The sequence below is a fragment of the Helianthus annuus genome, chromosome 12 (genome assembly GCF_002127325.2).
Source record: "Helianthus annuus cultivar XRQ/B chromosome 12, HanXRQr2.0-SUNRISE, whole genome shotgun sequence".
NCBI lineage: Eukaryota > Viridiplantae > Streptophyta > Magnoliopsida > Asterales > Asteraceae > Helianthus > Helianthus annuus.
The window spans coordinates 24324143-24457845 of record NC_035444.2 but is presented as its reverse complement, the minus strand read 5'-3'; the positions used below and the strand labels follow the sequence as shown (position 1 = coordinate 24457845).

The following is a 133703-nucleotide window of genomic DNA, read 5'->3' as shown; positions in this document are numbered from 1 at the left end:
GATTCTTCATAAAACCTTGCTTCTTCATGACTTCATCAAACTTGAGGTACCACTGACGTGATGCTTGTTTTAACCCGTAAATGGATTTCTTCAGCTTACAGACTAGATGCTCCTGACCTTCAGGCTCAAAGCCTTCAGGTTGCTTCATGTAAACATCTTCGTCCAAATCTCCGTTAAGGAAAGCAGTTTTAACGTCCATCTGATGCAGCTCTAAATCAAAATGAGCTACTAGGGCCATGACGATCCTTAATGAATCTTTACGAGAGACAGGTGAAAACGTCTCTTGATAATCAATTCCCTCTTTCTGAGTGTAGCCCTTTGCAACCAATCTCGCTTTGTAGCGTTCAACGTTCCCATTCGGATCCAGTTTTGTTTTGAACACCCATTTGCATCCTACGGGTTTGACTCCGTTGGGTAATTCTACCAAATCCCAAACGTCATTTTTCTTCATGGAATCAAGCTCATCAATCATTGCTTTATTCCATTCAGAAGACTGATCACTGCTAATGGCTTCATTGTAAGAGATAGGATCATTGAGCTTTCCGGGATCCATTTCAGTCAGGTAGGTAACATAATCATCCCAATTAGGAGGCCTTCTTTGCCTGGATGACCTCCTGAGTGGATTATCGGGTTCAGCGTTGTCTTGGTTTTGAGCGTTTGATGTGCCTTCGTCATGAGGTATAATGGGTTCTGATTGTAGAGGTGAATTTGGAGTTGGTGCAGTAGCTTCAGGAACAATAGTTGCATTGGGTACAAGAGGAGTAATCGGAGTAATGGTAAGCGACGAGTCTCTCCCCCCCGCGTCTTGTACTTCTTGCAATTCTTCGTAAGGGTTGGTACTGCTCCCACTGACCTTGAAATTCTCCAGGAACGCGGCACGCTTGGTTTCAACAATACGGGTGACATGGGAAGGACAATAGAAACGATAACCCTTAGAGTTCTCAGGATACCCGATAAAGAAACAGGTAACTGTCTTAGGGTCAAGTTTCCTTAGGAAAGGATTGTAAAGTTTTGCTTCAGCAATGCAGCCCCATACTTTCATATATTTAAGACTCGGTTTCCTTCCTGTCCAAAGTTCATAAGGAGTTTTAGGGACAGACTTAGAAGGAACTCTATTGAGTATATGAACAGCTGCTTTTAACGCTTCAGTCCAGAGGAATAATGGTAAGTTAGTGTTGGCTAACATACTACGCACCATGTTCATAAGGGTACGGTTTCTTCTTTCAGCGACACCGTTCTGCTGAGGTGTACCAGGCATGGTGTATTGGTTTACAATCCCCTGGCCCTTACAAAACTCATAAAATGGACCAGGAGCTTGACCCACATCAGTATGTCTTCCATAATACTCACCGCCTCTATCTGATCTCACAACTTTAATCTGACGATCTAATTGCTTTTCAACTTCAGCCTTATAATCTTTAAAAGTTGTTAGAGATTCAGATTTCTCCTTAATAAGATACAAGTACATGTAACGAGAATAATCATCAATAAAAGTGATAAATGAAGTATGTCCTGTTATGCCAGCGATTTGGTAGGGACCACTAATGTCAGTGTGAATGAGTTCTAATAAATTAGAACTCCTAGTGGCACCTTTCTTATTCGCTAATGTCATTTTACCTTTAAGACATTTGACACATGTTCCAAAGTCAGAGAAATCGAGAGGAGGTAAGACTTCATCCTTTACGAGACGATTTAATCGCTCTTTTGAAATGTGGCCTAAACGCTGATGCCACAACATGGATGAAGTCTCTAAGTCTCGTTTCTCTTCCATCTTTGTGAGTGATTCATTAATGTTATATGACAACAAAGATTTGGAAAAGCCATCATCTAGTTCTAATCTATAGAGACCTCCATCCAGAACACCAGTACCATAAAGAACAGAATCATAATGGATAGAGAGTTGGCGATGACCATGGGAAACAATAAAACCGTCCATGTCTAACTTTGGTCCTGATACAAGGTTCCGAGTTACCTCAGGAACATATAAGGTATCATAAAGTTTAATACATAAACCAGTTTTCATAACTAATTGTAATGTTCCAATGGCCTTCACTTCTAATTCTCGATCATCCCCAACCTTAAGCGTTCTTTGGTTTCTTTCCAGCTTCCGGATTGAAAGGAATCCCTGAGTAGAATTGGTAACATGAACCATAGAACCAGAATCAAACCACCAAGAATTAGCAGGAACACTTAAATTATAGGACTCAAGTATCATAAAATAATCGTTACCTTTCTTAGCCAGCCACTCCTTAAAGTCAGGGCATTCCTTCTGCATGTGTCCTGTCTTTTTACAGAACTTGCAGCGGATACTGCCTAAGGAGTTCTTAGAGCTGGAAGGTGCACTTGCATTAGTGTTAGGATTAGACTTATGGACTTTAGAAGCATCCTTCCTCTGATAATTGTGCTTCCTTTTCTTAGGATTGGAGGTAGTGAAATTGGCAACATCAGTATGGCGATCCATCCTCATACGCTCCTCCTCCTGTACGCACATGGCGACCAGCTCACTCATCGTCCATTTTTCCTTCTGAGTGTTGTAGTTGATCTTGAATGCTTCAAAAGAAGAAGGAAGCGAAGTAATGATGAAATGAACAAGGAAACCATCACTGATTTCCATTTCCAGCCCCTTCAGCTTATTGGCCATGTCGTTCATCATCATGATGTGCTCGCGAATGCCGCTCCTCCCATCATACTTAGTTGTCACAAGCTTGAGAATAAGAGTACTAGCGTGCGCCTTAGACGTCCCTTTGAACTGAGCCTCCACATGTTCCAAGTAGGTTTTAGCATCTTCAGAATCAGGAATAGCTCCCCTGATTGCATTGCTTATGGATTGCTTCATAAACATGAGAGACATGCGGTTACACCTAGTCCACTTTTCATGAGTTAACTGCTCAGCAGCAGTGCTTTGAGTGGTAAGGTCCGCTGGCTTTTTCTCTCTTAGAGCATAATCGAAATCAAGCAATCCGAGAGTAAGCATGAGAGCATCCTTCCATGCAGCAAAGTTATCACCAGTTAAAGGTGGAATCCCGCAGTTGGGTGCTGATAGTGGAAATAAGATGAGCAAGTTATGATACTAAGGAAGAAAACTAATGTGATCTATGGGCACGTTAAACTAAGGCAGGCAAAATAATGACCATTTTACATAATGAAGCTGTGATAATGTCTATTACTAACATCAAAATAATAGACTTAACTAAAAATTCTACTTAAACGAAAACAAAACAGCTTTGGCCAGAAGTGTAATCATTTAAGCATATGTGCAAAGTGGTTGTAACAAATCAGCTTTGGCCAGAAATTGAAACAATCACTTTAGTTATGCACTTGCTAAGTATGCCATCTATGAAAGAATTAAATCAGCTTTGGCCAGATATTAAAACATTCATGCTTATGATGCACACTTAGCATAGCTTTCGTAATACTTGAATGATAAGTAGATGTATCAAGTCAGCTTTGGCCAGAAATGATATATCAAAAGCTCATTCAAGTTAAGCTATTTCTGGTTTTGTAAAACATTATCTGATTCTGATTAATTAACTAAGTAAATTACAAAACCATTCATTTAATAGCAAACCACCCGTTTGGCCAAAAATTTTTCTTTAGTTCACATTCAAACAGCTTAAAATGATGAGATTGCGAGTCGCAACCACGGTTTCGACTAATGACGTTATGGTTGCGAGTCGCAACTACGGTTTCGACTAGTCACGTTATGGTTGCGAGTCGCAACTACGGTTTCGACTAATCACGTTATGGTTGCGAGTCGTAACCTCATGGTTGCGAGTGATGACATTCTGGTTGCGAGTAGCAACCTCATGATTGCGACTAATGACGTTATGGTTGCGAGTAGCAACCTCATGGTTGCGAGTCATGACGTTATGGTTGCGAGTAGCAACCTCATGGTCTCGACTAATGACGTTATGGTTGCGAGTAGCAACCTCGTGGTCTCGAGTAGCAACCTCGTGGTTGCGAGTAGCAACCTCATGGTTGCGAGTAGCAACCTCGTTAACAGCTGTAATTGTGATATCATAACCGAAAATTCGAAATCTAGGGGATTAAAAGATATCCTTTCCTGTTTAAGCTGATCTAATTCTGTTAACTGATTTCGAAATTTCAATCTCTTTATCTTTTAACAGTTTTCTAAAAAATTTAGAGGATAAAATTAGATCAAAATCAGGAAAAACACTTAATAATCCAAATCATATTCCAAAACATAACAGAATATTCGAATTTTCACATAAACATGATGAACCCTAATCATAAAAAATAAAATTCTGGAACCCGAAACCTGAATTTTTAATAATTTTACTAAACAGATTTCGGTTAAAACATGATCCAGTTAATTCGGTGAACAAACAATTAATCCTTTCATCGAAAATCATGATTTCGAGTCGATTCTTATGACTCGAAACCGGCTGTCAAGTTCATACGGTTTCAAAAAATTCCGTTTTCCAAGTTTCAATCCCAGAATTATGGATACGAAAACAGAACTGACTAATCAACATATGCTCTGATACCACATGTTGGTTCAGTTCTGTTTATGCATAAAGGAAAACAATATAATCATACCTGTCACAGCAGATAGTGCAGAGGAGAATCCTGTGAGAGAGTTCGACATGCCTGTCATCTTGATTTGGTTCCTCCTTAGGGTGCTAACTGATGATGGTGCTAAGAAAACCGAAAAGGGATATCGGCTTTGGAGAGGAGGCCGAAACTAATGATGTTATGATCTAATGGGGTGTGAATTGTGAAAACTGAGTAACCCTTAAACCTCCACATAACTCTCCTTATATAAGCACCCAGGAGGAAACCTAATTAGTTACTAAGGGTAATATGGTCCATCAACAATTACCAACTAATTAATAATAGGTTCTAATATATTTTGATCTCTATAATGTAAATGATTAAGATGGCTATAGATTAAATATTAAACATAATATATTTAATCTTACATTTCAAAGAATCTCACATGCTAAGAATTGGAGACTTTGATCGAAAGTTTGGCAAAATTAGAAGGGATATTGGATTTTAATAATCCTAAGTTTAACCTGTTGGCCGATAATAATCCAAACTTTAAAAATCCCCTCCATTAATCTCAACTAGTAAAAGTTTGGCCACCATTGATCCTTTTCTAACATAGGTGCACTTAAATCAATTAAGGAGTCTCTCGGTGTAATTGAATCTATTGAGGAGACCAAATTCTTATATGTTTGAAAATGATCAATGGCGGCCAAACTTTTACAGCTTGAGATTATTGGAGGGAATTTTTAAAGTTGGGATTATTATCTGCCAACAGGTGAACCTTAGAATTATTAAAATCCAATAACCCAAATTAGAAATTGGTAAAAATGTTTCTTTTTTTTATCTAAAAAAATTTACTTAAATATTTACACCACTAGATGTGTATTTTTGTAAATGCTATACCCGGAAACAGAACACCCAAAGAATTTACCATTGAAGATTAAGAAGATTGGGACTATAACTTTTTTTGTGTTTATGATGAAGAACTTTGTTGAGTTATAACTATAGCCACTTTTTGCATTTAAAACTCTTGCAACTTTGTATTTGTATGTATGCTTCCACTAGAGACTGTGTACTTTTGATATTTATGAATTCAATATTCATGTAGTAGCTATATAATTTTGCAAACTTTATATTTATGAATTTGCATTTTACAAGCTTTATACACATTGGATAATTAACCAATATTAATCGAAACGGATCCATAACCGAAAATTAAACAAACAGCGGTTAATTGACTATCGATTATGATTATGATTAACTCTTTTCAATTAATCGAACCCTCGATTAACCGACTTTGCACACCCCTAACGAATATCCACGTTGTTAAACAGATTCGCTATATTAAGGTTTTTATATATTTTAGTTTTTTATATATTTCAGGTTTTTATATAGTCCGCCAACAACCGCCCCGATTGCGGTATGCACATATAGTGTATATATGTGTGGCGCTCAGGGAGCAAAAGTGAAAGTGCACTAATTTTAACGTTATTTTACTAATTTCGTTAAAATAACGTTAAAACTACTATCGAGTCGTGGTCTCACTAGAAGCAACCTCTTTATTCCTACGGGGTAGAGGTAAAGATTGTCTACATCTTACCCTTCTCATACCCTACCTTAGTTTTACTATTAATGAGATTTACTGAGCATGATGATGATTATATATTTCACCAACAAAATGCTATTATTATTTATAATGAATACTTAAAAATGGGGAAAAAATATTTATCTAGGGTTAGGATATAACAGGAAGTATTTTTGGCTAAAAAGGCTAGAAAGTAATCTTAATCATCAGTTTGATTAATCAATGGCTTGGATTAAATGGGTATAAATGATAAAAAAGCTGCGCTTGAGCCTTGAGTTTGTGTAGTGGTATTCTAGTCAATTCAAAGCAATAGTTTCTCTCTCCTTCAATTCCCCGCGTTTTTTAAATGTTAACAATTCTTTTATACGATATCATTTTTTTATAAAAATTGCACCAAAAAACGAGCGTTTTTTATCTTTAAAACGTGTATACTATTGCTATATTTTTGAAAAAAAAATTCGGAAACTCAGGTGCGTAAAACGCAATGGACAAAAAGCATAAAAAATATTTTTTTCTAAAACGCAGTTGACAAAAAATACAAAGAAATGCCTTGTTTCTAAAACACAATACACAAAAAACACAAAAAAATGTGTTATTTCTAAAACGCAATAGCTGAAAAACACTAACAAATGTCTTTTTTTGTAAAACGCAATGGTTTAAAAACACAAAGAAAAGTCTTTTTACTAAAACGCAATGGCCAGAAAACACACAAAAAAATGTCTTTTACCTAAAACGCAATGGTCAGAAAACACAAAATTTCTTTTACCTAAAACACAATTGACTAAAAACACATGAAATGTGTTTTACCTAAAACGCAATGGACTAAAAACACAATAAAATGTGTTGTTTCTAAAACGCAATGGCTGAAAAACACAAAAAAATGTCTTTTACCTAAAACGCAATGGACTAAAAACACATAAAATATGTTTTACCTAAAACGCAATGGACTAAAAACACAATAAATGTGTTGTTTCTAAAACGCAATGGCTGAAAACACAAAGGAATGCCTTTTTTTTGTAAAACGCAATGGCTTAAAAACATAAAGAAATGTCTTATTTATAAAACGCAATGGCCAGAAAACACAAAGAAATGTCTTTTTCTAAAACACAATGGCCAGAAAACAGAAAAAAAATTGTTTTACCTAAAACGCAATGGACTAAAAACATATAAAATGTGTTTTTACCTAAAACGCAATGGAAAAAAAAAACACAATAAAATGTGTTGTTTCTAAAACCCAATTGACTGAAAATACAAAAAAAGTGTTTTTTCATTATTTTGTAAAACGCAATGACTCAATTCAAAAACCTAGATCGTAAAATGCAATTCAAAATTTTATTACGTACATCGAAGCTAATTTCTTCAGATTTCTTCAACGAGTCACGAAATTTAAACGCTAGAAACACTTATAAGCGATCGAATCGAACGGATCGAGTGATTCGCTTCAAAATCACGGGAAAATGAGATAATCTTTGAAATTAAACTGGGTTTCTTCAAAAAAGTTGAAGAACACGTTGATTGGATGTTTGAATAATTGATTGGTGACTAAAATCGCACTATAATATAGTAATTATTGAGATAGAAAGTGAAGAAAAGGTTGAGGATTGTGGGTATTGAAAATGATGGGTTTTGAAGCTACTGAGAGAGAAGAAGGAACAAGATTGGGTAAAATTAACTAAAATACCATTCCCTTTATTTTTAAATTTTACCACATTTGATAATCCTATTCCGTCCTATCCTTTCTAGTCAAATTAACGTTCCTATTTGATCCTCTCCCTATTTATCTAATCTTCCTGTGATTTAGTCGTTTTAATGGTTTTGCCCTAATCCTTTAAAAATAGTCATTTTACTCCCTGATGTTTCTGTTTTGTCACCAGTTTGCTCTCCGGCTTTTAACTTAGTTAAATCATTCAATAAAGAGAAAGTTGTGCGGTGGGGAGCAAACTGGGGACAAAACCGTAACATTAGAAAGTAAAATGGCTATTTTTAAAGGCTTGAAGCAAAACCATTAAAACGACCAAATCACAGGAGCAAAACGAAACTTTACTCTTAGTGTTAAATAAAAAATACTTAACATTTTAAACCTATGATGTATTATGTAATCACTATCATCAAAATTACAACGGACACCCAATACATAAGTTTTACTCTTCACATAACTCATCATTTCAAAACCTAACGTTCCGTTTATCAACAAACGTTCACAAGTGTTACTGGCCGTACTAAACCGGTATCGTATCCGCATAACTGTTAACTAACGCCAAAGCATTACTCGTAACTTCCTTAACCGCCACCACCCGATCCAAAACCTTGGTCTTCACACTGCTATCCGCCACATCCTCAAACCCGTCTGTACACGTGTCCTCGTTGGTCAACGCCGCACTCATCCACGTCTGCACGTTGCTGAGCTGGAACCTAACCGATTCACCGGTCCAACCCAACCGTTTCATTTCTTTGTGCGACTTGCTAATTTCATCCACAGCGTCTCCAAACACAGATGAGCAGTCGTGGATTGCGGCAGATTCCGTTGTGTTGTCGGAATCCTTGTGGTGGGATACCTTAGAGACGTAGAACGCCATGCGAGTGGCGTTTGTTAACGCAACGTGGATCGCTGCCATAGCGAGGCGGCTGGGGTCGTGTTGGACGGGTCCAGAGTATTTGGACAGGGTGGAGAAGCAAGTTTCGGGGTAACGAGTCGTCGAGCAGCTCGTGCGGATGTAATCAGGCTCGTCGGATGGTGGTGGGAATGGGTGGCCGGTGGTGGTTGATGATAGTAATGCGGTTGTAGAGATGATCAAGAAGAAAACTATGGTGGACTTGAGTTGGACTTCCATGTTTTGTTTTGGTTGTTTTAAAGAATGTTGTTTCATACTAGAGGGTTTATTGTTTTGGTTGTTTTAAAGAAGGTTGTTTCATACTAGAGGGTTTATATAGGGTTTAAGGAGAACCTTTTTTGTTTGTATCAAATTACCATTTTGCCCTTTCATAGCTATTGTATTGTAACTTAAAAAAAAATATATTCACACTTTTTTTTTTTCTGAACATGCTAACATTTTTTTTTGTTCAAAACGATGTTAATTTTCTGAATTTTTTTTTGTCTCATAAGCGGTTTTGGCACTTGCCATTTCGGATGATAATTAATATAATAACTAGAATTAAGCACCCCCGCGTTGCGGCGGGGGCCTAAAACTATGCCAAATAACATCAATGTCACATCGCCGGTAGCGACCATCAACACTCAAGTTGCAGCATGTTAATGCGAAGAAATAAGAGCAAAACATATAACATGAAAAAAATAACTATGTCGATTTAGGACACACGCGTTGCGACGAACTTGTTAAATGGAAAAAATAGACGTAAAAACGTTGAACCACAGACGCACGTTGCGCTGTGTTAACTCTCAAAATAACGTAGAAAAGAATAACGAAGTCAATGTAGGATCCGCCCGTTGCGGCGAACTTGCCAAAGAGGAAAAATAGACACGTTGCGACATACCTATCAAATGTAAAAAAACAGACGAAAAACGTTGAACCACACACGCACGTTGCGGCGTATTAACTCACAAAATTTAGAACAAAACGTAAAACAAAAAAATTGCAAAAGATAAAAAGTATGGGGGACTAAAGTTGTAAATAAAAAAGTTTTGGCTTAAATTATAAAAGATAAAAAGTTTTGGGTAAAAAGTAAACAAATGAAAAGTGTTAAAATACAAATATACAAATGATGAAAACTTTTGGTTTAAAAGTGAAAAATTACAAATTTTTTTTGAAAAACCCCCTGTGCTTGATGTACAACAACATAATGCAACAATTTGTTGCAAATTTATATTATGGAAATATTGTTTAAAAATAACTAATATTAATGTTTTAAAAAATAACTAATAAAATGCATCAAAATTAAGTAAGAAAATAATTAAAAGACTAAGTCACATTCACTGACCATTATACATAATACATAAAGTAGTACTAATATTATTATTGTAATAATGTCATTTAATATATAACTATTAATTAAATATGTGTAATTCTATTCTAACTACTACAAAAACCAATTGGGGGAATAGTGCCAGGCAGCTGCCTGGCACTCCCCCATTGGACCAACCCATTTTTAATTTAGTTTTATTCTCGCCTTAAAATTACGGTTTCGTCCTTTGTTTAAAATTACCGTTATGCCCCTATCTCAAAATAAATTTATAATCTTGCCCCTAACTCAAAATTACGCTTTTGCCCTCGGGCCAAAACCTAACTTTTCCTTTTGTTCCCAGTTTAAAGTTACGGTTTCGCCATCTGTTTAAAATTACGTCTTCCCCCAGCTAAAAATAAAATGTTGTTTTTCCCTCTAGCTCAAAACTACGATTCTGCCCTTAACTCAAAATTACGCTTTTGCCCACCGTTCAAAATGAAAATATGTTTTCCCCCTAGCTAAAAATTATGATTTTGCTATCAGTTTAAAATTATGATTTCGCCTCCGGTTCAAAATATATTTATGATTTTGCCCTATGTACAGCGATACAGAGAGAGGCCCAAAATTACAGTCATATCATCGTTTTTTTCCCATAGCAAAATTATAGTAGTCTTTTAGTAATTGATTGAGAATTATTCAGCTATTGCCCCGCCCAATCGCCCTGCAACGCGGGCGGGGCATCTACTAGTTATTTACAAATAATACGACACATGAGCGCTAGAACCATATTCACTATCACACGCTCTAGAAACCAAACTTTTCACATTAAGAAACAAGGGAATCAATAATGATGCAAGAAATCAATAATAAACTTAAAAATAGGTTGCACATTTTGTCGAGATAACATAACATTAAATTATGTTATGATTTCTACACTGATGTTAACTTTTTCTTAAACGTGTTTAATACCTAAACAGTGTATATGTTATTGAATTAAAACTTATGAATAGTTAATTAGAAAATAATTGTACTTCACAATCATATATACAAACAAGATGAAGAAGCAACCATTACTGATGGTAATGATTAAGCTTTGTTTGGTTGTGTTTGGTATTGATTTGGCGTACCTGCATGTGAGTTACTATTCCTTCATACAATTCTTTTAAAATATATTGCAAAGATAGTAAGACACACACACACACACATATATATATATATATATATATATATATATATATATATATATATATATATGTATATATATGTATGTATGTATATATGTGTTTGTTTTAAGATCAATAACTATTTAATACTAATTTTACGTTATTAATATTAATATCTAAAAATAAACAAAATATGTCATATTCTGTTGACATACTATTATTAATTAGTGGGTTTGAATCAACCCGACCATGCATAACTTGTTGAGCAAAGCATGTCACACATGACATATTGAAAAACTAACACATAGATAAACAGATTGCACAGATTAAAGTCGTTTTAAATTACGACATATACAAGTCACTCTATTTATAAGTTTATTTGTGTCATGTTGTGTCATAAATTATTGTACATATGTGAAACACTTAAATAAAAAAGTTAGCTGTTAAAACAAATATTTTATATTTTATTTAATAGAAGTTAAGCTTGCTCAGCAGCTGACAAAAGTATTTCTTAATTTAATCGATAAAGAAAGTGGGAGCAATTTAGTGTTTTCATACCCAAAAAGCTTGGTTGGAATGTCTGGTTGGCAGTTGCGTACATGTACTGTGCTCTACTTATCTCTATATATGGTTCAAAAAACAAACAGATCGATGCTCATTTATTTTTGGTTTTCTGTTAGTTTTACTAGTGTATTTATGGTAATCACAACATAAAAGAGAACAACCTTATGATATTGAATATTGGTAAAGTTTCTTTACAAGTCTACATGATTAGTAGATGAAAAGTTATATGTATTTGTGAATATGTAGGGTTTGTGGTTAATCGACCTTACACTTGTCATTTTATCTTTGTACGTAACGTATGTTACGGTTTTGACTGACCCACGAGATATTATTTAGATCAAAATATATACCAACCTATACACGTTGCATTTAAAAAAATATACCTATTAGTTTTAATCATTATATAGTTTAGTTATTTCTTTTTAGATGGTTATTGAATTGTGTATTATCTTTTTATGGTTATTTAGTCTTACTTTTTTCAACGACTCGTTATCATTCTTTATGTGATCTTACCTCACCTAAGCAGAAAATTTAGATGTTGAGTTAATTAGAGACATTGTAGCAATAAAAAATTCCGACCCACTGGAAATTCTGGATCCACGGTTATATGTATGTTGACTTTATATTATCAGCACTTAGCATATAGATAACATATAGATAAAGAGGTATGGATACATATAGTAAAAAGAGACCAACTTTAGTTTTATTTTCTAGATGAATGCGATGTATGTTTTCCACTAGTTCGTTCTTTTTTTGTCAACGTTACACATTCTTTAAATGATAAAAACATATTCCACTATAACAAAACAATTAATTTCAATATTTAGAAATCATATATTCAAAAACATATTACTTATTCTTTTGCCAACTCTTTTAGGCCTATTTTACAAAGGTTAAAGTATTAGAAAAATGAATTTCACGGATGAAATTTTCAATAAAACCAATATAAATGTCGTAATTAAAAATAATCAAACAAAATACTTTATTAACAGCCCTCGCTGATCTATCGATAATCATCGACAAATCTCTTATTGATGCATTCTATATATAACATTCACCAGGAGGGAAATAGTGTCACACAGCTGTCTGACACTACTTCATTGGTCCAGCCAAATTACGATTTTGTTCCGTTTAAATTAACAGTTTTACCATTAGTTATGTTTTTCTCTCTCGCAGCCAAATTACGATTTTGCATTGAGTTCAAATTTAGTTTTGTCATCGTTTTTTCCTTTCAAATTATGATTTTGCCTCCGGTAAAAAAATAAAGTCATTCGATCGTTTAAGTTTTTTTTTTCTTTTTTTACAAAACTATGGTAGTGTTTTGTTTTAATTGATTGACTCGGAGTAATTTTTTATTCGTGTCAGGCGGCTGCCTGACACACGCCCATTTATCTTGAAAAGTTACAATTTTACCCCAAGTTTAAAATTATAACCTTTCCATCGTTTTAGTTTTTTTTTTTCTTTTTTTTTACAAATACAATTTTACCCCAAGTTTAAAATTATAACCTTTCCATATCGTTTTAGTTTTTTTTTTTTTTTTTTTACAAAAAGTATTGTAGTCTTTTGTTTTAATTGGTTGACTCGATATAATTTTTTTGAGAACGTGTTATGAGTAGTATGTACAAGTAATCGAAACACATACGTACATGTTATGAAAGAGAAATATCCGGCTTAGTTCCCCGCAACGCGGGCAGGGCAAAAACTAGTTAAGAACATTTAAGAAAATAAAACTCACAGTGCTCATCAGTTATTTGTCAATATACCGGCGAATTTAAAAATTAGGTTTTAAATAAATTCATTTAAGGCTTTTCAATCGTTTCCGATGTATGATCTTGGGACAGATAATATGCCAGTGAACCATCCATTAGCGTAGAGCTGCGATTTAATTGGGCGAGACTGCCTAGCAGCGTCGTCGAGGTTTCGAAGCTAAACTGCCTCAGGACAGCGTTCCTGGGATTTGGGTTTGGGGCTGGGTCAAACCGGTGGGGTTGGGTGTTAGAAGGCGATGGGCAATTTACAATCAGGAGCATCAGGAACGGAACAAATCTGAAAGCATCAAGGTTACGAACCTCGGATTTGAGTTCAAATGGAATACTTGGACCCTTATCAAGGTAAACTTTATGGTTTGGAGGATTATTCAAGATAGGCTACCCACCAAAATGGCCTCGACAAGGAGGAATATATCACTGCCTAATGTCCGCTGCATATTATTTGATGAAGTCGAGGAAACAACGTTGCATCTTTTTGTTTCTTGTCGCGTCACGAATCAGGTTTGGCATTTTGTCGCGTCACGAATCAAGTTGATGCATAATAAACCCCATCTTCATTCTAGAACTTATTGATTTGGCAAAATTCCACGAGAGAAACAAAGGTTCAAATAGGTGGAAGCAAGTGATTTATATGATTACCCATGTTACCCTTTGGGTTATCTAGAAGAGTCGCAACGATGCAATTTTTAATGGCAAGCAGATAAACGTGGCGAGAATGAAGGAAGAAGTCAAATTATTTAGTTTTCTGTGGCTGAAAAGTCGGGCGAAGCTGTCATCTCTTACCTAGGAGAACTGGTGTACCTTTGATTTAATTTGTATGGGATTATGAAGTTGTATTATATGGTGTAATACTTCCTGGGAGATCTTCTGTTTTAACAGATGGTTAAACCAGAAGTTATTTGAATAAAGTTTGTTGATCTTTCAAAAAAAAGTAACTCCGCTTATAAACCATCTATCGATGAAGGTTCCATCAGCTGGTATGTCAGTCAACCATTCGTAACATCCTTATGTGATTTGTCAGTGAAATGTTAATGATGTGATCGATCAATAATGATCGGTGAACGATCAATGAGGTCTTTACACGCACTTAGGGTGAACGGGGCACCATGCGGGGAGGCATGCGGTGACCCAAGTCACCTAGAGGGAACACTGCCGCCATCAACGAGGGGAGTCAATTAGGTGAATGGAATCGGTGAGAGGTTACCGAATGAAGGAGGGAGGGAGATGGTGAGCCACCCTTTTTTCAACCAATCAAAACATTTCTTTTTTTTCTTTTTTTTTCTTTTTGAATAAAAAAAAACAAGTCCCCTAAGAGGGGAGTGCCGCCATCAAATTGAGGGTGTGAGGGGAGTTAAGAGGGGAGTTGACGTGACGCGTGCTGATTGGCCGTGCGTAAGATAGGGGACTCCCCTAAGAGGAGAGTGCCCCGTTCACCCTTAGTTTCTCCATGGATACTTCACCTACGGATATTGATTTTACCGATCGATTACCGACCATTTGGTCCATTGGTGGTAATACATTTGTAGTGTTAATAATCATTTTAAATTTATCTTTTAAGAAAGTACAACGGTTCATAATCAATGGCGAACCCATGATTTATTTTTTTGAGGGTGCGATCATAATTAGTCACGTTTCAGTACCTATTTAATATATCATTGTCCAAATTTTTCTTGAAATTACTCTTATTTTTATACAGGATAGTTCATAATATCATTACAAATAGGGAAAAGCTATACTATAAGGTCTTTTATAAAATGAGAAGGATACAAAGGCACAATATATCATAAAATATAATACAATGTCGAGAAAAATATAATACAATAACGCAAGTTTAGAAAAAATACAATGCTAGACACAATGATAAACAACTAAAATCTACAAGCTAAAAATCTAAAAGTGAAAAACTAAAATATCATATCATAGAGTTCGATAAAACGGTTGCAATACCGTTTGAATGAGTTCAATCTATGATTCGTTTTTTTAAAAAAACTATGTATTTAATGCTAATCCTTACAAGTATCATCATTAGGGTGAAGGGAGTGGTTACCTATTCCAAATAGGTAAATTCCTAATTCACCCAATCACACATTGTTATGTCAGTTCACCTAATTAAGTTACCTAATGCTCAAAAACGTTTGCGGTGGTTTACCTGATGAGGTTTAGGTAAACTATTTAGAAGAAAAGGAAAAAAAAAATGTGTGATTGGTTGAGAAGGAATGGACCTCATCACACACCCATCCCCCCCCCCCCTCCTCTCCAAATCGGTGTAGGTTGACCGAACAAGCTTTGCAAAATCGGTTACCGAGCTCCACCCCTCTCACCCTTAGTAATATAATATTCGCTCATGAGTCATGACAAAGTAGTCATTATAGTAATAACCTAACACAAAGCATCTTTTCAAGCTTCAACCTTTTAAGTGAAAAATATCCTACATTTAATAGAGTGGATGATGTAGATTCTTTCCACACTGACGGCCGTTAGTGGAGTGAAGAAGAAACGAGGTGGCTGCAAGATAATTGGACGGAAACGTCAAAAAATAACTCCACAAAAGCAAGCGTGGGACGGCCGTAACTCGTCCACTGCCGTAATGTTATTAGCACCATTATATATATTTATTTAATTATTTGTCATTACCAATTATTATATATTTATTTAATTATTATCTATTACCATTATATATTTATTTATTATGATGATGGTGCAAAGTATGGGTGTGTTTGGGTCAGTTTTTGGTCAAAACCATATCCATAACCGCAATGTTGGTTAATGGATAATCATAACCATAATCGATTGGTTATGGTGGTTATGGACTTATGGTTAATCGCTTTTTAAGGTTAAAGTGGGTCAGTTATGGGTGGTTAACCACTAATTTAGTCCGAGCTAAAAATAGCTCAATTTTTTTAAAATAAAATAAATTGCTATTACATATCTATACTATATAATAAAAGAAACAATTTTAAGGACATTTATCATTATATTAGGCCATGTTTTATAGATAAGTATTTATTTTAATTTAATCTTTTCTAATTAATTATAGATAATCCTTCTACTAAATATTATTTAGTTTAATTTCTTATAGATAATTATTATTTAGTTTAATCTCCTCCACATTTATAATATTATTTATTTAACTAATAGAGTAAATTACGATTTTGGTCCCTGTGGTTATATCACTTTTACTCTTTTAGCCCAAAAAGAATTTTTAACATCTGAGCCCCCACGTCTTTTTTTCTACATTTAATGGATGGAGTTAGTGTTAGGGGCCAAAAGGGTTAGAAAAAAAGACGTTGGGGGCTCAGATGTTAAAAAGTTCTTTTTTGGGCTAAAAGGGTAAAAGTGATATAACCACAGGGGCCAAAATCGTAATTTACTCAAACTAATATTATTTATCATTTATACATTTACGGAGTTTTAAATAATAAGTTAAATTTATTAAGACTTAGTTAACAAATTTTGCTACAACAAAATAATCTATTTATATCAATCTAAACTTTTATCTATACTATATTATATAATAAAACATTAATGTGTGACACATGCCGTTCATTGTAGGTATTTATTTTATGATTTTCTCGTCTCACTTCCAAACTTATCTTATATTAATTAAATAAATAAATGAATAATGAGCTAATATTAAATTTTATCCTACTTTAAATTTCGAATACCATTCATCTATTTTTATAATAAAATATTATTCGAAATTGTAAATTATTAATTTAAAACTTTTTAAATAAAACAAATTATTTATCACGAAAACCAAACTTTGTATTAATATATTAAATAATTTTATTTTCACTATACAAAATTATATTTACTAACTTTTTTATTATTTGGTATATAAAATTACATTTATTTAACTCGTGTAATAAATAAGGTTTTTTAAAGATATATTATTTTATTACTTGGTAAACAATATTACATTAATTCAACCCGTGTAATACATGTAGTTTTAAAGATATATTTTTTATTTGGTATATAAAATTACATTAATTCAACCCGTAAAATATGGTTTATATATATATATATATATATATATATTACTTTTTATTATTTAATATATAAAATTATATTTATTCAACCCGTGCAATAAAGTAAGTCTTTAAATATATAATATTTTATTACTTAGTATATAAATTTATTTACTCAGCCCGTGTAATACAAGGGGTTATAACCTAGTTTCTATATATTAGCACATTACACAGTATAAATGTACATATAATCTAATAATATTAATATAGATTATTGCCGAATATTCAAACAAAGTGATAAGATATATTCCACAAATTCATATAAGAACCAAAATGATATAAAATAATCAATAACTACTAAAAACATTCAACGAAAACGATATGAAATAACCAATAATTACTAAAAACATTTAACCAAAAACATCAAGTATTTAACAAAAATATTGAAAAGTCCTAAATCCGAAAAGATTTTACTACATGTCGGTTTGGTTCGGTTATAGTGGGTATGTAAACATTGATAACCATAACAGACCCGCTACTTTCGGTTTTCAGAAAAACCATTAACAGATCCACCGGTTTTTTATTTGATTCGGTTTTATCGGTTAATTCAGTTATGATTCGGTTATTTCGGTTTTTTGCACACCCTGCAAAGCTAGAGTGGACACTACTATGAATATGGCACGGCATTCCTTATTCTTCGCTTCGTGCTCTATTGACCGACCCATGTCACATAATCTATATGTCAATGTTATGTGATTAAATTTGTGAAAAAGAGAATAACCAATTCTCATTCATCCACATGATCAGGTAGAACTGGATTAATGAACTAACCAATGATTAATTAGTTCCCTATTCACAAAAACTCTTGTAACTTTCAACAGTTACACTATTATTATCGTAACAGCCAGCTAGTTACATAAGCTGAAAATCGGAACTTTTGGCATGTCAAGGGTTATCTGTTCATTGTATAATTAAACATACTATATTGCTACATAAATTCTGGACATCGGTACGTGAGTAATTTAATAGTGCAAGATGAATTGCAATGCTAGATTGCACAAGTAGAACATTGTTAGTCTTGTCACAGTGAGTGAGTAGGGAGACAGTGTGCTTCCTCTCTCATAAGACAAAAATAGTTGTATCAACAAATGTTTTGGACTCCTATAACATGTGACATGTAAGACAGTTTTAGATAAAATCATATCGTTTTATGTATTAAATCACAAATTATATTCTTTGGAACTTAAAGAGTTCATGAATTTAATCCCAGAACCTAGGTTAAAAGTAAGAACAAAAACCACTTGCACAAACATTTGGCCTGAAGCTTCTTATTTTTTTTCCTTAGTATCATTAATTAGGGGCTTCAAAAATATGATATGTATAATTACTTCTATTCTATTTAGAGAGGATCTTGATTCATGTTTCAAGCCTACGAATCATGCAAATATGAACTGAGTGAACATAGTCAACACAAACAAGAGGTTGTTTCATTTATACAACCTCCACTAGATCACCATTCAAAAAGGCGTTCATGATGTGAAGTTGATGAACTAGCCAACGTTAGGAGAAGACATTACTAAGTACAAAGCGAATGGTGGCAGGTTTGACAACATGACCGCGCTGTTGAACGAAACCTTAAGCAAGGAGACGAGATTTGAATTGGTTAAAAACCATAAAAAAACAAATACCGGTATCAGTTCCGATAGTACCAATAACGTTACAGATATTGTTCGATCAGTGTCGATTCCTTGCGTCACAGTACTGGTACGTTACACCATTCAATACAACTTACAATAAAAATACCCGATTTCAAATACAACTCCTTCTTTGACAAACATATATACCATGATTTAGAGAAAAGAAAACTAAACACACCTACATATTCACTTTTATAATGTTAACTTAATTTTTTACGATGCCAATACTCAATACTCGATATAATTTCCGATACAAAGAAAAGTTTATTTACAATGCTTTCATTAAACTAAAGATGTCTGGTGTAACAAAAAAATAAAGCCATGTAACCCAACAAAATAAAGTTATGTTTTTCATCGATAAAAAAATATAAATAAAAATACCGATACTTGTTCTAATCATAATACTAATACCAATATCGGAGTTATTTGACGAGTATCAGCATTGATATAGCTTACGTTATTAAAATTACGCACAATTCAAACACAACTTCGTTTTCAAAAAAAATATATATCTCTGAATGGAAAATTAAAAATATATGTATATTCATTTTTTTTTTTGCTAAAAGAAAAAAGCTAACGAACGCAAATTATTAGAAAAACACCAAATTATTAAAATATTAAACGGGTTAAAGACATATATTATATAGCGCATCCCAACGATATATTCTGAATTTTATAAACCTATCATACTTGAAAAAAATATGTTACGTTAATTCAAAACCATTAAAACGAATACCGATGCTATTCCGATAATATAGATACATGTACCGGTGTTGTTCGCTCGGTACTTGTTTGTTTGTTTTGTTACTAGTACGGTACCAACAATCGTTATAGTTTACAACACAAAAAAAAAACATATTATTCTTAACTACAAAGGAGTATCCGGACTATAAACAGAACCAGACTCGAACTAATGGGCGACCTGTATGGAAGATGTTGTAAGATGAATTTTTCATGTAAAGGATAAAGACTTATCTTTCTGTGATTTAATTTTTAATCTTTGTATTTATTTTTCAGTTTTGTCGGGATTTGATTTCCTAGTTTATCTATTTCCATTGATTATAAATTAGGGTTCTAAGATTATTGTTAGTTTTTGTCGATTAAAGATTATTGTAAACTAGACTTGAGACAGCCACCGGCTGGCTAGAACCTTTGGGTTCAATCCTCTGAATTGAACAATTGTTCTTGAGTCATTTCATCGTTTCTGTATCTGCATCATTAACATTTCTTGATTTTTTCTGGTACCGGTACTTGGTAAATTTGACATTATACAACACGTTGGGTACCTAACAAAGAATAAATTTTAAGTTAAAAGAATTAAAAAAAAAGCTATGGACTCTGTTAATAGACTTTTGTGGTATATAGTTGTGCAAGTGCTTTTGTGTACAATTTAACATTTCAACTCACAGACTCTAGTTAAAGCACAAGATCATATACTTCGGAAATAGTTTAAAGAACAACTGCATATTAAGGGTGACTTGGAACTGGATTGCAAAAACAAAAAGGCCCAATAATTGAGGTCTCTTTTGTATTGGATTGTTGGAAAGAAAAAGTTAAAGAAAGTTATTGGGCTTTCTTTTGAACAGTAGTTATTGCGCATTATGTTTTGTTCAATTTAACAAATTTGAGTAAACTAGAATTACGACCCGTCGCAATACGGCGGGGATTCTTTAATTATAACTAAGTCGATTTAGGACCAGCACGTTATGTTGAACCTGTCGAACGGGATAAAAATAGACGATGTAAAAACGTTCACCCACACACGCACGTTGCGTCGTGTTAACTCACAAAATTTAGAACGAAACGTAAAAACGTTAAACCAAAGACGCACGCTGCAATGTGTTAAGTCACAAAAATTAGAACGAAGCATAAAGTGAAAAATTTGCGGAAAATGAAAACTATAAAGGACCAAAGTTGAAAGTAAAAAAAGTTGTGAGGATAAATTGCAAAATACAAAAAATTTTGGATTAAAAGTAAAAAAACAAATAGTTTTGGGTCAAAAGTAATTTATGAAATACTTTTTGGTGAAAAGTAAAAAAATCATTTTTTTTAAACCTCCAAAGCGAAGGTTACAACAACCATATGCATAACCATTTTTTCTTTGGAAAACGGCGGGGGCCATAAACAGTGTCAAATAACATCAATGTCATACCATCGTCAGCGACCACCAACACTGAATTTGCGGCGAAAAAATTAGACTGAAACGTAAACCATATAAAATAATAACTAAGTCGATTTAGGACCCGCACGTTATGACGAACTTGTCAAACAGGAAAAAAAATAGACGACGTAAAAACGTTGAACTACACACGTACATTGCATCATAGAACGAATCGTAAAACAGAACGTAAAAATATTGAACCACACACGCACATTGCGTCGTGTTAACTTGCAAAATTTAGAATGAAGCGTAAAACGAAAAATTTGCGAAATATGAAAAGTAAAGGAGAACAAAGTTGAAAGTAAAAAAAGTTAGTAGGTTAAACTGAAAAAATAAAAAGTTTTGGGTTAAAAGTTATAACCCAAATAGTTTTGGGTTATAAATAATACATCAAATTGTTTTGGACTAAAAGTATAAAATCAACATTTTTTTTTGGAAAACTCCCCAAACATGATTTACAACTCATAATGCACAAATAGGTTGATAATTTATAGTATATAAATAGTATAATTACTAATATTAAGCACCTCGCAACAAATTTGAGTAAGTATTATAATTACTAGATTAAGCCCTTGTGTGAATTTACTGGCCTTAAACAACCAAAAACCGGACATAGTCATAGTATAATTACAAACAACCAAAAACCGGACAGAGTCATAGTATAATTACAATTATAAGCAGTCTTGAACAAAAAATCAGTGGGGGTCAAACTCTCAAAATCTAAATTAATTGGGGCGAACTCTTAAAAATCTAATATTTTACCCTACAAAAAAATTCAGGATGAGCCGGAGCACCCCGACCACCAAAATGCTCCGCCACTCATCATAAGTCTCATCATCATACTTAGTAAATCTTACCAATAGCAAAGATAAGGTATGGTCTGAGGAGGGTAAGATGTAGACAACCTTACCTCTACTCTGTGAGAATATAGAGGAAGCTTCTAGTGAGATCGCTGGTTCGATAATAGTTTTACATCAAGCCTTGGATATAAGACACATAATACTAAACAATTGGGACACAGACCTATTAGTGCATATACCCAGGGGCGGATGTATGTGTGAACAAGGGGTAGCCTCCGCTACCGCTTGGTCTGAAAATTTTTGACGTTTTTAGTGTAAATTTTGGAAAAATTTTACGTTTTTTCAATTTCGTTACCGCCTATTTATAAAACGTTACCGCTTGGTCGGAATCCTAGATCCGCCACTGCATATACCCCTTATGCTTTGGCTATCAACGCTACCACACTATACATATTAACCATCCCCACATATATACATTATATACGCATACCACAAACGAAAATTCCTCATCATAAATCTAAATAACATAATTCCACAAACACATAATAAGTTTAGTTTAATAATATAACCAAGTAAACGTTGTCAAAAGTGAAATGTATTTATTTTTTGACAGATGTAAGGTTTTGTATGAAACGAATTTAAAAAAAAAAACCAAAAGATTAAAAAATTATGGTTTTTTTAGAATTCGTTTCTTGATGTTTTAATTGGCTAAACCGGGTCAACACTCATATGATGGGGCCCATTAGAAGGTCCCGTCTATACATCAAATATTTATTTATTACAGACTAAATTATAAAGTCTAATAAAAAATCTATAGTTGCATGTGCTATGTGTTTTATCGGAAATCGATCAAATGAGCAAAATAAAATAATAAACTAAATATCAATTTAAATCGAAACAAATCTTTCAAAAAAAAAAAAAAATCGAAACAAACTATTATTTATTTTTTCTTACTCCCACCTTGCCTTAATATATACGTTGGGTTGAAACTTCCAAGTAGATGCATAGAGACTTCACTTGTTTTATTTAAACATTAAATAATGGTTTACTAATTTGGAATCAAATATCTCATTTTTCAGAGTTAAGCTACCACCAAACAACCAAACCCATTCTTTGATCATGTATCCCCAAAAACAACCATCACCACCACCATCAGCTCCTCCACATTTACACAACCAACCACCACCACCTCTGCCGCCGCAGCCTCAGCCTCAGTATGCCAGCGGTATCCCCGCTCACTACGTGGCTCCTCCGGCCTGCAATGCTAACTGGTCGAGCAGCCTTTGTGCCTGCTGCTCCGATGTCCCCAACTGTAAGTCTCACTTTTTCATTAGATTTTGTGACGAGGGGGTCAAGAGGGTCCGTTAGTTTGTTGGATTTTCATACATAAAATATAAAATACAAGTTATTTTGAGTAAAAACATGCTGTAACCAGAGAAAAGAGTGACCCCGACTAAAAAGTTTTGGTTCGGTCACTGTCTTGTCATAGAACTATTTATAAGGTACAAGCAGGTAGATTACAATGTGTTTGTGCATAACAGGTTGCTTAACATGTTGGTGTCCGTGTATCACTTTTGGACAGATAGCTGAGATTGTTGACAAAGGAAATACTTGTAAGTTCATTTCTACCATACAAACTATACATTTGTAAAATTGTTTTTTGATGATATCAAGAAAAACATACTAACTGATATGTGTTAATGTTTAATTAATACAGCTTGTGGAGTGCATGGGTTCCTTTATGGATTAATTGAAGCTCTCACATGTTGTGGATGCATATATTCTTGTACTTATCGGACTAAAATGAGGAGTCAATACGGATTGCGTGAATCTCCTTGTAACGATTGCCTTGTTCATTTTTTCTGTGAACGATGTGCCTTGTGTCAAGAGTATAGGGAGCTCAAGCGTCGCGGATTTGACATATCAATTGGTAAAGACACTTGCGCCTCCAATGCTCCATACATTTAATTAAATAAATATGTCTAACTTCGAAGCGAAATCTGCGAGGATCGTATAAACATATTTACATACCGTTGACATATCTTGTTATGTCTGCCCACACTAGTTTTTACTGTTTTCTATTTATTTAGAGGTAAAGTGTGCCAACATCTCACCATCCTTAGACCCTACTAATATTTTTACGATATGTGTGATTTGCTGGACATGATTGTTGGTATATATATATATACACACATGTATCATGATGAATTTACTTAAATGTTTATGATAATTACAGGGTGGCAAGGTAACATAGAGAGGCAAAATTATGGAGTCCAAATACCGCCAATGGCCCCAGGGGGAATGTACCGTTAAGTAACGACACATCCTGAATGTATTGAGAGTGATATTATATTGTCATAAATTTGTTTGTATTTGGTATTGCCTTTATAGTGTGAATTCTTATCAAATATCAATTTATATGTATGCATGTATATTGTTGCTGAATTACCACAAATTTTAAAATCTAGTTTGACCATGATTCGTGCGATTTACATTTAGAGTTGACTGATGTAACAGAACTAGACTTGGTGGCCATGTGTTAACGGGTCACAGGAGTTATTCAATGATAATGATCTATTAAATACAATTTCTTCAAAGAGCTATGTTTTTGAAGCGTTTTTCAGGAACGTTGCTTCAAAGAGCTATGTTTTGACGCATGCGTTCGTCCACATAGACGTGATCAGCCGGTGTTGATGTGGGTTCATTTACTTTTGATTTTTTTTTATTTGTATTTAGTTTATTTTTATTTACTTTTTAAACAAAATATATAGATTTATATTAACTTAGATTATCACATTAATGGATAATTACATTAGAACTATAAGTTAGATTAATATTTGTAACTTATATAATTAGTGAAACTCATATATTATTGTATTTCTATGGGTTACACCGGTTGATGAGAGGAAAAACCCATATACATGTATAACTCTCATATTATTCAATACAACATACACACATCTCTTCTCTCGTATTGCATAAACCCTATTCACAATTCCAACAAAACTGGTATTAGAGCCACACGCTCCCGTGAAACAATCTCGCAAGAATAATACACCAAATATTCAGGGGGTGTTTGGGAGTGCTTATAAAACTCCTTATTGACTTTTTGAAAAAGTTAGTGTGGAGTGACTTTTTGGAAAAGTCAATTTTCCCCTCATATACACCCTCATTGCCAAACATTATTTTAGAACTTATAACTTTTCAAAAAGCCAATAAGTTGTTTCAAAAAGCTTAGCCAAACATGCCCTCAATCTTATCAAAATGACAACATCGGGAAAAATTCAAACTCGAATTCCAAAACTTCAAGGGCAAAATTACTACCATTGGCACATACAAATGCAAGTTCTCTTCAATCACAAGACTTATGCGCCATTGTTGAAGATGGTTACCGTGAAATTGCACAAGATGCAATAGATTCTATTCGAAACGAACACCGTGAAAACATAAAGAAAGATCTAAAGACACGGCACATACTGTTCCAATTCGTCAGTGAGATCATCTTCGATAGTTTTGCCACAACAAAATCTGCAAAAGAAGCATGGACAACATTACAGAATTCATATTGCGGAGAGAGTAGGGTAAGAACTGTAAATTACAAACACTGCGTTATGAATTCGATGCATTAAAGACGACAAAAACAAAAAAACAATAGAAGAAGTCTTTAACCGCACAACAGTTATAGTAAATCAATTACGCATGAATGAAAAATTAATAACTGATCAAAGAATACTAGAATTTTTTTTTAAGAAGTTTCACATGACGATTCGAATAAGTGGTGGTCGCTGTTGAGGAATCCAAAGACTTAGAATCAATTTCGTTTGAAAAATTACTTGGCATATTGTAGTCTCATGGATTAAGATTGAGACAATACGATACAACACAGATGTATGATCAAAGCTTTTCAAACCCAAGAATCAAATCCTGAAACTTGGAAAGATAAGAAAACTTTTGAAATACAAACTCTACAAGAGGAAGAGGACGTGGATGTGGAAGATTTAATTCCTAGATAAGATGTTATTATTGTCAAAGAATCGGACATGCAACACGATTCTGTCAAAAGAAGTTAGAGGACGAAAAGAAAGGCACAATCTTGATGCACGAGGATGATACACCACAGACAAATGATGATACCATGTTTACGATTCTAAACATGGAAGATGTGGTGCCCAAAGAATGTTGGTATCTTGATAGCGAATGCAGTAATTATATGACTGGAAATAGGAGCATGTTTATAAATTTGGATGAATCCAACAAAAGAGAAGTTCAAATGGGAGATGACAAAAAATTGGAAGTGTTAAGGACAGGAGAAGTAAATATCATGATCAACAATTGCGATAAGAAGATCCCTAATCTGTTTTATGTAAAAGGGCTGAAACACAATCTCTTAAATGTTGGATAGTTAACTTAAAAGGGTTATGAAGTAACTTTCAAGAACAATGATTGCACAATAAAGGATCCAAGTGGTAAATTCTTTGCAAATGTAAAAATCACAGGAAACAAAATGTATCCTCTTGAGTCTAATCGTGATATCAATTATGCATTCCATACCACTTCGTAGTTTGTGCACTACCAGAAATAATCAAATCTAATAATATTTATGAAGGGTGTTTTTATGGTAAATTCCTTTCCTATGGAAGTAACATGGAAAGCAAGGTATCCATTGAATTAGTGCATTCAGATATTTGTGGACCTATGCGAACGCCATCACTTGGAAACTATAGGTATTTCATTACCTTTATAGATGATTTCACTCTAGGTATACTTTCTAAAGGAGAAGTCAAGTGCATTTAGTTATTTTAAGTTGTCCAAAGCTTTACCCGAGAAACAAAGTGAACATCAAATAAAATGCATACGTACCGATAGAGGGAGAGAATATTATGGGAAAGTATTTCAAGATTTCCTCAATCTGAATGGCATACATCACCAACTAACCACAAGCTACACACCCTAACAGAATGGGGTGGCAGAAAGAAAGAATAGAACGTAAATGGAACTTGCAAGAAGTATGCTTAAGAGTAAAGGCCTATCGCACATTTATTGGGCAGAAGTAGTCGTTTGTTTAACTTATGTCTTGAATTGAACCACCACCAAAAGTGTACCAGACATTACACCAGAAGAAGCATGGAGTGGGGTTAAACATAGTGTGGATTATCTTAGAGTTCTCGGATGTTTAGCTTATGTACAAATCCCCGCTCAAAAACATGGTAAACTTGATGATAAAATTGAGAGGGCAATGATAGTTGGCTATAGTGAACACAACAAGGCTTACAAGCTATCATTATTATTCCAATACAATGTTAGAAATTAAATTTACACGTTTAAATTTACATGTATTCATAAATATTGAAAATTTACACATGTGTAAGTTTTCTCGTTTACACATGTGTAAAAAATTAATAAGAGTGATTTTGAGATGAGAAATGAATTATCTGATGTTGTAAATTTTTTTTTTGATGTTGTATTTTAATTACATTGATGTTTGTATTAAAAAAAATTGGTTTTGATTGGTTTTCTCATTCGTTCTCACGGTTCTCGCAATATTTAGCGTTCTCAAGATAACCCTCCCTTATATATATGCATATATATATATATATATATATATATATATATATATATATATATACAGGGGTCGGTTAACGTACAAGATTCGTTAACGTACGATGTGTACGAGATGAAATTACGCACGTTATAAAACTCAAAAACCTAACCACACATGTTGATAAACCATAATCACACATGAACATAATCACGCATGTATAAAATCAGAAATCATGCGAAATCCTAATCACGCATGTTATAAAACTAATTAGGCATGTTATAATTTCATCTCGTACGTATTGTACGTTAAGGGATACTGTATTTTACACTATCACTATATATGTATATGATATTTCACAAGTGAGGTAAGATCAAATAAAAAGTTGATTTTGCATAAGTAGGATGAGAAAGAAACTTAACATTTTATTTTTCAAATCAATGGCTAAGATGAAATGTAGGAAAAAATAGTAGTGTAAAGTTATCTTTAGAAAATCTTATTTATTAACTTTCTCTCTCCACATACAATGGTATCTTTGGAAACCATATTGCTATATAAAATATGACAACTAAAAACCCATAAAACTGTGTTGTATTTTTAAGTTGTATAACATTTTTTTGTGCTGTATTTTTGTATATTAATTTTTTTGTGCTGGATTTGTTACTAAATTTTTTTCTGCTTGATTTTTTTGTGCTATATTTTTTATATTAGATTTTTTGTGATATAATTTTTTGTACTGTAATTTTTGTGCTAGATTTTTTGTGCTGGATTTTTTTTTTTTTTTGTATTTTTGAGAAACAAAAAGGGTGTCACATGTCATCTTTACACTCCTACTTATAAGGACCAAAAGGTTTTAATATCAAAATATCATTCCTTCCTACTTATAAGGGGTGTCACATGTTATTATCACAATTCTTCTAGGCTACTTAGGCAAAACCAATTTTTTAATGGATCATGTGACTTATGTCTCTATTTTGATTAGTAATGTTGCAACCGTTTCGTCGATCGTTTGTACACCCTTTTACAGTAGTGTCATGGATCCCAGGATACAAAGACATGGACCTCCAGCTAGAATTGGCATAGTCATTATGAAATAATTCAATAAATGATTCTTTTAGGTTAAAAGTTGTCTTTTCCTAATTTCTCAATTCACTTTGTCAGGATGCTTTGTTAGTTTATATAATACAATAGGATGTGAACCAGAATGTTTGTTACAGATACTTGGACTATAAGTTGTTAGATTATTGTATTATATTTCGAATTAGACTATGGATAATTGTTACATGCTATTTGTAAGTTTCTATAGACCTATCACATAATATGCTTTTTTTTTTGTTTTTGTTGTTAAAATATGGACACGATTCACACGTAACCATTGAATATTGATGATGGTGAAAGGGATGAATATTGCTTGGAAGACAACGACCTACAAAGTGAACCTCAAATTATTAGAAACTTAGGTTGGTGAGAAAATAAGACATGTAGAAGAAAAATTGAAGAATTTTGTCCTTTAGAACGTAGGGTATGGTGGGACGTGGGTTGGGGGCATGGTGCGACACGTGGAGTATGGGGCACCCAAGACCAAAAGTCAATTTCAAAGGGGTATGGTGGGGCAAGGCTAGGGTGGTGTGGAAAAAAAAGCCAATTTCAAAGGGCTAGCGCTCTTGGCCAACGAGGTTCCGCCATGTCATATTCGTAGCCCCGCCCAACGCCCGGGCTGAAATCCCCGCCCAAAGGGCCACGCTGAAACCCAAGCCCACCCGAGGTGATGACGTGTGCGTTTGTACCCAACCCCCGCCCCATACCCGTAGTCTTAGTTTTACCATTTAACCTTTTATTTGAGAACATTGTTTTATTGGTTTAGAGAAGAATGATTATGATTTTAGAATTTGAATTAGAATTTGAATCACTTTTCATGTTATAATTCTAAATTTCAATATTTATCTTCTTAGTTATGTTGTCATTTTTGGTTAGAACATCAAGTAAGATTTACTTTCTAACTATGTTGTCATACTCATTACATGTTCTTAGACAATGAAATACAATCATCTAGAATCATTTAATTTATCGAGCTAAAAAGTCAAGCTTGAGCTAGGTTCGTAAAAAGTCTAAGCCAGCTAGAGCTCAATCGAGCCGGCACACTAATATTTTTTTATAAATTTTTTACACATATTTGATAATATAAAACAAAAAAAAAAAAAAAAACTTAACAAATACATATGTATTGTTTTTATATTTTCTAATAAATTAAAGACCGAAAGGCATATTAAAGATATTATATGTACTTTTTTATTTGAATTGCTATTTTTTGTCACCAATGAGATTTGAATTCTTACCACATGGAAAGGCAAAGCATTATTTTAAACCTTGATACCAATAGGCCAAAGACTCTTTGGTAAGAAAAATATTATATGTACTATTTTTGTTTTACTTTTTAATATTTTATATGTTATTAGTGCTACTTCCCGTGAAATAAATAATACATCGTGAAATGAAAAATAAATACTTAATGCGTCTACCTTGAACAACTCTTTCTTAAACAACTCTTTGATTCTGTATATACATCAAAAACTTGATTTTTCTTTTTTTTTTTTAACAACCAACTTAACTTTATTCAAAACAAACCAACACAGGCTGCAGCAAGACACTTGATATTAGATTTTTAGTTTTCTTAGTTTCGACACATTTCAATATATGACAGTTATAACAAGTAACACATATGCTTAGAAGCTTGAAAAAAATAATGCGGTATAACCGTATAAGCCAGCTTAATTAACAAGTGAATGGATGTTAGACCGTCTTTAGTGGGCGTGTTTTTTTTTTTCAAAAAAAAGCCCCCAAACACGCCTGAAAACACCATGCCCTCACCCCCTGAGCGTGATTTGGCGTTATTTTGCAAAAAAAAAAAAAAAAAAAAAAAAAAAAAAAAAAAAAAAACCAAAACGTGTTTTGAATCACGCCAAAATGGCAAAATTTTGGCCAATCACATACATCCCTCTTTTTCTTGGTCAATCCCCTTTTTTGGTTAGTTTTTTTTATTTAATTTTTTACACCCCTTTTTAACATAATACCCACATCCACAGTACACTCATTTTAGAAAAACGTCCAATAATGCCGTTTGCTGACTGGACTGCCACATGGCGGAAAACGTCCAAGGGTGGGGATATTATTCACCCTTACCACTACGCATGATATTTAAAGATGAAAAAACCAAAATAGTTTTTTTCTGCCGGTCCACCACGAATAAGCTTTTAACTCCAGTAAGTGTTAGCAAATCAGCAAATCAATTGTTAAGTTTAAACAACCGTGTTTAAAACCTGTATCACAAAAATATTCTAGTATTTATAAAATTTGTTTGTAAATATTTCACATATTTGTCATATATAAAATGAAAAATCACATGCAAACACTGAGTTTTTCCCCAAATAGGTGTTGGTGGAAAACTTATTTACCAAAATAGGTGATTTAAAAAATATTTACCAAAATGGGTATTTAAAAAAAAATCTCACTCCTAATTTCCTTACATAAAAATATAATTACATAATGATTTATAAGAATAAGAATAATGTATATACTTATTTAATGGTGCAGCCGTAAACTATTTTTATGTTTATTAACTGTTTATTGTTTTTATTTCATTCATTTCAATTCAAATCTAAATTTTTTAAAGTATCAGTTATAATTGTTACGAATTTCATTCTTTTTCTTGTCACTCTAATTCATTTTATTAGTTTTTTTTCCATATTATAATTTCCTCGTATTTTAAGTTCATTATATTTCTTGTCATTCTAACTTATTTTTAAGAAATATTTTATTAACATTGTAATAAACATAAAAATAATTGAAGAGAGTAGTAAAAACTGATTTGTTAATGGTTTTGATGTATTTGTTTATATAAAAACGATTAGCAGAAAATATATACCCTTATTGGCTTAATAAAAAGGTTATCTGGTTAAATGTTTCTTAAAAGATGGCGATTATATGATTTTCTAACTTTATAATTATATAACATTTTATGCTAAATACATTAACAAAGTGTGTTAAACTAATTATATATATATATGGAACCCATTAAGTCTAACCAACTCTCAAATCAATATCCACCATTGAATTTGGCTGAGATTAAATCTCAGCCACTTAAACTCATAAAAATAACCTCTGTAATGGCAAAAAAGCTTGATTCTGCAGCTAGCTCAGATGCCCGTGAGCAAAAATCATCAAAATCATCTGGAGAACACAAACGGCAAAAAAGTCATCTTATTTTAGGTTTGATAAAACCATGAACACGATCTCAGATATCTGGTTTTCAGGTGCCATGTCGGGGAAAAGGTCAACATAGGCAAAGCGGCCCGACACAACGACACACTACCTGCTATGCCATCATTTTAGATCGATAACCATATATTAGAATCTCATATCGAGTTTTTTTTCTAAAGTTGGTAATGTAAAATCAACATGGTCAAAGTTCAAAATTCCCCAACAGGCTGCCTGCTATTTCATTTTACTAATAACTAAGAGGTTCTTATATATTTTACTAATAACTAAGAAGTTCTTATATTGAATTTTTCTAAAGTTGGTAAACGTAGGGTGCAAACGAGTCAAGCCGAGCTCGACCATGCTCGAGCTCGATTAACTTATGAGGGCTCACGGGAACTGAAACAACACCTATGAAAGAATAAAATGTAATAAAATAATTAGGAAAAAACTTTGAAAAAAACTTCATATAAAATCTACAATCCATTTTTTTTAACATTACTACAATTTTTCTTTAACTATTATTAAGTAAACATATTATATAAATAGTAGTGCTTTTATCCAATATAATCTAGACTCTAGAGTGAGAAAACCTAACTTTTTTAAAAAAACACTCATTTTAGTAAATACTTTTTACATAACCTATTTTGGTAAATAAGTTTTTCAACTACACCTATATGGGAGAAAACTCTGCAAACACTTAGACCATGTGTAATGGTTAAACAAAATAATGCCCTCACCATGGGGCATTATTCGACACATGGCAATCCAGTCAGCATAGGGCGTTATTGCAAAAGTGGCGTAGTGGAAATAATGCCTGATAATGCCCCTTCCAATCATTAAACAAAAAAAAAATTATTTTCTCATTGGCCAGTCAAACCTAGTCAAACCTTCCACAATCCATTTTAGGCGTTTTATATATAACGCCAAACCATTTTTTTTTTTAAAAATAATGCCCTATAATGCCTTATGTAATGGGGGAGGGGGCGTTTTTTTTTTCAAAAATAATGCCCTATAATACCCCACTACGGATGGTCTTATATGCAAAAGGAATAAGGTTCGCATTTATTTTGTTGGAAACAATTGGCTCGGTTTTTTCAACATTTGAACAAAATAAAATTATGATCTCATTTTTTGTATTTAGCCGAAAGACTTCAATGCTCGGTTCACACATAAAAGAAATCAAGTCTCCCATAAAGTCTCCGGTTTCCCGTCTAATCAGAATCTTAAACTCTGATCCCACCTAAAGGGATATTTTTGGAGTATTGGATACGCTAAAACCAAGGGACGGGTTCCTAAATTAACTAAATAAATTTAAATAATTTACCATTCATTCTCTCACGTCATAAAACGCTTCACGAACCCGATATGAAAATAAATAGTTTTTGAATTGGTTAACACCACTCGTTTATTAAACAAGTTAACACGACTGATCCCACCCAAAGGGATATTTTTGGAGTATTGGATACGGAAAAACCAATGGACGGGTTCCAAAAATAACTAAATAAATTTACCATTCATTCTCACACGTCGTAAAATACTACACGAACCTGATATGAAACAAATAGTTTTTGGATTGATTAACACGACTCATTTATTAAACATCTATTTAATAAACAAGTTAGACTAAACAAGATCCGTTGAATAAATGAGTTATCTTGGTAACAAGTTTAAGGATTATTTTTAAAAAAATTCCTATTTAGATTTTAGAAATGAAAAGTGCTCAAATTTAAACTTATATAGTATAATAATTTTTTAATTTTCTTTTATTTCTAACTAGTTCTTGACCCGTCGCGCGTTGCGGCGGCGTAAAAAATTAAAGTAACTCGAATTTATACCGTCTAATATTTGACCCGACTCGTTTCCGAACAAATGTTTTTATGTGTTGGAAGTCTTATAATCGTTCTTGTATATATATATGTATGTCGATGTTAGAATTTGGATGCCCTAGCACAACGTACATCGCTATCGTCGAGCATAATATTATGCACATCAGTGACATCACCCTCGCCCGTCGAGCACACTATATCATATCTCTCTTTATATGTTGGAAAACGTACACAACAATCCTATTCTACAAAGGTCGACCTAGAGGGGCCATAGTAATACAATGAACTGGCAGTTTCCTGCCCGACTACGGAAATGTTTATGTTAAAAAAAATATATTAACATTATAAATTCTATTTTCCTAGACACACAACTGCTTAATAAAGTAAACAATTAAAACTTTGTTAAAGTAACTCTAATACTACATGTATAAAATATAATTTAACTATAAGTGCAAGCAAATTAAATTATACATTATACAATTTTTATGTACTTGTTACATTTTAGAAGTGGAGAAATTAAAGATGCAGGAAAACTAAAAACTATCGATTTCCCGAACACCATATCGGAACCGTTGAGGGTATGGGGGGAAAAATCAATTATTGTTGAAGCAAAATCCCTTGACATTCTCAATAATATTACGGAAATCACGGAGAATCTTTCGAAATTTCTCTATGGGCTCCGGTATATTGGTGGATTAAGGGTTCTCCTAACATTCACCCATAAGAAACACTGTGATGCGTTTTTAGCCCACTACAAAGTAAAAGAGTCTAAATGGTTTTCATCAATACAGCAGTGGGAGGGAGTGGAAGCATGTATGGATAGGATTGCTTGGTTACGCATTGACGGGGTCCCTATTCATGCATGGAATCATGATGTCTTTAATGCAATTGCTAGCACCTTTGGTGCTGTCATCTCACCCTCTATGGCTGGTGTAAACGACTGCAATCTTGCTTATGATTATGTTGGCATACTTGTTAATTCTGGCAAAATGGTTGAAGGGGAAATGAGTATCACCTGGAATGGAAATGAATATAGTGTATGGATTACAGAGGTTATGAGGGATTGGATTCCCGACTTCATGGTAGGGGGTACAGACGGTCCAAAAAAACAGGGTACAAAGACGTCGGTGGTGGCCGGAGTGGACACCAGAACCCATGTTGATAAGACAGGAAGGTCCGTTGAAGTTGTAACGTCTGATGTAATGAGCGACATCCCGGTGGAAAACGAAAAGTCTAACAGGGGAAACGATACGTGCATGGGGGTGGATTCCCAAGAAACGGCGCCATCTTCTTCCATAAAAAATCCTTCGTATTCTGTTCCAGACATTGAAATGCCTTGTCAGACCATTTTTAATGCCTTTACACCGGGTGGGTCCCAACCTCCTACTACCCATAATAAACCAAAAAGAAATGGTTCCGGGTCTCGCGTGCACAAGCCCATCTCTTCATCATCTGGGCCTAATATTAGCCCAAGGCAGCCTGCAAACAAAAGAGCCAGATGCGAGTCCATTTCTGCACATGCTCCTTTCTCCTTTCCACTCCCACCTTATCCTGACTACCTTCGTGCAAATGTCATTAATTCCCCTATCCCATCTGATATGAATCATCAGGCTCCGTCTCACATCGTTGCCGACTGTCACACGACACCAGTTCCGCAACCAAGCAACACTCAAGATCCGGTGAACAATATGTCTCTGGGCCAAGACAATTACATCGAACCTGTGATGGATACTGTTTCAGATCCAGTTTCGTCGCATGATTTAGGTGACGCGTCTAGAACTCCGGTAGAGACAAGGGCCACCATAGAAATAGGCAAAGCGATTGGGCTGCAAGTTGATAATTTCATGAATTTGGTGGAAGAAATGGTCAGGGGTGAAGGAGTAAACATCGGTAATCAATGAATTACCTCACAATTAACATAAGGGGTGTGGGCAATGCCCAGAAAGCAGCATGGATCAAAAGCATAAAAAAAGAGCAGGGTATTTGTTTCATTGCGATGCAGGAAACTATGTATGCAGATGGGTCAAGGATCAATTTTAAAAAATTTTGGGGAAATTATCCGTTGGATACTGATTGGGTAAATTCGGAAGGAAGATCGGGTGGCTTGGCATGCTTATGGGATCCCACTATATTCACCAGGTCAAACACTTTCAAGCACAGGAATTACTTGTTGATTTGTGGTACAATCAGGGGCATCAGTGATCAGCTACACATCATGAATGTTTATGCGCCACAGTCTGCTTCTTCAAAAAGGGCCCTATGGTCTCACATTATAGATCTAAAGGCTTCTCAAGGAGGTATTTGGATTATTTTGGGTGACTTTAACCAGGTAAGATCAGCCGAGGAGAAAAGAAACTGCATCTTTGACCCTGTCTCTGCCGCGGACTTTAACTCGTTCATCTACGAAGCGAATCTCGCTGAGTACCTCATGAATGGGTCAAAATTCACCAGATGGCTAGATGGAGGGAACAAGATGAGCAAACTAGATCGTATGCTAGTTTGTGATAAATTTTGGGGATTATGGCCAACCGCTTCTCTTAGGACTCTACCGAGGAATCTCTCGGATCACTGCCCGCTGGTCCTCATCACCACGTCTAATGATTTTGGTTCGATACCTTTCAAATTTTTCAACGCTTGGCTTTCCAAACCAGGTCTCGACACGGCTGTACGTTCCGCGGTGAGTACTTTCAGTTTATATGGTCCTCCTGATGTCGTACTCGCAGAGAAACTCAGATGCATCAAGAAGGCTGTTAAGGAGTGGAATAAAAAGACCAAAAAGGAGGAGAATGCAAGTCTCTCCACTTCGGCGGAGGTAATTAAAAAACTCGATCTTTTATGTGAAATTAGAGACCTTTCTGAAGTTGAAAAATCAGAGTATATGGAGCATAAGAATATTATAAATTTGATCAACGATGGTCGGGTCAACGAACTTCAGCAAAAATCACGGGTCAGGTGGGCAATAGAAGGGGATGAAAATTCAGCTTTCTTTCACGGTTACATCAATAGTAGGATATCGAGAAGTAGGCTAAATGGCTTATTTATTAATGGGGATTGGTGTACTGATCCTACATTAATCAAGGAAGAAATCCGGAAATTCTTTGAAAACAAATTCGTTGAACCCAATCCGTCAAGGCCAGCATTCACATGTCATCACATCAAGAAGCTCACCAACATGCAAAGTATGTCTCTTATCTCACCCTTCTCTTTTAACGAAGTAAAAAACGCCGTTTGGGATTGTGGTGGTGACAAGGCACCGGGGCCAGATGGATTTAACTTCACATTTTTAAAGCATTACTGGGACTTATTGGGGGACGACTTCCACAACATCTTGATTCGGTTTCACAACTCGGGTATTATATCAAAAGGTTGCAGCTCCTCATTTATTACACTAATTCCAAAGATAAACGATCCTGAGAATCTCAATGATTTTCGGCCGATTAATCTCATTGGTTGTATCAGTAAGGTCATCTCGAAGGTATTAGCAAACCGCCTCAAAATGGTTATAGCTTCGGTCATTTCGGAAGAACAATCGGCCTACCTATCTGACAGGAATATCCTTGATGGGCCACTCATTACAAATGAAATTATATCGTGGATAAAAAAATCAAAAAAACGGGCTTTCCTATTCAAGATTGATTTTGAAAAGGCCTTTGACACAATTAGTTGGAGTTTCATCAAGTCGGTCTTTATGCAAATGAATTTTCCCGACAAATGGATACAGTGGATTCATGGCATTCTAGTTTCGTCTCGGTCCTCGGTTCTTGTTAACGGCTCTCCAACCGAGGAATTTCAATGCTTCAGAGGCGTCAGACAGGGTGATCCACTCTCACCCTTCATTTTCATTTTAGCAATGGAGGCTCTCTCAAGTTTCATGATAAGTGCAACTTCCGCGGGAATTATAAAAGGGATCTCTCTTCCGAACAATGGACCCAAGGTGTCACATCTTATCTTCGCGGACGATGTCATGCTTTTGGGCGCATGGGAGGAAGACAATTTTGTTAACATCAGGAGATTCATGAGATGCTTCTTCCTAGTATCCGGGCTGAAAATCAACTTCCACAAGTCTTGTCTCTATGGAGTGGGTACTGCATCTAGTGAATGCGACTACATGGCAAGTCGGCTAGGATGTAATTCGGGATCCATTCCTTTCATGTACCTTGGCCTCAAGGTTGGAGGTAATATGAATAAATTCAATAACTGGTCACCGGTTATCGAAACCTTTGAAGCACGACTCTCACTTTGGAAAGCAAGTACTCTATCAATCGGGGGTAGAACTACACTTATTAAGTCGGTCCTGGATTCGTTGCCTTTATATTATTTCTCTCTTTACCAAGCTCCCATGGCGGTGCTGAATAAATTAGAGAAAATAAGAAGGGATTTTTTGTGGGGCGATACGCTGGCAAGAAAAAGGATGCACTGGGTACGTTGGGATCGGGTTACACAACCGATAAAAAGTGGGGGGCTTGGCTTGGATTCCTTATATAATATGAACTGTGGCTTATTGTCTAAATGGGCTTGGAGGTATAAAACGGAGTCCAACAGGCTTTGGAGATCGGTTATTATGAGTCTTCATTTCAATCGAAAGCAAGGAAATTTTCTGCCCTCAAAAAAAGGTCTTTCTGGAGTCTGGAACAATATCACCAAGAGAGAGGAGGCCCTAAAAAACAAGGACATCCACCTCAATCTTCTTTTCAGATGCAAAATAGGTAATGGATCTGATACTCAGTTCTGGACAGATGTATGGGCTGTGGATATACCATTGAAAGTCCGTTTCCCATTGCTCTATTCGCTGGAAAAACACAAAGGATGCTGCGTTCGGGACCGGTTGCAAAAAGTGCCTGGAGAAAATACAAATAGAATCACATGGGGCTGGCTTCGCTATCCGTCGTCATTACAGGAACTTGCAGAACTCGAAGCACTCACTAACATTGTTATGCAGTCTTCGTTATCTGAATCAAAAGATGTATGGAGTTGGGCATCGGATCCGACAGGGGCATTCTCGGTTAAGTCTGTTAAAAAACTACTCAACAATTCATACAATCAACCTATGGTCAACAACTTCGAGTGGAATAGTTGGGTTCCACGCAAAGTAAATATTTTTGGGTGGAGGACGGCTATCGATCGACTACCTACTCGGGCGGCCCTAGCTAGAAGAAATATCAGTATGGCATCTACATGTTGTCCATTATGCGGCGAAGGTGAAGAAACAATTCAGCATTTACTCACGGAATGCATGGTTAGTTCGGTAACATGGCAGATGGTGTCCGGCTGGATCGGGATACCTCCCATTTACGCTTTTACTACCGAAGACCTGTTTCGGGTGCACAAAAACCTTTCGGGTCCACCGAAAATGAAGAAATTGGTCCAGGCTATTATTATTATCTCATGCTGGAATATCTGGAAACTTCGTAACAATGTCATCTTTTCCGGTAATCGGGTGGATGTATCAAGACTCCTAGCGGAAATAAAATCAACAAGCTTCCTTTGGGTGAGAAACAGAGCCAAAATGCAATCTTTAGAATGGTCGGATTGGTGCAGTTTTAATGTCTTGTAAATTTCTTCTCATGTATTGTTTTGTCTAGCTTCTTGCTAGCTTTTTTCGTTTAATGAAATCAGCCGTTCAAAAAAAAAAAAATTAATAAAGGAAGTCACACTATTTTATAATCTCACAATAAACTTCCATTCTCTGTATGACGTTAAAGGCTAGTCATGAGCAAAATCTTTTAATAATTGAAAATTGGTTTAAAATACGTACAACATGATTAGATATATTGTATAAGTAACTTATTATAATTTTTCAGACACAAAACCTGCAAACCTAACCCATCTATTTCTCTACACCCCTTTAAACCTCAGGTCGAATCACTCAACCTAGATCTAAACTCTCTTTATTTGAAACCCCCATTCAACAATGAGCCATATCCAGTGTCATCAGTGCTCACCATATCCTCCTTTATCGCCGATTGAAGACATCACCACCACACCCGATTATCTCCGGAAGCGGCGGTGTTGTGTCATCGAACTTGGGATATCCAGATCTACAACCGATCTGTTAACGGGTGAAGTTTTAGAGCTCCGATCAAATTTCCGGTGAGGCACAACCAAGCAATCCTTCATTATGCATGTTATAGACTCGTGTAGATCGGAAATAGTTAAGGTTAAACTCGGCGCGCATTTCCGGTGAGCCGGCTTCCGGCATGTGGTTAAGGTGGTGGTCACAATGAAGATGCACAGAGAAGGTGATGATGTTAGCGGTGGTCTTGGGTGCTCAGACGACAGTAGGAGAGAAGCGAGAGTGAAAGCTGTAACGGTCGCTTGTACACGGACGACTTTTACCATTCCATCGCAACTGTATTGATTTGAAGATGTACAGTCTTACTCTAGAAGAATGAAGGGTAGTTCTGTAATTTTAGACAAAAGGTAGAATTGTAATGTGTGTCGGTGGCACTGTAGCCACTGACCTTTCATTTTAAGATTATACTAGGATTTTGACCCGCCGCACGTTGCGGCGGCGTCAAAAGTTAAAGTAACTCGTATTTATACTGTATATTTGACCCAACTCTTTACTTAAAAAATTACATCGCCATCGAATAAAAACGTAGTATGTTTGACCGACTTGCTTTCAAATACAGTTTACGAACGTACACAAAATAAGTAGAACATAGATAAAAAAAAGTATAATAATCTGTCTACGTTGCGGTGTAAAGTCGTAAAAGTCATTTAAACCAAAGGAGGTGTCAAGTTATTAAGTAGAAAAAGGTTAAGAAGGTCAAAGTTGTCAATTACTGAAAGTTAGAAGTGAATGTACAACTTACTTAAAGATAAGGGTTAATAGTGTTTGATGTCAAAAAATTAAAGGTGTAAAGTGAAAAAACTTGAAAGTATAATGGCGTTAAAGAAATGATAAAGTCAAAACCTTGAAAAACATTATAGAACCTGACAATCCCTTTAAAATGAAATATATCATACAATGTAATGTAGAGGGAAACTGACAATAAGATAAGAGACAAAAGCAAAAAGAAGTGAAACATGAAGGGCCAAAGTGAAAATAAGCAAAGGACATAGTAACATAAAAAATGTAGAGAAAAACTAACAATGAGATAATAGACCAAAGTAAAAAAGAAGTGAAACATGAAGGGCCAAAGTGAAAATAAGCAAAGGACATAATATAGAAAATGCACCGACATTTCTTTTTAATATATATAATAATAAATATATAAATAGTAATATTAATTAAACAATATTTCTCATACAATTTTATTTTGTTAGTTCTAAATAATGATTCTCTGATCATTTTAATCCAGCTCCTCTACTTAAACTATATCTCTCTATGTATATAAACACACACATATATATAACCAAATTAAATCGAATCAAAATAGAAAAAATCCGTACACTCAAATCACATTAAAAAAAATTGGCCCTGCAACGTTGGGAATCAATTCTAGTTTACAATAATTGTTCTCACTTGTATTGAAAATCTTTTTGTGTGTGTATACACACGTTATTTTTATAATTTAATTACGTGGAATATTTTTGGCCATGTTGGAATATGCATTTAATAGATTAATGGTACAGCTAAGTGAACTAACCATTCCACGATGGGTCGATCTATTTATTCAATGAATAAATTACGATCCATCAGTTTTGTAATACATTTAAGTCTTGCGCATCCTTTTTTTTTTATTTAAGCTAATACATTATTTTACCTCATTAACAAACTTGTGTGTCACATTCCTTCAACTAATCTTCTTTGAATGTTCCAACCTTCATTTCAATATATAATTTTAAAGCAATTTGTCATTACATATTTATTAAATTTATGTCCATTGATGATGTCTCCCTCTTCAAGAAATTTACTTAATTTTAAATGTATAATATGGATGATGTTTGGACCCTCAAATTGATGGGTTGATGACAATTCGAAAATAAGCTCAAATTTACTTTATCTTTGGCACACACTAGATAATTTATGTGAAAAATACTATGTGATAAGAAATCATTATGTTTAAGTTACCTAAGACATACTAGTATAATTTATCATCATCACTACAAAAAAGATGATATATCTTTTTTTCATGTAAACACGTAAAAGCTATGATATATAATAATGAAGTCGATCAAAATAATAAGTACAAATAAATACTTTACACTCATAAGTCTATGTAAACAATAAAAAACTACATATACATATTTTAAACTTTACACTCATAAGCCTATGTAAACAATAAAAAACTACATATACATATTTTTAGAAAAAATGCCATTCCAATAGAAACTTCATAACAGTATAACACCATATTCAAAACCTAACAACCCATAAAAACTTCAAATACACCATCATACATGAACTGTGAATATAAAACACATCACATGATAATCAACATAAACACCGTCATAGCCTTTTCATCCAAAAAGAAAAAAAAAAAATACAACAAAAACCCACAGATAATACAATGAAGCATCCTAACATTTACACGCAGGAATATCTTTATAACTCATTTTCTATTCTAATACACTTGACAGCAATTACCTAAGCCGACCTTTTAAAATTTGGAAAATCAACAAATTGATAAGTTAATAACTTTAAATATATCTTTTCCTTGCTGTTTCGGGCGTTCACATGTAACTGTCGAGTGTTGTCAATATATTTAAAACTACGAAGCACTCTTCTGAAACTATGTCCATCTAAACAACTCTATTTTAGTACTATTTGTTCCAATCACCATGTTCCCACAAAAGTCTCCACCACCACCAGCCACACCACCAGGATACGGCCAACCCCCGCTGCAGCGATATGCCTCCGATATTTCATCACCGAGGATAACCTCTTGGTCGAGTGGACTATGCGACTGTTGCCGTGACATCCCCACTTGTAAGTCATTCAAGCTATACAATCTTCTTGTAAACTTAAAACAAACATGTTTTTATTTTTATTTTTATTTTTCTATCCGCTAGTAGTGTATAACTGATCTAAACACGTACAGGCTGCTTAACATTTTGGTGCCCTTGCATTATTTTCGGACAAATTGCCGAGATTGTAGACAAGGGAAATACTTGTAAGTAGTCTAATTAATTAATAACATGTTTGATTTGGGCTGATTTGAGATGTAGGTTAATAAATTGATTTGTGTAATATAACATAGCTTGTGGTACACATGGAGCCATATATACAATCATCAATCTCTTAACCGGTTGTGGTTGCCTTTATTCATGTGGTAATCGGACCAAAATGAGGCGACAATACGGTTTGCCTGAAGAACCTACCAATGACTGCTGCGTCCATTTCTGTTGCGAGTCATGCGCCTTGTGTCAAGAGTATCGTGAGCTCCAACACCGCGGATTTGACATGTCAATTGGTAATGATCATCTCTTTCTCATGACTAATATCATGAGAATTATTATAAATTTGATGATTCTAAAATTTACGTATAGGATGGCAAGGAAATATGGATAGGATGGTGCCTAACAATGGAGTGCAAATTCCACCCATGGCTCATGGGGGAATGAATCGTTAACAATTATGTTTTATTTTCAACAATGAATGTAAATTTCAATATGATTACATTATGGTTTGTTTTGTTTTATTATTATGATTTCATATTTGCATGTGTGGACCCCGTTGGTTTTTTTATTAACAAGATGGCCCATTGACCACTCGACGACTTCACTTCGATGGACTTTTGAAAATGACTTCTGCTTGAGAGTCAACTGTAATAACTCCGATCAAAACAATCCACATGACAAGATTAATTAAAAAATGTATTGGAACACAGCCGCCAAGGTTGAATCACAAGTCAAATTAGCCATATTTATATCATATATGCAAGAAATAGTTCCTGGCAATACATCAGATTCGACGGTAATCATCATTTTTTATCTCTTTGTTTTTAGGTTTTAGTTTAAAATTAGATTTAGTTGATACTCAACAATCAAGATTCGTGTTTAGTTTGAAATCAAACCTAAAAAAACTAAGAATTCAACATTAAAATATTGTTGTTTGGTTTTCATCTCTCTTAGAATTTTTTAGGTTTGCTTTTATTCTTCATTAAGGTTTAAATCAATGTTTTAAAAACCAGTTTTTAAGTCATACCAAGTTGGGCTCTAAAATGGTTTAATCGGTTGAATCAGGTTGTATCGGGCGGTTAAACCGAGTTACTAGTTAACACTATAAATTCCATACAATACTAATTCATCTAAAAAACAATTCAATCTCAACTATGATTTATGTAACTAATCATAGTTTTATCTAAAAACAACTATTTTTATTGTAAAACTATTAAGCATTTTAAGAATATTTTTATTAGTTATAAACATATTGCATTGTACGATATGAGTAACAGTTTCAACAACGATGAAATATTGGAATAGAAGACACTAGGTTAATTACCGGAAATATGGAAGATCAATATTATCTTAATATCGTATTTTATTAAAATTAAGAAATTAAATCTTAAGATAATGCAATCTGGTTCAACGATTTGAAGGCAGAACCAGATTTACCGCTGGTACATAAGACATACCGTATTCGGGTTTTATTGGTCTTTATTGTACCGGACTCGTGTCCGATATCCGGTTTAACCGGTATAACCGGCCGGTTCATACCGGTATTTAAACATTGGTTTGAATTAGTTCCTAATTTTCTTTTATACTACAAGATTAAAAAATAGTTTATTTTAGCACAAGTTAGTTTTCAATAAGTTTTAGAACTAATTATACCGATGGTTTTAAGGCCTGATCATATAACGATTTTAGTCCCAGATTCTCATTAGCTACAATAGTCCATAACACAAAGGATAAATGAAATGGATGGATATTAATTTAGATTTTTTGCTAAGTGCATATGAAATAACAGAACATGTTTACTTTAAAAAATAAATAAAATCATAACTCTCTATGATGGTTGTAAAAGTCGCTAAACGCTCCTTATTCAGAATCTGGAGTATTCAGGAAGTACTCGGCTTAGACGAAGAGTACTCGTGCCGAGTACTCGAAAAGTACTCGGCCTTCGAAACCTTGTTTTACAACCATGCTCTCTATGGGCTCCCACCTTTACCATGCACCATTTAAACCAAAAATATAAATAAGCTATCAAATTTAAATATCACCCCAACTATACTCCTCCTCGTGCACCCAACACCACGCATCAGCGAAGCTCAAGAGCCCCTACTTACTACACGTTTTCGGTCATCTCATACGCATAGATTCAGATTCGGTGTGCTCAAATATACTGGGAAAAAAGTAATGATAAAAGATTGTGTCCAGTGTTGCTCAGATCTTCTAAGAGGTGTTCGATTTGCTTAGCGTCCATGTTCAACCCTTAGTATATATTATTTTAGAGTTAACTGCCATTTTCGTCCCTGTGGTTTGGTCACTTTGGCCATTTCAATCCATTTTTCAAAAATGCGCCATTTTCCTCCCTGACGTTCTGGAAAGGTGTCATTTCAGTCCAAAAATCATAACCCAGTTAAGTCGGTTTGTTAATAAGGACTGATTGTGTAAATTTGTAACATAAAGGACCATTTAAGTAAAATGTATAAATATTAATATAATTATAAAATATAATATATATATATATAATGTATACATATATATATACAGATCAGACGAGAGAGGGAGAGGGTGAACCGGAGCCGGAACCGGAGCTCCGGTGGTCACCACCGCCGCCGCCGGAACCACCACCATCAACGTCATCATCGTCATCATCTGTTATCATCATCATCGATCATCATCGTGATGATGATGAAGGTCGATGATGCAGGTCTGATGATGATGATGAAGATCACGATGATGATGATGAAGGTCGATGATGATCGATGATGATGATAACAGATGATGACGATGATGACGTTGATGGTGGTGGTTCCGGCGGCGGCGGTGGTGACCACCGGAGCTCCGGTTCCGGCTCCCGTTCACCCTCTCCCTCTCTCGTCTGATCTGTATATATATATGTATACATTATATATATATATATATATAGGGTAGGGTTCCAGCGTGAACAACCTCCCAAGAGTGAACTGCGTGAACAGATATGGACCCTTGATTTCCTTTTTAGTTGTTAAGGGTAGGATTGTAATTATATAAAAATTAGATTTAAATCATTATTTTAATAATTGAATTAAGTTACATCTTTCCTAATTTAAATACATTATCCACATTATGTTTATTTATTAATAAGATAATTATCAAAACAAACAACAAATCACCATATTTCAATTTTAATTTTTATTTCAGATTTCATCACTAGAATTCAAATTTTGATTTTTAAGATCCACGTAACCTTCATATTTCAACGGTATACACATGTGTACTTGGATATAAATAGAACAGTACACATGTGTACTCAGCATCGTACATATGTGTACAATAATTCACAGGTGTACATCAACATTCAATACAAAAAAAATTATGAGATATCACAAAAACAGACGATATACACATGTGTACATCGCATTAAAAAGAGGGCAAAATCAGAATACACATGTGTACATCGCATTTAAACAAATAATTATTTTAATAACTGAATTAAGTTACATCTTTCCTAATCCTTGATTTGATTTGTGAGAGATTTATGCAATCAATTTAAGAGAATAATTGATTACTTGATTTGTAAGAGATTTATGCAATCAATTTAAGATTGAAATTACACATATACCCTTTTGTATTTAATTAAATGAAAAAAATTAACCAAATAATTACCATCATGCCACTCACTTTAATCTCAAGATCATAAAAATCAAGGGCCCAGATCAGTTCACGCAGTTCACTCTTAGGATTTTGTTCACGTTTGAACCTAATCCTATATATATATATATATATATATATATATATATTATATTTTATAATTATATTAATATTTATACATTTTACTTAAATGGTCCTTTATGTTACAAATTTACACAATCAGTCCTTATTTACAAACCGACTTAACTGGGTTATGATTTTTGGACTGAAATGGCACCTTTCCAGAGCATCGGGGAGGAAAATGGCGCATTTTTGAAAAATGGACTAAAATGGCCAAAGTGACCAAACCACAGGGACGAAAATGGCAGTTAACTCTATTATTTTATGTTTTATCTATAGGTGGGTCCCCAAGAATACCTAATATTTATATTTTGTTTCAACATAAGAATAGCTAAATCAAGGTGTACATGGGCTCATCCAGATCATACAGACCCTAGACGTGAGTCGTGACAAACTTCCCTGATGTGGGGGTGGTTTGTTGGTGCTATCTAGAGGTGAAGTCTCAAAGCATTTAATAAAATGATTTCGTTCTCAAACGACTATATAAAAATTCAAATTTTAAAAGGGTAAATTACAATTTTCGTCCTTTATGTTTGTATCGAATTGCAATGCATAGTCTTTAACTTCAATAATTACAGTCACAGTCCTTTATTTGACAAACTCATTACATCTTTGATCCTTTGACTCTAACCTAGTTAAAATTTTCAGTTAAGACTAGTCAGTTAAGGGTAGTTTAGTCTTTTACCAACTTAATTAAAATACTTAAATAATAAAAAACAAGCCAAAACATTCAGCAACTTCCCCCCTACCACATCCACTTTCAGCCCTAATTCACCTCCTTCTCCATCTTCATCAGACTGTTCTTTTGCAAGCTCACACAATTGCTTGTACAACACCTTCCTATTCACTCCACATCCCAAACTTCTCAACTCCAACTTAACACACAGAACCTCATCAAAACAACTTTTCTCATCTGTCGTCGTCGAATCATGTAAATTCGTATTTAAAAACTTATTTTCACACAAATTAGAGTTAGAATTTGAACTTTTGAGATTAAATCCCAAAACCGAAGCGAGTTCGTGAACGGTAGGGCAACCAGTGACGTCATCAACCGGAAAACGGTTGTGAAACAAGGAAACGGACGAGTTACCATGGAAATCGTGATCGCAGGCGGTGCAGAGGAGGAGGTTATCGGTGGAGCAGGAGACAGTGGCGGCGTCAGAGCCGCAGTTGTCGCAGATCTGAGATCGGAAATGCTTGACGGAGAGATTTGGATGGAGACGGTGGTTGTGGCAGATCTAGATGGAGGCAGAGGTGTTGTGTGGCGATTTGGATGGAGGTGGTGGTGTGGTGCAGCAGATCTGGGTGGAGGCGGTGATGTGTGACAAATTATATATATATATATATATATATGGAACCCATTAAGTTTAACCACCATCCAATTCAATATCCACCGGTGGATCATGCTGGGATGAAATCTCAGCCGTTTAAACTTCAAAAAATAACCGCTATAGTGGCGGTTTAGAGCGGTTTAGGACAGTTTTTTTCCTTAGCTGGTGGTTACATCCTAAATCCTAATTTCCCTGCCCATTATCTCCACAACTGCCCATGATCTCCACAACTCTAACCATTTCAGTTGAAAATATATTCTTATATAATGTACAGAAAAGAGGCTCACAAACAAAAAAAAAAATCTTATTCTACAAATTACTGTTAAGGATTGTCATTCTACTCTTCATATAGCAGCTCAACTCGAGGTTAGTTGTTTACGATTTCCCAATTTATGTGTTCCATTTTGGTGCTTAAATGTATATAATTTGCAATATTTGTAATTAGGAGTAGGGATCCTGCGGAAAGTGTGTTTTTCCTAGAAAGTCTAGGAAGCGATCTGAGCCATCCAATGGGTGTGTTTAATGGTTAAGATGAAGTCAATGGCAATCTTGTAATTTTTTAGTTTATTTAATTCATTGTTTTAAAAGACTAGGGGCAATTTTGTCAATATATCATGTTTTAAATCAATTAGATAACCGTCAGTCAAACCCAGTCCCTAATTTCACGCGATTTTCCCTCTCTCTCTCCAAACCCATCTTCGAAACCCCAATCCCTACCAAAAATAACTACAATCATGGAAGAAGATAACTTTAGAAAGGATGGAGAGCACCGGATCAAATTAAAACACTTCTCCATCTCCACCATCTCCGAGTTCATCAACACCATTCAAATACCCTTCTTATCATCTCCGTTTTCTTGACGATGTGTTTTAACAGCAAGCAAATTAATACAGTTGTGTTTTAGCATTCAGATCCATACAGTTGTGTTTTAGCATTCAGATTCACACAGTTGTGTCTTAATAGCAAGCAGATTCATACAATTATGTTTTAGCATTCAGATTCATACAGTTGTGTTTTAACGGCAAGCAGATTCATTACAGTTGTGTTTTAGCATTCAGATTCATACAGTGTGTTTTAATAGCAAGCAGATTCATACAGTTGTGTTTTAGCATTCAGATTCATACAGTTGTGTTTTAACAGCAAGCAGATTCATACAGTTGTGTTTTAGCATTCAGATTCATACAGTGTGTTTTAACAGCAAGCAGATTCATACAGTTGTGTTTTAGCATTCAGATTCATACAGTTGTGTTTTAACAGCAAGCAGATTCATACAGTTGTGTTTTAACAGCAAGCAGATTCATACCCTGTGTTTTACCATCTTTATATTGTGGGATCTATAAAAAAAATTGACTTTAGCCCTGTAAACTGTTAAAACACAGCATCAAGAACATGCTGATAATTTCCAATAATCTTCTGAATAATGGAATATGCGATTGGTTTAGATTTCGAAAACAAATTATTCAGAAAATCATGGAGAAAAACGGTTACAAAATATGGACATGGATAGTTAGTTAATGAAGATAAATTCCAAAAATAAAAATAGAATGTGAAAGTACACAATTGCCCTTCTAGTTAAAAATCTTCAATGCCACATGTCGCATTCTGATTGCTTCCTAGACTTTCTAGGAAAAACCCACTTTCTACCCAACTCCTACTCTTGTAATTAGATAGGGTTGATTATTGTGCCATTATAATTTTGTTTTTTCTTTAACCCAGATTGTTTGAATCGTCATACAAGGGTGTTCAGCTTTATCGTCGTATGTGCTCTAACTAGCCTCCGGCTACCATTCTCCGACCACCCACCAGAGTTTGTCAATGATTACACAACGACCACCCACTGGCATGAAACCTACAATCACCGGCGTTGAATGCTTTTTCCCAACTTGTGGTTACTCTCCAAACAGTAACTCTTTCATCTCTGCAAGATCGGAAGATCTAGGATTATTGAAGACGAATGATTGAAGGAAACGTTTGTGCTGAGAGATCGATTAGGTCTCTTTTTAGGTGGTATGAATCCTTAATTCCTCTGCCATCACACGTAATCTCAAGTGCTTATTACGAATTCTGGTTTGAGAAATCATGTCTATTCGGTGTGTTTTTTTATTACACGAAACTTGTGTACACATATTTTTGTTTGTCAATTCGTGTTTTAATTAGGTTTTAAGGAGTTTATTATATGATGGATCCAGAATCAAGGGCTAATTGTTATATTTTCCAGATATGGGGTTTTACGGAGTTTATTATATGATAAAACTTTTACCCAGATTGTCATACTCACTCATTATTGTGATTCTAATAGCTTCATCCACAGCTTTAGATGTATCAATATTTAAAAACGTAATTTGTTTAAAATTCAAGTTTGGTTTTTTGTAAGTTTACCTAATTCTATCTTTATCTTCATTTGCAGGTTGAAATTTATTAGGAAACTAAACTGATGAAATCCCAGTGCAAGTGTGGTAGAAATTACATTTGGAGATCGCCTTGGTGCTCTTCTTGACACTATATGAATTCTTCAAAATCTGTAACAAAAATACAGATGGGATCACTTGCAAATCTTGAAATGAATGTTGTCAAGGCAAATGATCATCTGAATTCTTCCGAGAAGCACACCAAGTTTTTAATAACTGAAGCGTAAGAATTTAGCTGGATCTTTCTTTTATTGATTTACATTGACATTTTGTTATATTATGTTGTATAAAGAAAAATTAATTTGCATTTGCACCCCATTTCTGGTACTTTATCTGTATTTTACAATACATTATTAGTTTTTTTTACTTGCATCTGTTACTAATTCTTTTTTGATTGCATTATTTAGATCATAGACGTGATGCAGCAAGAGCAGAAAATTCATTTACTCTTATATTTTGGGAGTGAATTAATCGGTATGCAAATCTTCAAAAAAGGTATATAGGTTTTTTTCTACTGTTATTTCTAGATATAGCAAAATGTGCATGTTAGGCAACAATTCAAAACGGGCCAGGTTGGGTTGACCTTAAACACAGTAGTTGCCAAGGGGTTGCAAAAAAAATGTCACATTTTGTAATATTTGTTGAGGTAAGTAACAAATTTTTGTAATTTTGCTCATCACATGATATTTCTTCTAAAAAACCCCCTTTTAATATACGAGTTTGATAATATAGTTTGATAAAAGACCCTCCTCGCATTGACACACAAGACAAGACAACACACAGGTCTTAAGGGGATATATGAAATTATCCCTTTTGGTAATATAATAAATTTGACTACGTAACTTGTACTTCTAAAATATTTTTCCTAATAAAATTATGTGTGCAGCTATCAAGACCTTCATGCTCTAGAGGATGAGGTCAAGATTTTTGCAAAACCACAGACACGAAAGTGTAATTGGACTAAACCGAGAAATGCTAAAAATTGAGTTGTACATAATATGGCTTATTCATAGTCAAACTTGTCTAACAAATGTCTTTTTTATACTTTCACAGCAAAAGCACTTCTTGACCAAGACTTTAGAGTTGACTGGATGTGGACAATGCTACACCATTTACCTCCTAGATAATAACAGTGAGATAAAACCCGGTCAAGACATAACAATCAAAATAGACAATGGAAAGTCATTCAAGTGCTAAGGTTTGACACAGAGGTAATGAGATCCACATGAAATGCATTCATATATATATATATATATATATATATATATATATATATATATATATATATATATATATATATATATATATATATATATATATATATATATATGATGGTGGGGAAATAACTGATGCGTATTCATGATGAGTTTCAAATGCAGGTGGAACTGCCTGACCTTGATCATGGGGATATTTTGCAGTATCAGGAGCTTCATTACGTGGGTGGGGGGGGGGGGGGGTGCTTGCAATTTTGACCCATTAACATGATAGGTTGATTGTATAATTTATATCTCTCACAAAAGCTAACATTGAAAACTTACCTCCAACCTTACTTTAATAGATTTTTAGGCATAAATTACATTTTAATATGAACATTATAAAGAAACATTCCGCACGTTTTGCTCTTTTCTAAACAAATAATGTTTTTGTTTAGAATTCAACTAAAAAATAGATGATGCCACTCGTCCACCAGAAAAAAAAAATACTGCTTAAACCCTAAGTCTTTTTTGTATTTTATTTGTTTTCTTAAGTTGCATTTTAAGATTAATCATAAGTAAACATACTTTGTATATTAGCGAAAAAGAATGGTGCCAATCATCACATGCCATTTTTCACTTGGGTGGTGTTTTTCGTTTACTCATTTTCAAGTTACGAATTTGAAGTATCCAAAGTACCCAAAGTACAAAAACTAAAAAGTTAATTTGTCACGAGTTAAAGATTCTTATAAAGGAAGACACAAAATTGTTTCGTGAGATTTTAAAACAACTATTGTTATACCTATTGGTACCTTCCATGAATATTCTTATGCACGACAAGAGGTCTCAAAAGAATATTATTGGTACAGAAATACTTATTATTTCGTGAGATCTTCTATCTATAGTAAGAAATATATAGAAAATAAATTATAAAATGTTGTTATCTCTGTTATAGATGTTAATCATCAACGAATAAAGTACATGTCTACTTTTAAAGTAACCCGTCCACCGAACGGGTATTAAACTAGTTTGGATGGTTCTGTTGTTGCACGGTTCATAGAAAGAGAGATGGGAATGGATATTTATTGCACAGATAAAACACTAAAAAGACGAAATTGCCCTTATGTGCAAAGCATATGAGTGGATTTAACTAAAATTTTTAACTAGGTTAGAGTCAAAGGACCAAAGATGTAATGAGTTTGTCAAATAAAGGACTTTGACTGTAATTATTGAAGTTAAAGGCTATCCATTGCAATTCGATAGAAACATAAAGGATGAAAAATGTAATTTACCCTTTTTAAAACTATAAATTAACACACTTACATACTTCAAACTGACTCCAATCTATCTCAAAAACCTCACAATTATTTCTACTATCTACAACAACGAGTTCTAGTGATTGAAGAAACCTCGTAATCTCCACTCGCGTCTATTAATACCGGAGTGCAACGACAGAATGACGAAGATGAAGATCACAGAAGTGGTCAGAAACAAGAGTATCTCGTTGCCGGAACCGACGGAGGTTTTTGGTCGGAAATGTGGTATGTCAGTAAAACTCTAAATCATCACTTTTCTGGAAATTTAGATATGTTCAAGCGCATTAAATGCATGACTGATGTTGAAACGAACACGGGTGAAAATCAATTCTATTTCATTAGAGGAATAGGTGTCGTTGATGTTATGTCTGGGACGGAGAATATCCGTGTTCAAAGTGTGTTTTACACACAAGACATAGACAGAAACATTCTAAGTTATGATCAATTAATAACACAAGGGTTCACGGTGAAGTTCACCGGAGACAAGTGTAAATTGTTTCCAACCTTTAGTATTCCTCTAAACAATCACATAAGCATGAGATCAGGATTAACAAGAGAAGAGGAGATGGGTGTTATGGAAAAACAGAAGATGATGAACAAAGAATCGGAATTTATGATGTTCAAAACGAATTACTTGAATAACTATTTCGAAAAACTTGAAATATCATCCAACGAACCGGACTGGAACGTGATGATACTTCAAACAATGAAATTCAAGGAATTTTTAGATTGTAAGGCATTACTCGACATGATGGACGATGATGAATATGTCGGAAAGTACAAGTTCATTTTGCAAACAAAGTTTGACGAAATGGTGGAGTGGTTTATAACAAAAAAATTGGGGGTGACAACAAGACTGATTCCGGCTTATGCTTCAAACAACAGAAGAATATGTCTGCTAGATATGTATCTGATAATAGAATGAGAAGGAGGACACCGATACGTGACGGAAAATAATCTCTGGCCGATGATAGCCAAAGAGATGGGATTCGAGTATAGTGATGGTGAATTAGTGTGTCTGGTATACGCAATGTATTTAGATGTCCTTGTATATTATTACAAGTTTAAAACCGTTCAGTCACAAGTAAATGACAAAGAATTGACAGAAGAGAAAACAGCGCTGGGAAGGAATGTGGATCCGAGGAGCAGCCGTAGTGAGGGAGACGCTGCAGAACAAGGTGCAGGTCAAGATATAAGGGCTGAAGCCAATCAAGTGGTTACGGAAGATCAGTCGTCGGAGCACTATGCGTTGTTTACCAACAATGGATGGCATGAAAACAAGAGGAGGCATACAAGACGAAGGTTTGATTTCAACAGAGCTCGAGCAGCAATGGATGATGCAAATGAGAGTGTGCTGAAATATTCCCGTAAACAGAATCATGTTTAGGGGAGAGTATTAGACATATTATAAACATAATTCTTATATTTAGTTAGGATATGTAATATTTATGTGATTATGTATATGGATGTAACGATATAACTCGAAGATTGAACCGGTATGTCGTTTGGTTGAACTCTACTCAAATGGCGGTTATTCCCGCCTTAATTCAACCAAAACCCATAACCGCTTCATGTCTGTATGTATATATATTGGTTGCCGGGAACTATTCTCGGTACCAAGACAATTTCAACCGCCAAATTGTCCATCATTCAATATTTACAAACAACATACAAAACCCAATTGATCATCATGAAACCAATGAATGATGATGCTTCCGCTAGTTATGATTCTGATGTCTATCAAGCATTAGCTAACTCAATGCATCAAATCGTACTTGTTTTGGTTCACTTGCGGTCCTATGCTTGACGCAAAACAGTGGTCAACCGGAGAACTGAGATCAAATACAAGATGATTATAAAATGGGAGAACCTTTATTATATGACATAATTAACTAGACTTTTAGCTAGTGGCATCATCTTATTATTGATTTTTAGTTTATATATTAGGCTTTGGACAAGTCTAGTTTTTTTTTTTTTTTTTTTTTTTTTTAACAGTGCAAATTCAAAAGTCCGTTTCATAGGAAAATTGTAAATTTAATAGCTATTTCAAAAATCTCAGAATTCAAATTTGACAGCTAGTTAATAATTAAGGAAGTAAACAAAAGTGTAAATTAATACAGCCAATTATTTACATGTTTCAAAATAATGAAACGTTGTTAGAATACTAAGTAGCATCTAAACTGGATCAACTATTCAGTCTATTTATTATATCATTATACAATAAGTTCTAATGATTTTAATTATATCCATATATGGAAAAAAATGGACAATAGGAGGACGTCTAGACCATCAAATTCTTTTATTTAATGTGCGGTGATCAACCCTACTAACATGCAACAATTATCGCATCCATGCAAGTCCTCCCAAAAACACCGCAAAAATTCGTTGGATAAAATCATTGCAGGAATATAACCTCAAATGTATAAATAGGCACCTTTATTGCAAACAATGAAATCAATTGACAAGCTAAATTAAACTCGATTATCCAAGCATAGTAGCCATTCTATCTGGATAATTGAGTTTAAACATGAGTTCCTCAGCCCCACAAGACAACAAGGACAAAGCTCCTCAACCTACAAATGATGCCCAACCGGCGCCTGCTGCACAATCTTCAAATACTTCAGCTGCATCTGAATCAAATTCTGGCAAAGGTGAAACCGGCCAAACGAACCAGCAAGTGGTCGGGGTTCCACCACAGCAAGGCATGATGCCTACTTGGTCCACAGGTCTTTTTGAATGTTTTGATGATATCCCAACGCGTAAGTACAATCATCTTGTATTTTTTGTTTCCTTTATTCATATCAATGATGTTTACATACGGGTGGAAACAAGCAAAGCCGATCAGAGCTACTCGATATTGGCTTGTTAAAAGCTAGATTGAATCGAACTTAAACGGGCTCAAATCTAAAAATAAACTTGTTTCATAAACAGCCATGCCTAGAGGTTCCCTTATGAATCTCGAGCTAGCTTGCAAGTCTAAACGAGCCAATTAATTATATAATTTTTGTTAATATTTTAAATACATATTTTTATAATTAAAGTTGTTATATATAAACATATAATAAAAATAATTAAATAATATTTATCTAGTTATATATATACGCATTACAACTAAACTATTTATAAAAAAAATATTTGTTAACGTATAAAAATAAATTAATAACTAACGAGTTGAGCCCTGAACCAAGTTCGAGCTTTAAAAACAGAGCTCGAAATGGGTAAGCTTAAGCTCAACCTCTCATAAGCTAAACAAGCCGAGCTCGACTAACCTCGTTTACCCTCGTATCTTCACATAAATCCTGCAATTTCTCAATCACATCACCTACTGATCATGTCTTCTGTTTTAACAGTGCTTATAACCTTTTTTGCCCCTTGTGTCACTTTTGGGCAAGTCGCAGAAATGGTCGACAGGGGACAAAACAGTAAGTGTTCATTTTAAAGGCGGTCAATAGTTAAATAAGTTACCAGTTCGATCATACTAAAAATGCAATGTGTAATTAACAGGTTGCGGTTTATACGCTATGCTTCATGCCGGGATACTGTACTTCACGGGCTGCGGGTGTTTGTTATCAGCATACTATAGGATCAAAATGAGTCAATTATATAACTTGCCTAATGACCCTCTCATTAATATTCTTGTTCATTTAATATGTGAACCATGCGCCTTGTGTCAAGAGTACCGTGAGCTTCAGGCTCGTGGGTTCAACATGCAACTCGGTAACATTCAGACCCATCTCGTATATTTTTCAAATTTGTGTTTATAATCATGACTATTAATAGTTACAAGGATCTTAATTAATAACTTGTTCAGGAGTTGGGTGGCGCAATCAGACACCGGAGATTCAACAAACTGGTGGAATCATGGTGGCACCAAAGGTTCCTGGAGGAATGTCTCGTTGAAATACACAAATCTGATCAACTTGGGATGTTGAGGAAATAAATAATCATGCTTGCTTTTTGAACATAATCAATAGTTATATCGTAATCATAATGTGATTATGCTACAATGATTACTATTTATTATTTTGCCCTTTTGGTTTTTAGAAGCCAAAGAATCTATAGGGTTGTTATGTTCTTCCAAGTCGTTGGTTGTTGAAACTTGTAATACATTATAAAGTTTGATGTTAATATACAAACGATACTTAACATGATCATCCATTTATATTGTTTTTTCACTCGTAATTTTAGGCGTGATTACATTGTCCTCATCCTATGATGTTGCCCGATTGTTCAGGTTTATCACTTTCTGTTTCATTGCATCAACTATCTTGCATATCAGAAATGTTTGCAGCGGAATTATACGAATACATTTGATCAATATTGACACGAAAGTGTAAGAACAAATGATGGACAATTTTATGTAAAGAAATTGTCTTGGTAACCGGTAATGTTTGCCTGTAAAACCTATATATACAAAACACAAGAACGGTTATGAAGGTGGTTATGTTTGGCGGGAATAACCGTCATCTTAAATGACTTTTACCCAACCAACATACCCGTTCGAATGTATCCGTTCATTTACACACATATATCTAATAAGTATAAGTTTAATACACATAATAATAATATAAATTATGTTTATAATACTAATACTCTCCCCTAAACATAATTTGGTTTAAGAGAGTTCTTGAGTACGCTATTATTTGCTTCGTTTACGGCTTTCTTTGCCCTTGAGAAATCGAATCTCTTCCTTTGAAGTTTCTTGAGACCATGCCAATCACTACCTCCATAGAAAACATAGTGATCTTCAGCTATATCCTGAATCGCTTCAGAATGCCCTTGTAACCCGCCGACTCTACCTGTTTGATTTGTAAATAATGCATAATGACTGACTTCCTTCTCTACTGCACCGGTACTAGTTGAACATTCGACTGTCTCCGTTTGAACTTCATTTGTTATTACTTCTTTATCTCCATCACTCTTGCTTTGTCTGGGATCTACTGTTTTCTCATCCTCCTTTCCGATTGCCCTTTCCTGTGTTACCTTGAACTTGTAGTAGTATACAAGTACATCCAGATACATTGCATAAATCAGACGCATGTATTCACCATCTTCATATTCGAAACCCGTATCCTTCGCTATCATTGCCCACATACCATTTTCAGTAACTTGCCGGTGACCACCTTCTCTCTTTACTGCCATATACAGGTCCAACAATCCTACTTTCCGATTGTTTGAAGCAAAAGCAGGCAGTGGCCTTGAATGTATTTCTAATTTGACTTTAAGAAACCATTCTATCATCTTCTCAAACGTGATTTCGAGATAATGTTTGTACTTAAGAAAGTAATCAACATCTTCAAGCATATCTAACAGGGCTTTGCAATCTCTAAAATCATTGAACTTCATTGCTTGTAAGATTAGAATATTCCAATCCGGTTCACATGTTGATATATTCAGTTTCTCAAAGTATTCGTTTAGAAATTCAGTTTTATACTTCTCATGTTCATGACCCCTCTCTATCACTTTCTGTTTCTCTAATTCCCCTATTTCTTCTTCTTCGTAATTTTGAGCTAGAGAAAAGGGGAACAATTTATTTTGAAGTGGGTGCAAAAACGTAATATTAAACGAAGGGCGAAACCATAATTTGAAACTGGGAACAAAATTAAAAGTGAGTTTTTGAACGGAGGGCAAAAGCGTAATTTTGAGCTAGGGACAAAATTATAATTTTATTTTGAGCTTACCATTCCTTCTGTTGTTTAAAGGAATGCTAAACGTGGGATAAATTTTACATTTCTCTCCCATGAATCTTACTGTATAACCCTGAGTTATCAACTGATCATAACTTAAGACGTTTCTGTCTATGTCTGTTGTGTAGAATACACTATGAATGCGTATATTTTCAGACCCGGTTTTCTCCAGTCACAGTTTCGACATGAGACATATTTTTTATGCGTTTGAACATGTCTATGTTACTAGAGAAATGGTGTTTGAGAGACTTACTGACATACCATATATCGGACCAATATCCTCCCTCATTTCCTTCCACAATAAATTCCAGCCGGCCTTCAATCTGATGATTGTTCTCTTCCTCAGCGTTTTTCTGAGTTCCTGCATCAACCGCTTGTAGTAGTAATTGATTCTCTTCATCTTTTTCTTTCTCTTGGCATGAAGAGATTTGATGACCAGGCATATTGCAGTAGTAACAGCGACGTTCCATTCTTCTTCGCTCTCGTCTTTCTTCTGAACAGTGTGCACATGGCATCTTTGAAGAGGTTGGTCTGAGATTGTCATTGATTGAATAACTGGCTCTGATACCACTTTCTTGCATATCAGAAATGTTTGCAGCGGAATTATACGAATACATTTGATCATTATTGACACGAAAGTGTAAGAACAAATGATGGACAATTTTATGTAAAGAAATTGTCTTGGTAACCGGTAATGTTTGCCGGTAAAACCTATATATACAAAACACAAGAACGGTTATGAAGGTGGTTATGTTTGGCGAGAATAACCGTCATCTTAAATGACTTTTACCCAACCAACATACCCGTTCGAATGTATCCGTTCATTTACACACATATATCTAATAAGTATAAGTTTAATACACATAATAATAATATAAATTATGTTTATAATACTAATAAACTATAGGGCTCGCAATTCTGATATGAACACGATAAAACGACACGAACATACACGAAGTTAAAAGGTTTTGTGTTTAACCTTAACAGATTTCATGTCTATAACATGTCGACACGATAAGACTTGTTTAATTTCGTGTCGTGTTTGTGTTTACCTATTTCGTGTCTGTGTCTTATCGTGTTCGTGTCTTAACAGGTCATGTTCGTGTCAGACGCAATATGACTTGTTAAGACTTAAGACCATTATACAATACATGTTAAGACCTGTTAATGGCTAAATTTTAGATATGTAGTAACAGGTCGTGTTCGTGTCTTAACAGGTTATATGATACATTGGTAATTTTTTCGTATCTTAACAGGTCGTTTCGTGTTACCAGTTTATTATTCGTTCGTGTTCGTGTTTGGAAAATCTAACACTATAACATTTTGTGCCGTGTTCGTGTTTACCTATTTCGGGTTCGTGTCATATCATGTTCGGGTCTTAATAGGTCGGGTTGACACGATATGCTAGCCCTAATCAACTATGTGGCAAAATATTAGTTGGTGTAGCAAATTCCCGTCAATTGTTGCCTTTTCGATGCATGATCTTTTAGAGGTCCATAAGTATGTTGGCTATGGTGATGTGACAGGTTCAGTCAAATCTTTTTGGAGGCTTAATGCGAAATGAAAGTTTGAGGCCCTTATATATTCCTTCTTTGTTTATTATAAAAGATACTTCTTTTGTCCGTGTTTGAAACCAAGCAAACGTTATGAACACTCATCTAGGCCCAACTTATGCTAGACTGATATTGGCCCAACTAGTAGCCCAGTTAAAGAGAAGAAATAGGCCCAACCAAGAATGAACTGGACGAACAACCGATATAAGGCGTGGAAAGAGGAAAATAGGGGAGGTATGAATTTATATGTGAAGTTCTAGTTTCCCCATCTCCATTCTCTCTTTGTAATAAGTTTCTATTCCCATCTCATTCTGTAACCAATTTCAATTTAATGAAAATCTGAGTCGATTACTTCATAGTCTTGTGTTGGTTTGCTTAGTTGTTATTGAATCACTTTAACACAACTATAATAGAGTGGCTTGCTTGTATAAGGAACCACACAAATGTAAAACGATAACCTTGCACTAATATTAATAGTTAGCATATTAATTTTCTTTTAAGTGGAAGCCTTGTTTTTTGGGGCCCTAGGTCCAGGCCTATAGGTCCAGCCCTTAGTGATGAAGGAGGAAAATCATCCAATTCATAACTAGTTTAATACCCGTCCGTTGGACGGGTTACGTTGACGTATTAGGTTGTGGGTGTGGCATCGGCAAGGGGTCTCTCTCCCTCCCTCCCTCCCTCTCCCCCTCTCTCTCTCCCTCCCTCTCCCTCTCTCTCTCTCTCCCTCCCTCTCTCTCTCTCTCTAACATAAGTAAACCTATGAACACAGAGAAATAAAATAGAGTCAAAATACACAAAAAAATGGTGAACATTTTTGTATTATGAAAGATCAAAAGACTGAAGCTGACATCCAAAAGTTTCGGCGCTGGGATAAGCCCCAACCAGTGACGAACTGAATCTTCGGACCAAAGCTTTTTATTGCTGAGTTCCTAATAAACGGTGGTCATTTTTATTACATGCTAGCATCCAATGACCCGCTTTTGTATCCAATAGTTAGGAGCCCCCACCCTATTGTAGAAAATTACCCATTGATACTCCTGGAGAGAAAAATCCACACCCAAAATGACGTAATTAATTGCAAACACTCAGATAGACATTAACACAATCACTTAGGTAATACCTTTTTACTCCCATGACACACGCCAAACAAAAAATAGGATACTTGATATTACTAAAATCTCATTTTTTTTATAAGCTCAAACTTTTTACAACCCAAAAACTTGTAGAAAAACTAAGCCTGAATGAGACAATAAGCCCAAATTTTAACAATATTAGAATTGAAATGAGGCCCTAGATATAATTGATAAAGTGTAGCCCAAGACTCAAACAATGATATATTAAGTATTTGTTTTACTTTATCTATTATCGTTTTTTTATCATAGTATGATTGCACGGTAAAAAAAATCGGGCTACCCCTAAATTAATGGGCTAGGTCCGCCACTGGTTATAGCTTTTAAGACCACACGGAACGGGTGTGGAAAAGTGGCGTGGAAGTCACTCCACGTCGGGCACATTAGCCCGCATATGGCGTGGAGGGTGGCATGGCGGGTGAGGCAAGGCAATCTTCACCGGTGTTGAGGCATAAGGGATGATAACATGGCATGTTGTTGGTTGGTTGTTTCTTTGTAACACGATCAAAGCTCTGTAGTTTGAACATATGCCAAACGAATTTTGTAAAAATTAAAGAATTCACTCCAAGTAAGTTAGGCATACAATTGCAGTCTTGTAGAACCCTAAGCATGTAACCATGTGTAGGTGGAAGAACCCCAAACAAATATGCAAAGCAAGAACTTTTAAAATTTAAACACTCAAACATCTATTTGTTTTCAACCCCAAGCAAGTGATACTTTCATCTACATAAATCTATTTCTAATTTCAGAACACCAGCGATTAAAAATAAACATAATAAAATATAAATTAAACTAAACTAAATTGCCCAAAGAAGATGATAATTTAAAAAAATAATCGTTACTAATCACAGTCAAAACCAAAAGAGAACGTGTACCCTTAGGGAGCATCTCCTAGATCTCACAATCTGAAACATTGAGTATATTTGATTGCATATATATAATTAAACATCAAACAATAGCTGTTCAGTGAACATGTAAATCATAAAATAATGTATGATAATTTACGTGATATTTGAGAAAAATATAGGGTATCCGTCAAATTAAAGAGGCTGACCCATTGCCTTTGTTCATTAAACCATTCAACTACTTGGTCTTTTGATAAATTTATGCTTTTGGGCATGTTCCAATAACCACGTACACATAGTACATCATGGATAGATACAAGCTAGATTGATAATTTGGAATTAGCAAGCCAAAAATCACACTTGTTTGTGTGTGGTTACTGGTTACTTCACCCAACTTTTAACAACTCAACGTCTTTCCAAAACTATTGTACCAGCTAAGCGACCAGCTGTCACTGGGAGTTCTCCATTTGAACCGCAGTATGCAACCTTAAACACGGACGAAAAGCTTGTAGGTACTTTTTTGTAATTTCAATAGACATGTGTTGTGCAACCACCTACATCATCCAACCAACACAATATAAACCTATCACTCTCAAATATAATATTCAAATATGAAACTATTGAGTTCTAAATACAAAATAACATGTGACCAGTTTCAACCCCCACCAATGCAATCATTATATTATATTACACAAATAATTAGAGGACAAAAAAGTTAGGCAGCCAACACAAACACAGCTGAGCATTTCAACCCGTACCAAAAGTTATAAGTTTCAACTCGAACCCGTTTTGACCCGTTACCCAAACTGCACTTGCCAACTCTAGGAATGATGATAAGATATGCACTTCCCACCTGTAGTAATGATGATAAGATATGCACTTCCCACCTGTAGTAATAATGATAAGATAACTTGAGATGCATAAAGATACTAACCAAAGTCCAAAATAAGTATACGTAATAAAACTCAGCAAATGGTTTATTTCTTGTGAAAACTGAAGTAATGCCCACACAATAATTTGAAAACCAAGCAACAACACAAGTAGTTTTTACTCCAAAATCCAAATAACACTTATAAGAGTAGAAAATAAATACCATCATTAAATAAACTCAGGCATTAAAATTTTGACTTTCAACTTCAAGCATTAAAATCAATCTCCCTGTTCCAAAATTTTCATTTTTTAATAGCCACACAAAATCATTAAAATTTATTAAAATGTGTCTAAGTTTAATTATGAATTCTAAATCTAATATATTTGGTTGAGTCAACTTCAAGCATTAAAATCAATCTCCTCTTTTCCAAATATTTCATTTTTAATAGCCACACAAAATCATTAAAATTTCTTAAAATGTGTCTTGGTTTAATTATGAATTCTAATATATTGGCTTCAGATTTCTAATTCATAACATTTGAATATAGTAAAATCACCGCAATGTAGGATTCAAAACAACAATAACAACAACCAATCAAATTTCAAAATCAAAGCAATGCTATACGGACCCAATATCAAGAATCCCAAACAATCAAATCAAATGAGCAAAAATAGAAAATCAGGGGATACCTGAGATTTAGATAAATCAAATGAGCAAAAAAGTGGATCCAACAGTTTCAGCATGGCCAAACACCTCAAGAGGTACTGAAGCTACATAAACTAATGGCTGGCAAGCATAAACAAACATGCATATTTAGTGCCAAGCATAGACAAAAATGTAATTTAGTGTAAATCTATAAAGAAGCATTAAGCAAACATGTCATAATCATTTCATAAATTTTGCAAAGAATAAAACATAGCCAACATTAAAGATGATTGGAGGAAGAAGATACACAAGGAAAAAAGTCTTCACTGAAAACAAACAAATGTGAATTTGTTCATCCACTGGATAATAAACTTATAGAACATGTGCAAAGACCCTGCTATTGCCATCCAACAGGTAGTGATAATAATAATTCTAATTCTCTTTACACTTTTGATTTAAAATTAATGCCATTTCACAAAATTCAAAATGAAAACCGGATTAACATGATACCTTACTATTATTGCATATGCTTAGTATACTTCAAGCATGCCCAACAGCTAAAGTGGAGGTAGATGAAGTTGATGAAGACTCAGATGACCTATATACGTTTTCACAAATCTAATTGAATATCTTTGAATCTTTGTAATAAGTTGTTTCCTTTGCACAACCTTGAAATATTCTAGAAAGAAAAACAATTAAAGCCTTTATTTGCTTCCTCGATTTCAAATAATTTGCCATGATTTGTAAGAAAGGAAAATCGTACCCAATAATTGTTGCTCATGTGAAAATTCCAAGTAGTCCAACGTGAGAATCAGAGTATCAGACAATTCGTCGAACAACTGGTGCGCAACAAAAACAGAACACTGTTAGATGTTGAATAAAGCCAGACACAAATCAATGCCTGCCACCACTCACCATCATCATATGCCTACCTTCAATACAAACATAAAATGTCAATATAATCTTTGTTTTCAAGACGCATAAATTCATGTTAACAACTGTACCTGCATATGAGAAAGGGACATCTTTGGGTCTCGTAACGGTGGAGAGGGAAAAATTATGAGATCGGCGATGGCTAACCGAGAATCGTGATCGTCACTTCCGACGTCGGAGGTCAAAAGAAACGGGGAGGTTCCTCCACAAACGCTGTTTTGTGGGGTTCTCATTGAGAAGATACAAATTGCAATTGACCAGATAATAAACCAAATATGAACCCTAAAATCCCAATTTCACATTAGTAACGGCCATTACCTGTTAAATTGAACCTTCAGATCCTTAGCCATAAGAGAAAAAGGTTGAGGTAGAGAGAAGGAAGGCGAACATTGAAGTTTGGGAGAAATGAGACGCTGCAAGAAGTGTGAATCCATCAAAATAAACTGCTAAAAACTGCCCAAAATTCATGATTTACTTCAGAAAACCCATAAACGCATATACCCGGAGAGATTAAATGTGATGGATTACTTACAATTTAGTATATCCGATGTTGGGATCGGGAAAGAGGACGTACATGGTCTTTTGGTGCGTTTCTTGGGGAGCTTGTGTCTTCTTCAATCCAAAAGCGAGTTAGTGGTATATGAAGTTGTTGTAGTTGCAAAAATTTAGGAGAGTGGGGGTGAACTGACAAAGGGAATAAACCGCTTGAACTCTAAACCCACGATCCAGTTTTGCAACTGGAAACTTGATTTGCGGATAACATGGGAAGAAAAAGATGGAGGTAGCGAAACTGACTGGAACTGACCTAAACTGCTATTATAGCAGTTATTTTTTGGAGTTTAAGTGGCTGAGATTTAATTTCAGCCAAATCCAATGGTGGATATTGATTCAAGAGTTGGTTAGACTTAATGGGTTCCATATATATATATATATATATATATATATATATATATATAATTTTGATTGACTGTTGGTGTATTTGGCGGGCACGGAATAATCGTTGCTTTCGCAACAAGCCGATGAAGATCAATAAGATTATTGGAGACATAAATCTTTGAGCTACTTATGGATTAACAATCGAGCTAAGTTCGTGTCTATTGAGTGGTTGAATTGGAAAGTGTTTGATGTTTAATGCGGTGGTGGTTTTTTCTCTTTGTTTATGTTGTTTGCTGTTTTTCTGCCCCTATCTAAGTGCTTGCTAGTTGGATATAGTTTGCTAATGAAATTGTTGTTAGTATATAAAAAATTATAAAAAAAAAAAAAAAACTAAATGCAACATCAACCAAGGGTTGTTATTTTTTAACGGAAATTATATACGCACGACTTTTATACGATTACACTGGAAAACCATAAACCGTTTTTAGTGCGGGACAAAAAATTAATAAGTGAACCGAAAGTGTTCCGCCCAGATACACAAGAAGAAAAAAAATCTACGTATAAAGCTATACACTCTGTATAATGTATAGGGCTTGGGGTTTTATTTTTGGGTGAAACTTTGTAACTATACGCAGCGTATGGTTTTTTTTTTTTTTTTTTTTTTTTTTTTGTTAGGCTATATGTTGTGAATAACTAAACCATTGTTAGACTATCCACTATGGTGACTAAATTGCACAAACGGTTGTCACATGGCAAATAAGGCAAAATTGTAGGAAATTATTTTGATTAAATAATTGAAATTTATGGACAACCAGGTTGGTATGGCAACCATTGGTTGCAACCAACAACCAACATAATATTAATTCTTTATTCATTTTTCTATTATTTAATTCTATTTCTTTATAATATTTAATTCTTTTTCCTTTTTTTATTATTTAACTTCTATTTGTTTATATAATAAAATATTAGTTTAGGTTGGGTTCTGATAGTGAGTGAAAAATTGGATTGGGTTGGGTTATGTAGGTGGAAGTGAGAGAAATTAGTATTTTAATATAAGATTGGGTTGGGTTGGGTTGTGATAGTGGATAGTCTTACATCATCACTGTCATATGTGATGATATGAATTTAAACAATAACTAAACATTCAAATAACTAGGTATAGTGGAATAACTAAACACATAAAGCTAATAACTTAAAAAAGAAACACTTGTGATTGGTTAAAAAAGGAGATAGACCAACCACCAAACCCTCTTCCCCGTTAATCCAATGGCGACCCCCCTCCCCCTAATAATGAGCCCATTAACGGGCCGGCGCGGTGATTTGTATCGTTAACGGGGTGATGTGGCACCCCCGTTAACCCACAACGCATGGTCTTAACAATTATTATAAAATGTTGATAAATTTTTAAATTTTCAAATTTTTGGATAATTTTTTTTTGTTAACCGTTTTTATAAGCATGTTGATAAAATTTTTAGTTTGTTTAAAATAAAATGTGTTTTCTGTTAACTGTTCCCTCTTAATCTACGTGTCAAGTCTAGATTAATGGGTCCGTCTCGATAATCGTGTTCGACTTATTATTTTTTTAGTTTTTATTTATCATTTAAAATTTGAATATTATTTTAAATATCGTTAACAATATTTAAACGTGTCAAGTCCAATACAAACGTTATATAAAGCAAATTATATATACTTTATTTTTCTCAAAGTTAGTATATACTTATATAAAACAACCAACCAATAATCTTTGTTAAATTAAGTTGTTAAGTTAAATCTAGTTTCAAAAAGGTCATGTATTCCTGTCACAAAAGATAATAAACCAAAATTAGTAAAAGATAAACGCATTTTATTTGCGGCATTCAGGTGAAGGGTGACCCAGGTTCGACCCAGGAAGTGATGGAATGATTGGGGAAAAACTTGGTACTCCTTGTGACCCAGGTTCGACTCTCACTCTCCCCATTATTTTATGCGGCATTCATCAGGTGAAGGACGAATACGGGTGGCGTCGGTTTGTATTGGATGGGAGGCGAGGTTTTACCGATTATTCCATTTTCGTGCCTTCGGGCGGGTGCAGGTCGAGTTTCCGCTCATCTGGGAGAGCCAAGGGAGTGGCGGCGGTCGTGTAGTTGACCTTGACCACAGCGCCCGGTATCACGGTGGTTGGCACGTCGTTTGTCGTTCAAAAAAAAGTAAAAGATAAACACATTAAATCTAACTTATAATAAAAGATTCCAATAAATGCCATGTGTCATTCTCTTTTTCAACCTAAAAAAACTTATTTATATTTTATTTTAATATTTTTCTTTAATTAAAAATATGTGAATATCAACAATTTTAACTATATATCTCTTTCGATGTGTATATATCCATTAATGTATATGTATCCACTAAAATAGGAAATGATGATGAATGAGATTTAAAAAATTTATTTGAAATAATAATAATAATAATAATAATTTTAAACGATATATATGATTTGATAATCTAACTTATAATAAAAGACTCCAAATAATGTCACATGGCATTCTCCTTCAACCTCATAAATTTTATTTATATTTGTTAATTTCTTTTAATATTAATATTAATTAATAACCAACTAGAATTATGACCCGCCGCAATGCGGCGGGGATTCTTTAATTATAAATAAGTCGATTTAGGACGTGCACGTTATGTTGAACCGGTCAAACGGGAAAAAAATAGACGATGTAAAATTATTCACCCACACACGCACGTTGCGTCGTGTTAACTCGCAAAATTTAGAACGAAACGTAAAATCGTTAAACCAAAGACGCACGTTGCGATGTGTTAAGTCACAAAATTTAGAACGAAGCATAAAGCGAAAAATTTGCGGAAAATGAAAACCATAAAGGACCAAGGTTGAAAGTAAAAAAAATGGTGAGGATAGATTGCAAAAGATAAAAAGTTTTGTGTTAAAAGTAAAAAAAATAGTTTTGGGTTAAAAGTAATTTATGAAATACTTTTGGGTGAAAAGTAAAAAAATCATTTTTTTTTTTTTGAAAAATTCGCAAAACCAAGGTTACAATAACCATATTCATAACCATTTTTTCTTTGAAAACCCCCCAAAGCCAAGATTACAACACACAAGTAAAAAAAAAACAAAGTGGTTAAATCGCAAAGGATGGAAACTTTTGAATTAGATGTGAAAAATTAAATTTAATCAAAAGGGGTTAAATTGTATAAGATGGAAACTTTTGAATTAGAAGTGAAAAATAAAATTAATCAAAGAGGTTAAAATACCAAAGATTAAAACTATAAACTTAAATTGTCAAAGATTAAAACTTCGGGGTTAAAAAAAACAAAAATTAAAACTTTAAACTTAAATTGTCAAATATTAAAACTTTAGGGTTAAAAAAGAAAATTCTTTTTTTTGAAAAGCTCACAAAGCTAAAGATACAACAACCTTAAGCACAATTAAGTTGCTTATTTATAGGTTAATAATAATATATAGATATTACTTATTTTTATCATTATCTTTATCTAAAATTAATAAATAACTTCAATTTTGCAATTTAGACCCTTTGTTTTTTTTACTTTTAACCCAAAGTTTTTCATCTTTTGCAATTTAATCCCAACTCCTTTTTATTTTCAATTTTGGTCCACCATACTTTTAATCTTTCCCAAGTTTTTCGTTTCGTTCTAAATTTTTTGAGTTAACACACCGCAACGTGCGTGTGGGGTTCAACATTTTTTCGTATATTTTTCCCCCTTTTGATTGACCCGTCGCGTCACGTCTATTTTTCTGTGTTTGACAAGTTCGTCCAACACGCGGGTCCTGGATGGACTTAGTTATTTTTTTCTATATTTTACGTTTCGGTTTAATTTCTCAGCAACGAGCATGCGTGATTCAAAGATTTTACGTCTGCTTTTCGCTCAGCGTCATTTTTCCCGTTTTTATATATATTTTTTTACGAGCTTTCCGATGTTGGTGGTCGCTGACAATGGTATAATATTGCTACTACTTAACACAGTTTTATGACAACCGCTGCAACGCAGGGGCTTAATACTAGTAAAATATTATACTAATAAGATTAACTAATCCAAAAGTATGAGAAAACATAGATATTACAACCATATGAGAATCTTAACACTTTTACCAATGACGATTATCACTCTTCCAAGATCTTCAAGCTCTAGCTCAAATGCAAGTGTGTCTGTGTAACAGGTGTCTCTCAACTCTCATTATTACATTTCTAGTGAACTAAATTACTTGCCTGTTCAGACTGTTCGTGTTGCTATCCTGGCGTTTGCAATTCTTCATGATCAATTGTACCTTGGAGGGATATTTGTAAATTAGTCAAAGTCTATGGTGCTAATTAAATATCTTAGATCAAAGTTGATGCTGGGCCTGTATTGTAAGGATGAGTTGATGATATCCACCTTGCAGTTTATTGATGTTTCATAACCATATTAAAAATAAATATTTTTAACCATGCAAAAGATTAAGAAATAAAAATTAAAAGTTTTTTAGGACCTTTTTGTGAGTCAGAATATGAACCAATGTGGTCTCTTAGATAACATGTAATTTATATGTATGTTAATTTTGCAACTTGTCTTTTTTGTCTTTCCTGATATATTAACAACTAAGTACCACTGTATCAGGCTGAAGTCAAAACCCAAATACTGATTGGGGATCCTTAGAAGAAAATATGTGAAGGTGTTGAGGAATTGCATGATGAGGGAAGAGAATATAGGTTACAACTGAAGTTTACTTTTTTTGTTTTGTTTCCAAACTATCATCATTACAGGTATTATATCATTGCTTCTTACATTCTTGCTTAAATGTTGGTGTGCATGCTTTGTTTTGCTTCACGTTATATTTTAACTTTTGTTATTTTAGATTAACTACCTACTATATCCATAGTCTTGGTGGTGTCCAATAACTGTTGATTATGTACATATAATAAACTGCATACTTTGAACAATACTTTGTACAATAAGTTCAATAAGAAACATTCAAAAGTTTGTGAATAAAGAAGTCCCTGTTATCTATAAAACATTCGAATGTGTTTTGAGTCACCAACTATTTGAATACCGTAATCTCGTGTAATCTTCGGCTTGTTATTTTAATACTGTAATCTCATATAATCTGTTCTAAACTTCTCTTTAGTTATACGAATAAAATACACTATATGAGCCTGTTTTTTTTTTTTTTTTTTTGTCTAATGGCTGGTTATTGATGATTGTTCGGGTAAGCCCAGAGTTATATGGAGATGGTTACCCTAGATCTTTCACTGATTGGACGGTAAGTATTATCAACATTTTTCTTCACTACATAATATTTGTTTTAAGGTTTATAAAAGAATTGATGATATATGTTAATCTTTACAGACTGATGCATACCAAACTGCTTGATGCTACAACTTGCTATGCTCAGGGTTTGTTCAAACAAACAACAAGATTGCAAGGTGAAGCAATATCTCGAAGATCATTTTACAAGGGCAAACAGTTTGATATGGGCTGCGCTAACAATTTCAATTCGAAAATAACTATTAAACCACAGATGTTCTTGACTTTTCGTAACAAGATAATTGCGAGTTGACGAAAATGATGACAAAAGTAATACTAAAATTTAGGTTTTATATAACTTTGAGAAAGTCTAGATTATAAAGAATATGAACACTCGGAGTGCAACCTTCATCTTTTAATAAACGAATTCAAATCCTAATTCCTGTTGAGGATTACAATCATACAAACACCAACCAGAACATCTGCTTGCTTTACAGTTTACACTACCATGAATCAATGAATATCACAAAAGTAAATCAAAGAAGTTGCCAGTCATCTTGTGCTGAGCCTTCCGCATCATCAGCTGCATCGAAGAAATCAGCCTCGTGACTCCTGCTTGATTTAGGCGAATGGCGAGACTGAGTCACTGTGAACAGAGGTGCACCGTTTGATTCTGCAGCTAGCTCAGATGCCCGTGAACAAAAATCATCAAAATCATCTGGAGAACACAAACGGCAAAAAAGTCAACTTATTTTAGGTTGATAAAACCATGAACACGATCTCAGATATCTGGTTTTTAGGTGCCATGTCGGGGAAAAGGTCAACATAGGCAAAGCATCCCGACACAACGACACACTACCTGCTATGCCATCATTTTAGATCGATAACCATATGTGAGAATCTCATATCGAGTTTTTTCTAAAGTTGGTAATGTAAAATCAACATGGTCAAAGTTCAAAATTCCCCGACAGGCTGCCTGCTATTTCATTTTACTAATAACTAAGAAGTTCTTATATTGATTTTTTCTAAAGTTGGTAAACGTAGGGTGCAAACGAGTCGAGCCGAGCTCGACCAGGCTCGAGCTCGATTAACTTATAAGAGCTCGAGCTCGGCTTGGTTCGAGCTTTGTTTTCAAAGCTCGAGCTCAGCTCGTTAGTGGTTTCTCGAGTTCGGCTCGTTTATTATCTATTTATTGATATAGTAATAAAAATAATATAAATAATAGACTCGTTTAGGCTCGCAAGCTCGATAAATGAAGCTCGGGCTCAGGCTCGTTTACTAAACAAGCTTATTTTTAGGTTCGGTGATCCCGGTCCAGATGATGTCGCTAACCCGGTTCGGGGCTCGGCTCTAAGCCGCGAGTTCGGGTTCGAAGAAAAGCCTTTTTAAATTTAGTTATTTTTAATTTAATTATCGTTAGTTTTCTTTGTTTGAAATTTGAAAAGTTCCAAGCCTATCTTGTAGGATAGGAGCATGGTTTAAAACCTTTCTTTTCCTTGTTTGTTGGTGGACTTTTGTTTTTATCAATCGAACTTTCGTTTCTTGTGAGATTGCCGGCTTTGGCTTCTCGGAACGTTACCGGAATTTGGTAACGGGTTTATCTTTCGCTTAGCTTCCGCATCATTTGGCATCAGAGCCATGGCACGCGACGGGAGGAACCACCGTGATTTTCAGCGTAGATTCGCCGCAGGAGGCAACGAAGATTTTCGCGATCAGGATCCTCGAGACGCTGAACTCGACCGTTTGCAGCGCCGTATTCGCGAACTAGAACTCCGTTATGAGCCTCAGAATGATGATGAACGTACGGAGTCAGATCTGTATAATGACTACGACGACGGACAAAACCCGTTTGGGGGTCGTCCTTTACGTCCGCGGTCACCACCTCCACAGCAACCCGACCACTTAAAAGCCTTGGGTATACGGGTTGAGATACCCGTATTCGAAGGTCACTTGCAGCCCGATGATTTTCTAGAGTGGTTACATACGGTGGAAAGGGTTTTTGAGTTGCGCGACATCCCGGATCATCTCAAGGTTAAGCTAGTTGCAATCAAACTCCGGAAACATGCTTCCTTGTGGTGGGAACACGTCCGAAAAAAGCGTCAGTACGAGGGAAAGGCAAAGGTGGTCACATGGGAGAAGATGAAAAAGTTGCTTACGTACAAGTTTTTGCCACCAAATCATCGTCAAGACTCATATCTTGATTACCACAACTGCAAGCAAGGTACGTTAACGGTTGAACAATTTATTATTGAATTCGAAAGGTTACGAATGCGTTGCGGGGTAGATGAAACGGATGAACAATTAATTGCTCGGTTTTTGGGGGGGTTGCGCCAAGACATCTCTGACGTCGTTCAATTACAACCGTATTGGACGTTTGAGGAGGTTTGTGCGTTGGCCCATAAGGTGGAGAAGCAAATTCGGGCTAAACAGAAAACAATTATTCCAAACCCACGGCCCACAACAACTAACCGCACCACTGGCCCAACTAACCTTCCTACCAAAACAAACGGCCCATCTGTGGCGATCCCAGACAGCACCCCCAACCAAGCCCCGCCCACTCCGACCCCCACCATGCCCTCGGTCCAGCGATGCTACAAGTGTCAAGGGATCGGTCACTTGCGTCGCGAATGCCCCAACCGTCACGTTGTTGCTTTAACCGAGGAAACAGCCCCTATTTATGATACCGAGGATGACGAAAAGGAGGGCCCATCGGAAACCTTATTACCCGACCGTGGCGAGGCCCTTATTGCACAACGGGTTCTCACCTCAGCCGTTGCCAAAAATGAAGACGAGAACGCGTGGTTGCGTACTAACATTTTCCGAACCAAATGCACATCAAAGGGTAAGGTTTGTGTTATCATTGTAGATGGGGGGAGTTGCGAAAATATGGTTTCAACGGTGATGGTTGAAAAATTGGGTCTTCAAAAACACGATCACCCCGAGCCATACCAACTGTCGTGGTTAAAAAAAGGAAATGTTGTTAAAGTCACCCATCGATGTTTGGTCCCGTTTTCTATCGGTAATAAGTATGTGGATGAGGTGTGGTGTGAAGTTGTTCCGATGGACGCGTGCCATATCTTATTAGGGCGACCGTGGCAGTTTGACCGTCGTACGCGTCACGATGGGTTCCGGAATACGTATTCGTTTAAAAAGGATGGTATCAATATTACATTAGCTCCACTTGATCCGCGTGAGGGCCAACCCGCGGCCATGCTAGTGTCGCGCACGGAGTTTTTGGACTTTTCACGGCTCACGGGAACCACTTTGATTCTCGGCCTCTTCATAGCCGAGCAAAACCCGGAAGCCGATCCACCTCCGACGCCCGTACAGCCATTGTTGACCGAGTTTTTGGATGTTTTTCCGGACGAGATTCCGAAGGGTTTACCCTTGATGCGTGAAATTCAGCACTGTATCGATTTCCTACCGGGTTCGAGTATTCCCAATAAGCCGGCCTATCGCATGAACCCAAAGGAATTCGAGGAATTACAACGGCAGGTGCATGACCTTTTGGATAAAGGACTTATACGCGAAAGCATGAGTCCTTGCGCGGTGCCCGCTTTACTTGTGCCTAAACCGAATGGGGCCTACCGCATGTGTATTGACAGTCGCGCGGTGAATAAAATTACAGTTAAATATCGCTTTCCTATTCCGCGGTTCGAAGACCTTTTGGATCAATTATGTGGGGCATCTGTTTTCACGAAAATCGATTTGCGGAGTGGTTATCACCAGATTCGCATGCGCCCGGGTGATGAGTGGAAGACGGCCTTCAAAACACGGGACGGCTTGTATGAATGGCTGGTCATGCCCTTCGGCCTATCCAATGCACCGAGCACTTTTATGCGCCTCATGAACCACGTCTTCAAACCTTTTATTGGTAAGTGTGTTGTGGTTTACTTTGACGATATTTTGGTTTTTAGCAAATCGGTTACCCAACACCTTCAACACTTGCGCTCCATTTTCGAGGTTTTACGGGCCCAACAGTTGTTTGCAAATCGGCCCAAATGCCAATTCTTAACCAATGAAGTGATTTTTTTGGGCTATCTTGTCTCGGCCCAAGGGATTCGCATGGATACCCAAAAGGTGGATGCTATTGTTACGTGGCCCGCTCCAAAGTCCCTTCATGATATTCGGAGTTTTCACGGGCTCGCGTCGTTTTACCGGCGATTTATCCGTAATTTTAGTACTATTGTCAGCCCCATTACGGATTGTTTGAAGTCCACAAAGTTTGTTTGGACACCGGCGGCCCAAAAGGCATTCGAATTGTTAAAAAAAACCGTTACCGAGGCACCCGTTTTGGCCCTACCGAATTTTGAGGTTGTTTTTGCAGTTGAGTGTGATGCTTCGGGTACGGGTATTGGGGGCGTTTTGACACAACAGAATAAGCCGGTAGCTTTTTTTAGCGAAAAGTTGAATGACTGTCGTCGAAAATATAGCACGTACGATAAGGAGTTTTATGCAATCGTGCGCACTCTCGAGCATTGGCGACATTACCTCCTACCGAATGAGTTTGTTCTTTTCTCAGATCATCAAGCACTCAGGTACATTCAAGGCCAATCCAAGTTAAATCCGCGTCACGCAAAGTGGGTTGAATTTTTGCAGGGTTATTCCTTTGTGATTAAGCACCGAGCCGGTCACCAAAACGCGGCCGCCGATGCTTTGAGTCGACGGCCTTGTCTCGCCACCACCGTTACGGCATCATTCAAACCGGCGATTCCCGGGTTCGAGTCGATCCAAACATTGTACCGAGACGATCCGGACTTTGGAAACTCGTGGGCTTGTTGTCAAGTGCGACCGTCGGGTGATTTTTTGTTACGCCATGGGTATTTATACAAAGGGAACAAATTGTGCGTTCCTCGGTCTTCTTTTAGGGACGCTATTGTACTCGAATGCCACCAGGGTGCTCTCGCGGGTCATTTTGGCAGAGACAAAACAGTTGCTTTGGTTCGGGAACACTTTTATTGGCCGAAAGTGGATAAAGATGTTATGCGGATTGTTCGTCGGTGCCGAGTTTGTCACATGGCTAAAGCACACGGTTCGAATCAAGGACTATACACACCTCTTCCAACACCTTCGGGCCCGTGGGAGGATGTATCCTTGGATTTCGTGCTGGGCCTCCCGCGAACACAGAGACAAAAGGATTCCATAATGGTTGTAGTTGATCGTTTCTCAAAAATGGCTCATTTTCTACCGTGTGCAAAGACGTTTGACGCCTCACAGGTCGCTCGGCTTTATTTTAGCGAAATTGTCCGTTTACATGGCATTCCGAAGACAATTACTTCAGACAGGGACGTCAAGTTTATAAGCCATTTTTGGAGAACTCTTTGGAAGCGTTTGGGATCCAAGCTCCAGTTTAGCAGCTCGCACCATCCCCAAACGGATGGTCAAACTGAGGTTACAAACCGAAGCCTTGGTAATTTGCTTCGAAGTTTGGTGGACAAAAATCCTAAACAGTGGGATGCAATATTGCCACAAGCTGAGTTCGCGTACAACAGATCCAGTCACAGTTCCACCGGCATGTCTCCATTTTTTGTCGTCTATGGCCGAAACCCATTCACTCCGCTGGACCTAGTTCCAGCCGAAGACGTGGGCCCCTATTGTGCAGAGGGAGCGGAACGGGCTACACAGGTACAGACGATTCATAAACAGGTCCGGGATGCAATTATCAAACACAACCTACAGTATCAAGCCCGTGCAAATAAACACCGGAAAAAAGTTGTTTTCCAGGAGGGTGACCTTGTGTGGATTCATTTGCGCAAAGAACGTTTTCCGACAGGCCGCTATGGGAAGCTACAGCCGCGAGCAGATGGGCCCTTCAAGGTTCTTAAGAGAATTAACGACAATGCGTACCAGATTGATCTCCCGGGCCACTACAATGTCTCGGCTACGTTCAACGTTGCGGATCTTATTCCTTATGAAGCGGAGAGTGATGACAGTGATGACTCGAGGACGAGTCCTTTTCAAGTGGGGGAGGATGATCCCGGTCCAGATGATGTCGCTAACCCGGTTCGGGGCTCGGCTCTAAGCCGCGAGTTCGGGTTCGAAGAAAAGCCTTTTTAAATTTAGTTATTTTTAATTTAATTATCGTTAGTTTTCTTTGTTTGAAATTTGAAAAGTTCCAAGCCTATCTTGTAGGATAGGAGCATGGTTTAAAACCTTTCTTTTCCTTGTTTGTTGGTGGACTTTTGTTTTTATCAATCGAACTTTCGTTTCTTGTGAGATTGCCGGCTTTGGCTTCTCGGAACGTTACCGGAATTTGGTAACGGGTTTATCTTTCGCTTAGCTTCCGCATCATTCGGACTCGGCTCGTAAACCAATTTTTTAAGCTCGACTCGGCGGGTAAATGTTATTAAATATCAATAAAAACTAATTTACACCAAGGCTCGACGAGCCTGACGAGTTTCACATGCAAGGCTCGAGCACGGTCTCGGTAAATAAACGAACTTTATTTTAGGCTCAAGCTCGGCTCGGCTCGTTTCGAGCTTTTCCATAAATTTCAAAATTTATGAAATTATGATGGTTTTTTCCACACAAAAATTTACCTCTTTCTTTATTAGCCCTTAATCATTTACATAAATCATAATATTAATAACATATTTACCTTTGTCTCGGCAATAAAATCCAATGGCCAATGATGGGTCAATGGATTCGAGAGGAATTTGGCGTATAACACTGCAAATGTGAAATAAGAATTCAAATTAATGAAAAAAGGTTAAATTATAGAAAACTTGACTTGTTCATATAAGTACATACTTGCAGTGATATGATGAGGTATCCGCTTCAAGATCATCCTTGCTGATATTAACCGCCTGAAGATATAATACAGAAACAGTAAATGTCACAAAACTACACCTAAAGAACAAACAATCGTATTCAAAACGAGGAAAAACAGCACCACTATTCTGGAACAGTTATTGTAAATCTGTATTTTAGATCATTGAGCAAAATAAGATGTAATACGAACACCACTAAAGTGATTTTAGATTTTTACCTGTTGAACTTCATGGGGATCAAGATAGAAAACTTTATCATCTTGCGCGCCAACAAGATACGTAGAAGCACCGGGCCTACCGCCTAAAATCCCGAGGCTCTGTGGAAAGGTAAATGTGGCAGCCAACAAAGGTAGATACCTGGTTATATAAAAAGTCAAAACGCAATATTAAAGTCAAGTCAACAACCAAGAAAAGCTCCTTAATTACAAACAAGAGTAAAATGACATTTTCGTCCTTGAGGTTTCACCAGTTTGGCAACTTTCGTCCAAATGTTTGTTTTTTTGCATCTGGATCCAAAAGGTTTGAAATCTTGCCTTTTTTATCCCGCTTGTTAACTCCATCCATTTTTCTCCGTTAAGTCAGGAGTATTTCTGTCTTTTTTGTTAACTTAAAGGGTGCCCTTTAAGTTAACAAAAAAGACGGACATACCCCTGACTTAACAGAGAAAAATGAATGGAATTAACAAGCCTGATGAAACTGGCAAGATTTCAAACCTTTTGGATCCAGATGCAGAAAAACAAACCTTTGGAAGAAAGGCGAAACCTCAGGGACGAAAATGGCATTTTACTCTAAAATAATAATGAAACATTATGTACCTAGGGTTTACTTTGTCAAGACCAAGAACCAAAGGAACCAGCAAGAGGATAGGTGACCATTCAGTTTGGTTTTTTTGAAATTCGGAACAATTTCTTGATGCATCTTCAATGCAAAGAACCGGTGCACCACCGCGTTCACCGTCTTCGTCTCCAGAGACGACATAAATGGCCATTGGAAATGACTTATCTTGAAGTCCCTCTTTCTCTATTTTAGAACGTATAAGTGTTTCCCACCTGCGACACATGGCGTATGGGCCCACCCATGATCCTGGAGCAAGGGCGTAACTCTCGCCAGCTTTAACAAGATTGTGAATGGAGAAAGGTGAATCCTCAGAATCACCAAACATGTGTAGTATTTCTATATAATCTCGATCAAATGGCTGTGCATCGTTAATGATAAAAAGTCTAAGCATTTAAATAGAAATTCAATGATTTCTATAAAAGAATCGAAATGATTTGAAAATTTTAATGTCACCTGGTGCAAAGGTTTTCTCCAAGATCTACCTAGTCGGTGAACTAACAACGCCTGTCCACATGGAAATATAATTAAACTGATCCTCAAGGTTGCTTAATAAGTTCACACTGTAATCAATATATGCTCTTTCAGGAATATAAAAAATACCTGAGCAACTAGCATCTGACTGCTTCGAAGCATGCAACCCCAATGTACATCGCTTGAGTACTTCGAATCGCCAATAGACACGAAACCTGCATATAACAAACGCTATTATCCGCCCTCATCAGCATAATAATGTTTTGTTTTCAAAAGGAAACACTCGGAAAGAGAAACACCTTTACGGTATGTCATCAAAATTCTTGAACAAAAATCTTCAGAAAATGCAGCATATCCATTGCTATGAACAGCTTCTTGAGAAGGATCTTCCAAACATATCTTGTAGCAAACCCCGAGAAGCCATATATCACTTATCGAGTTCGAAACGTTAGTCTTGTACCCCAAAACACGCTCCTGAATTCTCCTCATTGAACCACCGTTCGTAACTCTCTTCACAACCTCACTCCAACCATGGCTTCTAGTACCGGTTGCTTGGCTCTTCTTATGGCAAACCCTAGAATCACTATGCGTATCGAAAATCGAAAATCGAAAATCGAAAATGCAGATACCAAGAACGCCGACCACAACAAAGACTTCGATGATTTACGGTTTCTTGCTCCTGCCTCAGCACTAACTGAACTACAAATCCTATCTGAACAATCAGTTGAAGAAGCTGTATCAATCCTATCAGATATATATAATTCTTCATTAACTAACCATGAGCTGCACCACAATTATCACATAACCTCTTAAATTCTATGAGTACTAATTTGAAACTTAATTTAGCGTTAAAACCTGTAATGAATACGATACCTGTTGCGATAGTTTACATTAACAAGTCAAACTGACAATCTGTATTCAATTTCAACCAACATTTTTAAATCATTTCACCTATAAAACAAATTTAAAACCATACATACACATACAGCTATAAATAACCGGTCAAATAAGCAATAAATTAGCCAGTACAATCACACAGCATCGTAAATACTATGAGTACTAATTTGAAACTTAACTTAGGGTTAGAACCTGTTATGATACCTGTAAGTTTACAACAACAGCTCAAATTGACAATCTGTATTCAATTTTAACTAACATTTTCTAAATAATTTCATCTATAAAACAAATTTACAACCATACATACACAATTCATACACATACAGCGATAAATTAACCAGAATCAAACAATAAAAAGGCTAAAACATGAATATGATGAATCCAGTTGAAGAGAAGTAAATTTGTTGAAGAAACAGTTGAAATTGCATCCGAGAAATCGGAAAGTTACCGGTGGAATAAACGATTTTGTGTGTAGATTTGAAACCCTAATTATACGTATATGATCATGTTTGTATCGGTAATAAATAAATGGAAGAAAGGTTTAAACACTAACGCTTAATGGCCACCTGCACAAGCTACGCGTGACAGCGACGTACTGAAGTTTTAACGCCTACGATTATCTGAACGACTGAACATAGCCACTTAACCAGTTTCATTCAAGCGAAGAAAGCTTATTTTCTAAGAATAAAAAATATATTAAAAAAACTTAAATAATATAAAAGTAGGAATTTTATTAAGAGTTTGAATCGCAGGAAAAAAGATATATAAATGAAAACATAATAACATATAAATTAAAACTCTTAAAATAATATATTTTTAAGAGTTAAACATATTGTGATTGGTAATATGATATGATATAATAAAAGTTGTTAGGGACTTACGGTATATAAATAAGCTATTTTGTTAGTTGATGATTTCTTAGTATGTGTAGTGAACTCACGTCTCGTTTCACATAGGGTGATTGTATTGGTTGTTGCATGTGGTGCACATATATATCCACACATTCCAGACTCAAACCCGTTACCACACTCAAACATGAGCCCGTAACGCCCCTATAATTGCTAACTAGGACAAAAGCGTTTGTCCAATACACATAGTCGTGTCATCTAAAGGTAAAAATGTTTAATTTTGAGAGTATGTTACACGTCCAAAAATATACAAGCACGTGATCCGATTGGTCTCTGATAGGTAACATTAAGTCGCACACGACTTTGTTGTGGGGTCCACATAGTTGTGTTATCTTGCTTTAATTTCGTGTTGCACCACTATATTATGCATTCATTGTATATAGTCGTGTGCTAGCATGCTTAATAGAAATGGCATTGTGTGTCACATAGAGTGGTATAAATGTACATAAACACTCATCATACAAAATTCTAGATTTTCTCATAATGAGTTAATTATGGATGATGTAATCTTGTAGTTTATCAACTTCCGAAAAAAAAGATGTTTTTAAATGGTTTGAAATGTCTTTTGACTCTTGACCCCTTTTGTACACATTAGCCTTGCTAATGTGATCCTGAAATACTCTTTTAACTAATCTATACTATATAATAAAAGAAACCTGTTTTGGGACACTTGTCATTCTCTCATTTAATTGATTAAAATTATTAATAATACTAAAAATAATAATAATAGTTAATCTAAATTAATACAAATTCTTATTATTAATAGTATTTAATCAAATCTAAAATCTAATCTAATACAAATTTTTATTATCAATAAACAAACTTTATTAAGTAAACAAAATAAGTTGCAGCTTCCGCAATTGCCGTTCCTTTTTCCCATGTTTAATCGTAAACCTAAATGGTCAAATTGAATCTCTGAAATCATTCACTTTTCAATTCTTTTTCAATTCCTATCGATCGAACCTTCCCCATATGATGTTACTTTCTTCTTAATTGCATATCAAAAACCATTCGCTAAACACTTTGATTCACTCCGATTTCGTTGCGAGTATCAGTTTTCAATTCTTCTGTTTTTGATAATGACCATGTTTTGATTTGAGAATGTTGTTCTGTGTTTTAATGAATGGTGTTCTTTGTTCATTACGTAGGTAATATACATATGTGATGTATGATTATCAGATTGTTTGAGTTATATGGTTACTTTATTACGAACCATAGATGTGCCCTTTTTTCATTGTAAAGAGGTTGGGATTGAAAACTTGCTAATATAGTTGATTTGGTAATAACCTGATGCTATTAGTTCTGACATGATTTTGGTTTTTTCAAACAACTAAATAAATTCAGAAGTAAGGAAACACAAGGTAGTCGTTGTATTTATCTTATTAGCATCGTGCGTTTATTTACCATGTATGTATAAATAGAATGATTGCCTATGGTGATACAATCGTTTCTCCTTATAAAGATTTCATTGTAGAAATTTCAGTTTTGATTAGGTCTGCAACATACTTTTAGAATTTTGTAATGTAATTTCATATCTCATATTAATTATGTTCTAATTTTGTCTCTGGTAATTTATATACATGTTTTCTTAGAGAAGCTAATGTACTTTTAACTACCAGTAATTTTTTTCAAACCTATGGAAAAGTGGAAACTAAATATAATAATGGTATAAAAGAGTGTTGTTTTTGTTTAGCAGGGACCTAGGGTTACAGTGTTCATGTATCCAAGCTAAACAACTGGTGATCAGAATTATACCACTCAATTAATCAATGGTAAAAGGTGATCTCATAGGCTCGTGATCGCAGACAGCGTTAAGTAGCCCAACTTTACCATCTTCAGTTTCTTGAAAAATCCTGTCGCCCGAAGGCCCATTGTGGTAAAACCCAATTTGGACCGGATTCAAACCTAAGACCTGCGGTATTCCATCCAAATATTCACCTCCCCTTCAATGTCAGTTAAGCTAAAGCTCATTGGTAACGCCTCTTATTACCTACGGATCATCATCATCATCATCATCATCATCATCATCATCTATAGTTGTTTATATTTTTCAATGTGACAGCATACGAGTACACCTTGGTGTGTCAGTTTTCTTTTAGTATTCTACGGTAGTCGTTTTTGTCCTTGGAGAAATAAGGAAAATCATGTTGGGCAGGCGTGGGTTCGAGTGATGTGTTTCTTCAAAAGAATTTGTAGATGCATGGTGATTTGTTTCAGTGATGTGTTTTAAATATGACATATTCCAAAAATTAAGAAAATAATATCAAGTTTAAACACTCAATTTGTATTATAATTTTGGGATTTTTTTAATTAATCAACCCGTGTAATACACGGGTTACTAACCTAGTACATAACCTAAAGGAACTAAAGATAGAGTAAAGAAGCTCATGATAGATCGAATTAAGTTGTTAAAGCTTAGATTTTGTATAAGTTGTGTGATGACTGATGAGCTTTTTCATGGAGTGGACAACATCCTGATTTAACATTTGCACCTGTTTTCAATATGTAATTTATCGCTTAAAAGCTAAAATAACAATTGATTGGATCTGTTATAAATGTGAATCCTTAACATATATTATTTTGTAAGTTTTGAAACCATATTTAGAATACTCAATTATTGATAAACTAATTTAATATTATTATATATAACAGGTTGACAAAATGCAGGTGTTACAGTCACGTGTTGTTTTAACAAACATCGTGTGCAACTCTTGTCCTAGTAGGAACCAGGCTTACATATCGCATATAATTGAGATTAAATGTTTTCAACTTTTCTTAGACTCAAAAGATAAGTGACCCAATTCCAAACCTGTGTGATGCGAAAGATGAGTATACACTCTTTGGCACGTACTACACCTGTCACCGTACACATTAAGGCACTTGTGATTTTGGGGCTAAATTAAACATAATTCACATGATTAATGTGATGTTTAGAATATATGCATACCAAATTACCAAATGTTGGATGAAATGTCTATGTTAGTTTTTGCCTCCAGTTTGATTCATAATTTTTTAAGTACCTTGGTTATCAGTTATAGTCGTCACTAAAAAGTTAACATATTTGTCGGAAAGAAGAAGAAAGATAGTATAGGGACTAGAGTGTAATATGGTGTTCTATATATACACCATCCATATGTAATCCTTTTTTGTACAACACAGTATTATCAATACAATTCAAACTCGATTCAGAGATTATTCTCTATACCAAACAACATGGTATCAGAGCAGGTTTCTGATTCTTGAAACCGATTTGCTCATCGCCTTCATCTTGAAATCAAAATCAAATCAAATCAATCTACAAGTCAGCCACAAATTTAAAAACCAGAGAGAAACTTTCAGCCAGCCGTACCTACTTCCGACCAGCAGATCTGTTACCTGTCACCGCCGCCTGAGAGTCTTCATCTCTTCGGCCATCGGAAAATTCTCAGAACCGAAAGACCTCTCCTTACCAAACAACCATCTTGTGAACCAAATCCCAGCCGGAAACTTGAAGTTTTAAACCTTCAAAAACTAAAGATTTTCCGGCAAAGTCCCAGGCGGTTTATCCTATCTTGTCCACCCAGTTTCCGGGCAATATAAACCGAGCAACCTGTTCATCAGATCAAATATAAACCGAGCATCCTGTTCAACTTCCGATCGCCGTGATTTTCGGGTTCGCTGTCGGTAGCGGAAGGAGTACCCGTGATTTTCAAGATTCCCTTAAATCTTGGAAGTTTCCTTTTTAATAATAAATACATTGTGCTGTGGTTATGGAAAGTTGAAAAGATTTCCTTAAATCTTGAAAGTGTCCTTTTTGAAAAATACGTTGTCGGTAGCGGCGTTATTAGCGGAATTGTTATTTGCGGGTTTGTTTAAATCTTGAACGCGAGTTCAAGTCACCGGTGAATTTCGATAAATTCGCAGGCTGAGATAGCTTCGCCCTTTAGCAGAGTTATTCCGAACTTAAATCTTGAACGCGAGTTCAAGTCGCCGGTGAATTGTGATAAATTCGCCGCGTGAGATAGCTTCACCCTTTAGCGGAGTTATTCCGAACTTATTTTTTGAACGCGATTTCGGCGTATTTGGTTGCCTATTAAATACGCTCGGTTTGGTTGTCGTCTAAAAAAAATGGAAACCAATCATAGTAGGAATAGTGCTTGGATTTTCGATTCTGGTGCCACTGACACCATGACGTTTGAACCATCAGACATACGATCAATGTCCTATCCTCAAAAAACTCAAATCCACACTGCAAACAATGGAATAATGCAAGTGAAAGGAGGAGGAACAATTGAAATTTCACCAACTATGAAATTATCAAATTGTCTTTATGTTCCATCGTTATCGCACAAACTGCTCTCAATTAGCCATATTACCAAAGAGCTAAATTGCACCGTACTAATGCATCCTACTTTCTGCCTTCTACAGGATATCAGGACGGGTGTGATTATTGGACGTGGTACTGAGCGCCAAGGATTGTACTATGTGGATGAAGTGGCTCAACAGGGTACTGTGATGTTGGCTCATGGAACTGATAACCGGGAAGCCTGGCTATGGCATAGACGTTTGGGACATCCATCCCATGGTTATTCGCACCTTTTGTTTCCAAAACTCTTCCCTTCAAGTGGGAAAATAGATTGTGAAACCTGTCTTCGCGCTAAAAGCCATCGACAACCGTTCAAACCTAGCAATACGAAAGTGGCCTCACCTTTCTCACTTATCCATTCCGATGTGTGGGGTCCTACTCCTGTGATGGGGGGCAGGGTCTTCGGTACTTTATACTATTCGTGGATGATTGCACTCGCATGACATGGGTATATTTTTTAAAAAATAAAGCCGAAGTGTACGAAAAATTTGTCGTGTTTTATGCTATGATTCAAACTCAAATTCAAATCCTTCGATCCGACAATGGGGGGGGGGGAATTTGTCAATACATCTATGAAACAATTCTTTAAAACCAAAGGATTAATTCATCAAACCTCTTGTGCTCATACCCCCGAAAAAAACGGTGTTTCCGAACGGAAAAACCGTATTATTCTTGAAATGACTCGAGCCCTTTTGATCGAATCTCAGGTCCCTAAATCTTTCTGGCCGGAGGCAGTTGCAACCTCTGTGTATCTGCTGAATCAGCTTCCCACAAAAGCTCTTAAATTTAAGACTCCCTTAGATTGTCTGTCTAAGTCTGCCAGTATTCCTCATCCTCTTACACTTGAACCTCGAATCTTCGGGTGTACCGCATTTGTTCATATACCCAAAACCAATCGAAACAAGCTTGGCCCATGTGCTGAAAATGTGTATTTGTCGGCTATGGGATCATCAAATAGGTTACCGGTGCTATAATCCAACAACTCGTCAAATGTTCACCACAATGAATGTTGACTTTCTTGAAACAAAATACTTTTATAACACCCAACTCAGTGATCAGGGGGAGAATGACAGTATAGACACTCTGAGCTGGTTAACCCAAATTCCCTCATCTGAAGAAGTCACAACAGAAAACTATCACAGTATTGCGAGTCCTTCAAACACAGACACACAATTCGTGGAGCACAGTACCACTGAAGAAAGTCCATCCAACGTGATGCCTGAGGTAAGAAATACTGAGAACCCTGAATGTTCTACGTCTTATAACTATGAGGCAACAGGGGAACACATAGAACCGACAACTACAGAACATGTTGATCCAGTTGTTGAACAGGTTGAACCAGTTGTTGAACATGTTGAATCAGTTACAGTAGAGACTACCAGAAGATACTCTCTTCCACCTAGAGTCAATAGAGGGGTACCTCCAAAAAGGTACTCCCCAGAGAGGGAGACCAGAAATTCAAGATATCCTGTAGCTAATATGGTCAACGGGAACTTATCTAACAGTGCGAAAGCATTTGTTACTTCTCTATATACTGAACAAATACCTAATTCCGTAAAGGAAGCTCAAGGTAAGAACTGGGAAGAAGCAATGGAAGTAGAGATGCGTGCTCTTATGAAAAACAACACATGGGAGAAGTGCATTCTTCCCAAAGGAAAGAAAACAGTTGGATGCCGGTGGGTGTATTAGATTAAATATAAACCAGATGGCTCTATTGGAAGATACAAATCCCGGCTTGTAGCCAAAGGGTACACTCCGACGTATGGGATCGATTACTTTGAGACATTTTCTCCGGTTGCAAAAATGGATACCATAAGAGTTCTCTTTTACGTGGCAGCTAATAAGGATTGGCCCCTTTATCAATTTGATGTTACAAATGCATTTCTTCATGGAGACTTAACTGAAGAAGTTTACATGGAAGAACCTCCAGGTTTTTCAGGGGGTTTTAAAGATGGGGAAGTTTGTAGGTTGAAGAAATCTCTATGCAGGCTAAAACAGTCTCCTCGGGCATGGTTTGGAAAGTTCACCTTGGCCATGAAAGAATACGGGTATCACCAAAGTAACACTGATCATACCTTGTTCCTCAAAAGGAGGAACGGCCTCGTAACTTGCTTGATCATATATGTGGACGACGTGATTATCACCGGAGATGATGTAGAAGAAATAGCACAGCTGAAAAGAAATTTGTTTTCAAAGTTTGAAATGAAAGACCTTGGGAATCTCAAGTATTTCCTTGGAATAGAAGTTCGCAGGTCTAAACGGGGGATTTTCATCTGTCAAAAGAAGTATGTTCTTGATCTCTTGGCGGAAACTGGGTTGATTGATTGTAAACCAGCAGATACGCCAATGGTGGTGAACCACAATCTTCACATGGAACTCGATGGAAAACTCGCAGACAAAGAAAGATATCAACGGCTCGTGGGCAAGTTAATTTATCCCTCCCATACTCGTCCTGATATAGCTTATGCTGTTGGAGTGGTAAGTCAGTTTATGCACCAACCGCAAGTTGCCCACATAGAAGCTGCACAGAGAATTCTAAGGTATCTAATGGGTACCGCAGGCCATGGGGTGTTGTTCAAAGCAAGTGGACATTTAAATGTTGAGCTCGACACGGACGCCGACTGGGCAAGAGATAAGGGAAACCGAAGGTCAACGTCAGGGTACTTCTCCTTGGTTGGTGGAAACCTTGTCACCTGGAGAAGTAAGAAACAAAAGGTGGTCGTTTTGTCGAGTGCAGAAGCTGAGTTCAGAGGCATAGCTCGAGGGTTAAGTGAAGTTATTTGGATCAGGAAGCTCCTTGAAGACATTGGTTTCTCCCAAAGGGCGATACCCAGTAAAATTATGTGCGACAATACAGCTGCAATACAAATCTCAGAAAACCCAGTTCAGCATGATCGAACCAAACATGTGGAGATGGATCGACATTTCATCAAGGAAAAACTGGAGGAAAGAATCATAGAGCTCCCATATATATCAACAAAAGAACAACTCGCAGATATTCTCACAAAAGCAATCAACGGAAACGCTTTTAGTAGCTGTTTGAGCAAGTTAAGTATTGGTGACCCCACTACTCAACTTGAGGGGGAGTGTCGGAAAGAAGAAGAAAGATAGTATAGAGACTAGAGTGTAATATGGTGTTCTATATATACACCATCCATATGTAATCCTTTTTTGTATAACATAGTATTATCAATACAATTCAAACTCGATTCAAAGATTATTCTCTATACCAAACAACAATATTTGGTAATTAAAAATGTTCTCATCAACGGAAAATAAACTATTCTTTATGATCAGCACTTAATAAAAATAAAGTTTTAGGATTGGATAAAGTCAGATGCAATAATGACCAAACAAGTATGAAAAAATTATATACAACAAAGTACAAAACCATTGTGGATCATTAAGACATTAACCATTGTGGTCTTCAATTAATTTGCAATCCTGTATTATATAGAAACCACATCTCCATGCTCAGAAACAAGGGTGTTAAAGAAACACAATCTCTAATAATGTATTTATAAGGGTGTTGTTAAAGAAACACAATGTCTAATAATGTACATCAACTCATCTGTCACATCATGCGGGCCCTATGACATGGCGAAAGAAGGTTGTACAAGTTGTATGGGTTTGTGAGTGGTCTAGTTAGTCATTTATTTGTCAGTCAAAACACCATACAGGATGTATGATTGGGTCCTCATACGACCGGCATGTACCATACAACCTGTATGACACATTAGTGATGTCTGGATAGCAGTGGCGAAGCTTGAATTTTTCGGCGGGGGGGCGAAAACGTATATACCCAAAAATTTCTATAGAATCCGGAGGGGGGGGGGGGGGCGAAAACATATATACCCACAAATTTCTATACGAAAACTACATGTATAACACTACTGAGCGAAAAATTCGGGGGAGGCGGGCGCCCCTCCCCGCCCCTCTTATCCTTCGCCTTTGCTGGATAGTATGTCAGTCGTGTTTGTTTAGTTGTCAAGTTATAATGCTACTAATGTATTATAAGTTATTATTGATCATAGTTTGTCCTAAAGAAAAGTAATTAACAAAAATATCTATGTTTATTCTGGGGTTCTAGGATGGTTAATGGATATACATGATTTTCGCATTAATCAAACTTGACGTCCACATGATGTACGGGTTTCCAAGTAGCAACTTATTAGAAATGAATTTTCTTCTCAAGCTCTGTTCGGTCCGGGTGTCATTCGGTTTCTCGGTTCTTACCCTAACCCAAAACCCGCATGATGATAGATTTTGGAATCGACACCCAAAAAACCTACATGTAACCCTCATTAGACACTCTGAGATAACGATCTCACCCATCAACATATGTCATCAATCTCGGGCCTCTACCTCATATCTATAATCTATGCTCCCACCACCATTGTGTAACCGCCATCAACACATTGAAATATCGACATGAACATACCATTTGTCTATTGGGGCGAAACCGTTCTGATACCACCTGTCACAAACCATGTTTGTGACCTCATCATATGAAACTTATATTACAAGAACACTTATGTATTTTCTGTGGAAGGACTTATCATTCCACAATCTACGGTGTCATTACTTTCTCCTAAGTCCTAACGGTTTTTTTTTTTTCTTGTCGTCTCCTGTTTTCAATCATCTTTAATAAAGTTATATTTATCGTTTAAAAAATGATAATGGATCTTCTATTTGTAAATTAACAATGAGATAATATAGTTAATTTAGTAAGGAAGAATCTTTTTTGATTGTAAGACTTTTATTATTATCTACTTTTATTACAAATATAAAATTATGAGTCACATTATTGTAGTTTAACCATCTAAGTAGTGATTTAGTAACTTGTTTGTTAGCTTTCCCTAAACAAGTTCATACCAACTAAACATTTTGTAAAACAAATTATTTCCATGTTTTCGGGATCAAGTTGGTTCAAACCTAGTACTAAACGATACACTTTTTTAGTTTCGGTGATCTAAATGTTCAATGGCGCGACTATATACAACTTCGCCGAAAATGGACGACATTCTAACTTAAGAACCGAGACATAACGTTGTAATCTTCGTTCACATGCAATATACATGTTGTGAACCTACAACTTCACTCTTCTTCGTCTTCACAAACTTCCTTACAGTGCTTCAAGCGTAGATGACATGTTGATTAAACAAAACACGCAAACATAAAACATTCAACACTTCAAAATACTCATATCCCAGTCTTTAACATTTAAACCTTAACAAAGAACTGAACCACTATGTATACATCAATGTGGTTTAAAATAACAACCCAGTTGACTATTGACTGAATTTGAAACCTAATAACTTACACAACTTATAACATTCTTACTTGATTCCACTAATTCTCAGCTGCTGCTACAGCATTCATGCCGCTTGCTCCGCCATTGGCAAGTGAGTCCTTGCTCACATTGTATGGAGACGAAGCCATCACTCTGTATAAGCAAATAAATAATTAATTAACAAAAATTATCTTCAATAAACCGACACACGCTCTTGATGGTAAAATGTCTAAAATAGCCTTGATGACTACTATACCTTTCCTTGCGCTTCTCAAGGAACCGAGCCAAAGATGCTTTGCGCGCTTGGGGAACAGCTGCATACGACAAACTTATCGTCAACTTCCATTTAAACAAACAAAAATCTATAAATATCTTGAAATTTATACAACTTAAAAACACGCTACCAGATTGCATCACTTGTTCAAGTGAGTTGATAACTCTCGGAGTATCCACTTTGCTAGAAGGACCCACGGAGCCTTTAACTGTTTTAGCACCTTCATCTTTGTTAGTGGGTCCCACAGGGTGTGACGACACAGACATCGGGCTCGAGAGGGCTGAGCAGGGTTGCGCATTAATTGGTTGGGCCATGTAAACCACATCTCCTACAGGTGTTCTTGGAATGGGAACCGCAGCTTGAACCCTTGGCTGTGGTGTGCTTGCAGAGGCACCATTTCCCGCCAAGAACATGATAGCTTGAGCCTGTATAAAATAGTCAACACGATAATCAAGACTCGAGCTTTTTTCATCAAGATTTGAGTTTGACTAGTCAAACACAAGAAAGATTTTATACCTTCTCAGGGGAGATATCATCGTACACGTTCACCATTCCACCATAAAAGATGGTTAGCTGAGCAGGAGCACATGAAGGCTTGGAATTAAACCTTCAAATGAAAAAATAATAAAGAATAAGCTGCACTTCTCATGTGTTGTATTAAATAATAAGAATTGACTAGCCAGCTATAAATGGGCCATATGTAAATAGTGTTTGGATAATTGGATGTGCTTCTGCTGTCGTATGTAAATAGTGTTTGGATAATCTGATGATCGAATGTCGGGCGTTACGCAAATTCCAATATTTAAAGATTTGATTGATCCAGCGACAAAAAATCAATTTTTTAGAAAGACAATTTGACGCACGGAGGTGAAAGTCGGATAAAACTACACAAAATCCATACCATGGCTCGGTGGTTCCAGCAAGAAAGGAGCCAATAGATGGAACCGAAACACCATGTTGCTTAATGGGTGCACCACCAAACTGAGCCCTGTAGAAAGGGTGGCTCACGGAAATAGGAACCGCGTGCTTAGCATCACTGATCATTTGCACAGAAAATGGACTCTGTTGCACGGGATAAGTAGCCATTAAAAATGAGTTCCAACTTGTCTACTAGATCCAAAGCTCTATATGGTAATATAAACAGTAACCCAATCAATATTTCACTTGCTCTCTTCCAAAGAGGAAACCGTATGACACAAACGACTAATTAACATTTTAAAACACCCTACTTGACATTTCTGTTCCAAGAAACCGACTTTTATGTTTGATTAATGCAAATAAAACACCACGTTTAACAACCCGTTCCCAAATTGAAACATTTTCTTCAAATCTTTTGCAAAATATATTGGTTTCTTAAAAAACAAATTGTCCCGAAATAAATGCTTATCAGTCGAATAAGATACAACTCTACTATACATCTGATCATCTTGTACCAAGAAAATCTTTGAACAAATAAATTAATGATCATAAACACAAAACCTAATTAAACAAAACTATGCATCCATTACAAAATCTGGTAATAAACATACCTGAACTTCACCAGCTTGACGGTTAACATCTGCACCCCCTGATACATAAACAAATCAATCAGATTTAATCACCAATAATTTTCATCAGCAATTTTAAAATAGAGATCTTGTACCTGATAGAGGCCAGTTGACTGCAGAGCTCTTTGAAAACACTACATGTAATCAAAATCCCCAAATTAGAACCCTAATTTCTAAAATTAAGCAAATTATTACAAAAAAGGTAATTAATTTATACAAAAGTGGACAGTTCTAATTAGGTAAAACATTAAATTCAACTTTCAAATAAAGCTTTTAAATAAAGCAAACTTCAAACTAACATAAAACACCACATGCAATAAATAAATATCAACCAAAATCTACCAAATCACAACAAAATTACAGATTCCTGAGTTCAAACTGTTACATAATTCACTTAATCAGTTCTAATTATATCAAAAACTAAACAAAATTGAACCAAATCAGTTCCGATTAGGTCAAAAACTGAATAAATTCGAACAAAATCAGTTCTAATCAGGTCAAAAACTGAACAAATTCGAACAAAATTGAACAAAATCGCACCTGATTCCTTACAAACTTCAACAGCTTCTTCTTTCACCACCACCACCGAATCTTTCGAATTCAAACCCATGAAATCTCGTTCCATAGTTCCACTACAAGATTCCAATCCCAATTTCATCAAACTTTCACCCGATCAAAAACGCCCAAAATCTCAAACAACTCAAAACCCTAGAAAAAATCAAAAAATTTGAAAAAACTTTGAATTACCTTGAAGATTTTCAACTAAAAATTGCAGCAAGCGAAAGAAATGCTTCAGACTTGCAAAAATCTAGAGAGAGAAAGTAGAGACAGATAGTAGAGAGAGAAACAGAGGATGTGATTTATAACTTCATGTGTATGTATAGTGTTTTTAATATTGTTATTTATTATTATTAATAAAAAAAGATGATGTTGATGAGCCGGTTGAGTGACCGGCTGAGCCGGTAACTGACCACGTGCGTGAGCCTTTTTAAAACTCGCACACATAGCTGTCAGTCTGCAATAGCGGAAAACCGTGATCTTATCCAATGAGATGATGACACGTAGTATGTGTGGTAGGGGAAATTTACTCGTGGCCTAAATGTGATGTGTGGGTCACGTGGGTCTCGATGCCATTAATCGACGGATATTTATCGAACTACTCGCCGTAGATTTTAACACGAGGGTTGTAAGGCGGTGGAGTGTTATTTAATATGATGTTGTTGTTTGACGATTGTGCCCCTAGATGAGGAGTAAACCACAAGATTAGCCTTTTTATATGTAAAAAAAATTAAATAAAATAAACAATGCTTTTTATATAACTTCAAATTTTGTCGAGTCCAGTTGGATCAGAAATCGTCTAACAATTCCAATACAGTATTTTTGAAGCATCTTCATTTGAATCGGTCGGCTACCAGCTTAACTCACAAGCAGGTCGTCGTTTTGTTTTTTTTTTTATCTTTTTGTTATGTGCTAGATTCATACGGAAAGATTTTTCTTGAAATCGGTTGGATGGGAAAATCGCCTAAGTAACAAACCCGGTGATGTACTTTTAATGCGTCTTCAGTTCCGTCGGCCAGTTACTATTTGAGTTGGCGAACCAGTTCATGGGTAAATCGGGGTTTTAGATTTTTTATTTATTTATTTATTTATTTATTTATTTTTCTTTAAGTTACATTCACACCATAATATATGTATTTAGAGTGAATTGCCATTTTAGTCCCTGAGTTTTGTCCAAATTTGCCAGTTTAGTCCAAATAGTTTTTTTTTGTGCATCTGGGTCCCTGACTTTTACATTTTGTTGCCATTTTGATCATTTTGCCTAACTCCATCCAAAAACTCCATTTTTAACCAGGGGTATTTTGGGAATTTTCATTTTAAATGTTTTTAATTGCCATTTTGATCCAATTCAAAAAATCAAAAAAATTCCAAAAAATAATAAAAATTCTAAAAAATCATAAAAATTCTAACAAATCCAAAAAATCCATTTTGGCGCGAACCGTTTCGACCCGTACCATTTCGAAGCTGAACCGTTTCGACGCGAACCGTTTCGACGCGAACCGTTTCGACCCGTACCGTTTCAAGCCGAACCGTTTCGACCCGTACCGTTTCGAACCGAACCGTGCCGTATCGAACCGAACCGTTTCAAGCTGAACCGTTTCGAACCCAAACCGTTTCGAGCTGAACCGTTTCGACGCGAACCGTTTTGAAGCCGAACCGTTTCGACCCGTACCGTTTCAAACCGAACCGTGCCGTATCGAACCGAGCCGTTTCGAACCGAACCGTTTCGACCCGAACCGTTTCAAGCCGAACCGTTTCGACCCGTACCGTTTCGAACCGAACTGTGCCGTATCGAACCGAACCGTTTCGAACCGAACCGTGCCGTATCGAACCGTGCCGTTTCGACCCGTACCATTTCGACCCGTACGGGTCGAAACAGCACGGTTCGGTTCGAAACGGTATGAGTCGAAATGGTTCGGCTCGAAACGGTACGGGTCGAAACGGTTCGGCTTCGAAACGGTACGGGTCGAAACGGTTCGCGTCGAAACGGTTCAGCTCGAAACGGTTCGGGTTCGAAACTGTTCAGCTCGAAACGGTTCGGTTCGGGTCGAAACGGTACGGGTCGAAACGGTTCAGCTTCGAAACGGTACGGGTTGAAACGGTTCGCGTCGAAACGGTTCAGGTCGAAACGGTTCGGGTGCGAAACGGTTCAGCTCGAAACGGTTCGGTTTGATACGGCACGGTTCGGTTCGGTTCGAAACGGTACGGGTCGAAACGGTTCGGCTTGAAACGGTTCGGCTTCGAAACAGTACGGGTCGAAACGGTTCGCGTCGAAACGGTTCAGCTTCGAAACGGTACGGGTCGAACGGTTCGCGCCAAAATGGATTTTTAGGATTTTTTAGAATATTTTGGATTTTTTTAGAATTTTTATGATTTTTTAGAATTTTTATTATTTTTTGGAATTTTTTTGATTTTTTGGAATTTTTTTGATTTTTTGGAATTGGATCAAAATGGCAATTAAAAACATTTAAAATGAAAATCCCCAAAATACCCCTGGTTAAAGATGGAGTTTTTGGATGGAGTTAGGCAAAGTGATCAAAATGGCAACAAAATGTAAAAGTCAGGGACCCAGATGCACAAAAAAAACTATTTCGACTAAACTGGCAAATTTGGACAAAACTCAGGGACTAAAATGGCAATTTACTCATGTATTTAATATACTAGAGGGGTGTCTGCGATATACGAAGGAAAAATTGATAATCACGTAAACATGTTAATTTTTAAAGTTAAAAAATATAGTAATATCATACTCAAATTAAAAATAATAGATGCTCATTTTTTACATTGTAATTAAAAAAAATTATTAATGTATGCAAAAACTTATTGTCGTTTAAAAATCGTGGTAGAAGTTGATTTAAAAGTCAAAACTATGTTTAAAATTATTGTACAATATGTTTTATCAGTTCTATTACTTAAACTCTAAAAAATATGTAAAATTACCTTTTTATCTTCCTTATATTATTATAATATAGTATTGGGGTAAAGATCCGGTACAAATTGTCCTTAACCTAGTAAGTGTAGGAAACCGGGTCAAACGAACTCGACTGAACTCATTCCAGCGGCGTTGGAACCGGCACGTCGAAACCTAACCAAAAACTATAACCCCTAACCCTAAATCCTAAAATCTAGATTATAAACCCTAAAAGCTAAACCCTAAAGGCTAAACCATAAAAGTTAACCTCTAAACTCTAAAAGCTAAACATTATATATATATATATATATATATATATATATATATATATATATATATATATATATATATATATATATATATATGAATAGGATTCGACGAGACGATTCCAACAACGTTGGAATTAGGTCAATTGGAGTTCGTTTGACCCGATTCCCTACACTTCCTAAGTTAAGATTGTTTTATATTTGATTCTTTCCAGTATAGACTAGATTAAAACCTCATATAGTACATAGAGTTGGATAATAAAACATCAAATAGCTACTCATAAGCGAAAAATAAAGGAAATAAATGAGAAAATAAATATTAAAAAAACAAGAAAGAAACAAACATAAACAAGATTTAATATTACTATTAAACAGGAAATAGATAGCGAAAAAATAAGTTAATATTATTTTTTAATAGAAGAGAGGGGCGGGAAATAAGGATGACAAGGAGCCACAAAATGACACGTGTCCTCAAAGATTTTCATTTATAGATATAGAAGATATAGATATATATGGATAAGTTTTTTATAGCATCTTTTTAGTTTTAAAAAAAAACGGTTTCGATTATAAAACAACTCATAGTAAATAATTTCTTTTGGTAAATGCACAAAATATAAAATAATAATCACAATAGTATAAACAGGCATAAAGTTGCGAGTTGCGAGTTCTGTTGCGGTACGTTACCGCTTCTGTACGACTAGTGAGAAAAAAATTTGAAATCAAAAACCAAGGAAAACTGACTATTAACAAGTTAAAAATCTATCTATCAATAACGTCTAAAGGCAAAAGATCATGCGTAAGCGTAATGTTGGAAGTTTAGTGTGAATGAAAGTCTCAAGTTGGTAATTCACTTTGTCCCACATCGGTGTGGGAGTGAAAAGATAGGCTATATATAAGATGAAACCTTAATGAAGCCTTTGAAGTCTTATGACATGTTTTACCACAAGTCCTACCCGCGCGCACGCAGGGGGGGTGCAAAAAATGGAACCGGATTTAGTTGAACTCGTGTACGCCCGCACGTCCTGCGGACACGAATGCAGCTCCGAAAACCCGGGCTCGCGGGAGACAGTTTTTGCACTCGAGACTGACTAATTATTTTTATTAATTAGTCTTTAAAACGGTTGGTCTTAATGGGTCTTTAACTGAAATGATTTTCAGTTTTAATGAGAACCATTATACTATTCAGTTTCGAAACCGCTGAGCCATTATGTGAGTTAATTCTCTGCAATGATGAGGCATAAGTTTTGAAACCGACTAGCTTTAATTCTCTGCAATGATGAGGCCAGAATCAGTTATGATCTGTGCCTATAAAACCCAATGCAGACAACCTGTTTAAACACACCGAAATACAATCTCTTCTCTCGATCTCTCTGCAGCATTCTCCGGTTTATTTTTCAGGCAAGTGTTCAAGTCCGGCAGCGCTCGGTGCTGTTTCGAACCGGCGTACCCTGGGAACAGACGGCGAATCTGTTTAAGGGAATTGTGTCAAACACAAGCCCGGTTAAATCGTTTACTGTTTCTTTTATACTTCTATTTACAACCTTTTCTAACCGCTGTTCTGATCAGTGGTTCTGTTTCAACTTGCCACTGCTTCAAACCGACAGTGGTTGATCAGTGGTTAGACTCATCAGTAGTTAAGTTCATCAGTGGTTAGACAAACTGATCAGTAGTTTATCAAACTGATCAGTGGTTTCTAATCAGTGGTTTTCAAACAGTGGTTATTTTTCTAACAAACTTAAACAGATTTTATTTACTGATTGTTCCTTTTATTTTTCAGAATGGAAACCCCTGTGACAACTGCTGTTTCTACAGTCGTGACTGCTGTCATGACTTCCGCTGTTGCTGTAACAACTGGTCTGGTGACACCACTGCCTAATGCAGTGTCGCATGCTGAGAAACCAGAGAAATTCAGTGGTGTGAATTTCAAACAGTGGCAGCAAAAGATGTTCTTTTATCTGACCACGCTGAATCTGGCAAGGTTCTTGACTGAACCGAAACCCCATGTTGAGGAAGGGGAAATGGATGCTCAAACTGTGAGCGCGATGCATGCTTGGAATCATTCGGATTTCCTGTGCCGCAACTTTATCTTGAATGGTTTGGTGGACACATTGTATAATGTGTATTGCAAAGCCAAGACTGCCAAAGAGTTGTGGGAGTCTTTGGATCGCAAATACAAAACATAAGATGCGGGCACTAAGAAATTCGTGGTGGCAAAGCTCTTGGACTTTAAAATGATAGACTCAAAAACTGTCATGAGCCAAGTCCAAGAATTGCAGGTTATCCTTCATGATATTCATGCGGAAGGAATGATGCTCAGCGAGACATTCCAAGTTGCTGCAATGATCGAAAAACTGCCACCAAGTTGGGTTGATTTCAAGAACTATCTCAAGCATAAGCGAAAGGAGATGACCATTGAAGATCTTGTTGTTCGTCTTCGGATTGAAGAAGATAACAAAGTGGCCCTAAAAAAGGTTGATGGTCCTGAAACTGTGAAGGCCAATCTTGTTGAACATGGGCAATCTTCGAAGGGAAAAAACAGTGGAAAGGGCGGAAAGAAAGGTCATGGGAAACGCTCCAACCTTGGTCCTAAGGGGGGAGTTGGAAAAAAGAAGTTCCTTGGAACTTGTTACAATTGTCAAAAGCAAGGCCACAAGGCTAGCGAATGCAAGCTTCCCAAGAAAAAGGAAAATGCTCAACAAGTGAACATGGTAGATGAAGTCGATAAGCTTGTTGCCATGGTCACGGACCTCTCGATCTTGGTCACGGAAGTGAACATAGTTGGGCAAAATAACAAGGATTGGTGGGTCGATACGGGGGCTACTCGACATGTGTGCTTTGACAAAAGCCTTTTCAACACCTTCAAGGAGGTGACTAATGGAGAAAAGGTTTTCATGGGAAATTCTGCCACGGCGGAAATAAAAGGCGAGGGTAACGTGGTTTTGAAGATGACTTCGGGAAAGGAACTCACTTTGTCCAATGTGTTGTATGTTCCCGAAATTCGTAAGAACCTTGTGTCGGGATGGCAGTTGAACAAGTTTGGGTTCAAAATGGTAATTGAGTCGGATAAGGTCGTGTTGACCAAAAATGGTGTTTATGTTGGTAAGGGCTATGCCCTCAATGGAATGTTTAAACTGAATGTAATTGTCGTGAATGCAATGAAAGAAAACGCTACTAGTTCTACTTATTTGATTGAGTCTTCTAATTTATGGCATGGTAGACTAGGTCACGTAAATTATAATTCCATTCGTCGTTTAATCAAACTTGATTGCATACCAACATTCGATATCGACTCAATTAATAAATGTGAAACTTGCGTAGAAGCAAAACAAACGAAATCGTCATTCAAAAAGGTGGAACGATTCACCGAACCCCTCGAGATGATCCACACTGATGTGTGTGATCTAAAAGCAATTCCTACTCGTGGTGGGAACAAGTACTTCATCACGTTCATTGATGATAGTACAAGGTATTGCTATGTGTACTTACTTAAGAGTAAGGACGAGGCTATTGACAAGTTTATCTTGTTTAAAGCCGAAGTTGAGAATCAACTAAATCGGAAAATCAAAATTGTAAGGAGCGACCGAGGAGGTGAATATGTTTCGCCTTTTATTGACGTATGTGCAAAAAGTGGAATCATCCACGAACTCACAGCTCCTTACTCCCCTCAATCAAATGGCATAGCGGAACGGAAAAATCGTACCTTGAAAGAAATGATGAATGCCATGATGATAACCTCCGGTGTAAACCAAAACATGTGGGGGGAAGCAATCTTATCGGCAAATTATGTGTTGAACATGATACCCAATAAGAAAAAGGATGTAACGCCTTACGAACTATGGACGGGAAAGAAAGCACCATATAAATCCTTGAAAGTGTGGGGGTGTCTAGCTAAGGTGATGGTCACACCACCTAAGCGGCTACTAATAGGTCCCAAAACGGTGGATTGTGTATTTATAGGATACACCCGTCCTTATGGTCCTTATCGTTTTATTGTGCATGATTCCAAGAACCCTGGAATATGCAAAGGTACCATAATTGAATCTAAGGATGCATCATGGTTTGAACATGTGTTCCCATGCTTAGATAAAAGTGAACCGAGTTCTTCTAGACCGGTTGAGGAAATTGTTCCCGAGGGTGAAGTTGAAAACGATGAACCTCGAGAACAATCTAAGACCGAGGAAGTTGAAATCAGGAAAAGTAAACGACAAAGGACTGAAAAATCCTTTGGACCTGAGTTTCTTACCTATATGGTAGAAGATGAACCTCAAACGTACCAACAAGCGGTACATTCCTCAGAAGGACCTCAGTGGAGGGAGGCAATCAAAAGTGAGATAGACTCTATCTTACAGTACCATACCTGGGAACTAGTGGATCTTCCTCAAGGATGTAAACCACTAGGATATCGATGGATCTTCAAGAAGAAGATGAAACCAGATGGAACCATCGATAAGTACAAAGCAAGGTTGGTGATCAAAGGATATAAACAACGAGAAGGTTTAGATTACTTTGACACATATTCGCCAGTTACACGAATAACATCCATCAGGTTGGTGCTTGCCATTGTCGCCATTAGAAATTTGGAAGTACACCAAATGGATGTGAAAACAGCTTTCTTGAATGGAATTCTAGAGGAAGAAATCTACATGGAGCAACCCGAAGGCTTCACAGCTATTGGGCAAGAAAAGAAAGTGTGTAAACTTGTGAAATCCTTGTATGGATTGAAACAAGCTCCAAAACAATGGCATCAAAAGTTTGATCATGTCATGCTTGATGCTGGGTTCAAAATCAATGAATGTGACAAGTGTGTGTATGTGAAGGACACATCTGATGGATATGTCATTTTGTGTCTATATGTAGATGATATGCTCATTGCTGGAAGCGATGACAAAATCATAAAATCTACAAAGAACATGCTAAAAGCAAGATTTGACATGAAAGACATGGGTCTGGCGGATGTGATTTTGGGGGTCAAAATCACGCGAACCCAAAATGGACTTGTTTTAAGTCAATCCCACTATGTGGACAAAATTCTTGAGAAGTTCAATGCAAATGACTCTAATGAAGCTAGAACTCCACTTGACACAAGTCAACATCTAGCCAAGAATAGAGGTGAACCCGTAAACCAGTTGGAATACTCAAGAATTATTGGTAGCTTGATGTATCTTATGAGTTGTACTCGACCAGACATAGCATTTGCTGTGAGCAAGCTAAGTAGATATACAAGCAACCCGAGTTCAATGCACTGGAACTGTATCACTCGGTTGCTTCGTTACTTAAGATACACTCGAGAATACGGGTTGCATTATAACAGATATCCAGCAGTTATAGAAGGACACTGTGATGCAAATTGGATATCTGACACGAATGATTCCAGAGCAACAAGTGGGTATGTATTCACACTTGGAGGTGAAGCGATATCGTGGAAATCATCAAAACAAACGGTTATTGCTAGATCCACGATGGAATCTGAGTTCATCGCTTTAGATAAAGCAGGTGAAGAGGCAGAATGGCTACGTCAATTTGTTGAGGATATACCAAGATGGCCTAAGCCGGCAACGGCCATTTGTATACATTGTGATAGCCAATCGGCACTTGGCAGAGCTCGTAGCACAATGTATAATGGTAGGAACAGACATATCAGACGTAGACATAATACGATACGACAACTAATCTCTACAGGAATTATCACTGTTGACTACGTGAGGTCAAAGGATAATATTGCGGATCCGCTGACAAAAGGCCTAAGTAGAGAGTTAGTACAGAAGTCGTCCATGGGAATGGGACTGAAGCCCTTGGAAAATGAAGTTCATATGATGGAAACCTAACTCAATAGACTGGAGATCCCAAGAATTGAGTTCAATAGGAAAACCTAATTGTATGAATAAGTAAGGTCACTGTGGGGGGATAACCCTACGTTTTAATAAGGTAGTTTATTATAAAGATTTATAAACTTCCTAGTCCATTCCTAAAAGTGACAAGTGTGAGGCTAAGCCTATGGCTTTTAATGATTCGACTAAAGTAAACATACATAGTCAATCACCTATGTGAGAGAGAAGTGGGGTCGCTTCGAAGGGTATTGTTGGGGCACAATACCTAATGGCTCTCGCAGAACCAGGCATCATGTTCATGACCATAATGAACATAACTATGAGGACTTGACTTTGTCAGGGAGAGTCTTGTGTGAAGTGCATTGTCGTCCACACAAACGGCAGACGAGTTCAAAGACATCGAGTTCTACTCAGAGCTAGTGGGCTAAGTGCATTTCATGAGCGAAGGTTCAAAGGGTAACACCTACCTATCGTATGCAAAACTCAACTGCTGAAATGTAATAAGGAATTATGTTGTTTCTGAGATCGACCTCCATTCATGTGGGGGATTGTTGGAAGTTTAGTGTGAATGAAAGTCTCAAGTTGGTAATTCACTTTGTCCCACATCGGTGTGGGAGTGAAAAGATAGGCTATATATAAGATGAAACCTTAATGAAGCCTTTGAAGTCTTATGACATGTTTTACCACAAGTCCTACCCGCGCGCACGCAGGGGGGGTGCAAAAAATGGAACCGGATTTAGTTGAACTCGTGTACGCCCGCACGTCCTGCGGACACGAATGCAGCTCCGAAAACCCGGGCTCGCGGGAGACAGTTTTTGCACTCGAGACTGACTAATTATTTTTATTAATTAGTCTTTAAAACGGTTGGTCTTAATGGGTCTTTAACTGAAATGATTTTCAGTTTTAATGAGAACCATTATACTATTCAGTTTCGAAACCGCTGAGCCATTATGTGAGTTAATTCTCTGCAATGATGAGGCATAAGTTTTGAAACCGACTAGCTTTAATTCTCTGCAATGATGAGGCCAGAATCAGTTATGATCTGTGCCTATAAAACCCAATGCAGACAACCTGTTTAAACACACCGAAATACAATCTCTTCTCTCGATCTCTCTGCAGCATTCTCCGGTTTATTTTTCAGGCAAGTGTTCAAGTCCGGCAGCGCTCGGTGCTGTTTCGAACCGGCGTACCCTGGGAACAGACGGCGAATCTGTTTAAGGGAATTGTGTCAAACACAAGCCCGGTTAAATCGTTTACTGTTTCTTTTATACTTCTATTTGCAACCTTTTCTAACCGCTGTTCTGATCAGTGGTTCTGTTTCAACTTGCCACTGCTTCAAACCGACAGTGGTTGATCAGCGGTTAGACTCATCAGTAGTTAAGTTCATCAGTGGTTAGACAAACTGATCAGTAGTTTATCAAACTGATCAGTGGTTTCTAATCAGTGGTTTTCAAACAGTGGTTATTTTTCTAACACGTAAGAGAGCCAATTGATACGAAGTGTACGAGAAGGTTTTGGTCTTTGATCAAGGAATTCAATAGTTGAGATTAAGTGGTCTCCAAATGTAAAAATTATATGACTAAAAACAAGGGAACAAGTGGGGAAATAAAAATATAGGAAGATACAATATTGGTGACTCTAAAGTCTAAACCACTTCCCCTATGATAACGGTTATAACTTTTTCATACGATAATATTTTTTTTAAATTACAAGGTGTTAACGAGCATTTCATTCTTTTTAAAAAAAATATAGCAATAGCATACACAAATGTAAGAGAATAAAATAATCGTTAATACGGTGTAATTAAAAAAATATTATCGTATAAAAAGGTATAGTTGTTTGAAAACTACGGGAAAGTGAGTTTATGAGACACAGATATTTTGATTTTGTCATTTCCCTACTTGTTTCCCTTATTTTTAGTCACATGAATTCTATATATGCGATTTCGGGACTGTTTAATCACAACTGTCAAATTCATTAATCAAAGGCCCAAACCTTCTCATACATTTTGTACAAATTGGTTCTCTTATATATGATCCTTTGTCATCATTCAGCATACACAAAGATCATGGCAAGGAATAGTGTTTTCCTGCTATTGGTCGAAATGGGGGGCCGCCCCTCCTCTATTGGACCAACCATTTTATTATTTTATATCTATTTTAAAATTACGGTTTTGCCCCCATTTTATATCCTTGTTCTAATAACCCTTTTTCCAGCAGCTCAAAATTACATTTTTGCCATCGGTTCAAAAATTACGATTTTACCCTCATCTTTTTATTTTATACCCGCTTTAAAATTACGGTTTTGCCCCCAGTTTAAAATTACATCTTCGCCTCCAGTTCAAAATAAAATTATGCTTTTACCCCCAGCTCAAAATTACGAGTTTTCCCTCGGTTCAAAATTACGATTTCACCCTCAGTTTAAAATTACTTTTTTGCCCCAGCTAAAAATAGAATTATGGTTTTTCCCCCACCTCAAAATTATGATTTTACCCTCGGTTCAAAATTATGATTTTCCCCCCAGTTCAAAATAAAAATATGACTTTACACCCAGCTAACCAAAAATACGATTTCGCTCTCAGTAAAAAAATTACGCTTTTATCCTCAGCCAAAATTACGTTTTCGCCCCAGTTCAAAATAAAAATTTGTTTTTCCCCGACTTAAAATTACGATTTTACACAAGTTTATTATTTTATACTCACCTTAAAATTACGGTTGTTCCCCCAGTTTAAAATTACGTCTTTGCCCCCAGTTTAAAATAAAATTATGCTTTTGCCCCCAGCTAAAATTTACGATTTTCCCCTCGGTTCAAAATTACGATATCACCCTCAATTCAAAATTACGTTGTTTTGCCCCCAGTGCAAAATTAAAATATGGTTTTCCCCTAGTTAAAAATTAGGATTTTACCATCGGGAAAAAAATTTGATTTTTCCCCCAAATAAAAATAAAAATATGACTTTGCCCCCAGTTAAAAATCGTGTCAAGGAGCTTCCTAACACTCTTTTTACTTTTTCTTTCTAGCAAAACTATGGTACTGTTTTTTTAATTGGTTAAGAATTATTCGGCCATCGCCCCGCAACGCGAGCGGGCAACACCTAGTTGTATTACAAGCACAATTTTTATTAATTAGTTTTATTTTTTATATTGAATATTTAACAATAGTCTGAATTAACTAGATTATGATATAAGTATATCAAATAAAAGATCATTAATCTAAAGGGCAGTATATACATATATATATATATATATATATAGAGAGAGAGATATTTTATACAATGGATGGGGTACACAACACTTATAGAAAAATGATCTTTTAGAAAGTTAAATTTGTGATGTTACATCAAAGTTATGTTTCAAATGGTAATAAAACGTGTTTTCTATATCTTGTGTGGATGTGTAGTGTTTAGATAAGGTTTGGTGAAGGTTTAAACAAAAACAGTACGAGACGGTGAGCTGTCATTTCATATATTCTCTAATTTGATTCAATTTATAGCGTCATCTGTTTACATATTTTTTTTCTTTTGGAGCGGTATATCATTAGTGTATATGACTTCATATAAAGCTAAATGATTTACTGTTTGCGAATAGTATATTCGGGATATAACAGGTTAACAACATAATTGAAAATGTGCCGTAACAAGTTTAATTCGATTAACCCTTGTATGATATGTATAACACGTTTAATAGGTCAACATGATACACACACACACACACACACACACACACACATATATATATATATATATATATATATATATATATATATATATATATATATATATAGGGAGGAGCTCATGCGAGAACCACCCTTATTGTGAGAACCTTGAGAACCAATGTGAACACAACCTAAAATAGCTAAAAAACCTAAAAAAAAACCTAACCCCCAACCCCCCCCCCCCCAAAAACCTAAACCCCCCACCCCCCCCCCCCACCCAAAAAAAACCTAACCCCCCCCCCCCAAGCTAAAAAAACCTAAAAAAAACCTAAAAAAACCTAAAAAAAACCTAACCCCCACCCCCCCCCAAAACCTAAACCACCCCCCCCCCAAAAAAAAACCTAACCCCCCCCCCCCAAAAACCTAACCCCCCCCCCCAAGCTAAAAAAAACCTAAAAAAACCTAAAAAAAAACTAAAAAAAACCTAACCCCCACCCCCCCCCCCCCCCCAAAAAAAACCTAAACCCCCCTCCCCCACCCCCCAAAAACCTAACCCCCCCCCACCCAAGCTAAAATGCTAAAAACTAAACCCCCAAAAAACCTAAAAAAATCTAAAAAAAATCTAAAAAAATCTAAAAAAATCTAAAAAAAAATCTAAAAATTTTTTTTTTGATTTTTTTAATATTTTTTAGGTTAAAATCTGTAACGCCCCAAAACCGAATTATTAAATCTGTTAGTAAGGCCCCATGTCTAATAAAATAGAATGTAGTAACTAGGATATTGAACCTAGTTAAATGTTTAGTCAAAACAAACAAGGACATGAAAGTGGTTAATTATGAGCAAGTGTCAAACATGAGGGGGTGGTTTTGAATAAATGGAAAGATTTAATATAAAAACAAAAATAAAAACCACAAACACACACATACCTGGACGTGTATGTGTGTGTGTGTTCGATCAGAGAGGAGAAAGAAAAGGGGGGAACCCCTCATGAACCCTAATCAACAAATTGAATGCGAATTGGGTTGAATTTGAACTTGCATGAGCCCTAAAAGTGATTATCTAAGCAAGCTTTAGCCAAGGTATGTCTTAATTTCTAGTTTTGTTGAACAACCATGAAGTGGGTGTTGATGAATATGTGAGTTTGATCCAAATTAGGATGAAAGTTTACTATTGCTATCATATTTAAGTTGAATTATGGCTAAGTTTCGGTTGTCATAGTGATTTGGAATGAAACCTATGTTAATGAGCATGAGAATAGTCATGATGAAATGTGTATGTTGATGATTATGTTGATTCATAGGATATGTGATAGGTTTTGATGATAACATGATGCAAAATTTATGACAAAGTGATCTTGCTTAAATATGGAAAGAATATGCTTGAATTACTTGTACATTATGCATAAATGTTAGTACGCACGCCTAGTGTTCGATGAAATGTCTAGGCGAAGCTAGAAAGTAAAATTATTACAAGAATTTGGTAATTTGGTGTAGAATGTGATAATGTTATGTTAGATAGTTAAGTTAGCATGAGATGCGTGCTTTGGATGAAATACATGTGAGTAGTTAGTTGATGAGATGGTTCCGAGAAGTATGCATTAGGGATTAGTACCCGATGCTTGAATGGTAGTGCACGCCATGAGTCGGATTAGTGACATAATGGTAATTTAGAAATGAGTATGTACTAAGTGTATAGATTGAAGACAACTAGTAAAGCTTGATGTTACGATTACATTAAATTGGTTAACTTGGCATGTAGTTGTCAAGTGTAGGATCATGAAAGTATTACCATGTGTAAATTGATTTTGTGAATATCGAGTAAGAAGTCGAGTGACTATGTAGTTGTATGTACTACATGACATGATTATGAAACGTGTATGGCGTTACTAAAATAGTCTATCATATCAAGATAAAGGTGTGTGTGTGTGTTCATAAGTGGGGAGTAAGTAAGTATGGTCGTTGACTTTCTGAAAAGTCAATGAATATGCGAGTGACATGATTAAACTTATGAATATGTCTATGAGAACTTAAAGAATCATGATTAGGTGATAAGACGATTAAATGCACATACGTATGATAATAGATTGACTAAATGAATGTTGAACAATGTGGATTGTCGGTTCATGTCATATGCATGATAAGTTGACTAATGAAAGTCTATGTAGCTAAGAGTTTGAAATGAATGTGATATGAATGAACATGCATACTAACTTTGATGTGGACATAATGACTTGAAAGGATATGAACCCCAAATTGACATGGACTCAAGTATGGAAAGCTAACGGATCATGAGGAAAGGGGAAGCTTTGCACAAACTTGGATGCACAAGGTAAGTGATTCCGACTCACTTCATAGTATGCATAAGAACTTAGTCTGGATATTATATGTAAGGAAATCATGTATGATGTGAAATGATTGAAAGAAATAAGATAACTATTGATCTAGATAGTAGAAGGTAGTTTATGGGACCAAACGGGTCGAATAAATAAGAATAAGCAAGGTAATGGTAATATTACGGGTAATGATTAAGTACCCGGGGAAGGAATCTTAGTCTAATATGTGAGGAATTGTTTTACGGATGTTTAGGATCAAGTTTCAAGTGAAACGGATGCAAAACGAGCAAGTTATGCATATTTTAGTTCGTAAAAAGGAAGGATGATTCAGGGGCCACCGTAAGCTACGGTAGCCACCGTAGCTTACGGTGGGAGCTGGGGACATTTTTCTGCCGTAAGGCAGTATAAGGAAGCCGTAAGACATTAGGGGCCACCGCAAGCTACGGTAGCCACCGTAGCTTACGGTGGAGGTCAGGTACAAATGTATAGTTTGAGGTTTTCCTCGTTTTTCCTTCGAATCCGGACCCCGTGAACCCATTCCAAGCCTAGTTAAGCTTCTATAATGATCCTTAACCCAACTAAATGGCTTGGTAAATTATGGATGAGTATGAAACTCATTTTTAAGAACCGAAACATACCGATAGATATTTTTGAAGGCGTTTAAGATGTGCGAGCAAGATCGGGGTATGTAAGCGAGTATGCGGGGTAACGAATTAAGTACGTGGGTATGTATGTATGTATGTATGTATGTATGTATGTATGTATGTATGTATGTATGTATGTATGTATGTATGTATGTATGTACGTATGTGTGCATGTATGGATTTCACTATTGAATGTATGTATGTGTATAATATTATATTTCGATTTAAGTATGGGTGTAAGTATGTAGATATATACATAGGTAAGTATATATATGAAGGTGCATATGCCTGTAGGTGTGAACATATATATATACGGATGCTAGTATGCATGTATAACCGAATGCCAGAAGGTAAGCACGTATGTTCATACGATTTTAATATGATTGTATTGACGCAAATAACAGTGTACCTTGAGTATGGACAATAATACAGGTACCATGATGAAGTCTCTTGAAGAATGGATATTCAGATGGAAATGCCTAGTTACAAAGGGATAATGGAGTAGAAAGTAAGAGTGTATGAAACTTGTTACGTTCATGTTATGTACTAATGCTCGAAATTGTATGGTAAGTGTAGGTCGTACAAGCCACCGTGGATCATTGAGGAGAGAAGATCGAAGACGAGTCACAAGATAGATTGTACGGGAATACTTGACCATGCAATATGATAGTTTCAAGTTATGTTTTTACTTTGTAATTATGTACAAAAGATAGTTTTATTTTAAGAAATTTTATAGTACGAGTTTCCGCTGCGTCTTTTCAGTAAAAGCATGTTAGGGTGTTACAAAATCGCTACTTTTCGAAGCAAAAAAAAAAAAAAAATTTTTTTTTTTTAAAAAAAAATAATTAAAATTTTTTTTTTTTTTTTTGCTTCGAAAAGTAGCGATTTTAACCTAAAAAATATTAAAAAAATCAAAAAAAATTTTTTTATGTGATTTTTAGCTATTTTTAGGCATTTTTGGTGTGTTCACATTGGTTCTCGCGGTTCTCACAATAAGAGGTGGTTCTCGCATGATCTTCTCCCTATATATATATATATGATCCATTTAACAAAATGGTGTAGGTTTATAGTTTTGTATACAATTAAATGTGTTAAAAGTGTGTCTTGTTATTTATTTATTAATCGCATTAGTGAATTGTGTTAAAAGTGTTTGTTTCATTTGTGCTATTGATTGCTTATATTTAATCGTGTTAAACATGTCGTGTGTAACATTCATGTTATTAAACTGGCTAAATTTTACTGTGTTAACATGTCGTGTAACTTGCTTGTTACCAATACGCATAGGCTGTCTATGTCTGATACATGAACAAACTGTGTGATTCTAATGTTGCACATTACATGTGTCTAAACCCACCTTTAAGTTAACATATGCATGTATCCTCATTTTAAAATACAAATATTGCATCATGTATATACTTTGTACGCTTCACTTTACATGGACCTACCACCTCTTTCTCTTTACTAACATGTTATTATATTTTATACAAAATCAATTTAGATAGAGAATTGATAGAATCATTCAAGCATCTGTGTGTAGTATTGACTATGCATAGTAAGAGAGAAAAAGAGAGGCAATAATGCGATTTATGGAGTTTTCAATTAAATTTAGAGGTTTCTTTTGTTTGAACATTCAAATATTTATCTATATATGTAAGGGTGTTAGGAGTGGGGGGCGGCAAACCAATTTCACCGAATTGGCAATGGGCGGCAAACCAATGCCAACCCATTTACCGCATGCATGTTTGACGAAATGGGGGACGAAACAGTGAGTGCATGCCGACGCGGGGAAGGGAGGAAGGTGAGAGAGAGGGTATTGTGGGGTGGGGTGGGGTCCATTCCAATCTCAATCAATCACACATTTTTCTGTTTTTTTTAAAAAAAAGTTTACCATTTCACCAAATGTCTAAACCATTGCCAACACTTTTCACCAAAGTTTAAACACTTTTCACTGATTGACGTGGCACACTCTGATTGGTTGATTTTTTAGTTTACCACTATCAAATGTTTAACCACTCCTAACACCCTAATGTATTTGTTTGTTTGTTCGTTTGTTTTATGTGTACTAAGAAACATATTTAAGCTATGTACAAAGAAGCACATGAAGCAATGTATATCATTGCTAATGGAATCATATATAATTAATTAGAAGGTACTTTAATATGTTTAAAACACTTGTTTTTAAAGTATTAAATTTGGTGTATACCGAATCGTGGGGTGGAAGCATAAACCTGTGTAGACCTAATATATATATTGTATAGAATTAAAAAAATACACATGTGAATTGCAATAAATATAATATTTATGGGGACCAAGCAAATACCGTGGTTTTGGAAATACCATGTGCCCACTATATTATGTAAAGCAGGGGCGGATGTATGTAGTAACAAGGGGTAGCCTCCGCTACCGCTTGGTCGGAAATTTTTTGACGTTTTTAGTGTAAATTTTGGAAAAATTTGACGTTTTTTCGATCCGCCACTGATGTAAAGTAAGTTGCAAGTTCCCTCCACACTAGTTCTATTTTATTTTAATTATACATATCAAATCAAAGTGATCATGAATAGTGTAATAATATTTTATTTTAATTTTTTAATTTTATTTTTAAGTATTTATTTAATTTTAAATACTATTTTATTCAATCATTTAGTTTGATTTTCTTTTAATAACTTGCGTTTGTTAGTTTAGAAAAAAAAAGCACAACAATGTTTTTTTTAACATTGTAGTATAACTTTATTGAAAATGGATATTGTGCTGGAGGTGTACCAAACCGAACCGAAAGCGACAATGAATGGTAATTATTATTTTGAAGTATTTATTTTTTAAAAGAATATTATTATTTATTATTTATTTTAATTTTTTCTAAGAATCTGTGTTTATTTTTCCCAATATTGTGATAAAGTTTTTTTTAAATAGATAATGTGAGCAAAATCGTAAATTTATTTTTAAGTGAAGGTAAAAGCATAATTTTAAACTGATGGTAAATCGTAATTTTAAAACGGGATAAAATCATAAATTTGTTGAGCCAATAGGGTAGTGCCATGCATGACTATAAACACAAAAAGGGCAAAATCATAATTTGACAAAAAAAAAAAAAAAAACTAAATGTGGGTGGAATGTGACCAAACAACTCAACCAATCCCAGAAAATAACTATTCCCGCCCACCCCTTTTTGTTAATGTTAGTTTAGAAAAAAAAAAAGCACAACAATGTTTTTTTTTTAACATTGTAGTATAACTTTATTGAAAATGGATATTGTACTGGAGGTGTACCAAACCGAACCGAAAGCGACAATGAATGGTAATTATTATTTTGAAGTATTTATTTTTTAAAAGAATATTATTATTTATTATTTATTTTAATTTTTTCTAAGAATCTGTGTTTATTTTTCCCAATATTGTGATAAAGTTTTTTTTTAAATAGATAATGTGCGGCTAATGTACCAAATCGATTGAGCAACATCTGTATCGATGCCGCTATTAATTTTTTATTGTTTTTACTTTTGATAAACTGGCACCAAATCGTTATTATACCATAACAAACCAAATGAACATTCGTACCGGTTTATACAACTTTGTCTGCAACGATATATGAATAATGATATCAATACTGTGACGATCTGAATCAATCAATATCATTTGAATATTGGTCTCGGTACCCGTGTTCATTTTTGTCGTTTTCAGTCGATTGATTTCTATACGAAGTATATATATCATACCGATATTGTAACGAACCAAACCGATACCAATCCAATGCTCGCGGTAATACACCGCCGCAACACGCGGTTAAATCAGCTAGTTCAATTAAATATGTTTTAGTGTTGAATAGTAAAAAAAAAAAAGAAAAATGTGATTTCCATATATCCTTTTTTTTAATTCATAAATTTTTTTCAAGGAGTTCTTTCTAGATTTTCACATATTTTTTACTATTTTTTTTCTAAATCATACAAGGTTTATTCTAAATTTTTACATTCTTTTCCCAAATTGAGGGAGTTCCTAGGAACCCCCTGACTGTCACTAAGAATAAGATGTAGGGATGTCAGAATAGTGAGAACCTTATTTTAAGTTTCTCTATACAAATCATATAGATTTTTTATCAACTTATTTACCTTTTTCCAATCACGAGATACTAATAAATGATGCATCTCATAAGTTTTCTTCCATTTTACGATATTCACAAATAAACGTTTTGGGTAATTGGCCTTAGAGGGTTCACAATCAGACTTACCACTCGTTCAACACGCCAACACGATAAGATGAGTCATGTAAATCACATATAACGTAATGAACTAAGATTGAGATTTGATTTCTCAATATATAATAAAACACCACTGTATGAGTCGAATGTCAACTTGTTTTCTAGTTTGGGTATAGTTGGACCGGTACCCATGCGTCATCACTAGGACTCTTACCATAACTATTAGGGTAGTTTGATGTCAATGGTATCATATAGTCATCACTTGTAGTTACCTCTATTCCTTAGATTGTTCATCTCACAACTTCGTCCCACTTTTCGATCAAACTAACGACGTCCAAGTTTCCTATTAGGCATAACAACTTCGTTTAGACCTTCATTGGCCTATACCTTGATAAATTTATCAATGTGTCTCTCCCAAAGCCTACAAAATTTGTTTATGCAGAAAGATCAAACCGAAACCGGATTTCCTTCCCTAGTATCGCCAAGACCAAATACTTATTAAAGCCAGTCTCGAAAGTTGTTCCAACACAAAACAACCGATTATGGCATCTGATACCACCATTCGCGAGGCATGGAACGCCTCACCATGATCCATGCAAGTGTCTCCAACTCTCGTGTCATCTCCCTCAAACCAAAGCTTACAAAAAATCCCAAAGGTAATCGCCTAGTCTCCAAATACCTGCTTGATATGCGGGCTATAGCAGGTGAACTTGACCCTGCTTAAAGTCCGATTAAATAAAATGATCTTGTTCACATCCTCAACCTACTAGGGGATGAGCACAGTGACGTACGTAAGAGTGAATATAAATAATGATAGATTTTAACCGTTTTTTTACACTCGTCCAAGTTTTAAAATTTAGAAAACATGGATAAGATATGCTCACTCCATACATCACGTTGGGGCAAGTGCACCAATCGTAGGCATAATATAGTGATGGTAAGATAACGAAGTCGTCAAAGGGTACAAGAGCTTTCAGTACCGAGATGTTGTTGACGTCTAGTCAAGCCATGAAATGAGTGGTTTTTGTAGTTTTTATAAAAAACATAAAAATAAATTAATAAAAGATAGTTTGTTTTGAAATAAGTTTTAAGAATAGGAGTTACATGGGCTTTTACTATCCCTTGATGATTTGTTAATTAAGTTTTGCCATGGATTACAAAAGTTTACTTTAAGCGTCCACCATACGTCCCCGAGTACTCCATGAGACAACCGACCAAAGTCATTCTTTTTAATTACCATATTGAAAGTGAGTTTTCCAAATCCTTAAAAACACACACACACACACCCTCTTGTTAATCCATAGCTTGTTTAGTTAACTCATTACTAAAGGGTTGTTTCCCCCTAAGTACCCACAAGAACCTTAGCCACTTATGGCTTTAAACATAGGCCTTAACAAAGTTGAAAAATTATTTTAATCATCACAAGTTTGGAAATTACTTAATATTGTTCTTAGAATACTTAATGATTACAAAACCAAGTAAAAATGGGTAGAATTAGAATGCATTTAGAGGGTAAAGAGAAGAATTGAGCAATAGAAATGGTTGAGGAAGCTCCAAATTTATAGGCAAGAATTGATCGCGAGGTACAGTCCGTGCTGGGAGAAAATCTTGGAGAATCTGACCAGGAGGCAAGGCACGTCTCGTGGTACTGAGGCACGAGGCGTGGTTCACTCTTATAGGTCCCACCGGATCTTCAAAATTCCACTGGAGATCTTTTCTTTTGTATTTGGGTCGAGGCACAGGGCGTGCCCCGTGTACTTTTAGGCAAATCTTCACTTTTTCACCTGATATTGCTTGGTTTGTCCGTTTTAGGCCTGATTTGTCCTGAAAATAAAAATAAACTAAATTAAACCTATTTCAAATATATTTAAAAAAACATTAAAAAGTTGGTTTATTTTGATACAAAAAACATGTATACTTATATGCATTTAACGCAGTAACCTGTTGCTGCCATAAAAATCCGAGACACGCCCATATCCTATCATGCGTTATTTGACAAAATCATCGAGTTTGAGCGTAACCTGAAAGAAACCAAAACCTCAGTAGGTCCTATTATAGCAATTGCTAACTATGCTTAGTGCTATCATGGCCGCTTCGATAATCGCTTCTGTCGCAGCCCCCGACCCCTACCCCAGGAGTGGGAGCCGTGAATCAGCAGTCTGGTGGTATTGGTGTTTACTAATTTGTGACAACTCGAAATTTAGAACCTTTCGTGTATTGTAGTGTAACCGACTTGAAACGTTATGTGATTAATTAATTGTTGGCTTAATGAACAATATGTGAACACCCTATGTGATTATATATTATGCTTATGTGTATGCTTGTATGTATGCGACCCGAGACAACAAGGACCCGACTCGAGACCATGTGGTCTCGAGTGAACAGTAACCATTAGGCCGGTTTGGGCCTTTGGCCGGTTGGGCCATTTGGGCCGTAAACCCTCATCCGAAACCCTTTAGGGTGCACCACTTGAACTAGTATATATATATATATATATCACCCTAGCTAACCTTGTCATTTTTGATCAACACACACCCACACCCACACCCTCACTCTTTCCCTCTCTAAAAACCCTTGAAACCAAACATCACCTTCACTCCCTCATTCTCGGATTTTTGGACTCTTGGATCGGCTCACACACGAAATCGGTTGGAAGATTCACACACACTTGGAAACCCATCAACCGGTTAGTGTTTATGATGTTTATTGTGATGTTAGCTCGATATGATGTTTATTGTGTTTGATATTAGTGTTCCATGATGATTCCTAATGTATATGATGTTCTAATGTGTATAATGTTGATAACCGGTTAATATGTCTTGATTTCGGATACATATTGCATGATGGGCTATGGTATCTTGTGTTTAAATGTGATTCAAACCACTTAGGTTGATGAACATGAAACCGGCTTACATAAGAATCGGATAAATGTCCTAAAAATCGATGTTTTGGGATGAATGAAACCATTTAATAAGTATGTTCAAGTGCGTTGATAGTTATGGGTAGGATGAATGCATAATGTGTTTGAATAAGGGTTGATTGATATGATGAACAACATGAACATGATATGAATATATGAAGAACTAGTTGAATGTGTTATGAAGGTGCTTGAATATTTGAATCCTGCTATGTTTGATCCATTTTAGCTAAATGATAGACAACAAAACATGTTTAGTGGATAGTACCATATAATGTTGCATGACATTTGAATTTCATTGGATAGTACAACTGTGCAGAATCAGCAACTGTTGGGGAGTCGGAACCCCTGGTTGCGACTCGCAACCACAGCATTACAAGCCGAGACCACCAGTTGCGACACAGGTTGCGAGTCCCGTTGCGACTCGAAACCTTAGCATGATCAGCCGAAACCATGATTGCGACATAGGTTGCGACTCGCAACCATCCATGATCAACACAAACAGCATAACCCGTAACCATGCTTGCGAGTCCGGTTGCGACTCGAAACCACGCTTATTGGGCTTGCTTAATACGTGTTTTGGGCTTAAGTAGTTGGACTGAACTTATGGACCAAATGTGCTACTGTTAATTGAAAATACTGTGCACTGTTGTTAAACTGCCATGATAGAACTTGTATGCCGTGATTGTTACTTGTACGTGCACTGCTTGGTTTGAATCTGATATAAATGGTATCTATGTTAGGACATAGTTGACCACTTGCAACTTGATTGACCCTTCTGTGATTTAACTGCCGAGCAAACCAAGGTGAGTTCACACCCTCTACAAAGCATGGGATTCCCTGGGTTGGGAATGGGGTTAAGGAACGCGGATTCCTCGTCCTCCTTGGGTAGGACAGCAGTGGTTCAGGAATGTGATTCCTCGTCCGGATGGACGGATAACTCGTACTAGACCAAAACTCTATCACGAAGTCCCTCCTTTTTATATCGACTTAATCGCCGGGCCAATGGCGAGCGGGTCATTAGTTAGATAGCGCTATTTAGGTCTGACAAACCTCACACCGTGCCGCAGAGGACGGGCGTGAACTAATGGATCTGGGGCACGTCAATGATGATAGACATTGACAGTTTCAGGGCACATAAACATGACTACAGTCAGCAGTCGATATGGTAACGAGTCTAGTGTACGCATGGGGTAGCCCCCACGGCCGAAATGCCTGATAACTAACATGGGGTAGCCCCCACGGCTGGAATGCCAGAGTAACTGGGAATGAACAAGTCACGTTTTTAAACTATGGGGTAACCCCCACGGCGGGATGCCAGCTAAAGGAAACTGTTTTCGAAACAACTAAAACGAACACCCAACAGTGAACTCGCTCAACTAGTTGTTGACTCGTTACTACATGCTTTGCAGGACCATAGGTACCCAGCTGGAGCTTGCATGGAGGGGAGTCGTTGTGGGACATGGATTGCTGTGTACCATGTTAAACTTGAAACCATTTGAACTTATGTTTTAACTTTAAGACTTATGCTTCCGCTTACAACTTAAACTTTGTTTTGTTTGAACACCAATCGTAATGGTTAGACTTTTATAACTATTTATATGCTCGTTCAGTATGATTGGTGGCTGGATCCTGGTCAGTCACGCCTCCAAGCGGTGGTACTCCGCAGGTGGGATTTTGGGGGTGTGACAGATTGGTATCAGAGCCATTGGTTATAGTGAACTTGGTTTTAATAAAGGAGAAACGTTTTTGTTAAAACCAGACTATAACCGGTTTAGTGCTCAACGGTCCACAACGACGCTTCACTCCACATGCAAGGCTCGACATTCTAGGTGACATGATATGTGTATATTGCCTACTTGTTAGATACATAGTACATTGCCCATGGTATGCTTGATTGGTATAAATACTGTTGTTTGAACACGTGTGAGCTTGCTCTATCCTACTATCGTACTTTCGCGAACCTCTCTCACTCGTATTACTCTTGTTATGAAGAATCATGTCTGGACGCGTTAACATGACACAAGCCCAGTTGACGGCTTTGATCAACGAACGAGTTGCCGCAGCACTTGCAGTTGCATACGCAGGAGGTATATCCTGCAGTCCGAACTTATTCTAGGATCTTTAGGATCCTACTCTCGTGAACCAACCTTTGTGTTAAACTCTGTCTTTCTTTCACCTACCTTAGGTCAACATGCTCAGGCACCGGTGTGCACATTTAAGACCTTTATGGACTGTTGACCCACTACTTTTAGCGGAACTGAAGGAGCAGTAGGTCTCCTCCACTGGTTTGAGAAACTAGAATCTGTGTTCGAAATGTGTGAATGCCCTGAAGCGCGCAGGGTGAAGTATGCTACTGGTACTCTCGAGGGTTTGGCCCTCACGTGGTGGAATGCTCAAGTGCAAATGCTGGGGTTGGTTGCTGCCAACGCCACCCCATGGGAAACTTTCAAGGAAATGATCAGGGAGGAATACTGCAGTCGCGATGACATCCATAAGTTGGAAGACGAGTTCTACAACCTCAAGATGACGGGGTCAGAGATTGAGGCATATACTAAGAGATCGCATGAGCTTGCCTTGTTGTGTCCTACTATGGTGGACCCTCCGTATAAGCGAATTGAACTCTATCTCAAGGGCTTGGTGCCAGAGATCCAAAGTCATGTGACTTCAGCAAACTTGACTACTATCCAGCAGGTTGTTCAGTTGGCTCACCGTCTCACTGATCAGGCGGTGGAGCAGAACAAGTTACCAAAGCGCATAGGTGCTGCAACTACTTCGGGTACCTCCAGTGACAGCAAACGGAAATGGGATGGAACTTCAAGCAAGGGTTCAACTTCTGTGCAATCTCAGTCTCAGCAGAGAAAGACTGACGACCACAAGAGCCCCAGTCAGCAATCGTCTGGTGGACAAAGTCATGGTGGGTACAAGGGGAATCACCCCAAATGCAATCGCTGCAACCTACACCACAGTGGGCCATGCACCAGGGGCAACTGTCATCGGTGCAACAAGCCTGGTCATGTTGCAAAGGATTGTAGGAGCGCATACCCCGCCAACCAGAATCGTCAGCAACCTCAACAGAACCAGCGACAACAACAGGGTAACAACAAAGGATGCTTTCAGTGTGGAGCTGAAGGCCACTTCAAGAAAGATTGTCCCCAACTGAACCAGAACAACAACAACAACAACAACAACAACAATCAGGGGAATGGTAACAATGGGAACCACAACAACAATGGTGCCAGGGGACGAGTGTTCGTGATTGGTCAAGGTGAAGCAAGGAATGATCCCAATGTGGTGACGGGTAAGTTCCTTCTCGACGACTTTTATGTTACAGTTTTATTTGATTCAGGCGCCGATACTAGCTATGTGTCACTAGAGGTTAGTCAAATGCTTAAGCGTATTCCAACCCCCCTGAACACCAAGCACACTGTAGAGCTAGCCAATGGTAAGAGTTTGGAGGCCTCACACGTAGTCAAAGGTTGCCAACTTATTCTCGCTAACCAGACCTTCTCTATTGACCTTATTCCTATCGTCTTGGGTAGTTTCGACGTTGTCATTGGGATGGATTGGCTATCCCAACACCGAGCAGAAATTCTTTGCAACGAGAAGATCGTTCGTATTCCTGGTTCGGGTAGTGAACCACTCATGATTCGTGGCGACAAGAGAAGTGCTGTTGAGAACATCATCTCTCTCCTTAAGGCCCAGAAGTGCTTACGAAAGGGCCACACTGCGATTTTGGCTCTAGTTACTGACACCACGGAGAAAGAGAAGAAGCTAGAAGATTTTCCAGTTGTACGTGACTATCCTGAGGTATTCCCTGAGGAATTACCTGGTCTTCCACCCCATCGCCAAGTCGAGTTTCAGATTGAATTAGCTCCTGGAGCTGCGCCTATAGCACGTGCACCTTATCGTTTGGCTCCATCAGAGTTGGAAGAACTCTCTACGCAACTACAAGAAATCTTGGATAAGGGTTTTATTCGTCCTAGTTCATCGCCTTGGGGAGCTCCAGTACTATTTGTGAAGAAGAAGGACGGTACCTTCAGAATGTGTATCGACTATCGTGAACTCAACAAGGTGACTGTGAAGAACCGTTATCCTCTACCGCGCATTGACGACTTGTTCGACCAGTTGCAGGGGTCGAGCTACTATTCAAAGATCGATCTGAGATCGGGATATCACCAGCTGAGAGTTCGGGAAGAGGATGTCTCTAAGACAGCCTTTAGGACTCGATATGGGCACTATGAGTTTTTGGTCATGCCGTTTGGGCTGACAAACGCACCCGCAGTTTTTATGGACTTGATGAATCGAGTGTGCAAGCCTTATCTGGACAAGTTCGTTATAGTCTTTATCGACGACATCCTGATCTATTCTAAGAGTCAGGAGGAGCACGAACAACATCTACGACTCATTCTGGAACTCCTTCGAACAGAACAGCTTTACGCAAAGTTCTCGAAATGCGACTTCTGGCTTCGTGAAGTCCATTTCCTAGGGCATGTGGTGAACAAGGATGGGATTCACGTTGATCCATCCAAGGTAGACTCTATTAAGAACTGGCCTGCACCTCGCACACCAAAGGAAATTCGCCAATTCTTGGGATTGGCAGGTTATTACAGGAGGTTCATTAAGGATTTTTCTAAGATCGCGCAGCCTCTCACCTCGCTAACGCAGAGAGGCGTTGCTTATCATTGGGGAAATGCACAGGAGTTAGCTTTTCAACATCTAAAGGATAGACTCTGTAGTGCACCTATCCTTTCGCTGCCAGAGGGCACAGACGATTTTGTGGTTTACTGTGATGCATCAATTCAAGGTCTGGGTTGTGTATTGATGCAACGAGATAAAGTCATAGCCTACGCCTCACGCTAACTCAAAGTTCACGAGAAGAACTACACTACACACGATTTGGAGCTGGGAGCTGTTGTTTTCGCACTTAAGTTATGGCGACATTACCTGTACGGAACCAAGTGCGCCATCTACACCGACCATAGGAGCCTAGAGCACATATTCAAGCAGAAGGAACTGAATATGCGGCAACGACGATGGGTCGAGCTGCTGAATGACTACGAGTGCTCCATCAGGTATCACCCGGGCAAGACAAATGTTGTGGCCGACGCCCTAAGTCGAAAGGACACTGCGCCTAAGCGCGTAAGAGCTTTACAACTCACGATCCATTCTAGTCTACCTTCGCAAATACGAGCTGCTCAGATAGAAGCACTGAAACCAGAAAACGTAAGGGCCGAAGCCCTACGCGGGTCAAGGCAACGTCTAGAACAGAAGGAAGACGGTGCTTACTACGTAACAGGACGCATTTGGGTCCCACTCTATGGCAACCTACGAGAGCTTGTGATGGATGAAGCACACAAATCTCGCTACTCGGTACACCCTGGTTCAGATAAAATGTACCACGATATTAAAACTACGTATTGGTGGCCTAGCATGAAGGCCCACATAGCAACTTACGTCAGCAAGTGTTTGACTTGTGCGCGAGTCAAGACGGAATATCAGAAACCCTCAGGCCTACTCCAACAACCAGAGATACCACAATGGAAATGGGAGCAAATTTCCATGGATTTCGTTACAGGCCTACCTAGATCACAGCGCGGAAACGATACTATCTGGGTGATCGTGGATCGACTCACAAAATCCGCACACTTTTTGGCAATTAAGGAGACGGATAAATTCTCCACTTTAGCGGAAATATACCTCAAGGAAGTTGTTTCGAGGCACGGGGTGCCCACCTCTATCATCTCTGATCGAGATGCACGTTTTACTTCGGAACTATGGCAGGCAATGCACAAGTCTTTTGGCTCGCGTCTAGATATGAGCACAGCGTATCACCCACAGACGGACGGGCAGTCCGAGCGCACTATCCAGACCTTAGAAGACATGCTTCGTGCATGTGTAATCGACTTTGGCAACAGCTGGGAAAAGCATCTGCCACTCGTGGAATTCTCGTATAATAACAGCTACCACACTAGCATTAAAGCTGCTCCGTTTGAGGCATTATACGGACGTAAATGCCGGTCACCTCTTTGTTGGGCAGAGGTAGGGGATAGTCAAATCACTGGGCCAGAACATGTGGTAGACACTACTGAGCGGATTGCTCAAATACGACAACGCATGGCGGCCGCTCGAGACCGTCAGAAGGCCTACGCCGATAAGGGCAGGAAACCACTTGAGCTCCAGGTTGGGGAGCGGGTATTACTCAAAGTTTCACCCTGGAAGGGTGTGGTTCGTTTTGGTAAACGAGGCAAACTCAACCCACGATACGTTGGACCTTTCGAAATCATTGAGAAAATAGGCAAGGTGGCCTACAGACTGAACTTACCAGCAGAACTCGGTGCAGTTCACAATGTTTTCCATGTGTCGAATCTGAAGAAATGTCTGTCAGATGAGACCCACGTAGTTCCTCTGAAGGAACTCACGATCAACGAACAGTTGAAATTCGTCGAGGAACCAGTCGAAATCACGGACTGGGATGTTAAGGTCCTCAAGAGCACTAGGATACCTCTCGTTCGAGTTCGTTGGAACTCACGTCGCGGCCCAGAGTTTACCTGGGAGCGCGAAGATCGGATGAAACAAAAGTATCCCCGACTGTTTGCAAACGGTACGACCACTACTGAGGCTGAAGCTACGGAATTTCGGGACGAAATTCCAGATCAACGGGGGGAGGATGTGACACCCCAGGAAAACCGGGAAAACCATACAACTTAACTAGCTTCCTCAGTGAGTGCCATCAAATTTCGGGACGAAATTTCTTTCAACTTGGGGATGATGTGACAACTCGAAATTTAGAACCTTTCGTGTATTGTAGTGTAACCGACTTGAAACGTTATGTGATTAATTAATTGTTGGCTTAATGAACAATATGTGAACACCCTATGTGATTATATATTATGCTTATGTGTATGCTTGTATGTATGCGACCCGAGACAACAAGGACCCGACTCGAGACCATGTGGTCTCGAGTGAACAGTAACCATTAGGCCGGTTTGGGCCTTTGGCCGGTTGGGCCATTTGGGCCGTAAACCCTCATCCGAAACCCTTTAGGGTGCACCACTTGAACTAGTATATATATATATATATATAACCCTAGCTAACCTTGTCATTTTTGATCAACACACACCCACACCCTCACTCTTTCCCTCTCTAAAAACCCTTGAAACCAAACATCACCTTCACTCCCTCATTCTCGGATTTTTGGACTCTTGGATCGGCTCAGACACGAAATCGGTTGGAAGATTCACACACACTTGGAAACCCATCAACCGGTTAGTGTTTATGATGTTTATTGTGATGTTAGCTCGATATGATGTTTATTGTGTTTAATATTAGTGTTCCATGATGATTCCTAATGTATATGATGTTCTAATGTGTATAATGTTGATAACCGGTTAATATGTCTTGATTTCGGATACATATTGCATGATGGGCTATGGTATCTTGTGTTTAAATGTGATTCAAACCACTTAGGTTGATAAACATGAAACCGGCTTACATAAGAATCGGATAAATGTCCTAAAAATCGATGTTTTGGGATGAATGAAACCATTTAATAAGTATGTTCAAGTGCGTTGATAGTTATGGGTAGGATGAATGCATAATGTGTTTGAATAAGGGTTGATTGATATGATGAACAACATGAACATGATATGAATATATGAAGAACTAGTTGAATGTGTTATGAAGGTGCTTGAATATTTGAATCCTGCTATGTTTGATCCATTTTAGCTAAATGATAGACAACAAAACATGTTTAGTGGATAGTACCATATAATGTTGCATGACATTTGAATTTCATTGGATAGTACAACTGTGCAGAATCAGCAACTGTTGGGGAGTCGGAACCCCTGGTTGCGACTCGCAACCACAGCATTACAAGCCGAGACCACCAGTTGCGACACAGGTTGCGAGTCCCGTTGCGACTCGAAACCTTAGCATGATCAGCCGAAACCATGATTGCGACATAGGTTGCGACTCGCAACCATCCATGATCAACACAAACAGCATAACCCGTAACCATGCTTGCGAGTCCGGTTGCGACTCGAAACCACGCTTATTGGGCTTGCTTAATACGTGTTTTGGGCTTAAGTAGTTGGACTGAACTTATGGACCAAATGTGCTACTGTTAATTGAAAATACTGTGCACTGTTGTTAAACTGCCATGATAGAACTTGTATGCCGTGATTGTTACTTGTACGTGCACTGCTTGGTTTGAATCTGATATAAATGGTATCTATGTTAGGACATAGTTGACCACTTGCAACTTGATTGACCCTTCTGTGATTTAACTGCCGAGCAAACCAAGGTGAGTTCACACCCTCTACAAAGCATGGGATTCCCTGGGTTGGGAATGGGGTTAAGGAACGCGGATTCCTCGTCCTCCTTGGGTAGGACAGCAGTGGTTCAGGAATGTGATTCCTCGTCCGGATGGACGGATAACTCGTACTAGACCAAAACTCTATCACGAAGTCCCTCCTTTTTATATCGACTTAATCGCCGGGCCAATGGCGAGCGGGTCATTAGTTAGATAGCGCTATTTAGGTCTGACAAACCTCACACCGTGCCGCAGAGGACGGGCGTGAACTAATGGATCTGGGGCACGTCAATGATGATAGACATTGACAGTTTCAGGGCACATAAACATGACTACAGTCAGCAGTCGATATGGTAACGAGTCTAGTGTACGCATGGGGTAGCCCCCACGGCCGAAATGCCTGATAACTAACATGGGGTAGCCCCCACGGCTGGAATGCCAGAGTAACTGGGAATGAACAAGTCACGTTTTTAAACTATGGGGTAACCCCCACGGCGGGATGCCAGCTAAAGGAAACTGTTTTCGAAACAACTAAAACGAACACCCAACAGTGAACTCGCTCAACTAGTTGTTGACTCGTTACTACATGCTTTGCAGGACCATAGGTACCCGGCTGGAGCTTGCATGGAGGGGAGTCGTTGTGGGACATGGATTGCTGTGTACCATGTTAAACTTGAAACCATTTGAACTTATGTTTTAACTTTAAGACTTATGCTTCCGCTTACAACTTAAACTTTGTTTTGTTTGAACACCAATCGTAATGGTTAGACTTTTATAACTATTTATATGCTCGTTCAGTATGATTGGTGGCTGGATCCTGGTCAGTCACGCCTCCAAGCGGTGGTACTCCGCAGGTGGGATTTTGGGGGTGTGACATAATTTGGCAGCGGAAATGTGACATCATGATCATAGTTAGGAAATAAATTTCAGAGTTTCAAAACACCAAACTTTTATAATAAACAAATGGGATAAAACCCATGTTTCATTCTTAATACATTTATAGGGATAAACCCTAATTATTGAAAACATAATCTCCTTTTTATTTAGATAACTTTTATAGCCACTTTCTTTAAGCCTTCAGTGCTCCATAGCTGGCTTCTTATAGCTTCACATTAAGTTACCTGAAACACGTTTTAAAAATATTTTATCAGCAAGAAATACTGGCAAGTGCATTCCAATTTAATCAAATAATCTTTTATAACTTTACAGTATTGAGAGCGATTACAATGTTTATATCTACCCAATTACTCATTCAGTATTTGTCATGTTGGCAGTTCCATGACTGTGGTCATATTACTATTGGCTAACTCTTTGTCCAATAGTAACGCTTGACTAGTAGTGTATACAAAACCTCACATACTGGCAGCAATTGTAGAATATAAAGACTCAATCACTGTAAGTATACTTGAAAATATTTGAGATTTTGTAACACAGTTTGGTAGAAAAAGAGAATGACTCACAAACGGTGAGAAAAAGTAGAATGGACTCACAAACTGTGAGAAAAAGAGAAATGACTCACTTTGTAGACTTAGGTATTTCTACAGCTTCCTGTTGGTTTTCCTGATTATTTTCTTTTAAAATATATAATGCACACGTGTTAGTAAGATAACCCAAATCACATTAGCCATACAACACGTGACAGAACCCCTACAAACTGAGTCAGACAGAGACTCGACATGCGTTACCGGGCCCTAGATGAATCGCGTAGGGTAATGAATTAATGATCGGGGTTAAAATACTTACAACAAGGCAGAGCTTCGTGTTTTAGGGGTATAATACCGAGCTATTATACTTGCACTATAGGGACAGAGAGAAAGAAATTGATGAACGAATTTGAAATGCAACATCTCTGCTCCTTTTATAGCTGAAATTGAGGTCTGCCGCGCCCCGCGACAGCCTTCTCTCTTTTTTTCGCGGCCCATGAGGGCACCCTAGCTACGGCTAGGGTTGCCTGCTCACAACCTAGACTTACCATGTTACGGGACACGTGGCATCACAGGTGACCGGCAAGCAAAGGGGTCTCGCACCCCACGAGTCACCTAGGTGCATCCTGTCGCAGCCCGCGAGCACCATAAAAATCTTATTTTATTTGATTTTTATAAAAATGAGGGTTATACGGGTCCGGTTTCTCATATACGGGGTATTATAAGGCGTTTTTCGAGGGTTGTTATATCTTCCCCACCTTGATTTAAATCTCTCCTCGAGATTCAGTGGAATAGGTGTGGATACTTTCGTTGCATTTCTGACTCGAGTTCCCATGTGTATTCTGGTCCTCTCTTTGAATCCCATTTTACTTTGACTAGAACTAATCTCTTATGTTTGAGATTCTTGATCTTTCTATCTTCTATCTGAAGTAGTTTCTCTACAAACTTAAGTTTCTCATTTACCTCTATATCATGAAGAGGTATTACTAGTGATTTGTCTGCTAAGTACTTTTTGAGGTTACACACATGAAATACATCATGTATTCCTGCCATTTACCCTGGCAATTGTAGCTGATAAGCTACTGATCCTACTCTTTTGATAATTTCAAAAGGTCCAACATACGTTGGGCTTAGCTTTCCTCTTTTAACGAATCTGACCACTCCTTTCCTTGGAGAAACTTTTAATAGTACCTTGTCTCCAACTTGAAATTCCAACAGTTTTCGTCTGTTATCTGCATAACTCTTTTGACGATCTCATGCTGCTTTTAGTCTTTCCTTGACTTGAATAATTTTGTCAGCTGTTTCTTGTACTATCTCTGGTCCAGATAGTTGCTTTTCTCCAATCTCTGCCCAACAGATTGGAGTCTGGCATTTTCGTCCATAAAGTGCTTCAAACGGTGCAGCATTAATGTTGGTATGATAACTGTTGTTGTTAGAAAATTCTATGAGAGGTAAACGATCGTCCAAATTTCCTCCAAAGTCAATTACATAAGCTCTAAGCATGTCTTCCATTGTCTGAATTGTTCTTTCGCTTTGTCTGTCCATTTGAGGATGATAAGCTGTACTTAGATTTAATCTGCTTCCCATTGCTTTTTGGAAACTTGTCCAAAAATGAGAAGTAAAACGGCTGTCTCTGTCAGATACAATAGATAAAGGAATTCCATGTAATGAAACTATTTCATTTACATATAACTTGGCTAACTGTTCCATACTGAAAGTTTCCTTCATTGGTAAGAAATGAGCAGATTTGGTTAATCTGTCTACAATCACCCAGATTGTATCATTACCTTTTCGTGTCTTGGGTAATTTGGTAACAAAATCCATTGTTATCAATTCCCATTTCCAAATTGGCATTTCCAATTGCTGCAATAATCCTGAAGGTTTCTGTTATTCAGCTTTAACCTAGGAACAGGTTAAACATTTAGCAACATAACTTGCTACATCCTTCTTCATTCCTATCCACCAGAAATTCTTTCTTAAGTTTTGATACATCTTATCACTACCAGGATGCATTGTATACTTAGACTTGTGGGCTTCTTCTAAAATTTGGTCACGTAGGTTTCCTTGAATAGGTATCCAGATCCTTTTCTTATGGAGTCTCCATATTCCATCTGTTCCTTTCTCTAATTTCTTAATCATTCCTTTTAAACCTTCAGCATCGTCCTTGATTGCTGTCTCCTGTATTTTTCTAATTTGCTCATTTAAATCTATTTGCAGATTTAGTCTGAGAGAGCGTACTCTTTTTGGCTTTTCATGATACTTTCGACTTAAAGCATCAGCTACTACGTTAGCTTTCCCTGCATGATACTGGATATCACATTCATAATCACTAAGAATTTCCATCCAACATCTTTGCCTCATGTTTAACTCTTTCAGTCCAAAGATATATATTAAACTCTTATGATCTGTGAAGACAACGAATTTACTACCATAAAGATAATGTCTCCAAATCTTAAGGGCAAAAATTATGGCCCCAAACTCTAGATCATGGGTTATATAATTCTCTTCATGTTTCTTAAGCTGTCTAGAGGCATAAGCAATAACCTTTTGACATTGCATCAACACCCATCTGTATCCTAACTTAGATGCGTCACAATAGACTATAAAGTCTTCAGTTCCTTCAGGCAAAGCGAGTATGGGTGCGTTAGTTAACCTTTGTTTTAAAATCCTGAATGCTTCTTCTTGTTTTGGTCCCCATTCAAACTTAACTGATTTGCAAGTCAGTTTGGTCAATGGAATGGCTATTCTAGAGAAATCTTGAATAAAACGTCTATAATACCCTGCCAGTCCAAGAAAACTTCTTACTTCCATTGTTGACTTAGGGACTTTCCATTTGGTAATCGCCTTGATCTTTGTGGGATCCACATGAATTCCTTCATGATTAACCAGATGTCTAAGGAATCGCACTTCTTGCAACTAGAATTCATATTTTGAGAATTTAGCATAAACCTTTTCTTTTCTTAATAATGTCAGAAGTATATGCAAATGCTCCGCATGATTCTCCTTACTCTTAGAGTAAATTAGAGTATCATCTATAAAGACAATTATGAATTTATCCAGGTATGGCTTACATATCATGTTCATCATGTCCATAAATGCGGCTGGGGCATTGGTTAAACCAAATGGCATGACTGTAAATTCATAATGACCGTACCTTGTTCTGAAAGTAGTTTTAGGAATGTCCTCTTCATGTACTTTCAATTAATGATATCCTGAGCGTAAGTCGATCTTAGAAAAGAATCGAGCTCCTTGGAGTTGATCGAACAGATCATCGATTCTCGGTAGCGGGTACCGATTTTTAGTCGTAACCTTGTTCAATTCCCGGTAATCAATGCACATACGCATTGAACCGTCCTTCTTGACAAACAGTACCATTGCTCCCCATGGCGATGAACTAGGTTGTATAAAACCTTTGTCAAGTAGTTCGTCCAACTGTTTCTTCAGTTCCTGCATCTCTGTTGGTGCTAGTGTATAAGGTGCTTTGGCAATCGGTGTCGTTCCTGGTATCAGGTGAATCCTAAATTCAACCTCTCGATCTGGCGGTAATCCAGGTAATTCTTTTGGAAAACGTCTGAGAATTTAGATACTACGGGAATATCTTTTAATTCTTTTCCTTTGGTGTTAAGGATTACTGAAATCATATACACCATTCCTCCTTTCCTTGCATAACTTGCAGCTTTCATCACAGAGATGAACTTTGTGGTTTTCGTTGGCTTGTCTCCTTTAATTGTGATCTTTTCATCATTTGGTGTACTTACTTGCTGTAACACCCCAACCCGGAAGGGCTGACGTGTCACAATAACGGTAACATAAACAAAAGTCATAATTCCATTTATTTATTTGATAAGGATACAACCACACGATCATTAAAATTAAGATTAATATACAAGCGGAGACATTCATCTTAATTAACTAATATCTTCAGATTTATTCCTAGGCTTTATTCTTCTCTCTTTTCCCCTGCCAAAGTAACCTGTGGACCTGTATATACAAAAAGTTAACGGAATGAGCCGAATGCTCAGTACGGAATTTTAGGCTCAAATAACAAATAATGCTTCATATGAAATCTTATCCGGATGGAACTTTAGGCGAAAATGATACGATGCAAGAACAAAATTTCATAATCATATCTTACGGATGTACCCATGAGCAAACTTAAAACGTGACAATACACAGGTAGCTACTCCTGCATAATTATCACATGAGATGGCGAATTGGCATACCCGTTATCCACCTCCTTATACTTAAATTCTAGGATCGATCCATACGCCTCCTAATAGCCTTATGTACCACACTTGTACTTAAGAGACGCCGTGAACTGATCTCTCCGTCACGGATGGAGCACATGATGTTGATGCCACAACAACATGCTCGTGGGACACTCCACGACACTCCACGAGAAGCGATACTCAGGGTATCAGAGTACAAATGGTCTTATTCACATAACTTATAAAACTTATTTTCATAACAAAACGGAACATACATTGGAACATGCGATAATGAGTATAACGACATAATACTATCGCATGACATGAAAGCTAAATCAAATGATTAGGATAGGAATTTAACGGACTGTCAAATGAATTGATAATCAAAGACGTGAGGAGTTTTTAACAGATATAGTAATTTAGTGGTTTTATAATAACTTGAATATGAAACAATAAAGAGTGGGGTAAGGATCCGTACCTTAATAACTCCAAAGTGAAGCTACCTTGTGCTAATATTTTAGATTTATATGGGCAGAGTTTAGACTATTGATTAATCTTTTAACCTAATTTAAATAACATGCACACAAACTAGGTTAGTAACTTAATACAGCATTTACGATAACTCACGAGATCAAATTCTCACAACGAACGACAAAGTGCGATACTTAAACATCCATCGAATTAACGACGAACGACAAAGTACGATACTTAAACTCATCCATCGAATTAACGACGAACGACAAAGTATAACCCTAATGTGGGCAGCACTTAAACATCCATTGGATATATTGATCGATCGGACAATGAATCGTAATAGCGATCGAGTTATTACCCTGATTGCGGCAGCACTTCGTGAATTAGTGTGTGTTGTGGACTGATTTAACTATAACTCGACGTACACAGAACTTATGAGCGTCGTTTCAACTTCCCAAATCAAGTCCCAATGTCCTCTATTTATACTAATTTTTGGGACATGCCTACCTACCTGCTTGACATGCCTACCTACCTGCTTGACATGCCTACCTACCTGCTTGATTGACATGCCTACCTACCTGCTTGACATGCCTACCTACCTGCTTGACATGCCTACCTACCTGCTTGATTGACATGCCTACCTACCTGCTTGATGACATGCTTACCTACCTGCTTGACATGCCTACCTACCTGCTTGACATGCCTACCTACTTGCTTGATTGACATGCCTACCTACCTGCTTGATTGACATGCCTACCTACCTGCTTGACATGCCTACCTACCTGCTTGATTGACATGCCTACCTACCTGCTTGACATGCCTACCTACCTGCTTGACATGCCTACCTACCTGCTTGATTGACATGCCTACCTACCTGCTTGACATGCCTACCTACCTGCTTGACATGCCAACCTACTTGCTTGATTGACATGCTTGGGTGTCTTAATTAGAGTTTTCTAGTGGTTTATAATTACTATTATTCTTTTTTATTTCTAGAATAATGATTTTAAATTTATGGGCATTACACTTGCACTGACTTTAGATCACATAGAATACTGGCATGATTGGCTACCAACCAATCCATTCCTAATGCGACATTGAATCCGGCTAGATTCATTGGAAAAATATTAGCAATAAAATTATGGTTTAGAATTTCTATCCTTGCTCCCTGCATGATTTCGCTTATCTTGATGGAATCTCCATTTGTCGTTTCCACCAGACAGTCTTGTTGAAGTTTAGTTAACGGTTGATTGGGAAGTTTGTAGAAAGAAGTATAGATAAAACTTTGGTTTGCACCAGAGTCAAATAATACTTTAGCATAAACATCATTAACTAAGAACGTACCGGCAATCACATCCGGAATTATCTTGGCTTCTTCAGTTGTCAGAACGAATGCTCTGGCATTCTTCTTAGGTCCTTCGGTTGTCTTAGCCTTGTTGATTGTTGCTAGAGCTAGTTTCGGATAGTTCGGTCTAATGTGACCAGCTTCTCCACAATTGTAGCATATTTTATTGCTAGCTTTCTTCCTACAGCCTTCTTCTTTATGTCCAGATATTTTGCAGAAGTTGCAGTATATCGAGCATCTCCCTGAGTGCTTTCTTTTGCAATACTTGCAGTTGGGTGAAGAGGAAGAACCCGGTCCTTTTCCACGGTAGGAATTACCACCACGTAATTCTTGGGTAATCTTTTGAGCTAGGTTCTTTTTCTGGTTTTCCTCTTATGTACGTACCAATTCATCAGTCAGAGTGTTGGCAAGTTCTACTGCTGCTTCTATAGTTTGTGGTCTAGCTGGCTTGACTACATGTCTGATTTCACTGATTAATCCCCAGAAGTAACGGGAGATTAATACTGGTTCTGGTGAGGCCAAGGTTGGTACTATCCTAGCATATTCAAAGAATATGGTAGTGTATTCCCTGCAATCTATTCCAACCATTCTATGATTTAGGAACTTATTAGCAATTTGTCCTTTTCATTAAGAGGACAAAATTTCCTTTCAACTATCTCCTTAAAGTTGTTCCACTCCATGTTATAAACCCTGTCACTTCCTCTAGACTGAAGAGTGGTATTCCACCACTCCAAGGCTGCATTCTTAAAAAGATTAGAAGCAAACATGATCTTATATTCATCTGCACATTTACTTATTTTTAAGACGGCTTTTGTCTTTTCTATCCAGCGTAAGGCTGAAAGGGCTCCTTCATTGCCTGAGAATTCTATTGGTTTACAGGTAAAGAATTCTTTATAAGAACAACCATATGAGATGGTCCTTCTTCTTTTTGGAATTGGAGCTTGGATAAGTGGTCCATGATTTCCATTCACGCTGTGACTTGGTTCGGTGAGTTCATGTTTGCTGCCTATTGCAGAATTATTTTATGCCTTTTTAATAGTTTCGATAATATATGGCATAGCATCTATGATTTCTTGGGCTACTATGTGTTCAATAGCACTTTTATCCACTTGGTTCTCGTTATTATTGTTATTCTGGATTTCCTGATTTACTTCGTTTGACATCTGAATTGTAAACATTATGAAGTATTAATATCACAAATAATTTAAACAAACAAATACTCAAGCACATTTAACCAAAAATGTCGATCATTGCGACGTACTCTTTTTATATATCTATATATGCATATATTACAACTATAACTGGAAATTTAAATACTAGTAACTATGCATCGATATATTTATATATATATATATATATAGGTGATATATATTAATTTATTTATTTTAATGGATTTTTTTTATCAAAGTACAAAATACACATATAAATCTATATATTAGGTGACCTGTTTCTAGTACAACATCTCGTTCTCGTTATACTTCCAGACTAGTTTCTCTCCGATCTGACGGATTTGATTCCCTTCTTCAACAAACTCTTCGCCATACGGCGAAGTTCTGTGACATTTTCATCGGTCATTGGTGGCATTAGGGATGGCACTGGGTCAAGGTAACGTGGTATCGGTTCTCCGTAAGGGTATGGGTTATTCAATATTTCCTGAATTGACCTATTGTCGTCCCACCACGGGTCATAGTCTAAAGGGTTTGGTGCGGGAATTCTAGGGATTTCATTTGGGTCAAAGGCTGGGATTTGTAGCTGGTTTCCCTGGTTCTATTCTAGTTCCATGAGTTGGTTATGGAATAAAGGTAGAAGTTGTGGGTCTGCTACTTGGTTGAGATTAATTCCTCCCTCTACATTTCCAAACTCTACATTCCTGAACATGTGAAAATCAGCTAGTTGCCTATCCAACTCTTCCTCCCATAAGGGTCTAGCCTCCTGATCCTGGGTATTCCTCTCTCTATTTGCTATCCTTTGTTGTTGGAGTTTTCTCATTCTTTTCCTCCTTTCATAAGTTGCTCTACTAAACCAACCTCTCTTTTTAGGGGGAAATGGTTCTTTGGATTTTGCTTTGAAAACAAAGACATCCTCAGAATCAGCAATATATCCTGGATTTGAATAGGAAGTTCCTTCATTCTTTGGAGAATGAGGTTATTGATGGTACGCATCAGAGGTGCCTTGATCACTCATAGTGTAAACTAGAAAATTGTCAAATAACACAAAATAATAATATACATATGTACACAAAATAACACATAAGTTATTTCCTAACACAATTGGTTAAAATTTAGGTATTAAGAGAACAACTAAATGGCTTAAACCAGTGGCTCTGATACTACCTTCTGTCGCAGCCCCCGACCCCTACCTCGGGAGCGGGAGCCGCGAACCAGCAGTCAGGTGGTATCGGTGTTTATTAATTTGGCAGCGGAAATGAGACATCAGGTTCGTAGTTAGGAAATAAATTTCAGAGTTTCAAAACAACAAACTTTTATAATAAACAAATGGGATAAAACCCATGTTTCATTCTTAATACATTTATAGGGATAGACCCTAATTATTGAAAACATAATCTCCTTTTTATTTAGTTAACTTTTATAGCCACTTTCTTTAAGCCTTCAGTGCTCCATAGTTTCCTTCTTATAGCTTCACATTAAGTTACCTAAAACTTGTTTTAAAAATACTTTATTAGCAAACAATACTGGCAAGTGCATTCTAGTTTAATCA

At 36.5% G+C, this 133703-nt stretch overlaps 6 protein-coding genes and 1 long non-coding RNA gene across 21 annotated transcripts; 3 read left to right on the top strand and 4 right to left on the bottom strand.

Annotated features, from left to right (window-relative positions):
• Positions 1–8201: 8201 nt before the first annotated feature.
• LOC110894417 (pectinesterase inhibitor 9) lies at positions 8202–8979 on the bottom strand. The gene has a single exon (XM_022141650.2). It carries the CDS (start codon positions 8962–8964, stop codon positions 8317–8319), a length of 648 nt encoding a protein of 215 aa, XP_021997342.1. The 5' UTR covers positions 8965–8979; the 3' UTR covers positions 8202–8316.
• Positions 8980–23168: 14189 nt separating this feature from the next.
• On the top strand, positions 23169–24586 carry LOC110894416 (protein PLANT CADMIUM RESISTANCE 2). The gene is made up of 4 exons (XM_022141649.2): positions 23169–23431; positions 23661–23732; positions 23837–24049; positions 24356–24586. The coding sequence occupies exons 1-4, from the start codon at positions 23239–23241 to the stop codon at positions 24430–24432; spliced, it is 555 nt and encodes a 184-aa protein (XP_021997341.1). The 5' UTR covers positions 23169–23238; the 3' UTR covers positions 24433–24586.
• A 17821-nt stretch (positions 24587–42407) lies between these two features.
• On the top strand, positions 42408–43350 carry LOC110896495 (protein PLANT CADMIUM RESISTANCE 2). The gene is made up of 4 exons (XM_022143811.2): positions 42408–42616; positions 42729–42800; positions 42888–43100; positions 43177–43350. Exons 1-4 carry the CDS (start codon positions 42469–42471, stop codon positions 43257–43259), a joined length of 516 nt encoding a protein of 171 aa, XP_021999503.1. The 5' UTR covers positions 42408–42468; the 3' UTR covers positions 43260–43350.
• An 11899-nt stretch (positions 43351–55249) lies between these two features.
• LOC110894415 (protein PLANT CADMIUM RESISTANCE 2) lies at positions 55250–56941 on the top strand. The gene is made up of 4 exons (XM_022141648.2): positions 55250–55552; positions 56144–56215; positions 56298–56510; positions 56605–56941. The coding sequence occupies exons 1-4, from the start codon at positions 55321–55323 to the stop codon at positions 56691–56693; spliced, it is 606 nt and encodes a 201-aa protein (XP_021997340.1). The 5' UTR covers positions 55250–55320; the 3' UTR covers positions 56694–56941.
• Positions 56942–62138: 5197 nt separating this feature from the next.
• On the bottom strand, positions 62139–65272 carry LOC110894414. Of its 12 annotated transcripts, none has more exons than XR_002566308.2 (7): positions 64990–65272; positions 64776–64910; positions 64529–64670; positions 64288–64456; positions 64035–64203; positions 63569–63665; positions 62139–62895 (listed from the first exon to the last, which is right to left on the bottom strand). It is a non-coding gene; the product is annotated as an uncharacterized LOC110894414 (long non-coding RNA). The 12 variants fall into 12 exon arrangements; XR_002566303.2 differs by having other exon boundaries at positions 64776–64870; positions 64990–65270; XR_002566300.2 differs by having other exon boundaries at positions 62139–62562; positions 62767–62895; positions 64529–64870; positions 64990–65269.
• A 5683-nt stretch (positions 65273–70955) lies between these two features.
• On the bottom strand, positions 70956–80238 carry LOC110894413 (cysteine protease ATG4). Of its 3 annotated transcripts, none has more exons than XM_022141646.2 (9): positions 80106–80238; positions 78955–79367; positions 78785–78870; positions 78638–78688; positions 78163–78542; positions 77566–77704; positions 77328–77383; positions 77176–77246; positions 70956–71295 (listed from the first exon to the last, which is right to left on the bottom strand). In XM_022141646.2, the coding sequence occupies exons 2-9, from the start codon at positions 79142–79144 to the stop codon at positions 71114–71116; spliced, it is 1155 nt and encodes a 384-aa protein (XP_021997338.1). In that variant the 5' UTR covers positions 79145–79367; positions 80106–80238; the 3' UTR covers positions 70956–71113. The 3 variants fall into 3 exon arrangements, with proteins under 3 accessions (XP_021997338.1, XP_021997339.1, XP_021997337.1); XM_022141647.2 differs by having other exon boundaries at positions 80119–80214; XM_022141645.2 differs by having other exon boundaries at positions 80001–80170.
• A 9724-nt stretch (positions 80239–89962) lies between these two features.
• On the bottom strand, positions 89963–92812 carry LOC110894412 (protein TIFY 6B). Of its 2 annotated transcripts, none has more exons than XM_022141641.2 (9): positions 92667–92812; positions 92460–92551; positions 92015–92053; positions 91902–91939; positions 91274–91434; positions 90889–90979; positions 90503–90797; positions 90355–90412; positions 89963–90251 (listed from the first exon to the last, which is right to left on the bottom strand). In XM_022141641.2, exons 2-9 carry the CDS (start codon positions 92542–92544, stop codon positions 90158–90160), a joined length of 861 nt encoding a protein of 286 aa, XP_021997333.1. In that variant the 5' UTR covers positions 92545–92551; positions 92667–92812; the 3' UTR covers positions 89963–90157. The 2 variants fall into 2 exon arrangements, with proteins under 2 accessions (XP_021997333.1, XP_021997335.1); XM_022141643.2 differs by having other exon boundaries at positions 91902–91930; positions 92667–92804.
• Positions 92813–133703: the final 40891 nt, after the last annotated feature.

Excerpts from the sequence above, each read along its gene's own strand:
- LOC110894416 (XM_022141649.2), top strand. The coding sequence starts at position 23,239 with ATGTATCCCCAAAAACAACCATCACCACCACCATCAGCTCCTCCACAT. Across the intron at positions 23,733-23,836 it reads TGTTGACAAAGGAAATACTT|CTTGTGGAGTGCATGGGTTC; the intron begins GTAAGTTCATTT and ends TAATTAATACAG. Across the intron at positions 24,050-24,355 it reads CGGATTTGACATATCAATTG|GGTGGCAAGGTAACATAGAG; the intron begins GTAAAGACACTT and ends TGATAATTACAG.
- LOC110894417 (XM_022141650.2), bottom strand. The coding sequence starts at position 8,964 with ATGAAACAACATTCTTTAAAACAACCAAAACAAAACATGGAAGTCCAA.
- LOC110894415 (XM_022141648.2), top strand. The coding sequence starts at position 55,321 with ATGAGTTCCTCAGCCCCACAAGACAACAAGGACAAAGCTCCTCAACCT. Across the intron at positions 56,216-56,297 it reads GGTCGACAGGGGACAAAACA|GTTGCGGTTTATACGCTATG; the intron begins GTAAGTGTTCAT and ends TGTAATTAACAG. Across the intron at positions 56,511-56,604 it reads TGGGTTCAACATGCAACTCG|GAGTTGGGTGGCGCAATCAG; the intron begins GTAACATTCAGA and ends TAACTTGTTCAG.
- LOC110894412 (XM_022141641.2), bottom strand. The coding sequence starts at position 92,544 with ATGGAACGAGATTTCATGGGTTTGAATTCGAAAGATTCGGTGGTGGTG. Across the intron at positions 91,940-92,014 it reads AGTCAACTGGCCTCTATCAG|GGGGTGCAGATGTTAACCGT; the intron begins GTACAAGATCTC and ends TTTATGTATCAG. Across the intron at positions 90,413-90,502 it reads TGAACAAGTGATGCAATCTG|CTGTTCCCCAAGCGCGCAAA; the intron begins GTAGCGTGTTTT and ends TGTCGTATGCAG.
- LOC110896495 (XM_022143811.2), top strand. The coding sequence starts at position 42,469 with ATGTTCCCACAAAAGTCTCCACCACCACCAGCCACACCACCAGGATAC. Across the intron at positions 42,617-42,728 it reads TTGCCGTGACATCCCCACTT|GCTGCTTAACATTTTGGTGC; the intron begins GTAAGTCATTCA and ends AAACACGTACAG. Across the intron at positions 42,801-42,887 it reads TGTAGACAAGGGAAATACTT|CTTGTGGTACACATGGAGCC; the intron begins GTAAGTAGTCTA and ends AATATAACATAG.
- LOC110894413 (XM_022141646.2), bottom strand. The coding sequence starts at position 79,144 with ATGAGGAGAATTCAGGAGCGTGTTTTGGGGTACAAGACTAACGTTTCG. Across the intron at positions 78,689-78,784 it reads GTCAGATGCTAGTTGCTCAG|GCGTTGTTAGTTCACCGACT; the intron begins GTATTTTTTATA and ends CCATGTGGACAG. Across the intron at positions 71,296-77,175 it reads ATTTTATTGCCGAGACAAAG|ATGATTTTGATGATTTTTGT; the intron begins GTAAATATGTTA and ends TGTGTTCTCCAG.